Source organism: Saimiri boliviensis, chromosome 1 (genome assembly GCF_048565385.1).
Source record: "Saimiri boliviensis isolate mSaiBol1 chromosome 1, mSaiBol1.pri, whole genome shotgun sequence".
In the NCBI taxonomy this organism is placed as follows: domain Eukaryota; kingdom Metazoa; phylum Chordata; class Mammalia; order Primates; family Cebidae; genus Saimiri; species Saimiri boliviensis.
The window spans coordinates 21,255,979-21,400,157 of NC_133449.1; positions in this window are offsets into that span (position 1 = coordinate 21,255,979).

Sequence of the window (144,179 nt, forward strand, 5' to 3'; positions counted from 1 at the left end):
GGCTCCCTTCTTCATGCTACTACACCAAACCTGGACCATGGCAAAAGGGAATAGAGTGGGAGACAGACACCCACTGGGGATTTCCCAGCCAGCCTCCTATTGTTCCCAGTGCAGAATAGCTGTGCTCTTGGCCTCATTGCTTCCTGTCATGGCTCCTATGCCAGGCACAGATTCATGGTGTGACTCACTATGGATGCTACAGCAATTACTTTTTATACCACTAGTTGGGGAAAAAAAAATCCAAAATGCATCAAGGAATATTCTCCATAAAATAATAGCCCTTTAGAAGAACATGTAACGTGGGATCTAATGAATATTCCTACTAACAAGCCCATCCTATTTAGCTTAAATGTGGGCATTTTTAAGGTGTCTGGAAAAGTCACTCACACCTTGTGCATTGTGTTTGATACAGTTTGGAAGCACACCCCTGCAGTCACCTGTACGAGAACAGAACAAGCAAGTAAGTTGGCAGATAGAAAAGAAACAGGAACTCAGAGGTGAATTGGGTTGCTTGCTCAGGCCCAAGCAGTAGCAGTGGAATATTTATATTTTTGAAGTTAATTTTCTTAAAAAACGGCTTGTCTGCCCATTAATTTGTAGTTTCTGTCCTTTTCCTGCACCACATGCACCAGATTCGGTAATTAACTTTTTAAGCCGAGTTCAGCAATTTATTGGGCTTAGTTTGCAGTCCAGAAACTGATCACATACCTACCCTGACAAGACAGCCTTAATGAGTCTGAAACCAGGAGCTGAAGCTCTAGATGAGCTAATTCTGCAACCTGAGGCCCTGAGCCAGTTGCTGGAAATTATCCCAAATGGATTCTGAATCTTCCCACCTGCAGCACAATCTCCCCACGCATGCCCCTCCCAGAGCTGGATGGTGCGGCACCACTGAAATGTCTTTAGAAGACATTTTTTTTCCTGTATTTTAATTGCATGTTAGGATAAAATAACTTACGGGTCTGCAATATTTATTACTCTGTTCGAATGGAGAAAAGAACCCTACATAATATTGAAGAAATTACAGAGGTCAAAAGATTCTGTTTCCTCAGGCCATTTTATGGTACAGAGAAGCAGCACTTCTCAACACATAATGAACACCACAATCTCCGTTTGGATTGGGAAGAAATCTCCAACTCCCAGCAAAGGTGTTCTAATGAGATACTGTATTAGTATAATACTGCTTTCAAAGCAATCACCAGCATGCTGATTGTTCCCTGGGCAGGACTGATCCATGAGCCTTATTTGTAAGGAGATGAAGGCATATTTGACAGGAAAGATTGGTTTTCAGAAAGAAAGAAGTCACTGGGATGTGCACCGCTGAGCCCAAAGAACCACTGCCCCTGCCTGAGGCTTTTTAGCAGCTTTGTAATAGATAAAATAAAAAGTCAGAAATCAGAAAGATAAAGCAAGATACCTTGACATATTTCAGGATATGAGGACACAAAGATACCAGTTTTTCCTGTGACTCAAATCTTTATGAACAAAATCATCACAACTGGAACAGAGGCTGTAATGGATCCAGGACCACCTCTGGGGCCTGGGAACTTTAACCTGACGGCCTCACCAGGGTTGTACAGTGCCTGCTCACTCTACCCGCAAAGGGCTGGAAGTTCAGGTTGAAGAATTCTACTTTCATAGAAAGAGAAAACAAGAGACAAAAAAAAAAGGAACTTCTGTCAGCTCACATAGTTAGGGGCCTCGAATCTGTTCTTTATTAAAGAATAAGGGCTAATTGACTGTCTCCAAAGTATTTATTGCGCCTGTATGGGCTCAGCATGGTACAAAGCATGGTCAAAAACCAGAAAAAAGGGTGTTTTGCCCCCGTTGTAAAGGGAAAAAAATAGCAGCTCCGATGCATCAGTCATGATAGAAGCATTTGATGATGTTACAAATGACACAGGTGTGTTGGAAATAACTGCCCTTGGGGCCAGTTTAGAGAGACATAACCCTGTGGTTGGCAAGATGAGACTGCTGGATTTGCAACAAAGTCTTGAAGGGTAGGTAGAATTTAGGACCAGGAAAATCACAGTGAGGGTAACAGGAAGGAGACGTAGAAGTGCAATGAATGTGGCATATTTATAAGATGGCAAAGGCATTATCAAACTAATTTAGACAGCTGTTTTCTTTTGCTTTATTTTCCAAGCAAATATTCCAAATTTTGAACCATCCCAATTTCTTACCTGCTCCTCTCCCTATGAAGAAACATTGCAGTCTCTGCCCCTACGGTGATCCGTAGACTATTCCATTCTGAAACATAATATTAGACGTATTTATTTGTCTTTCTTCTCATGCAATCATAAGCTCTTCAGGGAGGAAACTGAGGCTCATTCATCTAGATTTTTATGCTGTAATATAATCGTAAGTAAAAAGTACTTAGTATGTGAAGGAATTTCTGATGAATGATTGCATTTCCTTCACCCATACTCATGGATGTCATTGGTCTCTAAAGATCTCCCTGCCTCCTTCCTTCTCTGCTCCAGGCTTCTTAACTGATCAACATTCTTGTAAAATTATGATATCCAAAGTCCAGAATTCCCAGTGCAGGGTTAGACTTGAAACTATGACTCAGTAAACCTATCTATAAATTCATGCAAATTCAGTGTTAGAATGAAATAGCTACATGAGATCACAGGCTCATAGTGAGCCTTTTTAATAAAACTTTCAAAAACCTATGTTCTCCTTTGTTCTTTACTGATGGAAATGAATTTTTGACCCTAAATATGGAACTTCATGCATTTACAACTGTCAGATTTCATCATCTTTGCATTACAAATGTTCACGATAATTTTGAACCTTGATGTTGGCATTTATGATACTTAGTGCTCCTTTCCAACTTTAGCAAGAGTTGCATTTGACAAATACATATTCTACTCTCTTTCTTGGTCAGTTAGTGGGCTAAAAATATTGACCTAAATAAAGCCAAGGGAGGAATCCAGTGTGGCATCCCTGGAAGTTTCGTCCAGGCTGACGAGAAGCCAGTAAATTGTCTCACTTTAGACATATTGTTCAAGTGGTTACATACACAGTTCACTAACATGGATGTGTTCTGACTAACATTCTTTCCATAGCATCAATGAAAATATAATGAAAAAATCATTTTAAAGGCTTTTCTAAAGCCAAGATAATCTTACTTCAATAGCCTCCACCTGGGTGGTAAGAAAACAAATTTAGTGTGATGTGATGTTTTGCCTCACATTATTCACCAATAGTGAGTGCCACCTTGCTCTTCATAATTTTGAAGCAATCAGCCAAAACTTGTCAGTCAGATACTTCCATGGTATATCTTCTACCTGCTTTTGAAAATCCAGGCAATATCTTTCTCATGTTCTCTCATGCATCTCCTATGCTACAGGGACTGTTGAAGATTTTTAAAATAATAAGTAAAGGATCATGATCTATCTAATTAATGACATAATCATGTTGAGCATCATAAAGATATTGAGACGATAAATGAATAACTGTTGTGCATCAAGAATTTCTGAAAGTTCCATCTCTTTTGGTGGCATTTGTCAAACCATCTACATTTCTTAAATCTTAGTTTCTTTTTCACAAAATGAAGTAACCTCTAAATGGGAGAGTTATAAAGTTCCATTTAGTCTTGAAATTTTATACTCTGCGTTTAGCAACTTTAGATAGCCAGGAAGTCCTTTATAACTTACTTGTTATCTATAGTGCAGAGATCTGCCACTGACATGGAACTGAATACACATTAAGATCTATTACCTTCAAGAGTTTCAGTTAGAGCTGCTGCCTCCTTTATATAGAGGGCAAAACGAGTATAAGAAGGAGGAAATGTTGCTTCTTAGCCTGGGCATACCTGCCAATCAGAAAGACCATTTGGGGATTTGATGCAAAGTTATTGCTGGTTGATGACTCCACATGCCAGAATTCTCACTGATATTTTTAAATCCCTGCAATAAAGTCTCAGTAGAAGAAATTGCAAGATGAATTACACAGGCTTATAGATCTGTCTCTGAAAAACTTCAAGGTTTTCATTCATTTTCATAATTTCAGCACTTGCTGTCCCAGTAAATCTTTGGGGAATAGAATTGAGAAGAAAAGCAATGATCTCACCCCACAAAATGGTAAAGACCAAGGGTTAAATATATATATTTTTCTAATTGAAGGCAATATAAAAGTTTCTAAATCCTCTGCAACAGTTATTTTCCTTTCAATTCCCTTAGGCTTCAGCTGATGAACTATTTTCTAAAGAATTTCCTTTGGAGATCCTTTTCATTTACTGAAAAGAACTAATTGTTTTCACAGTGATGTATAAAAATAGTGTGCTCAACTCACCATTCTGTATCAGGATTAGAAAAATATTGTTCTCAAGGCACTGTCTACTTTGAGGAAATTTGCTTTTATAATGTGCACTAACAGCAGAGCTGCCCTTCTTTAAGCAATCACTAAGAACCATTTGTATATGGTGGCAAACTCAGGTTGATTATTCACATCCTATAAATTATTGGAAGGAGCAAGTGAAAATTTACATTCCCATCTTTAACCCTGCCATGAGCAGTGTTTCATCCTGCTCTTGAGTCCTTTGACACTGAGGTCAGGTGCTGTGTGCTTATGACTCAGCCTTCATGTAAACTTTCCTGCCTGAGACCACTCTCATCTGGGGAAAACAATTGTGTAGCTGAAAGCAGCTTTCTTCTTCGCTTGACATTTTGCCCTCTCCAAGTGGGGTTGCTTATCTCAACGGTTCCCAACCTTTTTGGCACCAGGGACCAGTACAGAAGTCGGTGGGGAGGCAGGTATGGTTTCGGGGAGGACCTGTTCCACCTCAGATCATCAGGACATTAGATGCACAGTTCACAATAGGGTACATGCTCCTTATGCTGACTCTGATCTGACAGGAGGCAAAGCTCAGGCAGTAATGCTTGCTTACCTGCTGCTCACCTCCTGCTATGTGGCCCAGTTGTAAACAGGCCACACTAGCTGTTCTTGGCCTGGGGTTGGGGACTACTGGCTTATCTGATTGATTGTTCAGTTTCCAGGATTCTAGAAAAGCTGCCATTTACTAACAGGCAATATCAATGTGAATTGAAAGGATACATGTGCAGGTGTCTCGTCTTCTTTATACTGTTCAGCTCAAGGCTCAAGATTTGAATAAAGAACTCATTTGTTTTCTTTTATCCTTTGTTCATGACGTTTTGGAATTCTTGCTTCCCAGGAGATGGCCTGAGACGGTAAGGTAGGGGCCTTCAGATGAAGAATGGAGCCAAGCCTTGAGATCAAGCCAGTGCTCCAGACCTGTCTTAGGCAGTCTTCTGTTGCATAAGGTGCATGCTCCACTTCTAATAAAGGACCAAGTTGATTTCACACTGCCGTTGTCCCTTAGGCTTTTAACTTCTTTTGGAAACTAACAAAGAGAAAGGGTAAAAGGTCTTGCAATGGCAAAAACAACAATAAACAAGAAAAATGACCTGTCTGATGAAATTATTAATAAAATCCATAACAATGGGAAAATCTGCAGCAGCACTGTAAATTTGGAGGGGTCATCTCCTGGTAACTTAAAAAAGGTTCCACTGTGTATAGCACGCTTTGATCAGATTGAAAGAAGGAAAAAAGAGCTCTTTACAATTCTATGAAAAAGCAGCATTATCAGGCAGTCTCTCAGATGACTATGATTTTTAAGTCCTTTAGTGTTCATTATGTTGTAAATTTATATTTTGCTTTTTCTTGCCTTTCTTTAATATACTTGATATATTTGCATACATATTATTGATGTTTTATTTAAAAAGCTTTCAGATGCCTTTAAAACTTTCACTGTTTTCTAATTTAATATTTACTAATTTATTAGGTTTATTTTGATGGGAAGTTTCCAGCTTCTGGAGTTGAATATTTATTTCATTTATTTTAATTCTTTCTTATTTAATGAAAAATATAATTAAGCAAATGAACTTTGTTCTTTGTAAAGCTTCTACTACACTTGTAAGTGACTAAATAGCTACAATGAGATTACTATGATACATAGCAATCTTATTGTAGTTAATTTTAATAACTTGTAACAGGAGCTTTGAGTTATTTTCTGATCTAAAGATTATTTAGCAGAGGATTTTGTTTTTATTTCCAAGTGATTAGATTCATTTTCTTTATCATTTTGCTATAAATTTTTGCTTTTATTACATTGTGAATAGAGAATTTATGATTATGGCTATGATATTTTGTTTGCAAGTGTATTGAAACACTGTTAGGAAAGTTCTATATAAAAGACATATTTTATATCATCTAATTGATTTAATATGTTAATTGTGTTATTCTAATATTATATCATTTTGGCCTAAGTGAACTGTAAAAAAAAAAATGTAACAATATATATTAGTCTCCCCCTAAGACCATGCTTCTTTTTCATTTTAACTGACTGTATTTCTGTGTCATTTGTTATACACTTTGGAGTTAGTGAATTCAGAACCCAAATCTATCACAGATGTATCTTTATCGTAAGTTATCCCATTTAGTAAATAATTTCCTTTTTCAGAATTAATGTTTTCTGCATGATTTTACTTTTGTTTTTAAGATCATCATCTCTGCTCTATGATGTATGCATATGCATTTCTCATTATCTGTTTGTTTCTTTAGTATTATCCTTCTGTGTAATTTGTATTCTTTGCAAAGTTATAAATTTTTCTTTTTTTAGTCCCAGTGTTGCTCTCAATTAAGAGAATTCAACCTGTTTTCAGTTATTTTAATAATAGATGTGGTTGTTTTATTTGTTCAACCTTTTCTTAACTAATAGAAACAGAAAATTGTACAATCCTACCTACAAAACTCATGATATAGTGAATTATATGCATATAACTGTCACCTTGATCAAGATATATAGGCATATCCCAATCATTGCATCACCTGAATGTAGTCATTCAGACTACATTCATATCACCCTAGATTACTTTCCTTGGTTTTGAAGTTTATATAAAAGAAATCATACAGTGTATACTTGTGTCTGGCTTCTTTTATTCTTTTTGTGCAGTTCACCCGTGGTATTGTAAGAAGCAAGTTTGTAGTTTAATTGTTGGATAGTATTTGATTGTTTAAATGTCACAAAGCATTTTGATCTATTCTACTGATTGACATTTGAGGGTTTTTTTTTTTTTTTTTTTTTTTTCCAGTTTGGGGTTGTTATAAGTACCACTGATTGAAACACTAATGTACATATCTTTCCATGCACATTCCTTTGGGGAAGAGATAAAAGGAACAGGGGTAGATCATAGAACAGATAGATAAATAGAAACCTAGCAGGTTTGATAATTCTTTCTTGGAGTCTTGACACTGTTTATTTATCTAGAAAGACTTTTTCATCTTCTGCTCTAGGCATAGATGGAAACATATCACCTTACTCTCTTATTCGAACCAGACACTGATTGTGGATGGGTTGAAAGACTCAGTCTACCTTTGGTTCATACAGGCTCACACCGTACAGCTCTCTAGGGGCCCCACCTGAAAGACTGGGACTGTTTACCAGAACCTCTACTCTTGGAAGGCCCTGGACTCCAATTTTGCCTTCTCAGTATGATGATACCACCAAAAACTCAGCTGTAGATTTCAGTGACCATCTGACTGAAATTCAGCAAATGCCTGAGAACCACCAGTGTTCAGCTTGGGTCTCTGCACCTGTCTTTCCTCTGAAATCTTGGCTTTTTATATCCTGCCATACTTTGTTGCCCTTACCTCCATTCTGTCCTGTAAGATTGCTAAATATTAGTCATTTACTGTGGATTTCTGATTAGTTTGCTATCTTCTTCCCCTCTAAGGTTAGGAAAGACCATGAAGAGGAAATTAGCTTGCAGAATGTTGATTCATTCTCTCTAATTTTTCTCTTCTCTCGGATGTTCAAGTGCTGATAGTTCCATCAGCACACATGCCTTTATATAGATGATTTAGTCCCTATTTTACTCAGCTTTACTAATTGTTCCTAATAGAAACAAATAACTGGAATTGGAAGTCTGAGTCTAACCTGTGCTTTGCTTTTTGTTTCTCTACTATTATAGATGTTTCCTTTATCATTTTCTTTTGTTTAAACTTTGTTTCTCCTTATGTTCTTTCCCAGCTTTAAAATTATGTGTCATATTTTAGTTGTTGTGGTAGCTTCTTTCAGGTTTTAAGCACCCAGACTTAAGCTTATATTTCTCTATCTATCAGTGTCATGAAAAATATTATTTCTGGAGCTCTACCCTTCTTAATCCCTCAAAATCCCTTGGCATTCTGCCATTGCCTTTAAAACCATGTCTACCAATACATTTCTGTTTTTTCTTTTTCAGTTAAGATTTGTTTTCTCTGCCTGGATGCTTATTAAAATTTTATAAATTTTGCATAGGATCTGAGCCTTCTGTTGTTTGTCTTTTTGCCTCTTTTAGGTTTCCCTGCTTATTTGACTAAACTTATAGTGAGCAATATCTACATGTACCTGATTGTCAGTTAGAAACATTAAATCATCATAAGTGTTAGTGTCTTTATGTCAAAGTTGATTTTTTTTAAAAAAAGTTTCCATTCTGTTATCCAGACTGGAGTGTAGTGGCATGACCATAGCTCACTGCCACCTCGAGCTTCTGGGCTCAAGTGATCCTCCTGCATCAGACTCTTGAGTAGCTAGGACTGCCAATGTGAGCTACCATGCCTAGATTGAAAGTTTGTTTGTTTGTTTGTTTATTATAGAGATGATAGGGTCTTGCTATGTTGCCCAGGCTGGTCTTGAACTTTTGGTCTCAAAAGTGATCTTTCCCCCTTGAGCTCCCAAAGTGTTGGGATTATAGGCATGAGGCACTGAGCCTGACCTGATTCATTTTTAATTTAAATGAGTCATCTGGTATCACGGGACAATTCTCTCCCACTTATGGTCAGTAAAGGCAAATGAAGATACGAAAAAAAAAAAAATAAGTGAAAAGATAATGTGAAGGAAGTACGGAACTTAGTTTCTGCTTTCAAGGAGCCATAACTATTTAGGAAAATATAGCCAGAGTCATTAGTTGCCTTCCCAGGGTCCATTTACTCCTTTTAACTGACAGAAAGAACCCCAGCCTCCAGTGCCATAGGGGTGGCCACATGACACTGTTTCCATTGAATATAAGTGAAGTCTGCTGAATGTCCTGGGAAGATGTTGGCTTCTTAGAACCAATGTCAATAAATGCAATTGGCATCGTGGCATTGTTTTCCCACTTCTTAGCCCTTGCCCTGACATGAACATGAACTCTGAAGTTGTAGTAGCCATCCTGAAACCTTATTGTATCTGTAGTAAGATAAATGTTAACAGAATGATAGGAGAGAGGACCTGGATTTCTAGAAATGTGCTCCTAAACAAATGTCAGCGGCCCCTTGCTGAGATCTAAGAGAAACAAACCTCTGTTGTTGAAGCCATGGTTAATCAAGTCGCCAGTATATGTAGCTAACTGAAACATTAGAGAAAATCAATTTAAATAACTACACAGGTCACACTGTGGTGAAGAGCTGAATGGGTGGCGCGGATGAAAATGGTAGTGATTTTCCTCAGCTTCCTCACATGCAGGCTAGTCTTTACGCATATCCCTGGGAAAAGCCCTGTCTGCACTGGGTTTCTGCACAACTGCGTTTCCTACTGTATACAGTTACCCGAGCAGAAAAACTAGAATTAGGAGCTGGAAAGCATATTCTAGGGGTGATGAGAAAAATTGTTTCCCTTTGAATTATCGAAGAGAGTTCATGTGAGATTCTTCTTTTCCCTAATAAATTAACAGAGTGAAACTTAGATGGTCAGAACTGCTACAGAGTGTGTGTTCAGACACTTTTCTTTATAGAGCCCCCCAAAATCCTGACTAAACACTAACATGGAATAATGGAGAAATTAAATTCAGGAAAATAAGTGAATATAGAAGTTCAATAATCTCTGGAACTTCATTTTTCCCCCTAGCAATCTATAACCCTGAAATCTCAGAGCTGATAGCACTAGAGGAATTTCGTTTAAGTACTAATTATTTAATTAGATTAATTTTACCTTAATTAATTGTAATTATTGGCCCACAGTGATGTTAGACACTTTGCTGAGCATTTAAAGGAAAATAAATACATAAACAGGACACAGATATCTTGGTCTTTATGGTGCTGGAAAGTTCCATAATCACTTTGATGATAAGAAATGACAGGAAAATTGTTCTGTAAGGTCTGTTTGGGAACCACAATGATGCCTAATTCATGTGGAGACATTTTTAATAAAAAATGGAATTCATGGGGGAAAGTCAATCCTAATCCCCTTATACTTTCAACATGTGTATACTATGTTGTTCCTCATTTTTGAACCCCTCATTCATTCATTTATTGTTTTGAGCATATTATACACTGCTTTTACTAAATGAATTGCCTTCCCCCAGTTTACATTCCACAGGGAATACTCCAGTTTTCCATGTGATATATGCATTGATTGGCTCTCTTCAGATGTCAAGAGTGAGACATTCTAAGTTCATCAAGTTTACTCACACAGAGATTTATTGGCTCACGTCATATAAAAGAGTAAATGTTCATGGCTGAAATGAATAGGAGCTGGGGCTCAATACTCACCAGGAGTTATTCTCAAGGCCTGCCTTTGCACCCCTTACTTACCTAGGCTTCTCACAAAGTGTCATCATCTCATCTCCAGAATTCTCAGTGTGTGGTTCTGGGTTAGAAATAACTGCTAAAGAAATTTCTGCAGGCCATTTTTATAATCATAAGGTGGTGTAGGCTCAGATGCTGTTGAAGTTAACACCAGTAGACATAGGTCTGCTAGCTCACTGTCTTGGCCTTCCTGGGCATTAGCCAAGCCTGCAGCTTCTCCTCTGGTAACCACTGGATCTCCTTCATGAGCATCTCCAACTGTTGGGTTAGGTACATGTTTAGCTCCACGAAGAAGGGCACCAGCTTCTTCGGTAGAGTAACTGCATTATCAAAGTTGAAGGCTTAGAAGCAGCGAGAAATTAATAAGGGTACCTGTTTATTATGGGTTGTGGAATAGTCTATGATTGCTGTTTGTCCTTTCTCTACACAGCTTCAAATCCATCTTCCCAGACTCCCTGCCATGTGGACTTCAGGCCCCAGCACCACGTACAAAAGCAGCAGTCATACATAGACTGGTTAACCAGATTGCAATCTTTCATTCGGCTCCCTATAATCAACCGTTTAATCTGTATTACTCCAAGAGGTTCTGATACTCTCTTTGAACCCTGACTGATAAATTTACCATGTGAAATTACTTTTAAAAATTTACTTTCCATGTTTCTTGAACGGATAAATAAATGAATGTGATAAATGAAGTTATTCTTAATACACAAACTTCATTCACTCTCCCTTTTATTAATATAATATATCCTCCTTTCTATCTATCCATAAGACTAATTAAATGAGCTAAGACATGAAAAGTACTTAGAACAATGCCTGGCATGTAGTAAGTGTTAGGCAGGTCATTATTATAGCTGGTTTCACAGTATGATGTGGTTGCTAAAAAGGTAAAGCAATCGTTGGGTATAATGGTAGAAGTGAGGGGTCAGGATCAATGGAAACTCATGGCTCACTGTATTTTTCATTGCCAAGACTTTGTGTTCAATTCAGGGTGTCTCTAATTTTATTTTTATTTAATCAATGTATTTAAATATATTTTTTATTGTACTTTAGATTCTGGGGTACATGTGCAGATCATTCAGAATTGTTGCATAGGTACACACATGGCAATGTGGTTGACTGCCTCCATCCTCTTGTCACCTATATCTATAGTTTCTTAGTCCTGAGTTTTAATTTTATTGCAGTGTGTCTGAGAGACTGTTTGTTATAACTGTTCTTTTGCATTTGCTGAGGAGTGATTCACTTCCAATTGTGTGGTCAATTTTAGAGTAGGTGTGATATGGTGCTGAGAAGAATGTATATTCTGTGGATTTGGGGTGGAGAGTTCTGTAAATGTCTATTAGGTTTGCTTGGTTCAGATCTGAGTTCAAGTCCTGGATATCCTTGTTAATTTTCTGTCTCATTGATCTGTCAAATATTGACAGCAGAGTGTTAAAGTCTTCCACTATTATTGCGTGGGAGGCTAAGTCTTTTTGTAGGTCATTAAGAACTTGCTTTACGTATCCAGGTGCTCTTGTATATGGTCTGTATATGTTTAAGATCCTTAGCTCTTCTTGTTACATTGATCTGTTACCATTATGTAATGCCCTTCTTTGTCTCTTTTGATCTTTGTTGCTTTAAAGTCTATTTCATCGGAGACTAGGATTGCAACTCCTGCTTTTTTTTTTTCTCACCATTTTCTTGGTATACCTTCCTCTATCCCTTTATTTTGAGCCTATTTGTGTCCTTGCACATGAGATGGGTTTCCTGGATACAGCACACCAATGAGTTTTGACTTTTTACCCAATTTGCCAGTCTGTGTCTTTTGATTGGGGCACTTAGCCCATTTACATTTAAGGTTAATATTGTTATGTGTGAATTTGATCCTGCCATTTTGATGCTAGATGGTTGTTTTGCCTGTTAGTTGACACAGTTTCTTCATTGTATCAATGGTCGTTACTGTTTAGTACATTTTTGGAGTTTTGGGTACTGGTTGTTCCATCCTATGTTTAGTGCTTCTTTCAGTAGCTCTTGAAAGGGAAGCCTGGTCATGATGAAATCTCTCAGCAATTGCTTGTTTGTAAAGGATTTTATTTCTTCTTTGCTTATGAAGCTTAGTTTGGCTTGATATGAAATTCTAGGTTGAAAGTTCTTTTCGTTAAGGATGTTAAACATTTGCACCCACTTTCTTCTGGCTTATGGGGTTTCTGCCAAGAGATCTTCTGTGAGTCTGATGGGCTTCCCTTTGTGGGTAACTTGATCTTTCTCTCTGGCTGCCCTTAGCACTTTTTTCCTTCATTTCAACACTGGTGAATCTGATGATTATGTGCCTTTGGGTTGCTCTTCTTGAGGAATATCTTCGTGGGGTTCTCTGTATGTCCTGGACTTGAATGTTAGCCTGCCTTGCTAGGTTGGGGAAGTTCTCTTGGATAATATCCTGAAGAATGTTTTCCAGCTTGGTTTCATTCCCTTTGTCACATTCAGGTACACCTATCAAACATAGATTAGGTCTCTTCACATAATCACATATTTCTTGGAGGCTTTGTTCATTTCTTTTCACTTTTTTTTTCTTTAATCTTGCCTTCTCATTTTATTTCATTGAATTTATCTTCAATCTCTGATATCTTTTCTTCTGCTTGGTCAGTTTGGCTATTGAAACTCGTGTATGCTTCACAAAGTTCTCTTGTGTTTTTCAACTCCATCAGGTCATTTATATTTTTCTCTAAGCTGTTTATTCTTGTTAGCACTTCGTCTAACTTTTTTTTAAAGGTTGTTGATTTCTTTGCATTGAGTTAGAACATATTCTTTTTGCTCAGAGAAGTTTGTTATTACCCACCTTCTGAAGCCTGTTTCTGTCAATTCATCAGACTCAGCAGACTCATTCTCCATCTAGCTTTGTTCCCTTCCAGGTGTGGAGTTGTGATCCCTTGGAGGATGAGAGGCATTATGGTTTTTGGTGTTTTCATCCTTTTGCACTGGTTTCTTCCCATCTTTGTGGATTTATCTACCTGTGGTCTTTGTAGCTGGTGACTTTTGGATCAGGTCTGAGTGGACATCGTTTTTATTAATGTTGAAGTTATTTCTTTCTGTTATTTAGTTTTCCTTCTAAGAGTCAGGCCCCTCTGCTTTAGGACTGCTGGAGGTCCACTCCAGACTGTGCTTGCTTGGGGATCACCCACAGGGTCTGCAGAACAGTAAGGGTTGCTGCCACTTTCTTCTTCTGTTATCTTTGTATCAGAAGAGTATCCACCAGATGTCAAGCTGAGCTCTCCTTTACAAGGTGTCTCTATGGATGTATACAGAGATCAGGGAACTGCTTGAGGAGACAGTGTGCCCCTTGTAGGAACTCAAGTGCTGAGCTGGGAGCCCTATTGTTCCATTCAGAGCTTCTGGACATGTACATTTAAGTCTGCTGCAGTGGAAATCATAACCCCCTTTTCTTGCAGGTGCTCTGTCCTGGGAAGTTGGGGCTTTATTTATAAGTTCTGTAGGTGCTGCCGCTTTTTTTCAGAGATGACCCGCCCAGCAAGTTGGTAATCTAGCCACAGTCTGCCAGCAGAGGCATTAGTGAGCTGCTGTGGGCTCTGCCCAGCTGCTGTGTGAACTTCCTTTAGAGCTGCTTCAATAATGGTCTGCCTCAGTAATGGCGGACTGCCTCGGTAATGGTGGACTGCCTCAGTAATGGCAGATTGCCTTGGTAATGGTGGACTGCCTCAGTAGTGGTGAACTGCCTTGGTAATGGCTGATGCCCTTCCCCACACCGAGCTGGACTGTCCTGGGTCCAGCTGTGCTTGCTGCTAAACTCAATCCCAAGTGTTTCAGATTGCTGGTCTTTTGGGGGTGGGACCAGCTGAGCCAGATCACTTGGCTCCCTGCTTCAGCCCCCTTTTTTTCTGTTGAATGGGTTGCCCTGTATCCCAGGGCATTCCAGGTGCCTGTTGAAATGGCTGCCTGGATTTGTGCAAGTTTTCGTGTAGAGACCTGCAGTGCCAGCTGAAGCACTGGAAACTCGTGGTACTTTTAAGCCCAGGAATGTCCTGGTCTGTGGGCAGTAAAAACTCATTTGGAAATGTGGTGGTCACTCACCCTCTGCATTGTTCTCACTGGGAACTGTACTCCAGAGCTGTTCCTATTCAGCCATCTTGGCTCTCTTCCTAATTTTAAAAGTGTCTATACCTTGTGCAAGAGTGAGTACTGAAATTGGTAAAGGGTGTAGACTCATACCAAGTGAAGAAAATAGAAAGGACTGGGATGGAGAATATGACTTCTCTTGAAGACAGATTCAGAGCTGAAATAAAACTTTCTTGAAATTTTTGAAAGGCTGTCATGTGGAAGAGGAATTAGACAGAGTACCGTTTTAAAAGCATCCATGAAAGCAACTGTAAATAATGTACAGGACTCTCTTACACCTGCACTCAAGTGGAAGATGACAGCAGAACTGGGTCAATAACATTTTGCTACTGACTTCTAACATGGGGAAATAAAGACTAGTTTTTCCAGCTGAAAGTACTGGAGAATTTTAGGTTGATAAAAAGTAATTACCTGGGCAATGAAGCAGCATGAAGCACTATAAATGGCTGCATTAGAACACTGACTGGGAGTCAGCTAATTTCTCTGGTGAATTTTTCCATGAAATCTCAGCTGAAATATTACAAAATTTAGGGCAATTTTCTTCTTTTCCTCCAACCAATATCCTTTCTAGAACCCTTGTATTTATCCATTTTTCTCTATCTCTTGTCAAACTAGACATATGCCTGACCAGATTTATCCATCCGCATTCTGTTTAACTCCCTTTCTAAACCATCACTGCAAGTGTTTGCAATGAAGCCTGGGCCTTAGCTCCATTGACCAGTGGACTGTAACTCATGCAGAGCTTCTGTAAGGCTCAAGGTCACAGCTCATGAGAGGTGGGAGCCAGTTTGCTACAGTCTCTCTCCTGGCCTCACCTGCCAGGTCCCATTCACTCTTCTTTCAGTCTTTGTGTTGCTTTCTCTTGCCAAGCATGAGGAATAATGCTCCTACCCTATGAATATCTTTCGCCTACATCCTCTTCAGAGATTGCTCATATTTCCTATGGCTCGTGATATCTTTCTCTGACTTTCAGGCACATACCTTTGAGTAAAACTGCCAGAAGCAAATGTCATTCTTTTTCTTTTATCAATAGTCTTTCAGAGTTTGCACAAGTGACTTGCTTCTCAACTGCTACTGAGCAGTAGAGAGAGCACAGAAGGATTTTACATGGAAAGAGCATTTCAACTGCAGAAAGCCCCCACAACTCTCTGAAACACGATTCCCTGGGTGTGTAGCCTGGGAAGCTTGTGCTAAGCATGGAAATTAAGTTGTGGCAAGGTGAGTGGTTGCTCTATACTTTGAATAATAGTTAACAATTCTGGGTGATAGAAGAGGAAGGAGAAAGAATTACTTAATTATGCATTCATTAAATAAACATTGAATCTCTAACTATTTTGGGGATATATGAAAAAGGCTTGTTGCTTGACCTTATGATGCTTATAGTCTAGAAGCAAAGACAGTCATAAATCAACTAAAAATAATTAAACATTCTGTTGCAGTCTAAGTAGGTGTAGAGAGAATAACTTAGGAGGCGGCAGGAAGAGAAAAGTGGACCCTGCTTTAGTTAGAGTTGCCATGGCTAGCTTCTAGAAAAAGGTGAAATTTAGTTGAGATATGACAAATAACTAGTCCTAGAAGATCACTAGTATAAATGTTCCTCACTTTCCTTTTTCTGAGCCTGGGTAGGGGTCCATATAATATGGATTCCTCTAGGACTGGCTGTGCACTCTGTCTTCTGCCCTGTTGGCTAGGCCAGCAATTTGCAGCCACAAAGCTGTAACTAGATGTGAATTCTTTTTTTTCAAAGAGACAAAAATCTTCATTGTTAATGATGTACATGCTGCGGGCCTACTGTGTGCAAATCACTAAGCTAGCACATTGATAAATGTATGATGGGTATAAAATGCAGATCCTGAGCTCAAGACATGACCTTGATTATTCCATAGCGGGAGGAAAGGGAACCAGGATGTCTCTGAGAAGTAAGAATCAGTAATTTGTTATGGCTGATGAATAAAACGAAGTGCTTTCCTAAGAATACACCACTCACTTGGAAGTGTGAAAAAATATACAATATTGTCCTGAATGAAAGTGTAATGTGTATCGGCTGACTACTCTGCATCTATTATGATAGACACATGAAATAAGGGTGTATTTACAATGATGCTTCTATCTTTGAAAGACTTATAGATACACTTCGTTAGTGGGCATTGATTCAACAGAAGTGCCACATTACACATATTGTGGCTTCTCTTGGAAACTTACAGATTCACACGCATTCGTTTTCTATGATGTCTCTGTATAGCCTTCCCGTCTTTCTCATCCCCACTACTATTTTACTTCAAAGCAAATTTATTGTTCAAAGTCTATAGTGTTACAAAGCAGTGTGCATGCTGTGACATTGATCGCCTGAACACAATAGGTATCTTAGGCAGAAAATACTGAATAAATAGAAAGTCAGTGAGAAGGGAAATAAGGTGTTTATTAGACGCTGTTGAATGAGCAGGGAGAAAGAAGAAATATCAGTGAAAAGTGGCACTGTTTGAACTAAGTATCATAATAGTCCCACGTCTTAAACCCTTTCTGCCCACACTTACGCATCTGCACGTAAGCAGGCACCGACAAATCATATGCACGACACAGCTCTGCAGTCCTTTAGGGAGCTGGCCCTTTTCCATAGAGCTTATTGATGTTCGTGGAGATTGTTGTGCTACTTACTGTAAATGGGCTTTGGAGATGCGCAAACACTGGTTTTAAATCCTAGCTCTGTTGAGCTCTGTTAAATATTATTCAGAGAGTCATTTGTCTCCTCTGTGTCTCAGTTTTCTCATCTGGGAAATGTGGACAGTAATGCCTAATAAGTAGAAATAGTGTGAGGAAAAGCCCATGGCCCAGAGCTGGCATTCATATAACCAGTTCACTGTGAAATTCACCTCAAACAACCATTTACAAAGTCAGACACTATTGAACAAAAATGCTGGTAAACATTTTAAATATGTAGATGAATTCTTCAGATTTGGTAAAATCTGTTTGAGAATTTAGATGCCTTCTTTTACTCTATGACTTTAGGCCACTAAGCCATCCCCACCCCAGAAGAAGTCTGGAAGTTTTTTTCTCTAAGCATTGTGAAAGGAATCGTCCCTGAAATGGGAGAATCAAGGCACAGTCATGGGAAGAACGGGAAAATGTATGTAAAGAATGTTCCACCTAAGTCCCCTGCCCTCCTTTCCCAATCTGGCTTCTGGAACCTTGGAGTCTGTGTCCTCACCCAGGCAGAAGATTGGGAGGCTTTCTCCTATACCACAATACCCAAGAGGGAAGGGCTGAAGATAGTGTGTGGTGATGGCAGGACTGATTCCCAGTCACCCTCTGTGATGGTGGAGCCAACACCACGTGCTTGCCCATCAGTGATTCTCATCAGTTTTATAGTTCTCCCCCTTTATGTTCTCCAAAAGTTCTTCTTCAACTGTGAGAAGACAGTGAAGATTTACCAGACATTGAGAAGATTCTCCAACTGGAAACAAAGGTACTAAAGTAAAAAGAATCGGGTAACTTGGAGGAAACTGGGACTATATGGAAGGGAGAGGGGAACAAAAGGAAAAGAAACCATTATGAATGCTCTCAAAGAGATAAGAGAGGATATTGCAGCCTTGAAATCAGAATACAGTGCAAAAAAAAAAAGGAACATAGGATTAGAACAGAGTGAAATAAAATAAGACATATTTTCAGAAAAATAAAGTTAGAGAGACTTTACCATTCACAGACTCCTACAGAATGAATTACTAAACGAATGTACTTCATAAAGAATAGCTCTGAAAAAAAAAATCAGTGGATGAAGTAGAATGCAAAAAAATGATGATCAAGTAAATTAGTAAACAAATGGTTAATATATATATCAATTTTTATAAAAAGTAAAATTATAAAATAAAGTGAAATTACAGTACTAGAAATCATCCCAAGAAGCTGGAAGGGGGCTGATCAGTCTTGAAGCACCCAGGGGTATGCACTTCATTAAGGAAATGGGCAATTATGTGATCAGCTTTAGATTTTGGTAAGCATGCACACTACAAAACAGAAAAAGCAAATATACTTATGTGTGTGTGTATGTGTATGTCTGTATATATATATATATAATGTATATATATGTATATAGGTGATACAATGGAAAGAGGAAATTGAGGTAAAACTGAAGCAAAAAGAAATCGTAGTAAACGAGGAGCACAAAATAGGAGGAAATAGAGTCCAAACATACCCACATATGTACGTGTGCATGTAAATTAATTTATTCATGATACATATTGTGGATACGAATAAATATTCATAGATTTTATATGTTAAATCAACTATAACAAAGAAAGGATAATAAACTAGAATTTTGAATAAGAACAAAAAGTGTCAGTTAAAACCAATGTAAGATAATGTTTCATCCATTACATTTACCACAGTTACAATATGATAATAAATCTTGGAAAAATTACAGTATTGCTGAAAAAAATGTTGGTAAGAGTAAAACAAAGAAAGGAAACCATCTCACTGGTACACAGTAAAATTAATAAGCTATTAGTTTATATCTCGGAGTACTCTACTGCCATTAAAATGCATGACCTGTATCTTTATGAACCAATAGAAACGTGATTTGGAATTTGGTTATGCTGTGAATTTTGATAGTGTTTTGGAGTCTGGAACATGGAGTATATGTTCATAAACACATTATATTATCATGTATGTTATATATTCAATATTTATACATACATAAACTATAGTAAGCATATAAAGCAATGAATAATACCTATTTCACCTGTAGAAGACTAGTTATCTCCAGGGAGAGATGAAGGGAAGAGATCCAGAGGCAGGTATTCACTGAATCTGGAAAAATATCTTTCTTTTAAAACAAAAAGAAGACCTGAAGCCATTTGATAAAATATAAATATCTTTTTCATTTTGGTACTGAATGTACAAATGGCTATGATGTAATTTCCTGTGATTTTTTGTATCTTTGAAATAACTCATTTAAAATTTTAAAAAATATATAAGTGCATGAAAAGTAGGTCAATGGGTGGAAGTACCTCATTCAAATCATATAAATTTTATATTAAGCCTATTTATTACACTATTTCACAATAATGTAATTAAAATTAAAACTGTCTAATGATTCTTCCTTTGCCGTATTGCTTTACATCATAAGAAATGTCTCTATAAAAATAACAGTGTAGATGCTATCAGGAAAACAGCAAATTAATCCTGGAATTTAGAATTTGGAGACACACAGGATTTTCTGAGTGTGATCTGGATTCTTAAGTGCTATATTAAGAGAAACTTGAAGGTGAATCTCTGTTAATATCATTTATGCATTTGTTGGTGACTTTGATCCCAAATAATACATTTTAAAATATTTTGAATGAGAGTGCACTGTTGAATTAGCCAAACTCTTCCCAAAGTGATTTTTTGGAAGAGAGGAAGCCTCATAACCGTGACTCTTATATTTGTTAAGTATCCTAGTATCTCCTTGTCCTGAGTAGGATTCTTGATGTAAAAGTAGGAAACGTGCCTACTAGGAAATGGGCTGCGTATTAGGACAACAGTAATGCCTAGTAAAGTTTTGGTGTCCTTTCTTTGAGGTTCATAGACCCTTGAGAAAATCTCTATTATAGCACTGACCACAAATACTGTAAATGTGCTTCATTCATCTAAATATTCCATTGATTGTATAATTTATTTCTTTTTTAAGGTAAACTTTTAAATTTCAAACAGACATTTACCTAGAAGCCACGGTGTGTGGGCTGTGGATAAATAAGATGCAGTATTTACTGACTGACAATTTGCAGTTTAGAAAAATCATTCTGAATACTACCTGCAAACTGAAAATTGTGGAGGTACACACACACACACACACACACACACTCACACACACTCACATTTACACACAGGCAGACCTCAGAGTTATTGCAGATTTAGTTCCAGACTACTGTAATAAAGTATCCTAGTAAGATGAGTTACATGGATTTTTTTTTGTTTTTCCAGTGCATATTAAAGTTAGTTTAAACTATACTGTAGTTTATTAAGTGTACAGTAGCATCATATCTAAAAAATATGCATATATTAAGTAAAAATACATTATTGCTAAAAAATGCTGATCATCATCTAAGCCTTCACTGAGTCGTAATCTCTCTGCTGGTGGAGGGTCTTGCCTCAATGTTAATGGATGCTGACTGATCAGGGTGGTGGGTGCTGAAGGTTGGGATGGTTGTGGCAATTTCTTAAAATAAGACAACAGTGAAGCTTGCCACATCAGTTCATTCTTCCTTTTTCAAAAGATTTGTCTGTAGCTTGCAACAATGATATTTGATAGCATTTTACCCACAATAGAACTTTCTTCAAAACTGGAGTCTATCTTCTCAAATTCTGCTGTTTTGTTAACAAGTTCGCAAAATATCCTAAATACCTTGATGCCATTTCAACAATGTTCACAGCATCTTCACCAGCATAGTCTCAAGAAACCACTTTCTTTGCTCATCCATAAGAAGCAAATCATCATGCCTTGAAGTATTATCATGAGATTGAAGCAATTTAGTCACATCTTCAAGATCTACTTTTAATTTCAGTTCTCTTATTATTTTCCCCATATCTGTGGTTTCTTCCTGGAGTCTAGAACCCTCAAATTTATCCACGAGAGTTGGAATCAACGTCTAACCTCCTGTTAATTTTGATCTCTTGACTTCCTCCCATGAATTATGAATGTTCTTAATGGAATCTGAAAGCCTTTCCAGAAGATTTTCAGTTTGCTTTGCTCAGATCTATCAGAGAAATCTCTTATCAATGGCAGTTAAGCCTTATAAAGTGTGTTTTTTAAGTAATAAGACCTCAAATTCAAAATTACTTCTTGATCCATGGCTGCACAATCAACGTTGTGTTAGCAGGCATGAAAATATCATTAATCTCTTTGTTAATTTCCAACAGAGCTTTTGGTTTCCTAGGTCCATGGTCGATGAGAAGTCATATTGAATTGATTTTTTTTTTTTCTGAACAATATCTCTCCACATTGTGCTTAAAACAGTAATCAATACACCATGCTGTATACAGCTGTGCTGTCACCTATGCCTTGTTGCTTCATACATGGAGCACAGGCAGAGTAGGTTTACCATTATTTTTGAGGGCCCTAAAATGTTCAGAACGGTGAATGACCATTGGCTTCAACTTTAAGTCACTAGGTACATTAGTCCCTAGCGAGAGAATCAGCCTGACCTTTGAAGGGTTGAAGCCAAGCTTTGACTTTCCTCTCTAGCTATGAAAGAACTTCTTCTAATAGAAGGTTGTTTCATCTATTAAAAATTGGTGATTTAATGCAGCTAATTTCATAAATGATCTTAGGTAGATCCTCTGGATAACTTGTAGCTTCTCCATCAGTTCTTGCTGCTTCACCTTGCACTTCTTTGTTTTGGAGATGACTTCTTTCCTTAAACCTCATAAACCAACCTCTGCTGGCTTTGAACTTTTCTTCTACAGCTTCCTACCTCTCTCAGCCTTTTAGAATTAAAGAGAGTTAGGGCCTTTCTCTGAATTTGGTTTGGGCTTCTGGCTGGTTTGATTTACCCAGACCATTCAAACTTTCTCCACATCAGCAATAAGGCTATTTTGCTTTCTGATCATTTTTGTGTTCACTGGAGTAGTACTTTTAATTTCCTTTAAGAACTTTTCTGTTGCATTCATAATTTGGTTGTTTGATACAAGAGACCCAGCTTTTGTTTCCTTTCTCACTAAGCTTAATCATTTAGCTTTCAATTTAAAGTGAGAGATGGTGACTCTGTCTTTCACTTGAACACTTAGAGGTCATTGCAAGGTTATTAATTGGCCTAATTTCAATATTGTTGTGTCTTAAGGAATAGAAAGATCTGAAGAGGGGGAGAAAGACAAGACAATAGCTTGTGGGCAGATTAGTCAGAACACACTTATCAGTTATCAGTTAAGTTCCCTATCTCATATGGGAGTCATTTGTGGTACCCCAAAATGATTACAATAGTACCATCAAAGATCACTGATCATAAGTCACCATAACTGACATAATACTAATGAAGATTTTGAAATATTGCTAGACTTACCAAAATGTGACACAGATATGGGCTTGGAAAAATTGCACCAATAGGCTTGCTCTATGCAGGGTTGCCACAAATCTTCAATTTGCAAAAATGTGTAAGAAATGAAATAACTACAAAGTGGAATATAGCAAAATGTAATACAAGGGGTGTGTGTGTATATGGAGTCAGACACTATATATATGTATATGACTATACACACATATGTATATATACACATTGTGCAAATGTTTTACCTCAGAGTATTCTAAACAGCACCCAGGATCAAGAAAATGAATGAATTAAAATAGGAAATATGTAATAATTGGCAGGACTTGTTAATCTGCATTGAAGTGAATAGTGTCTGTTAAAGGATAATTTCAGTTATCGCCATATAATAACATTTACCCCCAAATATACCCATATTTGTGATTTTATCAAACTGATATATAGTATTTTACTCTATTCGGGGCAGTAGCTTCACAAAGACAGTGAATTATTCTGTAATTTCGCACAGGGCTCTCAGGAACATGAGAGCATCTATTCCGTATTTTCTCTTCTAAGTTTGACAATTTTTCAAACTCCCTAGGCCAGCCACTTTTCTATTTCAGGGTTTACAGTTCTATGATGATCTTCTCTCTCTTATGCAGCTGGGATTTATGGGAGAATAGCAATGATTTAAAAAATGAGCTAGTCGGATTAAGCCAGAATGACTGCATCTTCCCATACAACTGTGGATAACTATGATGCCCTCCCTTTTGTTCCCATCTTTTCTCCACCCCTCCTCATCATTTTCACTTTCCCCTATTGTCCTCCAGACCTATGCTTTTGAAATCCTTGTGTAGTCAGTCTGCCTCCTCTTAGTCTCATTCCTGTTTGCCAGCCATCAAAGGCCTGTGTGTTTGTAACAGGTGTATCCTGGAGTTTGGCTCCTTGCAGAAACTATTTAATGGCCTTGTTTGTTGACTTGCTGCTGGAGGCATAGCTGGCCCAAAGATTAACTGTGTTCAAATCTTTTCTACTTCCAATGCTCAGTCACAGAACAGTGCTCGCCTTCTCCCTCCCTCTCTCTCTCCCTCCCTCCCTCCCTCCCTCTTTTCCATCCTTCCTTCTTTCTTCCATCCTTCCTTACTCCTTTCCTGTCTCCTTCCGCCCCTCTGACTCTCTCTTTCTTTTTTTGCTTTCTTTATCTTTCTCTCTCTATCTCTCTCTCTCTTTTTTCCTACGTGCTTACTAATGGGTGGCATGAAGTGGAACAGTTAATCAATGCCCCTTCCCTATAGAGGTCCAGCATCTATGTCTGCACAGCAGTGCACTGCGCAGCACCAGAAGAGCAATTCACGTAGATCCTGATGTGAAGTGTCCCTAGAGTTGTGGGCTATGATACTCAGGTTTGGAGGCTGTTGGAAGGGCTTCTACTACCTTTTAATTATTTGAAAGCATGTCTAGAAAATTCAGACCCCTTACATTCTCACATTTTCAGAAGATGCAAAGGATCCAATGATAACCTGCCTTACTAGTATTTGTCTTCCCAAGGTGACATAACCTTATTCCACATTTAAATCCTGTAACAATAGAATGTAAGGACTATAAAAGTCTTGGAGATCCTCTGGTATATGCTCCTTATTTTATAAATAAAGGCATTTTATTTATTTATTTTATAAATAAAGGCATTGTTGTAAATTGTTGTAAATTGCAATAAATATTATTTTTTGAAGTTATAAAATCACAATGCCTAAGGCCAAAGTACTTATTTTTCAGTGGAGTGTTGTGTCACTACATACAATGTAGATTTCTGGACCATTTTGAAATCTTGAAATAAAAGCTATAAGGCATATATAAAATAAAACTGTTTCTCTTTAAAATAAGAAATAATGTAAATGTGATGGAGTCTCCATAATTATAGTGGCAGTTTAATATGAAAAATGTGTTCTTAAGTTATTTTACAATGGACTAACACTGAACCTAGATTCTCTACAATTTCTTTTTAAGTATTAAAAACTGACCCTAATTTTGACTAGATACTTCATTAATATTCATTTGTGTATAATTGCCTTAATTTCAGTGATAATGACTTCAGCTACCAACTGTTTGATTGATGGGTCTTGCATCTTCTCTGGGAAGAAGCTAAGATACAAAAATCACACCATTCATGCGTGTCTGGTATTTTTAGCTGCCTTTAATTACTAACCAGCTAAATAAGCATGCAAACCACGCTGTGATTGATAGGATCTCTTGGTTGAAGTGATTTTTTTTTCTCAGAATTTGGAAGACGCTTGAATCAATTGAGTACTAAAAATAACCACTGAAAACTGAATCTTCCAGAATCAGGATGCTCTTGAATAAAAGTATCTAACAAGAAGGAGGGATGAACCTGTACCCTTTAAGACATCCTGATTGGAGAAAGAAGCAGCAGAAAGTTCTCACAGAGTGCAGCAGTATTAAAAAAAACCTGTAATATACCAAACCTTTATTTACTGAAGACATGCTAAGTGGCAACATGCCAGGAACAAAAGGAGACATGAACTTCAAGTCGATGGGGGCAAGGAAAAGAACAAGACAGAGAACACAAAATGTGCAATTGAGCCTGAAGACCTAGGTCTGAGAAAAACGCATTTTAGCTCAGAGCTGTGTCTGCCTTGGGAGGGTGATAGCATTTCTTATATCATGTAATGCTGGTGAGTAAAATTTTGAGGGAGTTCAACAGAAAGATATTTGAAAATATTACCTACGTAAAAACAAGAATGCTTTCAAACCAAGCAGATTGTAGTAATAAAAGCAAAATGCAGCAACCACCAAAAAAAATGCACAATCTGGAAAAGCTGCTCTAGCCAAGAATCAACTTGACTAAGAAGTGTTTCTAGACACTTTCTTTGTTAATAATAAACAGTATTATCCTAATGAAACATGATAATTAGAATGCTGCCACTCTCTGAAAAGTGTTTGTATTGCGTTGGATGTCTTGCATTGGCTAGAAGTTGAATTTTGGCACCCACCCCCGTATTTCTTTATATTCTCTCTCTACTGTCTGACCCTTGTTTATCAAGGGGAGTGCACTCTCTCACTCCTTTTTCTTGGCTGAAGTCCTAGACTCTAGTGCATATCCAAGTCCAAAATCTCAGAATAACCCACAAACCATAATATTCTTTCCTCCAGCCATTCAAGACTCTGTCCACATGGTGCTTTTGAAAGAGGAGGAAAGCAAGCTGATAATTTAAATTCACACTCTGGCTTTTCTGTCTTCTTCAAAAATATCCAGACTTTTAAAGAAAATATTTTATAATATCTATGAATCTGCAATGGCTGAATTTAGGAGACATAAAAGGCCAGACAAAGAAAAACGTTTGGAATGATTGTTCTCTTAAATATATCACCCAAGTGTCTTAATCAGGTAACATAGGGAAGGAGAAACAACAGGGAGAAGATAGTCCTGCTCGATACATCAGTCTCCATTTTATATGTATCAGTTGTTTGTACAAGGATGTGGACATTTATCAGCTTCTGGGGACTTCTCTAAAGGCTGCAAGAAAAACACAAAGACTAGGTAGTAAAGGTGTCATTGGTCTTCCCAGTAAGTAGTTTCCAGCCCAAGAGCCAGTAATGACTGTCTTCTCATCCTTGATCCTGTAAATGTGGGGATACATGATTGTCTTTCTCCTGGCCTCAGAGAAACGATGAAATATAAGTATGTTTTTGTTTCTGCTTTTGGTAGAGAAGAAAGGGGATTTAAAAAAATATAAAAAAAAGCAAAACAGCAAAAATAAAACTGTATTTATGATGATCTGCAATGTATGGCTTTCAAGGCTTGGTTCCAAGGAAGTTGACCTAGTGAAATAGGCTCAGGCACTGCTCACTTTGCATGCAGGGTAACGCATTCTCCCAGAGAGCACTTGACAATGGCTTTATTTATCAGACACTTTTGCGGACTCCCTGCTCCTTCAACTGTGTGTCTTTCTTCTGTGTAGTAAAAATAACCCCACTTTCTTTCTTCTCTGTAACATATAGTAGAAAACAAAAACAAAAACAAATGAGAGATGTTGCATTTTAGAGAGTCTGAGGCCATGTGGAAAAGAAGGGAAGCTGCGATTATGTTAACATATGGAGGGAAGTGAGTTACTAATGCACTTGGTTTCTTTTATTTATGTTCTTTCTTCTGTTCCAAATAGTGTTACTGGGCTGTGAGCACCTGATGACACCCTCACACTGTGCCATGGTGTGATTTTCCTGGAATTGAAGCTGGATTATGCCAGTATTTTCAAGTTACAAATAAAAATGGGAAAGTAAATCCCACAGTCAAGGTCTGTTGTCTACATTAGCTCAGAGCTGGTTAAGTCAGGAATCTTCTAGCCTGGTAGTGCTAAAAGGGATAGAGGGTGGCCACTCATTTCAGGGTGTTCTTCCTTCCCCAATTCTTTGGCTTCTGCATGACCATCGCTAACATCTACCTCTTGGGTAGGTCATCAGTAAGCCCTAACCCATGACTATAGTGACTTTCAGAACTATGAAAGGCAGACAACACAACATACCTCTGTTCTTTAGGTAATGATTATGTTGAAAATAAGTGCAGTAGAGGTTAGGGAGCAGAAAGCAAATAATACAGAAATTACTCAACAAATATTTGTGGAATAAATGAATGAACAGATATGGGCTGAAAGTCTTATTAGAAGTGATAGAATGGGATTTGTTAAGCAGAGAAAAGTGAAAGGGACTACAGGAGAGGAAATAATAAAAACCACTTTCATTGGCCAGATTCTGTGATAAATACTTGCATACATCATTTCATTTAATCTTCAAAATATACCAATTAAGGTTAGTTTTATTATTCTCCTTTCACACGGGAAAATTAAGGCTTAATGAAGTCAACTTTGTTCCATTGCATCGTTAGACAGCAATAGAGCCAGGATATGAATGCATTTATGTCTGACAACAGCTTTTCCTCTTTTCACTTCTCTGTTGTCTCTATGAAGACTGACTGAGCACATTCACGGTGTTCCTTTTACACATTCTATATTCTTTCTCCCCATCTTTTTGTATTGAAGTTCTTTCTATCCATTTAGTCAGGTGCAGCAAAAGTATGAACTGTTTATGAAGCCTTTCCTGATTCTCTAAATAACACATGAACTCTTTTCTAAACACATAGCACTTGTGAGGTATACCTGTCACATAGGCACAGGCAACCTAAGCCTCTCATATGGCACTAACTGTATTTTGCCTTGCATCACCAGTTCAGCTATGTTCTTATATTCTACAGTAAACTGTAACTTCCCTGAGAAGCTGTATTTTATTCTTCACCTTTATTTCCCTAGAATGTCTATGACTAAGTTGAATCAATTAGATTTTTTTTAGTTGAATCAAGTAGAGAATCTTTAGCAATTTTCTTATTGCTTACATTATTTGCTTATTAGATTTCTGGATTTGAATATTTATAACCCATTTTTCTGCTTTAAGTATAGATTATAAAATTATCCCAATTGGTGTATGTCCATAAATTTATGACAGTCCTGAGAAAATATGGAAACTATCACTTTAGAGAAACTTTTTATTTGTAAAGCTCATGAATTACCTGTGTCTGTTGGTGCCATGTGACATGAAATAGGACAAGCAGCCTGAGGGTGTTTTTAAACACTGTTTTGAACGAACAAATAGTTGTTGTAAGAGCTTCAAGAAAGCACAGATGATATATAGCTATATTAACTATAATATCCCCTCCTATTTAAAATCTACTATACTTTTATTCATATAATAGTACTTAGTCACAGTTATCTGAGTAGAAGGAAGACAGATGAGGACTTACTTTTCAGGGGTAAGAGAAGGTCATCTTGATTGAAGTGTTTAAGTCTTTTTTTTTTTTTTTTTTTCATCTTCCAATCTCAGTTACGGAGCACAATAAATTGCCTTTCTGTCCCTTTAGAGAATTATACATACTATTAACCTTCTCTAGCTTCCTAATACACAAAAAGCTAAACAAGTGTTTCACTCTCTCGCATGCTATATTCCCAAGGGGGGAAATGTTCATGTGAAATATGTCCTGCTATAGGAATGGAGATAGAAGGAGACTTGGAAAACCATATTTATACTCCATGGCAGGCCATTGTCCACCTATAGCCTAGGGACCATGTGTGAAGGTTCAACTGAGGAACATGTGTCTCGGTGATTGAAGTTACACTCAGTGTAATGAAGAAAGTGGTGACTCCTCTAGTCAGTCAACTCAGGTGAATTCAGCCTGGCACATCCTGGGGCAATGAAGTTACATTTAGTACCCACTCATGAACACCAGGACAATAGACTATTTCCAGAACCTGAGATACATCCAGCTCCTTGGATTATCTTCCAAAGATGTTGTCATCTCTAAAAGTCTAAATCTATGCCCAGCCAATTGCAATATTCTTTTTTGATCTCTTCATAGAGAACCATTCAACTGTATTCCTGACCTACAACCTTTTTGCTATGAAATTAGTTGTTTCTAAACCTCCATCACCCTTATCTTTCCTAAAATGTTTATCACTTTCCACTTTCAGTTATAGTTATTTGTGTTCATGGCTTAGCTTCTTTTGTAGACAGCAATAATAGGGTATGTTCTGAGTCAGCTTTATGTCCTTCATAGTTCAAAATATGTTAAAAAAGAATGAAGAAAAATGAAAAAAGAAGGAAAAGGAAAGAAAAGATGGCCAAATGAAGTCTTTCCAGATATTCTTTTCACTGGGCTTATTTGTCCTAGAAACAAGATGGAGAAAAATATAGATGTTTTAAGTCAGGTATCCTGAATTCATATTCCAGTGGTGTTAATTATCAGCTGTGTGATCTTGGAAGATGTACTTTGTTGAAAAACAGATTTCTTCCTAGAAAAATGGGTTCAAGGAATACTAAGTTGTGGGATTATTTAAAGATTATAAGATTCTGGTGCCTTATGAAGCAGGCAGGACAGAGGTTTTCAGGCAACAATGGTAACTGTATTGCCTTAACCCTTTCTCAGTGGACCTGCTTCCTATCAAACCAACAAACTGATTGCATTTGTTCTTTCTCTAAAGCACACTTCTCTAGTGGAAAGACCTTTCCCAGCTCCCATTGCTAAGAAACAGAGATCAGACATATTTGTATTAGAATACATATGATAAATGAAGTAAGCTTCACAATAATACTGAAACCTGACTTTGCTTTGAATGTCACATTTTAGGACATGTGATCATCAGACTCTGATGTGGACTTTTTTCTGTGTAAAAGGAAGGAGGAATATGCCAGCTGGCTTATTGGGTTGTGCTAATTCTAAAGAATTATGGTGATCTTTTTGTAAGGATAGGCTCTTACCTCCTTCTTAAAAGCAAAGTGATTCACTTGTCTCTCTGCTCTTTTCTTGCTTTTACCATTAATATAAGCTGTGAATAGAGTGGCCTTTCAGTTTCTCCAACATATGTTTTTGTTCTCAGGTGGCTTTATCAGTATCCATTCATAGTAAATAATATAAAATCCCAGTGAAAATTGGTTTTCGTAACAGGGAAATCTGTGGCCTCAAATAACAAGAAATCCAGATGTAGTAGTTGACTCTGTACATGGCAGGTCATGGATTTGGCTCTGAATCTCTGTGTTACCTAATAATTTTCCCAGTTTTGGGTAGTATTGTGACTGCTGCAATTTCAAGCATCATATCTGGTTTTAATAACATTGGGGATGTAGGTCCAATCATGATAATATCATAATAATGGTCATAATATCCAGTGGGGAGGATGGAACTCTCTTTCTGTATCTTCCAGGAAGAGCTTTGGAGTCTTATCTTCAAATCTCATTGACCAGAGTCATGCTTTATGCCCACCCCAAGCACATCCCTGGTGAGGGGGGTGAGATGGCCATGATTAGTATAGACCAGTTAGGCCTGTGCACCTGAGGCACATGCCATGTGAAACACAGATAGATATCAGAAGCAAAAGTGTTTTCTGTTATAAAGGACAAAAGACATAGAAGAATATGGGGCAAGCAACTAACAGAATGGCTGTAGTGGATTTTTGAATACCGAAATGACTTTTTACAACTCTGAAATGAGAGTCATTATCTTTTGCTGATATAATGGGAAAATCAGTGGGGAATTACATGTTTTCACACATAAGCAAATCATGGGTTGGTTTAGTTCTCATTTTGTTTTTTAGGATAAGAGATATTTTGTTGCAAATATATATATATTTCCACTTTGTAAACAAATCTGGGGCGACTTTACCTGACCTAATAGATGTGGGTGAGTGGAAAAAAAATTATTGATAAAGTTAATTCAGTAGCATTTTGATGTTTAGCTATCTTTAAAATCTACCTCAATGGCAATTTTGAACTGTGGGTGATTTTCAAGGTTTCTTTTTACCTGGAAAGATAAATACACAGGCAGACAAGGAGTTGTCTTGCTTTGCTTCTCCCTATCTTCTTTCTTTATGCGTATATATTGTATTTCTCATTTTTGTTTTAGCTCCATAGGATTTGAACACCCTCCTTATTTGAAGTCATTCCCTATTATGGATTGAACATTTTCATTTTTCTACCTGACCTCCCATATGACTGATATTTGGAGACAGGGCTTCAAAGAAAGTAATCAAGGTTAAATAAAACCATAAGGGCAGAACCCCGATCTCATGAGATCAATGCCATTCTAAGAAGGGACCTCAGAGGGTTTACTCTCTATATCCTCCATGCATGAAGACCAAGGAAAGGTCCTGTACTGACATAGGGAGAAAGTGGTCATTTACAAGCTGGGAGGAGACCTTCACCAGAACCTGAATTCACTACCACCTTGATCATGAACTTTTAGCTTCCAAAACAGTGAGAAAATAAATTTTTGTTCTTCAAGCCACCCAGCGAATAATATTTTTTATGATAGCCCTAGCAGACTAATACTTTCCATAAAGTGGAATTCTTGTGGGAAGCAGTGACTATTTCTTATTACAGAAGGCTAAAAAGGCCCAACAGTCAGCCAACACAGGAAAATGTGTGGTCTGGTTTGGGATCAGCTAAGCTAATGCTCCAGCCCAGGACTGGAAGAAGCAATGGAAATATCTAAATGCAGTTAAGAAATTAGTCACAAGGCAGTAAGAGTGTTGAGATTCTAACAAATGAGTTGCCAGGAGCATGACCTAAGCTGTCCCCGGTCACCTTGTTTTGCTTGATTCCTACTTGTTTTCTGAGTCTGGTTCTCCAGACTTTGTTTGTGAGTTGTCTCATACCTTTTGCTACTTAAGTGAGCCAGATTTTGTTTGTGTGTTTGCATGCATGAATACCTTCTAATACGCTTCTGTTCATAAATAAGAGGTTGGCAGGTATTTAGAACCAAAAGTTAATGATCATGTGACTACTCCTTTCACTCTCTAAGGATCTCAAGAATTTCAACTATTTCTTAGCCCCCCAACCTCTGCCTCCCAGATTGGCTCCAAACCATTCCCTGACTCTGGAGATTTTTTCCATCAAAAAGCAGTTCATAGCCATGTGGCATGAGGGATAAGATGACGGTCCAAGAAAATAGTTATCTTAGATCAAAAATTTCTTTCAAGGCTATTCTCATTCTGGAAAACAAAGGAAAGATTAATAGCCCCAGATATTTTGTGACTTTAGCACTTGTGTTCAGAAGCCTGTTCTTGGCAGGAGAGACAAACCTATCTGCTGGAGGAAAACAGGAGGCCTGCTGGCTTTGCAGAGGCAATGGTGTTTTGGTTGCTATTGAAATTTTTGTGTTTTGTTTTTATACAAAGGAACATTCTTATAAATTATGCTCTTCATTATTACTTTTTTTTTCTGAAATGGAAATAACTGAACCTGGAACTGGGAAGAGTACAACCTCCAGCACATCACTAGAATTCCAATATAGAGAGTGAAAGAAATCATATTCAGCTGGTAGTAGCAATGAAGACTTCAAAAAAAAAAATAGTTGTTCTGGGAAGGCTAAGATTAGGTAAAGCATTACATATGAAAGGAGATAGAAGATGGTGGTGTGCATCAGGGAAAGACGGGAACTGCAGGTAGGTAGAAGGGAGCAGAGGGCTATAATGGAGGACATTTGAAAAGAGCGTATGTTGGAAGAATAAGGGTAATAAGGAAGGAAGGAAGCAGCAAACCATCAAGGAGAAAAATGCTGAGTTGGTGTTTGACATATAGATCTTATCTTGTATTAAGGCATGCGGGGTCATCATCACATAAAAACTAACAATCACACAGGTCACATTTCTTGGGAAGGACACTAAGTAAACCAGTGGCAAAGGCATTAAGCATTAAGCTTTCCAAAGATTATTCCATCAGCACCTGCCTATCAGTGCGTTTCATGTCTCTGGGCTTGGATTAATTTAAAGCTCTTTTGTGTCTGTGGAAGGTTCCAGGAGTTAGGTGCAGAAGCCACATCAGTATCCTTGAGCCTGCACTGACTCCAGGATGTGGATATCACCAGAGGGATTTTACAAGAGAAAAACAGCTTTCAATGATCTATATTTCTTAGCCATTTTGGGCCTAGCCAGGCAACAAGTCTTGCTGCAGTGCCGGGCCAATAATTGTGTGGGCTCAGAATCTCAAGAAAGCAGACATTTATCAACAAGGTGCATTTTGAGACACAGAACTCCCTGAGCAGGGGAGAGACTGTTCTTCCAGGCTCTTCTCTCCTTCTGTTTTGGAGATACATCTTTATCGAGGAAGAGCAGGATAGTGATGATGCTTTCATACTCTCTATGGAGCCCAGGGCCCATGAGGAGGTATTCAGTCTCTCCTTCATTTTTCCTGCCTGACTATGCCTGAAGATAAGAGAAGCTTCAGGATGCATGGCATGTTTGCTATTTCTTTTCTCTTCCCTCCCCGTCTCATGCTGCACTGATGATAGGCTGATTCCTTGTCATCATAAATTTAGATGCTGTCTTTGAATTAATGTTTCTTTACAGTTTTCCTGGAAAGGATCTTTCTCCATCTGCCCATGCTCTCAGGTGATCTCATAGGGAGGAACTAAGGCCCAAAGAAATTCATTTGCCCAGGTTCAAAAAGTAGAGTTAGGGTTTATTGATCATCTTTAAAAGCTCCACTCAAGGATCTTAAGTCATAATAACCCACCATACAGAGCACAGGCGATACCACCTGCAAGACATGGGGAGGAACTGGCCAAGAGAGGGCCCAGGTGAAAGCAGAGTAACATCTCATAATAAGCAAGTATGCATAAAACTTTGCTGTCTTCCTTTGCCGGCACCATGCCTATTTTTAAACATAGGCTAAAAACAAACAATGGCCGGGCGCGGTGGCTCAAACCTGTAATCCCAGCACTTTGGGAGGCTGAGGCAGGTGGATCACGAGGACAAGAGATCGAGACCATCCTGGGCAACATGGTGAAACCCCATCTCTACTAAAAAAAAAAAAAAAAAAAAAAAAAAAAATTAGCCGGGCATGGTAGCGCGTGCCTGTAATCCCAGCTACTCAGGAGGCTGAGGCAGGAGAATTGCCTGAACCCAGGAGGCGGAGGTTGCGGTGAGCCAAGATCATGCCATTGCACTCCAGCCTGGTTAATAAGAGAGAAACTCCGTCTCAAAACAAACAAACAAACAAACAAACAAACAAACAACCACAAACAATGAAGCAACTCTGTTTGAGATCCACTTATGACTGACAGATATACTGCTTCCAGCACACCAGGGTCCTGTCTTATTTTTGTTCCTCTGTGGATGAGAAGGACCTCAGCATTCTATGCTATGTCTCCTTAGCTTTTACAATAGCTGTTGATTTGTTTGGGTGACAGAACCCTGTTAGCCCCACAGCTGGTTTCTGGAGCATAAACCAAACTCAGGCTAGGAGATGACCAAGAACTCTCATTCTCCTGCTTGTGTCTATGAAGGAAAAACCACTTGACCTTCTGTAACAACAGCCCCATCTCTTCAGCTGTATTCACTCATTGCTGAACACAGGTTCATCCTACTCAAAGCTCTGGGATCACTCCATTCCCTTATCTGGGAGCTTTGGTTGCAGTCAGGAATGAGATATCTTATATTGGTCTCCCGTACTGAGTTCCTCTGAACTGATTCCCCAGGATGGCATGCAACTTCTATCATGGTACTACATTGCTCTGAAGTTTACTGCTTTCATGTCTGTCTTTTCTTGATAGGCAGAGATTGTGGTCCTTTCATTTACCTATACCTATCACCAAGCACAGGGCGTGGCAGACATTAGGGGATTTAATAAGTCATTAGATTCCATTGCTGTGAACTAGCAAGAGAAAAAGTATTAATACATATCAGGTTAAGGCTCTGCCTTGCAGCTGTCTCCTTGCTGGTCTTTCAGTTCCGGGAAGAAAAGGGCAATAATGAATTAAAAGCCCAACACTTCCTATCAAAGACCAGCTAACAGCAATCTCTACCCAGATCAATGAGTCTGTTCTCTGCCATTTGATCTCCCTGTTGGCTGGATAGCCTTCTTTGTTTACTGGGAGATTTTCTCTGTTCACCTGCCTCATATTCAGATCCACGGAAACTTTGGGTCCTGATGCCTATCAATGGCTAGCTGGTTCTGTCCCTAGCCTAACCCAATAATAAGCTTGGGAAAATCTGGACTTCCAGACTAAATACAGGAAGAAACATGTGGCGTTTGTCTGCTATTTGTCATTTTTGGTCCAGTCTAGCATCCTGTTCTCAAAAGGCTTTACAAAGCCCTACTCACCTTATCCATCTCCTGTGCAGTATAAACAGGGAATAGGCTTCAGAGCTTACCAAGTGCTGTGTTGTGTAGCAGAGGAATGAATACTTTGAACATGGAAGATCTAAAAACTTTTGAATATTAGCTTCATCTTTACCCCAATTAGCTGAGCAATTGAAGAGTCACTTAACTCTCTCAGCCTCAATTTCTTCATCTTTATATGCAAGTAGTTGCGTTAGATGATGTTTATGGTATTCTTTTGTTCTACATTTTATAAGCCTTAGATTTTAGCTCTTCTTCCATAATCAAAACAATTGGGTTATTTGGATTTAAATCAGCCCATCCTGACCTATCCTTGGACACATGTCTTAGTGCTGGTAACAGTTTTTTTTCAACATTATGAAACTAGTATCTTCTTTGAGCTAAGGATACTGGTATCTGAGGGCCATGAGTATAGATTTATTAGATGTTCCACCAAGATACACTATAGTATCCATGCCCCAAATTGGCCCTTATTATACCCTAACAGAGATAATTGAGCAGGGCATATTCGTGATGGCCAAGTAGAAGAGAAACCAGAACTTTTGTGCACCCTTTAGATAGTGCTTATTTATGCGCTGGTAACTAAAGTTGCTCTTTACACTGGGCTCCCAATCTCAAGCACTGTTTTTAATTCACAGAGTTAAATCCAGCTGAGTTTGAAATCTGTTGCAGCAAGTCACCAGAGGGACTATATATCTTTCCCTTTCAGAGAAGAAGCCAAGCACGGCAGTTCAATTAAACTAGCTCTAAGTTCTGCACTCCAAAGACCGAAGGGCCTGACGGAAAGGCATCAAGGGGAGAGTAATATGCTCCTATTCACCCCTCTTGGCTAAAAAAAGCATGATGTTTGTGACCAGAAAATTGAAACAGAATGAGATTCAAGATGGCAGCCACAACCTCCTTTTCTATTAACCTCCAGGCTGGACTGCTCTGTAGAAGGAAGGGTGACCAAGATAAATTACTTCTTGATTCTTACTGCATTGTTTCACTAACATAAGAAGGCTATCTGAGATGTATTCAGTTCCCACCAAAAAATGCCTATGATTGTAAAACTTATTAGGACAGAAGCTCTTGGACAAGCCAAGCAAACAAGTTATCTTTAAAAAAAAAAGCTAAACCACACTTACAGGATTTCAGAATAAATGAGATATGAAATGGTAGAACTGCTATGATAATTATTGGCTCTCGAATTAATGGTAATAATTACCTTAGCAAATTGCCTTGTAACTGTTCAGTGAACAAGTTCATAATCTAATCCTACATTGTTTTTTTAACCAGTTTCTCTCTACTTTTATGCTTTGAGGCTAAATCTTCTTGCTTTAGAATAATTCTTTCTTTAATCCCTGCTAACCTAAGCCCTTGCTATACATAATGAGAGTAAAATAGTTGAAGAAAATTATTTAATGAATTTCAGTCCCATGTCCTGCACAAAATGATCCTGGACATATCATGTGGACAGACCTATCCCCACACTATTATGGGGGCTCCTATTCTTTAAAGAATTAATTGTGATGTCTGGGCCCCATTCTGGACTTCCAGGGGCCCAGAGAAGGTGGCTGATATGAACCATAGCTGTTTCATTTCACTTCACTTCATGTAACAAGGACTAAATGGCTTTTCTTCTCAGCCCCAGCTGCAGCCTCCAGTTAGAGTTTTTTTCTAATATAAAAGTAGAATTACTGACTTTATTCTACCCTGAACCCTTTATGATTTCTTCTGATTTTATTGGAATTATTCCTTTGGCTTTGATATATGAGCTCAAAAAGTTTTCAAATATATTTTTTAAATGATTGCTATTTTTTATTTGCAGTTGTCATCATTGTGGTTTTAAGTCTAATCTTTAGGTTACTTATTTAATCATCGAATCTTTTAAGAGAAATTTGCCAAGCTTAAACTGAGTAGCCTGTTTTATATTCAAGGAGAATATTAAAATATATTCTGTACACTGATACAACTCAGCATGGGCAAAAAGACATATGGCTAAAATTGGTGATTGCTAATGTGGAAGAAATTTCTGTAGGTCTGGGTAGTAAGGTGAATCCCAGTGCTGCAGTGAGACTTGAGTTTCTCTCAGAATAATTTGTTATGGCGCAGTTGATGAATAAAGGGAAGAATGGACAAATACATGCTACCTTAAATTCTGAAAGATAAGAACCAAGAGCTAATTCTCAGAGGGAGTCTGCTCCAATGTTACTGATACCATACAGATGGAACTAAATTTCCTTTCACAAATATATATGGCTGTGTCCAAAGGGGCTTGAGGAATGTGTATATGATTATAACTACAGATAGTTGAGAAGTCAAATGGCATAGTTCTTGGTACACTGTTTTTTTTTTTTTTTTTTTTTTTTTTTTTTTTTTTTTTTTTGCTTCAGCTGTTGTTTATTGACATACAGGTAGGCTCTATAGCAACAGGCCTGGAGGTGCTGCGTCAGTGGGGGGAAATGGAAGGTGGAGTGTTTGCCGCAGGACAGCTGAGTGGAGGGTGGGGACAGGTGTGACCTGGGGAGGTCCACGGGTTGGGGAAGCAATAAGGGCCAGGGCCAGAGTTGGCTTAAATGGAACAACTGCTCTGTGCGCCAAGGCCCCTAACTCTCACTGGCTGTTTCCTGACCCCAGACCAGGGTTGGGAGTCCTCTGGGTATCCATTTTCTAAAGGAACTGAACAGAGTACACACAGGAAAGGAAGCTGTCACCCTCTTGCCATCTGGCTCCTGGGGCCTCCAGTCCGGCATTCCTCCTCCTTCCCTTGACTAGGTGGGGCCACATGATGGGCAGCCAGGCTCTGGGCTGTCCCACCAGAGCAGAAGGTCAACACAGCCACGTTTCAGCGAGGCGTTTAACTTCTTCTCTGGTGTCCCAGCCCATCAGTGCCACGTTACAGCCCAGAGTGAGCTCTACAAGCGTTGCTGGCCTAATGGATGGGTTGAGGGAAGCGGGTGGGACAGGGGCTGCAGGAGGGATTAGTTAATGTATCAAGTAATACTATGGAATGGTTAAATGCATAGACTTTGGGATCAGAAATATTATACTTTGGAGTCCTTGTGCTGCTATTGTTGGGAATTTGAGAGTTATCCAACCTGTCAAATTCAACTTTCTCATTGGTAGAATAGATGTAGTTATTGTAATTATACCTATTAAGTACTACTTTTGTGAGGTACAAGTGGGCTAACGTACATAAAATGTGGTAAGTTGCTTGGACATTGTAAGCACCCAACAAATACAAGTTATTACTGTTATGATACTTACTATTATTATTATACAGTTACAAGAGGGTTGTGATTGCATGTATATTGGTTAATGTATATACAGGGTTGTTAGAAAAGGTGTATAAACGGGATTGTGTGGCAGTGAGTACGCATGGATAGGGAAGCTTAGAGGTGAAGTAGGTGGTAGTATCAGTCAGTACAGGGGGCACAAGCTGGCACGTCTTCACATTGAAATACTCAGAAGCCCTCTACTTAGTAATACTGGTTTTGGGGAAGGGCTTCTTAATATTAAGCAACAATCATGGCCCTTAGTTTGGGCTTAGCAGTGCATCAATATCCTAACTACCTCTTTTCTCAACAATTAATACCTCACAGTTGCCCTCACTGAATTTACCCAGTTAATTGTTCACAGGATGGGATCATGAATCAAGGCATTATTTTCCTCAAAAGTCATTTCAGTTTCTCAAATGTGTTATAAAAAGGAACAGTTATTCTGACAAATGCCATTTTATCCACATTTGCTAGATAACCTTAGACTTGCAGGTCCTTTAGACAGCTGTAAACTTCTTGTACCATAATTCTAAACAAGTTTCTTATCTTTTTAACACAAGAGAACCCTCCACTGAAAATTAATTTAGAGAAATTGAAAGTCCTTTTTCTGTGTTCACCTGTTTGTAAATGATAAGGACCATAAACAACAGTTTTAATAATTCGGTCCTTTGCCCAGGAGCAGCAGTTTATGATCCCAGCCACCATCTCATACCCACATGAGCCGATCCTCCATTTCAAGCCAATACTCACTTTCTGTGATGAAATGCAAGGGCTCATCCCAATTTAATACATGGCTTCCTTCATATAGAACATGAGAAGCAGACTGTCTGCTAGAAACTGGGCTGGGAGTGTTTCTCTTGCCACCAGACTGCAAGGGAGAAAATTAAATGGGGAAAGAAGTTGACCTTATTTTTGTTTTCTAAAACAATTTTTTAAAACCTCATTTCATGGGGGAAGCTATGGCTATAGGAATGTGAGATGAAATGAACAGTAGCATAGCAAAGGAACCAAGATTAATAGCACTAGGAAGACATATTAACACTAAACACAAGTGAAACTTGAATGATGAAATAAATATATAACTTACATGTAGAAGTCACTTAGGCAGAAACAATTATAATTTTATGGAACAAAAAGTACATTTCTTTGTAAAAATGAAGATCCCCACATGAGTCAGTATTTTACTAACGCACATGTAGAAGCTCCTACATTACATTTTCACTGAAGGCTGTAAAGTTCTGATAGCAATACCTGGGTATGAACTCACTTTATCCATCATTTCTCCCCTCCACTTACTCTGTATTGGGATCTTTGAAGCAGACTATGTGATAATTGCTGTGCCTTGATCATGCTGGCCCCACTATCCCTGCAGTTTTCCCAGACACCATCTGTGATGGAACAGGCTGATCTCTGTAAGAATCTTCTCCCTACAGCTGATTAGAGCACTGTTACACCTTTGAGGGGGATTACATAGTGCTTGATTTCCAAATTAGAAAATAAAAATCACCTACACTGAAATGAGTTTATTTTAAAAAGTAATGGAATGGGGCAGTTCTCATGGAATACTCTATACAAATCTACAAGTTCTTTCTCAGCTCAGATACAAATATGGAACTACAGGAGATACCCATTGATTAAAATCACTATTGATGAAACAACCATTCCCTATTAGTACCATTCCCAACTTAGTTGAGAAAATGCAATTCTCCACTAAAGTTCTCTAAATCAGAATATCTATCCTTGGGAGAAAATCATCCCACCAAAATTATGGTGGGATGATTTTTATATAAAAATTATCTCATGAGAATCAATGTAATTTATATTAACAGAACAAAAAAGAAAAATCATATAATTATCTCAATAGATACAAAAATTTTTTAAAAAGTTAAACACTCATTCATGACAAAAATTAAGAATACTGTAAATAGAAGGGAAATTCTTTTGAGAACATACCCAGTAATGCAATATTTTCATGTAACAAATCTATATGTGTTCCCAACCATATCAACAATAAAAGTTGAAATTTTAAAAAAAGGAGAATTCTGCAAACTGATAAAAATGTACCCAAAATCCATAGCTAACATTGTGCATAATATGAAAGAATAAGTGCTTCACCCCGTAATGGGAGAATCAAAGAAAAAATTTTCTCTGTTAGTAATCCTATTCAACATTTTACTGGAAGACCCAGCCAGTGCAATCAAGAAAGAAAAATAAATAAAAGACATACAAATAATCACAGAAGACATAACTGCCTTCAGTTAAAAGTCCAAATAGTCCACAAAAGGATCTGCTAGAACTAATATATGAGTCTTGCAAGATTACAACATAACATAAAACAATCAATTTTATTTTTATATGTGAGCAATGAGAAAATGAAATTCATTTAAAACTACCACTTACAGTTGCACCAAAAAATACAGTAGGTATAAATCTAACAAAATATGTGAAGAATCTATATACTAAAAACTACAAAATAATGATGAAAGATGATCTTTAAAATTTTTTTTTATAAAAGCTTTAAAAACTTTGGCTATATTGTATTGAGTTATATGGTATTGAGTAAAGTTACTGACTTTTCCTTGAGCTTGAAAGCTAAGCTATTAAAGTTTCCTGCAATGCTATAGGTACACAATTGCTTCTGTGCAATGTCAGTAAAAGCTGATAATGGCACTCAGCATTTACTGGACAGTTACTATATGGCAGGCACTATACTAAGTTGTTAACATTCAATTTCAAATTTAATCATTGCAATGACTCTGGGAGGTTGATGCTGTTTGTATTCCCAAATTACAGATTAAAAAACTGAGTCTAAGTGAAGTTTCATAATTTTCCAAAATTACACAGTACGTATAAGAACTTGGAATTAAGTGCATATGTTTCTGGTCCTACATGCCAAGCTCTTACGGCACACCATTTGTGTGCTGAGGCAGCCTGGCAGGAGAAGGAATAGGGCCTTTTAAAGCACAGGCAGAAGGAAGTGCTCCTTCTGCCACTTTGGGAATCATTGGATTTAAAGTTAATTACCATTCTTCTTCCTCTAGGCACACTGGTTTGGAGCCATTATCAACTTCTATATTTCGTGTCTGGAGGAGATATTATGGTCTTCATGTATGCCTTCTTTGTATGGCCTTCATCCTCTTTTCACCATCAAGTGCCTTACTCACTGATTATTTTACATTCTTCCAAACTGCCTTCCTTTCAGAACTTAAGGGTTTAAAGGAGCTGGAGTCATCTCTTCTCTTAGCAACTGATTTTAAGTCTGGAATCTGGGGACTAAGCCTGCTGCTAAGATGGGAATATCTGGGTGGCCAGCCATCCTTCCTTCCTATCACCCACCCCAAAGCTGCACAAATCCCCTAGGGAGTAGCACAAGGCTGCTAAGCAGCACATGTATCTCCTGTGGATGCAGCTGATCCCCACATTTATTGTACCTTGGTTGGTGTTTGTAGCCTATTTTCCAGCCTTGAAAAGTGAAGTGCGTTGTATCTAGAAACTGACAAGTAAAGATTTTTATCCATTTACTGTGTCTGGTGTGATAGCACAAGCACTGTGTTTTATTCTTAAAACACAGTTTTAGATACAAATGCAAGCATGTGGTAAGTGTGGGCCTGGGGAAGCTAGTTGATGAATGTATTCTGCTAGGCAATCAAGAAAGGGACAACATAATGCAGGAAAATTATATTTCTCTCATTTTGCACAAGAATCAGTGCCTTTCCCTTCTAATATATCAGCTACTTCTATTCATGTGCCACATTGGAATTTTATTTTTGATATGTATGGATGCACATTGGCTATGTATCATTGCTCTTATTTAATTTCACGGCAAACACAAGTGCATCCACATTCCCCTCTAAGCTGTACCTTGCTGCAATCAACACATTGCAGAAACATATGCCTTCTCTTGGAGGATAAGACAGGAAATCAACATTGTTCCAAGGAGAGGCAGCCTTCTTCAGAACCCTCTCTCCAGAGCAGACAAATGGGACGTATAACCTACTGGGGCTTTAGAGCTTACACGGGGTCCACTGAAATTCTAGTGGTTCGAGGTTTACTCAAAAAATAGTTTCTCTAGATGTCCTAATACACGCCAAATTCCCAGGAGACTCGATATGTTCTGAAAATTCAGTTACCTTTCAACTTCAGCATATATTTGCCTCTTTACAAGTACCTTCCAAATCCTCTATCACGCAGCAATTTCAGGAGACTCAGGTTTTAGCTTTGGTTCTAATGCTTTTATAGTGTCTGTGGAAAGAGTCACTCTTCAGTAAGCAGAAGTGGCTGACTGTGGAGTAAGCATCTAATGTAGTTTGTATATTTGTCCCTTCCCACATCTTATGTTGAATTGTAGTCCCCAGTGCTGGAGGTAGAGCCTGATAGGAGGTGTTTGTGTCATGGGTGGATCCCTCATAACTTTGTTCTGTCTTTGTGAGAGTAACAACTGGTTACTTAAAAGTGTATGACACTCCCCCTTCTCCCCTGCCTTGCTCCTGCTTTCACCAGGTGATGTGCCTGCTTCTGCTTCCCCTTCTACTGTGAGCCAATTAAACCTATTTTCTTTATAAATTACCCAGCCTCAATTTTTTTTTTTGATACAGGGTTTGTCTCTGTCGCCTAGGCTGGAGTACAGTGGTACAATCTTGGATCACTGAAACCTCTGCCTCCCAGGCTTAAGTCATCCTCCCACCTTAGCCTCCTGAGTAGCTGGGACTACAGGAGCACACCACCATGACTGGATATTTTTTTTTATTATTTTTTGTAGAGATAGGGTCTCACTTTGTTGCCCAGACCGGCCTTGAACTCCTGAGCTCAAGTGATCCACCTGCCTCAGCCTCCCAAAGTGCTGGAATTACAACTGTGAGCTTCTGCCCTCAGCCAGGTATTTCTTTATAGCAATGCAAGAACAGCCTAACATAATTCTCCAGCTCAGGTATCTCTCACACTAACTTCACACTATTTCTGACATTCTCATGGAAAGTAATCTAAATTTTTATACACATCCCTTCTGAAAAATTGTATGTTTGAAACCTAAACCCTAAGATGATGACATTAGGAGGTGGGGCCTTTGTATGATTAAGTCATGAGAGCAGAGCCTTGATGAATAAGATTGCTGCTCTTATGAAAGAGCCTCCAAAGAGCTTCCTTGCCTTTTCTACCATGTGAGGACACACCGAAGATGCTGTCTATGTACCAGAAAAAGGGCCTTCCCTGGAAACAAACCCTGCTACTACCCTGATCTTGGAATTTCCAGACTCCAGAACTCTGAGAGATAATTTTTGTTTGTTTATAAGCTATCCAGGTTATTGCATTTTGTAGCAGCAGACCAAATGGACCAACACATCATGATATTCCACAGCTTTGTATCTGGATTTCAAAGATATACACTAGGACTTAGCACATTTGTAGTTGAGTACATTGTACTGCAAAGGCAATAATAATTAATGATGACAGTTAACATTTAATAAGCAATTATTTTAACCAAGGAATTCCTGAGCATTTAATGTACACAATCACATTTAACCCACATAGCAATCTTACGTGTTAGATGCTTATTATGTCCCATTATACAGTTGAGGAAACTGGGTCTTGAAGAGATAAAATTACTTACACAAGGTCATTAATTTATGAAGCAGCTGGGATGGAACTCAGTCCTGGGTCTTTCCGACAAACCCCTGTGTTTAGTCAAATGATTGCACTACCTTTCCAGAAACTATCCCTTCCATAGTACTAATGGTCTGTCCCAAATTAGACTTCTGACATCTGACAGGATCTGAAGAAATTATATAGCCAGTGGCAAGCTCTGATAGGTAAGGCTAAAAGAAATTGTTTACCTGAAAACTTTTTACCATAAATTTCTCATGTATCTCTCAACTAGAGAGTGACATATAGAGGATCTAATCAGGTAAGAGAGGGAGACCGTAGTGTGTGCTGGAAAAGGGCACAGCCTGTGTCTGCAAGGAGCTTAGTCTTGTCTTTTTCAGCTCTTCCCCATAAGTCATATCTGAAATGAGAGGAGATTATACATTTATATGAGCACCAAGTGGAACCTGGGCCAAGGGAAACTGTCCTGCTGGACATGGATGCTATGGATTGAATATTTGTACTCCTCCAAAATGCATGTTGAAGCTTAATTTCCAATGCAATGTTATTAAGAGGTGGGGCCTTTAATAGGTGATTAAATCAGGGAGGAGGAACGTTCATGAATGGAATTAGTGTCCTTGTGAAAGAGCTCCAGGGAGCTAGCTAGTCTCTATTTGCCCTTCCATTTATCCTCTGTTGGCACCTCGATCTTAAACTTCCTAGCCCCTAGAACTGTGAGAAAAATATTTCCATTATCCATAAATTATAGTAGCAGGAACAAACTAAGAAAATGGGAAATATCATTGTTCTAAGGGCTGATGTTTAATATATTACAGACGCTGTCCTTGGTGCTGAATAAGGGTCCTAAAGGTTCCCTGCATCATTCCCGATGAGGGAAGTCACAGTCAAAGCAGGCATAGAGACTTCAAAGGAGGGTATGAGATTATCCTTCAGGCTTCAGTCTGGGATCCAGGGGGCTCCTGACATGACCTTTCTCCACTCACTCCTGCAAATTGGCCTTGTCTCCATGAGTCCACTGCCTGTCGAGCGTTGGACTTCCCTTCGGGGTCTGTAATCTGTCTGCAATCCAGTCTATTGGGGTCCTGACCCTATGAGATGGCCCATTCTGGCCTAATCTCAGCAATCCCTGGATAACAAAAACAAAAATTATAAATAAATAAATAAAGTTGAGGTTGTACCTGTACCGATTAAGCTACATGGTTCAAGTCTTGGCTCTACCACTTTCTAGTTAGTTATCCTCAGGCAAGTTACTTTTTTTTTTCCTTATATGCCATACAACTCCACTTGCACAATGAGCTGTGGTTTGGGAAATAGTGTTTTGTTTTTATCATGTACCTGCGATAGTCACATATTAGTAACTGTTCCCTGGGAATCAACCATTCCAATCTAGTTGCAATAGAAAAAAAATGATTTATGAACTGCTATCTTTCTCCTTTGAAGGTTCATTCATCTGTTAAAAGATGCCTTCCCTCTGAGACTCTCACCCAACATCAGCTCCTTTGGGAAGTCTCCCTAACAACAACCTATACCCACAGCTCTGCCACATCAGACAGGCCCCCCATCACCCCAAAGCATAGCCCTGTCTCAGAACACTTCACAACTTCACAAGTTGTGAAGTCCTTTGAGACCAGTGACTGTACCTTTTCTTTTCTGATCTCTAATTCCCTAAGACTCCACATAAATGTTGGCACTCAATACATATTGGGAAATTAATGAATAAATGAAAACAAATTAACTACTTCAAAAAACTCCTATTTATTCTTCACATGAATCTTGTAATCAGAGCAAAAATTAGTTTCAGATCATGAAAGAACTATGGTCCAGTTATGTGAAATGATTTGCTTGCTAAGGTAAAACAGACAAATACCTGCAAGATTGTGGGTTAGATCTCAGGTCTTCTAAGAGTTAGGACTGTAACCTGGGTCCTATCTCCCACTTCTATACCCTTTCAATTGTGTTTTCTTACTAGGTAAGTGGCCTGAAATTTGTGGATTTTGCTGCAATAATACCTCAGTGATCTGCAATATTATCTTGAGCCAGATATAGGTCCTTGATGTCATGAAATGGTAATTATTGCAACATAGGAAAAAAATATTCACGGTGTTTTTGAAGGCTTGTTCCCTGTTATTAATTCAGGTGCTGAAGGTTGTGACACTTGTCATCTGAAAGATAATTTTCCTCAGATTTAATAATTGCAGTTAAGTCTCAGATTTGATTTTAATTTCAGACCTTGATGTCATGAAGTATTAATTATCTCCATTACCTACTGATAATATTCCTGCAAACATGCACATGTTTGATTGGCAGGAATTTTTATTAATTTACAAGGATGAACTCAATTAGAAAAGCTCATTTATCGGCACAATTCCACTTACGTACTTACAAGTTAGAATGGAGCAAAATCCTAGCCAACCTACAACTGCAAATATAGGGGGTCAAGTCATGTGAGTAAGGTAGCCACAGCTGGCTGACTGTAGCAGAGATTGATTGACATACATATCATTGTCTGATCTACCTGATTTTGCTTTAAAATGAGTGAGTAAAACCTTTGGGACTAATTAAGATTCTTAGAGTAAAGTAATGAGAGAGATTTTCCATGTCGACTTGACAATTTTCCCCCTCCATTTCCATGCCTAAGATTTTTCTTGGGGCTGGCATAGTCACACCTCATTTAAGTAACTACATTTGTTTCAATTGTGCTTTAATCATACACAGCAAAAAAAAAAAAAAAAAAAAAAAAAACTTGATGAATGCTAATATTTTATGTTAAATGAATTGATTTCTCCTAGCTACTCACTGTACATCCAAGATAGAAAAAAACTACATCAATGAAGTGTCACACTATCCCTGGATGGGGTAGGGCCCTTGGGATTTGAGGCAGTTAACCCTGCCCTGTCACTTACAGGAGTAACATAGTTTGACTTGGATAAATTCCTCCTGATGAAATTAATATTTATGAAATTAAAGGAGAGTGATTTATCCTGAGCTGGATTCTCCAACTCAAGAATATGGTAGGGGTTGTACCTTGACCCTCCTACTGAAGCATATCTTTGTTAAATGACTTTGTGAGAACAGTACATTCTGGTTCTGCATCAGCAGAGAAAACTCCATGCTTAGGCCTGTGGAATAACAATGCAGAATAATAAAACAAACAAAAAAATATACCAACAATTCCTTGTACTTACTGAGTTCCTCCCAAAGGAGTGCAGCTGCTTTGTATGCCTGCACATAGCCAAGCAATAAAACCCTGTAGAGTGCTCAAAACAAACAAACAAACAAACAAAATAACAATTCAGTCCTGCTCTATCTATGGGGCAAACGGGAGTTTGGGGGATAAAATCCAGGTAGAGTGAAACCCCTTTCATAGAGATTCCTAAATCAATTTAGAAGAGGGAACTATTGTTATTTATGATTTAGGACAACAGCAAACATATTTTTACTTTAAATATTTGCCTTCAGAATCACTTTAGACTGTGCTGTAATAAAAGGAGCTGAATTATTTTTGTACAAAGGTAACTGTATAGGGTTTACAAAACAAACAAAAACCATATTATTAGGATCATTTTCAAGCACCTTTAAGGACAGTTACAAGGCACTTGCTGGAAACGTGGTCCTTGAAGAGAACCTGCTCCCTTTCACTTCTCCTCCTGTCTGTCTGCTTGCTCTGCTGGCCAAAGTGCCTCTTGGGTCTGTCAGTTACTGGTTGCTGTGGTTTAAATGTTTGTGTCCCCTGCAAAATTCATATTGAAACTTAATCCCCAATGCAACAGTATGAAGAGGTGGGACCTTGAGTAGGTGATTAGTCAGGAGGGCTCTGCCTTCATGGATAGGATTAGCACCTTATAAAAGGGCTAGTGCCCTTCTACCTTCTGCCTGGTGAGAATATCTATTGGCAGAATTATAAGGAAAATTAGGCCTGTATTTATATAAAGTGTTCAATAAGACAAAGTTAAATGTTTCATAGATTTCTGTGTCTGCTTTTTTTTTTTTATTATTGTTTTTGTTTTTGTTGTTGAGATGGAGTCTCACTCTGTCACCCAGGCTGGAGTGCAGTGACACAATCATGACTCACTGCAGCCTTGACCTCCCTAGGCTCAGGTGATCTTCCCACCTCAGCCTCCACACCTGGCTAATTTTTATTTTACTTTTTATTTGTGTAGAGACAGGGTTTCACCATATTGCCCAGGTTGATCTTGAACTCCTGTGCTCAAGCAATCTGCCCACCTCCCAAAGTGCTGTGCTTCAAGCATGGGCCACCAAGCCCAGCCTCAGTGTCTGTACAGCATTATTTTTGTTGTGGTTGTGAATATCCAAGGATAGATTATATACACATCTTTATAAACTACTAGAGCTAAGTATTACTCATAACATTTGTTCAACAACACTTTAAAAAATGTTTCACTATTTATGATGTTATTCCAACAAAATCTAGGAATGATTTTGTCCTTGGTTTAAGGAAGTATAAAATATTTAAGATAAATTTGTTTATTCATTTATTACACTTATTCATGTAATATAGATTAATGCAATACTAGGTACCCCAAATCATGTAAAATATAGATTTAGTTCTTGCCCTTGCAAAGTTGGCAATCTCCCTGATGAAACAAATTGTATGTGCATAAAAGTAGAATTCAGTGTATAATTAGAGCTCTATTTCATATACTAGTAGCATCTGTAAGACTGGACAAACAGAAAACCGGGTTTTAACTCTCTAAAAGAGACTGAATTCTACCAAATGTTGTTGACCTGAATTAAATTTATCAAGTTTCTGACTCCTTGATTCTCATTTTTCTCTGAATTGTTTTATGTCAGCTACTTCCCAGATCTTACCCACTGCCATGATTCTGGTATATGTTTCCCTAGAATTTTGGAATAGTCAATAAATACTTAGGTAATCAGATTTAACTTTACACTTCGAATCTATTTCTGCTTCTCAACTATATATGGCTGATATTCCACCCTTAGCCTGTGTGTGGTCCTTTGTATCAGTGTTTGTGTGGTAGAAATATGAGCCATATATGTAATTCTAAACTTTCTAATAGTCATATTAAAAAGCAAAAAGAAACAGCTGAGATTAATGTTAACAATTTATTCTTAACTCAAAATATTAAAAATGTTATTTAAAAAAGCAACCATTTTAAAATTATTAAGATAGTATTTTGCCTTCTAGTTTTGTGTAAAGTCTTAGAAATCCAGTACACATTTGGCACTTATGACACATCTCAATTCAGACCAGCCACATTTCTCTAGCCACATATTCAAAGCATTAAGTGGCTAGTGGCTACCTTGTTGAACAGCATAACTTTAGAACAATAGTTTTCAAAGTTGATCCCTAGACTATTCAGAAATTTTTAGAAATACAGATTCTCCATCTCCATCTGAATAATTGATTGGAACCCAGCAATCCATGTTGTTCTTCTTTTATTTTTGTTTGTATTTTGAGACAAGGTCTTGCTCCGTTGCCAGGCTGGAGTGCAGTGGTGTGATCTCAGCACACAGCAATCTCCGCCTCCCTTTTTTAAGCAATTCCTCTGCCTCGGCCTCTCAAGTAGCTGGGACTACAGGCACGCACCACCATGCCAGCTAATTTGATTTTATTTTTACTATTTTAGTAGACACAGGGCTTCACTATGTTGGCCAGGATGGTCTCAATCTCTTGACCTCATGATCCACCCTCCTTGGCCTCCCAAAGTGCTGGGATTACAAGCGTGAGCCACCACATCCAGCCCATCATGTGCTTTTATAAGCCCTCCAGGAGATTTTGACCACTTTGAAAATTTGAAAACTACTGCTCTGGGAATTCAGGAAAACTCATTGTAAGTAGGGTACTTAGGGAAGGATGCAGAAGAGTCATTTCCATATTATAATGTCTTACGAAGATATTTCACCAAAACAACTGAATAACAGAGGTCTTTTATGATTTAAAAAAGATTGAATTAACAATAGGATTTTTAAAAAATTTAATGTTGTTTCACTCATACATTTTTAAATACTGATGCTTACAACATTGGTCTTTATTTTGAACAAGAAGTGAGTTTAGCTCAAGAGCAAGGAATGTATTGTGCATTTGTGAAAAGTGAACAAAACCAGGCTGGGAAGGACCACCATGCGACAGGCCGGGCATGCCAGGCTGAAGTGGATTTTGTCCTGCAGAGAGAAAATGATACTATTTCTGCTCCAGTCAGTGGTTGCTTGCTCTCTGCCTGACACCAACTCCCTCAGAGGGCAAATTCTCTCCTGGGAAATGCAAATAGCTTTGTTTTCTTTGAGATAATTGCTTATTTTGAATAATATATGCTGTACATAAGTAATGAGTGGAGAGACAGTGTGCAAACATGCCTTTGCTTTTCTCAATTGCCTCCTACTCGGGCACTAGAAGAGCGATGCCGGGGCGGACAAGCCCACCTCCCCAGCAGCAGTCCCCTTGTCTCTGCACTGACACATCAGCATTGCTGCCACACCGTCTCTCTGCTGGGCTGGGAACAGCCGGCTTCCACCTGCTGCCTTGTTTACTAAATGGAATCAGCAGATAATTTCACGGTGGTATAGACAGCATGAAAATCCCACTCAAGATTCATAAATCCTGCTTTAAATTCGGCCAGGTTGTTCACAAGCTGCCCTCTCAGCCCTTTCCAATTGGAAGCTGCAGAGTCACACCAAAAATGGAAGCTGGAGTTTGAAGAAGAGAAATACGTACCTAGTCTGCCTACCCAGTCCCAGGGAAGGATGTAGAGACCGAGGTGACTTGGGCCAGGTAAGTGGGGAGAGTGGCATTCATTGCAATACTCAGTCACCAAGTGGAGGGAATGCAAGTCACAGGGCAAACAGCTGTGGTCTGAGAATCAGGATCACTGAGATCTTACTGGATAACTCTGCTGATCAGGTGTCTCAGGCCAAGCGGAAGGTAGGCTTGTTCTTTCCTCCAATTTTTTTAACTCCTAGTAAAATGTGTTTGGTTTAGGAGATATCCCAGAGATTTAAAGTTCTGAACTTGAGAAGACAAAAGGTGAAGGTTAAGATGAGCCAATTGGAAAGAGTCATGTCATGAGAAAGAAGAAATCTAATGCCGACTGAACTCCTGAAGTGTGGGTGTCTTTTGGATCTTTGAATTTCCACGGTTTTCAGCTACAGGATGTTTCATGAGTGCTTAAAAGTCACAGTTTCAGATCGGGCACTGTTGCTCATGCCTGTAATCTCAGCACTTTGGGAGGCTGAGGTGGGTAGATCCCAAGGTCAGGAATTCGAGACCAGCCTGACACATGATGAAGCCCTGACTCTACTAAAAATATAAAAATTAGCCAGGCATGGTGGCATGTGCCTGTAATCCCAACTACTTGGGAGCCTGAGGCAGGAGAAAAACTTGAGCCCAGGAGGCAGAGGTTATAGTGAGCCATTATCACACCACTGCACTACAGCATGGGTGATACAGCAAGAGTCCATCTCAAAAAAAAAAAAAAAAATTCAATGAAAGTCTTCTAGTTCCATTGAAACACACACATACACACTCTCTTAATTAAAAAATACATGAACTATGTCTTGTGAATCATTATTAATATGTTAGGCAAAGTATTCTGTTACTTCCTTGGATTGAATGGAATTCTTTATTAAGCAACCATTGCAATTGGCATGGGCCAGTTTTGCTGGAGAATCTCTTGAGAAGCTGTGGGCATAGTGACCAAAGAAGGGCTGTCATCGTGTGGCAATGGTTGATGTCCTGCTCCATTTTGTGCTCTACTGTATGTGTTCACTCATCTTAGACAACCATAGCCACTAAATTTTGCAGTCTAATCAGCCTAAAAATTGAGCTCCATAAATTTGGAGAAAACTCCATGAATTTAGGAAAAAAACAATGAAGACTTTAAACCATGTTAAAAGTGAGTATTTAGAGACTCAAGGACAGGTGGGCTGGCATCTTATTCTTACCTTGGCAAAATCCCTGAGCTATATGATATTGCCACTGGACAAAGTAGACATAACACTGATTTGGGCAAGTTTCTTTTTATTTCCTTGTTGGCTCTTTTGTGTTTATTCAGGATAGTTCATAGAAACAAGCTTCAAATTTTAAAGTGAATATAACCGTGAACATTTCCCTGAAGTTAAATCCAAGACCACACATCTACATGTATTCATTTCTCAATTGCATAATTTTGAAGATGGTGTTTTCTCTGTGGAAAAGGAGTTCAGACTCATCTGGGACTTTTTAGGAAAAATTCCAAAAAGATTGAGATGGCTGGTAGAACATCTTATTCTTATTAGTCTGCATTAGCCTGCTTGGGCTACCATAGCAAAACACCACACACTAGACTCCTAAACAACAGATATTTATTTCCTCATAGTTTTGGGATCTGAACATCTAGTTGGTTTCTGGTGAGGACTCTCTTTCTGGCTTGCAGATGGCTGCCTTCTCACTATGTCCTCTCATGACCTTTTGTTGGTGCCTGCATACGGAGGTAGAAAGGCTGTGAGCTCTCTCATGTATATTCTTACAAGGAGATCAATTCTCTGCAATCAGGGCCCCATCCTTATGATCTCATTAAATCTTAATTAGTTCTTTTGAGTCCTCCAATCTCCAAATTTAGTCACATTTGGGATTAAGACTTCAACATAAAGATTTTGGGAAGAAACAAACATTTAGTCCTTAATGGAATATATTCATATGTCATGGAAGGAGTAAGAGCTTGTCCTAATACCATATACCACATACGGTGGGTAGATTTTAGGGTAGGGTTACTCCATGGAGTGAAGATCATAAACATTCATCTAGGGTCTTAGTTTCTCAAATGCAAGTAATAGAGTATAAGGACATGAGATCTGCTGACTATGGGAAGTGATTTCCAGTGAGAAATGGTTGCACCTGACCTCAGAGTGGAGGCTGAGCTAGACTGGATTTCAGAGTTTCTATCCACCCTGTCTTGGGATCATACTATTGATCAAATAAGCCTTGCTAGGAGAGGAAACACTAAGCCCTAGCAAGTCTCCTGAACTCTAATCATCAGGGAATGGATTAAAGCCAACAGATGAAGATTAAAAGACAGCATTATCATTCTTAGAGATTCTTGGATAAATTACAAAATTCAATTTAGAGGGACTCAAGGGCCCATTGTCATATACCTATTGGTTACTGAACACTTATTGTGGTAGAGAAGCCTTAACCTTGCCTCTAAGGGACAGGATGAATCATGCATGTTCAAATTGTGCTGCCTAGTTTACAGGCAAATGAATTTGTCTGCCAGCTGCCTGGACTAGAAAAAATGATGTTACTCATTTACATAGCAAAGGGAAACGGTGAAGGGTCTTGATAAAATATAGGTGTTATTGCCCAGGTCTGAGTGCCACAGACGTGGAAGAGATGTGGCTGGTGATAAGAAATGACAAATTCTAGGAGAAAAATGTTATCTATTTGGAAGATGCTCACTTTCTGCAAAAAGGTTACTTTAAACATCTGAGCTAATGTACTGTAAACTGTTAAACTGTTTCCTAAACAAAGGGAGTGCATAAACAGCACATTGATTGTTTTGGGTTGGTGCATTGTGTATTTTAGGTTACAGCTTGTTTGTAACTGAAAGTAAACTGTAGCAGTGTGATGGATTTGCCTATGTGTGAAATGGATCTTCAACAAGGGAATCACAAAACGTTTACATTTCCAGACATGAGCACTCCCAACACACCATAGTCTGCCTTTCCAATTTCATCCAACTGTGATGGAAGGAAGAAAAAATTCGGTAACATCAGTGTGCACTTAATTGTCAGAGGGAAATAAAATTACAAAGTTTAGTAATACCATAAAAATCTGTGCTGTTATGCAAGAATCTAAAATTACATGCTCTCTAAAGGAAAATCATTACACTATAGGGACTCACAAAAGCTTTCCAAACAGAGCTGCATAATCTCACAGTTAAGAGCAGTTCCTTCTGGTTGAAAGAGACTAAAAACAAAACAACAAAAAAAGCAATCATTGTCAGGTTGTAATGATGGAGCGATTCAAGGTGACCATGGGTCATTTTGCTGTTTTGAGCCTGTGGAGTTGGGAATGTAAGGGTGAAGATAATGTGTTTTATATGTATAAATTTAAACTGTGCTCTATTATTTGATTTGAACTCCAATTAGCACATTCTTTTACATTCTAATAGGTGGTTCAATCATCTGTTTTTTAAAAAAGCAATGGCATTCTCTTAAAGATGGCCATAATTTGGGGTGGCGGTGGGGGGTTGGGGGAAGAAACAACACAAACAATTAGCTCATATAATTAAGGTGATTTTCCTAAGGATAGAAGCCAGGTATCTTCTCATTAAAGGAGGATGGAGGGGGGAAAGGGCACTGGGTTTTGTTAACACATCTTCTGAAGTAGAATTTAAGGTTTGTTTGTTCTATACATGAAGATGTACAGTGATATATTCTAGGTCTCTGGGTGTAGGGAGAAGTTAATGGAGTTTCAAGCTAATGCTTTGGGTTTCTCTTTTCTCCTCTCTTCTCAATCTAAAGTGGCTATTTATTTTTGGATTCCCAAGAGATCACCTATCAGGAGCAGAAGAGTAAGCTCAGCTATGCAGCTTACAGAAGCACAGGCACCACCACTATCGAGATAATTATCTTAAGTTCTTTGAGAGCATGTCTTGCCTCCGTCAAGGCTCCTCCATCTGTGCAAAAATTTTGCCCTGCTCACCTATCCCAGTACGATTCAGTGGAGAGAAAATGGCTTTGGACTCAGACTACATTGGATTGTAGGATTGACTCCACTTGTTAGCTCTAGGATGTCAAATGTAGTTTTGAATTTATGCTATCTTTAGTTTTTTCCTCTGTAAATTGGAGAAAATATCTATTTTGTTAGAACCAAGGAAAAAAATGCACTGATGTTGATTTATTACACCCATTTACAAGGTGTATGTGGATTACCTTGAACCAACTGTTTGTAGCTTAGGAAAGGACAACCTACCACATGCAGGGTTTACTCTCCTCTTAGGAAATAAAACATGAAGGAAATAGCCACTTAATCACAGGCCATTACTAGGCAACATTAGGGCACGGGACTCTCAGGTGGACAAGGTCTGTGGTCCTCAAGATATTCTGGGCCTCTGAAGGTCTGCCCAGGCCTGGGCCTCTTGGATAGCCATTGGGGTACTAGATGGGGCCTGCCCTAACCCCTCTTCTTCAGGAAGTGGGACTAGTGTCCTCCCTCTCTCTCTCTGTTCCTGTCTATGTCTCTGTAAATTTAAGTTAAAGCACACACTGAATGCCAGCCCACACCATCCAGGACCACCTATTTTGAGAACTATGTACTTACTGTGTTTCTGCTGGTGGGTATGTGTCTTCCTTCTGGAATGTGCCCTCATTAGATACTGGTGCTACTGCTAAGAGACCTGAATGGCTTTTGGATATGGCATTCCCACCTGCGGTAAACAAGTGGATACATCTTTCCCTGTATGTGATATTGATTTTTTCTTTGCCTTTCTTACAGATAAAAATTGTATTTTATTATTTTCATGACCCTTTATTTGTATCCTAGTGAGTCTGACAGTTTCTTCTTAGTCATTTTGTCTTCTTCATCTATTACCTGTGAATATCTTTGCTTATATTTCTGTTGGGGCTTCTGAGCTTATATACTAGATATTGTCTTAAAGCTTTTGAACATGATACTTACCTCTGTCTTAATCGAGCAAACGATGTCTTTTTATTAACAGAAGTTCTTAATTTCTATGTAACCATATCTATTAATATCTCTATATTGCATATGCTTTTGGCATATTGTCAAATACGTCTCTCTCCACTCCTGGGTAGTACAATTATTTTTTACTTTTTTTCTATTGTATCTTAGATGTTTTTCCACCACATTATATATTTAATCTGGACCTCACCATTATATATGATATAATTTAGGGTAAGTGATTTTTCTCCTTATTGTAAGTTTGTTTCCATTATGCCATTCAAAACATTATTCTCCTTTCAGTGTCATTATTTATCAATTAAGCATGCTATTTCTGAGCTATTTTAATACATTGGTTTCTTTGTTGCTGTGCCAATATCAGTCTTTTAAATTACTATGGCCTTATAATAAGTCTTAATAACCAATGGAGTTAGCATTCTCTTTTTACTTTTATTTGATAAAATTTTAATAGCTGTTCATGGTCCTAAGTTCTGGCATAAACATTTTTAAAATGAGTTTGACAAGTTCATCTAAAATTTAACCCAGAAATTTTCATAGAAAGCATTTTTATTTGTAGCTTAACTTGGATACTATTTTTGCAACAATTTGTGTAAAACAGGAATTAACTCTTTCATAGACGTTCGGTGGAGTTTGCCTATAAAAGCAGTTTGACCTGCAGCTTTGAAGAGGATGGATTTTACCTACTATTTTGTATTTTTTAATGTCTATTATCAGTTGAATGTTTCTATTTTTCCTGATGTCATTTATTTTGGAAATGTATTTCATCTAGGTTTTTTTTTAAACTACTTTATGAATCTATTAAATCTATTTTAATCTATTTTTTAACAATTTTGTCTTTTTCAATATATATTTTTAAAATATGCATCTTCTCTTGAATTATATCAGAAGCATACGATATTAAAGTTTTCTGTTCAGTATTGGGTATTAACTTTATTTTTTTTAATGCACTGCTTCATTGAAATCTGCCCTTAGATTCCTTTTTTTTCTGATTTATTTGATTTTACTCTGTTGCTTGTTTTCTAACTACTGAAGTTTTCATCTTAGCTTATTTAAAACATGCCTTTACTGACAACTACATTTTAGTGAGTAAGTTAGGTCTTACAAATTTTCAAATTTATTTATTACTGTTCAGTTCTAGTTTTTCATGATATGCTTTGTGAACATACAGTTATTTACTAATTTGCCAGCATAATATTTTGTTTCCAGACACATGGAATTTTTAATGCTATCTTTTGTTATTAATTTCTATTTTTGAGGGGGGTCATAAAAATAGTGTTGCTTTTTTTAAAAAAAAATTTGCTTTATCTTTTTCTCAATTTCTCTCTTCCTTTCTACTTATTTATTTTAATAACTTTTGTGGTTTTCTTCATGTATTGCATAGTCAATTTTCTAAATGTTGTATGTGTACTCAAAAAGAATATGTATTTATTGAGTACAAAGCTCTAGACTTGTTTCATAGATTAATTTGATTTCTATATGATATTATCTATGTTTCTATATGATATCTATTAATTCACTATGCATTCTGGAAATGAGAATAGTATGACAAAATCTCCAGCAACAATTTACAGGGTCTTTCTTTCTTTCTTTGATTTGGCTTTATGTATTTTAAGACTGTATTATTATAGTCATAACTATTTATAATCATTTATTTTCTTGATCAATTGCACCTTTTACCATTAGATGAACCTCTTTTATATCCTGTAATTTTTTTGTCTCAAATTATATCTTGCTAGATATTAACAGTACTCCTTCGATATCTTTTGGTTATAGTCACATGACATGTTTTTTCCCACCTTTTACTTTCAGTTCTTATTTCCAAATCATTGCTGATAATATATTTTTGCATGTTTCTTTTTAATTTCAGTCTGAGTTATTGTCTTTTCATTTGTGAATTTAATTCAATTATAGTATAGATTAGTATTATATTAGAATTTGTTTGTTATTTTATTTTACATTTTTCATTTAATGTCTTTTGCTTTTTACATTTTTCTTTTTCCCTTTCTGCATTGATCATGATAGGTTTTCCTTCTGATGGTTTAAAAGTTTTATATTCTATTTTTGTTTTTCTATTAGTTATCTTCATGCAAAGAACACTCCTCATGTTTGTGTCTATGCTGATTTCTTAACTTTGTTATCTATATCTCTTCCCTGACCAGTCAGAAAAGGTATCATCAGACTCTCAAGTCTCTTTGGTCTTTTCACCCACTTCATCTCTACTGAATTTTAGCTCTGGGTTTATATCACAATATAAAGTACTATTCTTTTCTCATCCTAGTTTCAAGACACGACTATGAACTTTGCTAAAATACTAAATTATGCTTACTTCTCATACAGGTTGCCGTATCCAACTGGGTGTATTTTTCTTATTTGAATGCCTCTCCCTACAGTATTTTTTCAAGTGGATTTTTGTACAACTAATCTACTTAGGGTAACATGCTTGAGAATATTTTTTACTAACTTCCCTATTTAAATGGTAGTTTGGTTAAAGAAATAATAATTCTGAAATCTGAAGTTGATCTAATTCAGTATCGTTATAGACAACCAGAAATTTTTCTGGAGATGTCTCTGTGTTTGGTATTTCTAATGTGTTTAGGTGGGGATATTTCCTTACTCATTTTACTTAGAACTTTCTGGGCCCTTTCAGTCTGAAGTCTCACATCTTGTTTTAATTTTAGACATTTTATCCCCATTTATTTTTGCAAATATTTCCTTTCCTGTGTTTATTACTTTTTGTTCTTCAGAAACTCTTACAGAGGTTGGCACTTCTACATCTACTTTCTGTATGTATGGCTTAGTTTTCCTCTTGCATCTTTTTTTTTTTTTTTCCTCCTTAATCCTGTTTTGTATTTTGAGAGTTCCTCTATCTGGTCTTTGAGCTTGCTCATTCACTCATCAGTTATAATCATCCTATTTAGACAATTTAAAATATTTCAGCGACTCTATTCTGCATACTTAGTATTTCCAACTTTTTATGATTTATTGCTTTTGCTTGATATTATTAATACCCTCTCTTCTATCTTTGAGAATATTTATTGTGCTTATTTTATGTCCTCAAACCATCTGGGCCAATAAGTCTGTTTTATATACCATATGCTGTTTACTTTGTAGTATTTCATGTATAATAATAATGTTCTGCAGGTGTGTAAAAATTTGGCATGCTATTTCATATTTTCTTAACAGTTACCTTTTATGGCAATAGCCAGGCCCAAATTTGAGATCATGTTGGACATCTAAAGGGAGGCAATAAGCCTCAAATTGGAAAATCCTACTACCTGTGGTTGACATACCTTAGATGACCCCCAATAAGTCATGCCCTTATAAAATCTCCTCCCTTCCAGTGCAAGCAGAACCTACCATTTCTTTTAACCAATGGACCATAGAAAAAGTGATGGAATGATACCCTTCACCCCATGATTGCATTTTGTTATATATTACTCCATCTTAGTAGACAGGAGAGAGATTCTTCTGCTTGCCTTGAGGGAATAAGTAGTCATGTTGTGAATTGCCTATGGAGAAGGCCACATGATAGGAAACTGCCAGTGGCCTTCAGAAATAGAGATGAGCCCTTGATGAAAGCCAACAAGAAAATGAGGACCTCGCTCCTGTAGTTTCAAGATGACTTTTTCCAACAACCTGTTGGAGATTGGAAGTGTACCTTTCCCCAGTCAAACCTCTGATGAGACTGCGGGACCAGTCAACCCTGGATTGCTACCTGATGGAACTTTAAAGCAGCGGACCTATTTAAACCATGGCTGCACCTCATGACATGCAGAAACTGTGAAATAATGAATATGTGCTGTTTTGCACCCTAATTGGCAGCACTTGGTTATGCAGCAATAGAAAGCCAGTACAGTACCCACCCTCTGTTGAATACTCCTCTTGCCTCCCACACCACGTGTCAACTCTTCTAGATAGGTCGTGCCTTTAAATTATTAGAGGAAAGCTCCATTAGGAGAAGAAAGTTGTTTCAGACTGTAATCCACTGGCCATGAAGAGCTGAGAAAATGAGGTGATAGGGTAGATGTCCCCAGATGGTTAGCAGACTCCTGTCTGTTCTCATCATCACCACCACTCAGCTATAATAAATTCTCAAAGTTTTCATATGTTATCTATGTTGTAGACAACAATACACTTGACTGGGGTATTTCGTTACCCTTATTTTTTCAGATTCATGTAGCATCCTCTAGGATTCTTTTAAGGTTTTTAAAAAAGGATTTTGTTATTGATGGTGTCATCTGCCTGCTAAAATTAAAATAATGTTACTTGCTATATAGGATTGAAGTTATTTTCCTTCAACACTGAAAATGTTAATCTTCTGTCATCTTGTTTCTTGTGTTGACATTGAAAAGTTTTGTATCAATCTGAACAGTTTTCATTTAAAAGTAACTGCATTCTCTGAAAGCAGTTAGGATATTTTCTGAAATTTTCCTATAATACACATATGCGTGTATTTTTTATAAAGTTTTGTGCTTTTTAAAGTCGCTTCAACTTAAGCGTTCATATTTTAAATTCTGAGAACTTTCTTTTGATTCTAGTTTTATCTGTTTCTACTTCTTTATTTGTTTAACTTCTTTCTGATACTGTTATGATTGGTTGGTGACACTTGCATCTCTATCTTAAAAAACTTCTTTGTCATATTTGTCATTATGTCATACTTTTCTGATGACTTTAAAATAAGTTCTTGGATCTGACCTTACTATTCACTAATTTAATTTGTAACTTCATCAGTTCTGTTACTTATTCATCCTGTAATATATTTTGTATATTTATATTTTATATTCAGCAAAGCTATTTGTTTCTTTTGATTATTGCTTATTATTGATTAATGTCATCAGTATATCCTACATTATCTATTTTAAGATATTTATCACGTTTATTTTAAAATGGTAATCTCTGTATTTATTCAGAACCCTGAAGTATACATTGTTAGGTGTGTTACCATTCCATTGTCAAGACTGTGCTGAGATTATTTATTTTTCTCTTTAAGATTATTTACCTTAGCCATTCGTAGTTTCCACAGGATAAGGACCTCTGTTCTATTTTGCTGACTTCAGTGTTGTTGGATGGTACTGACGTATCCATTTACTATGTTCCCATAGGGCTTTCCTTCTTCTTAGGAAAACGCTGGTACTTCTCTAAGAATTTCTCTCTCTTAACTGTAACTACCTACCTTTGAGGTTTAGAAAAGATGATGGTTATGCTCAGCAGCTGCCATTTCTCAGAGCATTTTATCTGCTCTGAACTCAGCAGGGCTTCTGCACTGTCTTGTTTGCATCTTGTGAACAGAAAAATACTTAGCATAATTTGTTTTTTTATTGTTTCATTTTTCCATAAGTTACTGGGGTACAGGTGGTATTTGGCTACATGATTAAGTTCTTTAGCGGTGATTTGTGAGATTTTGGTGCGCCCATCACCTGAGCAGGATTTGCTGTGCTCTATCTGTAGTCTTTAATCTCTCACTGCCTTCTCTCTCTTCCCTCCAAGTCCCCAAAATCCATTATATCATTCTTCTACCTTTGCATCCTCATAGCTTAGCTCGCACAAATCAGTAAGAACATGATGTTTTGTTTTCTGTTCCTCAGTTACTTTACTTAGAATAATAGTCTCCAATCTCATTCAGGTCACTGCAAATGCTATTAATTTATTCCTTTTTATGGCTGAGTAGTATTCATCATATATATATATATATATATATATATACACACACACACACATATACACACACTATACACACACATATATGTATGATGAATATATATATTTGTTATATATGTGTGTATATATATACATATATACGTATATATACACATATATACACATATGTGTGTATGGTGTGTGTCTATGGTGTGTGTGTGTATATGTATATGATATGTGTCTATATATGGCATGTGTATATATGTGTATGTATATATGATATATATATATGGTATATGGTATATATATCATATATATATATACCATATACCATATATATATATACACACATACATATATATGTATGTATATATGATATATGGTATATGGTATATATATATATATATATATGATATATATCGTGTCTATATATGGTGTGTATATATGTGTGTGTGTATATATATATATCATAAATACACCATATATAGACACCATATGGTGTCTATATATGGTGTATATATATGTGTATATATGATATATATGGTATATATATATGATATATATGGTATATGGTGTATATATATGATATATATGGTGTCTATATATGGTGTGTATATATGTGTGTGTGTATATATATATACCATATATATCATATATACACATATATATACACACCATATATAGACACCATATGTATCATATATATGATACACACACACACACACACACACACCCCCCACAATTTCTTTAATCCACTTGTTGATTGTTGGGCATTTGGGTTGATTCCATGATATTGCAATTGTTAGTTTTGTTGCTATAATGTGTGTTCAAGTACTTTTTTTTTTTTTGTATAATGACTTCTTTTCCTCTGGTTAGATACCCAGTAGTGGGATTGCTAGATCAAATGGTAATTCTACTTTTAGTTACTCAAGGAATGTTCACACTGTTTTTCATAGCAGCTATACTAGTTTACATTCCCACCAGCAGTGTAGAAGTGTTCTCTAATCACTGCATCCAGGTCAACATCTACTGTTTTTTGACATTTTTTTTATTATGACCATTCTTGCAAGAGTAAGGTGATATTGCATTGTGGTTTTAATTTGCATTTCCCTAATCATTAGTGATATTGAGCATTTTTTCCATATGTTTGTTGGCCATTTGCATATCTTCTTTTGAGAATTGTCTATTCATCTTCTTATCCCACCTTTTGATGGGATCGTTTGTTCTTTTCTTACTGATTTGTTTGAGTTCATTGTAGATTCTGGATATTAGTCCTTTGTCAGAGGTATGGATTGTGAAGATTTTTTCCCAGTCTGTGGGTTGTCTGTTTACTCTTCTGACTGTCCCTTTTGCTGTGCAAAAGCTCTTTAGTTTTATTAGGTCTCAACTATTTATCTTTGGTTTTTACTGCATTTACTTTTGGTTTCTTGGTCATGAAATTCTTGTAAAAGCCAATATCTAGATGAGTTTTTCCAATATTATCTTCTAAAATGTTTATAGTTACATTTAGGTCTTTAATCTATCCTAACTTGATTTTTGTAAAAGGTGAGAGACGAGGATCCAGTTTTATTCTCTTACAGGTGGCTAGCCAATTATCCCAGCACTGTTTGTGAAAAGGGTGTTCTTTTCTCACTTTATGTTTTTGCTGACATTGTTGAATATTAGTTGGCTGTAAGTATCTGAGTTAATTTTGGGGTTCTTTATTCTGTTCCTTTAGTCTGTGTGCCTATTTTTATACCAATATCACACTGTTTTAGAATCTATGGCCTCATAGTATAGTTGGAAATCAGGTAGTGTGATGCCTCCAGATTTGTTGTTTTTGCTTAGTCTTGCTTTGGCTATGCAGGCTCTTTTTTGGTTCCACATCAGTTATATAATTATTTTTTTCTAATTCTGTGAAGAATGATTGTGGTATTTGGGTGGGAATTGCATTGAATGTATAGATTGCTTTTGGCAGTATGGTCATTTTCACAATATTGATTCTACCCATCCATGAGCATGGATGTGTTTCCATTTGTGTCTCTATGATTTCTTTCAGCAGTGTTTTTTTTTTACTAGTTTTCCTTGTAGAGGTCTTTTGACTCCTTGGTTAGGTGTATTCCTAAGTATTTTATTTTTTTGTAGCTGTTGTAAAAGAGATTGATTTGATTCTCTGCTTGGTTGCTGTTGATGTATAGAAGAGCTGTTGATTTGTGTACTTTAATCTTGTATCCAGAAACTTTGCTGAATTCTTTTCTAGGAGCTTTTTCCAGAAGCTTTGCTAAATTCAGTTCTAGGAACTTGCCGGAGGATTCTTTTGGGTTTTAGAGGTAAACAATCATATCATCAGTAAACAGTGACAGTTTGACGTCCTCTTTCGTGGTTTGGATGCCCTTTATTTCTTTCTCTTGTCTGATTGCTCTGGCTAGGACGTCCAGTGCTTTGTTGAAGAAAAGTGGTGAGAGTGGGCATCCTTGTCTTCTTCTGGTTATCAGAGGGAATGCTTTCCACTTTTCCCCATTTAGTATTATGTTGGCAGTGGGTTTGTCATAGATGTCCTTGGTAGGACAATTTTGCTGAGAGTTTTAATGGATTTTGTTGTATAGTTTTTTCTACATCTACTGAGATGATCATGTGACTTTTGTTTTTATTTCTGTTTAGGTGGTGTATCACATTTATTGACTTGCATATGTTAAACCATCCCTGCATTCCTGGTATGAAACCCACCTGATCATGGTGGATTTCATGATAACATGATAAACTGTTCGATTTGGTTAGCTAGTATTTTGGAACCAGCTTTTCCTTTCATTTATCTTTTGTATTTTTTTCTTTGTTTCAATTTCATTTAGCTATTTTCTGATCTTGGTTATTTCTCTTCTTTTGCTGGGTCAGGGTTCAGTTTGTTCTTGTTTTTCTAGTTCCTTGAGGTGTAATCTTAAAATGTCAGTTTGTGCTCTTTCAGTCTCTTGATGTAGGTGTTTAGGGCTATGAACTTTCCTCTTAGCACTGCCTTTGCTGTATCCCAGAGGTTTTGATAGATTGTATCATTATTGTCATTCAGTTTGAAGAATTATTAAATTTCCATCTTGATTTCATTTTTGACCCAATGCTCATTAAGGAGCAGGTTATTTCATTTCCATATATTTGTGGTTTTGAAGGTTACTTTTGTAGTTGATTTCCAGTTTTATTCTACTGTATCCTAAGAGAGTGTTTGATATAATTTCAAATTTGTTAAATTTATTGAGGCTCATTTCATGGCCTATCATGTGGGCTGTCTTCCAGAAAGTTCCATATGTTGTTGAAATAAAATGTATATTCTGTGGTTGCTGGATAAATTGTTTTGTATATATCTGTTAGGATCATTTGTTCCAAGGTATAGTTTAAATCTATTGTTTCTTTGTTGACTTTCTGTCTTGATGGCCTGTCTAATGCTGTCAGCAGAGTATTGAAGTCTCCCACTATTATTGTTTTGCTGGCCATCTCATTTCTTAGATCTATTAGTAATTGTTTTATAAATTTGGGACCTCCAGTGATAGGTGTATATATGTTTAGGATTGTGATATTTTCCTGTTGGACAAGGCCTTTTACCATTATATAATGTCCCTCTTTGTCTCTGTTAAATGCTATTGCTTTAAAGTTTGTTTTGTCTGATGTAAGAGTAGCTACCCTTGCTCACCTTTGGTGTTCCTTTGCGTGAAATGCCTTTTTTCATCTTTTTACTTTATTTGCATTTTTGTGTGTTAGGTGAGTCTCCTGAAGGCAGCAGATGGTTGGTGTGTTCTTATCCATTCTGTGGTTCTGTATCTTTTAGCCAGACCATTTAGACCACTTACATTCCATTTTGGTATTGAGATGTGAGGTATTGTTGCATTCATCATGATATTTTTTGCCTGCGTATTTTGTTTTTGTTTTGCTTTTTAACTTGTATTTTTGTTTTATAGGTCCTGTGTGATTTATGCTTTAAAAAAGTTCTGTTTTGATGTGTTTCCAGGATTTGTTTCAAGATTTAGAATTCCTTTTAGCAGTTCTTGTAGTGGTGGCTTGATAGTGACGAATTCTCTCAGCATTTGTTTGCCTGAAAAAGACTGTATTTTTCCTTCGTATATGATGCCTAGTTTCACTGGATACAAAATTCTTGGCTGATAATTGTTCCATTCAAGGAGACTGAAGATAGGGTCCCGATCCCTTCTAGCCTATAGCATTTCTGCTGAGAAATCTGTTGTTAATTTGATAGGTTTTCCTTTGTAGGTTATCTGGTGTTTGTTTCTCACAGTTCTTAAGATTCTTTCCTTTGTCTTCACTGTGGATAACCTGATGAAAATGTGCCAAGCTGAAGATCTTTTTGTGATGAATTTCCCAGGTGTTCTTTGTGCTTCTTGTATTTGGATGTCTAGGTCTCTAGCAAGGCTAGGGAAGTATCCTTTGATTATGCTGCCAAATATGTTTTCCAAGATTTTAGAATTCTCTTCTCCTCAGGAATACTGTTTATTTTCAGGTTTGGTCTTTTAATTTAATCCCAGACTTCTTGGAGGCTTTGCTCATATTTTCTTATTCTTTTTTGTCTTTGTTGGATTGGGTTAATTTGAGGATTTTGTTTTCAGGCTCTGAATTTCTTTCTTCTACTTGTTCCATTCTATTGATGAGACTTCCTAGAGTGTTTTGCATTTCTATAAGTGCGTCCAGTGTTTCCTGAATTTTTGATTGTTTTTTCTTTATTCTGTCTATTTCCTTGAATATTTCTCCCTTCACCTCTTGCATTGTTCTTTTGATTTCCTTGCATTGGGCTTCATCTTTCTCTGGTGCCTCCCTGACTAGTTTAATGACTAGCCTCCTGAATTCTTTTTCAGGTAAATCAGGGATTTCTTCTTGGTTTGGATCCATTACCGGTGAACTAGTGTGATTTTGGGGGATGAGGGTGTTAAAGAACCTTGTTTTGTTATATTACCTGAGTTGGTTTTCTGGCTCCTTCTCATTTGGGTAGGCTTTGTCAGAGGAAGGTCTTGGGCTACAGGGTATTGTTCAGATTCTTTTGTCCCACAGGGTGTTCCCTTGATATAGTATTCTCCCTTTTTTCCTGTGAATGTGGCTTTCTGTTAGTCAAACTGCAGTGATTGTTGTCTGTCTTCTGGGTCTGGCCACCCAGCAAGTCTACCCAGCTCTGGGCTGGTACTGGGGGTTGTCTGCACAGAATTCTGTGATGTGAACCATTTATGGGTCTCTCAGCCATGGATACTAGTGCCCATTCCAGGGGAGGTGGTGGTGGGGATAGTAGGGTGCAGTGGACTCCATGAGAGTTCTTAGCTTTGGTAGTTTAATGCTCTATTTTTGTGATGGTTGGCCTCCTGCCAGGAGGTGGACTTTCCAGAGAACATCAGCTGTGGTAGTATAAAGTGGAACCAGCAGTGGGTGGGGCCCTAGAACTCCCAAGATTATATGCCCTTTGTGTTCAGCTACCAGAGTGTGTAGGGAAGGACTGTCAGGTGGGGGCAGGGTTAGGCATGTATGAGTTTAGGCTTTCCTTGAGTGGGTCTTGCTGCAGCTGAGTATTTGGGGTGTCTCCTGGGTCCTGCAGTAGCCGTCTGCTTTCTTCAAAGGATCTCTACTTTAGCATAATTTTGAAATACAAGTGCCTAGCTTGTAATTCAGGCTCTGAAACATACTAGCTAAGGACCTTAGGTAATTTTCTCAACTTCTCCATGACTCTATATTCTTGTATATTAAACGGATAGTTATAGTTGCTAATTGTTAGGATTACTGTGATATTTAAAAGAGGTAATGTATATAAAGCAATTAAAACAGTACCTGACACAAATTAGGGCCTAATAAACATTAGCTGTAAGTGTGTTTACAGTGCCCAGCATTTGTACATTTTAAGTAAATGTCATTTACTTTGCATACAGTTTACACCTATCTACAGAGCCTTAACTGAATCTGTGTACCCATTACTGTACAGATACACCAACATTTCCTTCTTTCTTTCTTTTTTTGAGACAAAGTCTCGCTCTGTCACCCAGGCTGGCGTGCAGTGGCACCATCTCAGCTCACTGCTACCTCTGCCCCCCAGGTTCAAGCGACTCTCCTGCCTCAAGCTCCCAAGTAGCTCAGGTGCATGCCACCACACCATGCTAGTTATTCATATATATATATATATTTTTTTTAGTAGAGACAGGGTTTCACCATGTTAGCCAAGATGGTCTCTATCTCCTGACCTTGTGATCCCTCCACCTTGGCCTCCCAAAGGGCTGGGATTATAGGTGTGAGCCACTATGCCCGGCGATAAACCAACATTTCAAATCTCCAGAAGTCCCATGTGCTTCCTATCAAGCTCTATGATTCTATCCATCTTGGAAATATGGAATTTTTGGAAGAGACTGTTAAAGCAAGAATATGAGATTAGATCTTGGTGTAATGAAAAATATATATATTTCGAATCTATAGTATCTTATACCCACTAATTCCTGGCTTTAAGTCTTTGCCTCATAAGGCAACATGTGAACCCAAATTCTGCTGTGTATATATAGTCCTTTATTGGTTATAGAGAAGCTTTACATCCATTTTCACATTTGATCTCATACAAATTTTTACAAAAGGTGAGAAAAACTTTATCCAAACTACTTTTAAGGAGAAAGAAATTCTCAGTCTAGAGGACAAAATAAAATAAATTCAGGCAGCTTGAGTGTGGCACACATGCAAAGTCAACCAGGATGTTTAAATTTCTAGTGTAGTCCACATATCTCCTGCTCTACTCTCTTCAGAGAAACCAGGGAGAAACAGGAACCTGGCTGGGCCTTCTCTAGAAACTTTACATGTGGATAAATGTAAATGGAATTTTGGATATTCATCATTTTATCCCATTCCATCACAGCTGAAGCTTAGGTTCATGCTGTTCCCTACCTTTTCTGCAAAGAAGAGTGTTAGTGCTAACTTATTTACCTTGAACCAGGTATGCTTGGTGCTGGGCAGTAACTATGGAAGCAGCCATCACAAGGGTATCAGCATTGAGTGTCATTTCCTAAAGTTCAAGCTCCAATCAAAGCATCTACGTATGTACATCCTGCTGTCAGTCATTCATAATTCAAAATATATTTTCAAATATTTTCTAGTTGCTTATTGGTATTGATGCCTAAGTTTGTGCTACGTTAGGTAATAAATATGGTTCCTCAGAGTTAAACAATTTTATTACCATTACATAAGTTAATCCACTAGCCTTTATGTACACCATTGTCATTAGGGTGTAATGTCTGTTTACTGGAGAGGTACGATGTGTGTGTATGTATGCTGAGAAAATATACCATTAAGCATCAGTAAGAATGTATTGAGCTCTAACTCTGCTCAGTCCTGTGCAAGGCATTGTAGGGGAAAACTGAAAGACGAAGGCACATGAGACCATTAGCAACTATGTATGCATTAAATGTGTTTCTCAATGTGTGCATGCATCCAAAAGGAAGTTGAAGTCATAGATTTCATTCCCTCATTACCTAGACAATAACTTGTCACATGCAGTCATCAATGAATGCTTGCAAAGTAAGGCAAGATCACTCTGAGCAGATAACTATAGCTGGGTCAGGTTTTTTGGAAGAAATAGGACTTGAGATATTTGAATAATGTATGGGGGTGAGGGCAGGCATCCTAAGTGAGGTGCAGAAATAAAAACAAGAAGAGAGTTTAGAAGGAAGGTGAATAATGTGGGCAGAATATCATCCATTATCACATTATAGACATTGTATAAAGCTCCATTACATTTACAATAGTCACATAATAACTTCATAGAATCTGTAAGCCACATCTATTCCACTTTGATATTTGAATGAATGCCAAAGCCCTTTTGTGCTGACAAAATACGGTCATTTCTTTTTTACCTTTGAAAACTCAACCTAATTCTTTTTATACCAAAGTATATATACTTATTGGGAAAATATTTACTTTATTTTTGCCCCCTGCATATTCTAGTACATAAGGCGAATGGGTTATTTTGGAAAACACTGTCACGAAGTGACATATAGCAACCAGCATTTCTTGAGTTTACCCACCCAGGGCCATTCTAAATTTGGCATTATAAAAGAGGTTGCTACTTGTCTCAGAGGATGGTGTCATTGGCACCCTGTGGAGGGATAGAAAGTAGAAAACAGGATAAAGCTTTCTGCTGTAAAGAAACCTAATGATTCATGGAGGGGTATCAGGTGGGATGAGTAGCTAAACAATGCAGATGACAGGTGTTTCAGCTAAAGAAATTTGAGTTTTGTAATCCTTAAGAACAAATTAGAATGTGTACATGACACATAGCAAACAAGGATGTTCAGAGAGAGAGTAGAAGAATGGTTACCAGAGGTTGGGAAGCGTAGTTGTGGGGGCGGGGTGGAAGGGAGGTAAGTAAGGATGGTTAATGGGTACAAAAAACAGAATGAATAAGACCTATTTGATAGCACAACAGAGTCACTATAGTGAATAATACTGTAATTGTACATTTAAAAATAAGAGACTAAGAGTATAATTTGACTTTTGTAACACTGACTATAAGTGCTTGAGGGAATGGATACTCCCTTTACCCTGCGGTGATTATTATGCACTACATGCCTCTATCAAAACATCTCATGTATCCCATAAATGTATATATCTACTATGTATCTCCAAAAAACTAAAAATTTAAAAAAAAAAGATGGCTATGCTTCAATTTTAGCAGGGACATCTTTGATTGTAACATGCATCTGGGATAGCAGATTGTTAGGAGGTTGTTAGGGAGTGATTACACTAAGTCTAAAGGCCTCATTGCATCATCCAAGGTTCAAGCACAGGGCAGATAATGTAAGTCTGAGAAGAAACAATGGTCTTTTGAGTTGGCAATCTCTGGGATTGCCAACATTTACAGGAGGAAGCTCAGGAGGAGAGCCATGTACAGGTACTTTGAAAACTGATTATAAATTGCACCATCATGAATATAAGTGAGGTGTATTGTTTATTTTAGTCGTTGTTACACAAAAGCTGAGAAAAATCAGAGTTTTTATTAGGCTTCTTTTAGACTCTAATGCTTATTCCCAAGATCCACTATCATTTTCTGTAACTTCGCACTTTGAAGGATGCCTTATCTTAGTGATGAATACTGAGCATGTGTGGCCTGTGCCTGAATTAGGTGATCTTATCCTTGGGGTTTATACACAAAGCTTGGTAAGCTATAGAGACACTAAGCAATATTAGGAATTGTCCTTGGTAGGGCAAGGGTGGCAGACAGTGGGAAAGGTGGCACTGGCTCTGAGATTCCCATTGGCATTTCATCCAGAACCCTTTCCCTTTTGGTTTATTCGGTTTAATATATTGGCTTTGGGGTATTATTTTAATGGAAGAAATGTATCTGAGACAAGATAATGATAAAAACCCAGTGCTGTTGTGGAAATATCTTTTGATTTCAGACCTTGTCAGTTCAATCATACAGTGGATCTGATATTTAATATTTTCTTTCAATTGCTAAAACTGATCCGTTGACTTGCAATATTTAGGAAATATATAGACAGTGTGGACTCAATCTGCAAATATTCTGTGAGTGACCGAGTAAATGTAACAGAGGTAGCATTTTGCCAAGGATGGAAGAGTAGTAAATGGAAGTCAGGGTGAACACACAGCTTCTCCTTAGGCTTACATGGCAACATCATCCCATAGCAGTTTACCCTGAGAATTTACCCAGACTGTTTTTCTTTTTATCCCTTCTTAAGTCCAGAATAAGGTTGGATCATGGCCTGGAAGCTATGCAGGTTTTTCTTGTTCTGGCAACCTAGGAAGAGAAGGAATTTTGCAGCTTAGCTGAGTTGTTTCTTAATGTTTGGAGAGGAATCCGTCTTCTTGTAGATTTTTTAAAGTTGAACAGAAGCATGTTTTTTCAATGTGTAGAAGTGTCTGTTTCATATCTATACTAGATTTGTATTTGAGTTTAAAAGTAATACAATGATTTTGTTCCCTGATAATTCAAGAGTTCAAAAATTGCTGTGAGCCGTACTCCATATGGGATTCCAACGAAAAACTGGATTTGCAATAACTAGGAGGGGGAATACAATAAAACCTTCAGTGTAGAAAGAAAAGAGTTATCCTCCCTATTTACCTTTATTGTATGTTCTGGGGAATAATCATCTTTGAAGTACCTTTCGTGCAACAGTCCTGCGGGTCTTCCTCATTCAAGAGCTGCTTTCTGAATGCCACTTCTCTACTCAGTGACTCATTATGATGCCATGGTGGGAGACCAAGGCCTTTAAAATGGAGAGTATAGTATTATATGCTTAGAGCAAAATCTAAAAAACATTCCTTGTGGGGGGAAAACTTTGGTACTGGGATTTCTTGTGCATATAAACTATATTGCTAGCCTGCATAGCTGGTTAGGAGAATGTGCCTTGCCGTGTAACTCCACACCAGGGAAATGATTAAGTATACCTGTGGGTAATTTCAAGCTATTGGGAACAATTACTCAAAATCCTGGTTAACTTCAAACTTCACTGGTAAAAGACCAACAGATTGACCAGGCACAGTGGCTCACACCTGTAATCCCAGCACTTTGGGAGGCTGAGGCAGGAGTATCACCTGAGGTCAGGAGTTCAAGACCAGCCTGGGCAATATGGTGAAACCAACTCTCTACTAAAAATATAAAAATTAGCTGAGGTTGGTGGCACATGTCTGTAATACCAGCTACTTGAGAGTCTGAGGCAGGAGAATCACTTGAACCCAGGAGGCGGAGATTGCAGTGAGCCAAGATTATGCCACTGCACTCCAACCTGGGCAACAGAGCAAGACTCTGTCTCAAAAAGACCAACAGATTGTGGTTTATCATAGAGCGAGAGTTTCTTAAAATAATACCCTCTTCTTGAATAGGAGTCTCACAAGGTAAGTGTTATCAGCAGTTCTATTTTTGGAGCTGCTTCCAAAATGATGAATACAAATGACAACAACTATTATCCTAGCTTATTTGTGGTATCATATGGTCCTGAGAAACTAAAGTTATGTAAATCAAGGGAATATTAGTTAACATTACTATTAATAAATTACATGCTAGAGCAGCAGTGGCAGTAGCTCACCAAGTTGATGTAACAGAATATATAAACATGCAGATGATTCATATTCTACAGAATGCACACTTTCTTTAAAGTCATTTTCAATAAAAGATGTCCAATTTTAATTTTCCCATTTATATACTTTCAATTATGCCAACTTAACTATATATTTGTCAATTGAAAAAAAACTTCATATATGTGTGGGTGTATACATATATAATCACTTTCACCCCCGCTTAAGTTGCTTTAACTAAAAAAATAGAATTGTCTACTTCCAGGTTCACATTTTTCATTCTACAGCTCCTAAAATGGCAAAACTATTCTGCATTGCCTGTGGTTCAGTGTATGAAGAAAGAATGGTTTTTCATCTTTCACTCAAATTATCAAACTTTTTTAAGGGAAGAAACTCACTTTTTTTTTTTTTTTCATTTGGAAACAGCATTCTTTAAAGATACCTTTTGTGTAACTTCTTCAAAATGTGAAATGTGCCTATGTTTTTCCTCACCTTAAAATTTTCAGTTAGAACCAGTCCAAACCTACAGACTTGACAATAAATAAAGTCAAACATTTATACTTTTGTTATAGGACAATGAGCACCCACAAAAAATGTGAATTTTAAAATAGCATGTTTTCAAAGATAAAATTGAGCCAGGACAATTTAATGCACAAATTTATAAAGCTACACTATTTTTTAATTTGAACCAATGGCTTTTCAGTTGTTTGAAGGTGATTTCAAAATTAGTGTTACTATATTAAAACCTCGACTAAATTGAGACAGATCGAGTAACTCTTCTGATTTTAAACTTTTCCACATTTGGGATTTGGAAAAGACTAAGCTCAATATGTTTGAATCCAATGCAGTAACTATCTGGTCAGATGCTCCTCTTTGTCTGTCTCCAGTATTTAATCAATAGTATTTATGTAGCTTTAAGTAAACATCTTATTCTATAAGGGAAGGAGAAGTAATCAGGCAAGTAATTGATACTTATTTTATCTTTTACATCCTATTGAAACATACCCAAATCACTAAAACTCTCATTGGAATACTTACAGTAGATTAGATAGAATATCTGTTCCAATACAACATTGAATCAATTTCAAGGTTTTCCCCATGTTTTAAAGTTAAAATTAGAGTCTGAGACCATAGAAAGGAAGTACAATTTCAAACCCCCATGATGCTTGTAATTTTGAAGTGAGAAGCTAAGTTTGGGGTAAAGTACTGATTTGTAACTGATACTCCTTGGTGTAAAATGAACCTCTTAATATATTCACTGTATTATTTGCTGCAAAAATAGAGTCAGCCACTTTAGATTCTAGTTGTGAGGTCCTGGTAATAGCAAAAATGTAAGAAAGGAATAAGAGGGTTTCTGTTCTTAATGCATTAATGACCTAGAGTACAAGATAGAAGTATAAATGTGTTTAAAATTCAATATAATACTTCTACATCTTGTCAGGCTAGAGTAACAGTAACTAGTTGTACTCATTAGACATTCAGAAGAAAATAAACTATATGAAACAATTTGATTCAAGGCACTGGGCATCAGCTAATAAAGCACATTGATACTCGAGATATAAAAATACCACAAATCAAAATTCTAGAGATGAATATTATAATGTCTGAGATGAAAATAACCTGAATAGGGTAAAGGCAGGTTAGACATGAAGAATATTAGGTTAGTGAAGTTGAAATTATAGCAGTAGGAGCTATCCAAAATAAAACAGAAAAACAAGTAAAAATAAGAATTGGTAATCTTTGTTACAATTTCAAGTGGCCTAATATATATGCAATTGGAGTCAATAAAGAAGGAGGGGGACAGAACAAAAATATTTGAAGAAATAATAGAAAAAAATTCAAATTAATTAAAATTATAAACCAAGAGTTCCAAGAAGTACAGAAGAACCAAAGTAAAACAACATAAAGAAAATCACATCAGAATGTATCATAATCAAATTTCTCAGAACCAATGAAAAATACAAAATGCCAAAAGCACAAAGATGGAAAGACACTTTAGAGAAAGAAGAATAAATGTAAGAAAGACAGCAGATTTATGGTCAGAAGTAATTTAAGGAAGATGATGGTGGTGCACCACTGTTTATAAAAATTTACATTAATAGTTTTATTTTAAACTGAAAATATCTTTCAAAAGCCTAGGAGAAAAGTACATTTTAAGACACACAACAGCTGAAATAAACCACCATCAGCAGGCCCATTTTACAAATATGGGAAAGGATGTCTTTCAAGCAGAAGAAGAAATGGCATCAGAGTAATAAAGAACATGAAATATAGAAAATACATAGGTCAACATATAAATTTTTCTTATTACTTAAATCTCCTTAAAAGATAACTTAAAAACTTCAAATTAGTGTGGCAGTTATAGCATGTTTGAAAGTATAACAACAGAATGAAGATTAGGAAAAGCAAACTAAATGTAGCATTATAAGTTTCTTATACTTTACATGAAGTAGCATATTTCTTGATCAAGAAATATGATAGGTTTAAGGTATTCACTTTAAATTCTAAAGCAACCACTATACCACACCAATAAAACAATATGTAGACTTAATAAACCAAAAAATAAGATAAAATATCATTTTAAATGTTATTCATCTAACCAAAATGAAGGTAGAAAAGAGAAACTATTACAGATAAGACAAATATAAGTCAAATAGCAAGAAGAGAAACGTAAACAGGTAAGACAAATAAAAATTAAATGGCAAGAAGATAAACCTAAACAAATAAAAATGACATTAAATATAAGTTGTCTAAAAATTTCCATTAGAAGTCAGAGATTATCAGTTTGAACAAAAACATCAAGACCCAACTAAATACTGCTTATAATAGGTTTACATTTAAATATAATGACATAAGTCAATAGAAAACACAAAAGAGAAAAATTTTATGATACCAAAATTAATCAAAATAAAGCTGTAATGACAATATCACATGAAGTAGATAATAGAGCAAAAAGTATATAATTAGGGGAAAAGGAGGTAACTGTGCAATTCCAAGAATTTATGCTCCAAATTATAGAGCTTTATGTATTTTGAAATGCATAACACAAATTTGCTAGAACTTGAAGAAAAAAACAGGAAAGCCAAACATAAAAAACTTAACACAGTGAACCTAACTGGACTTATTGACATTTATAGACCATTGTACCCTACAAAAGCAGAATGTACATTATATTCAAATTTATATGAAACATTTACCAGAAAACAATGTATTCTGGCCTTAAAACATATTTTGATAAATTATAATAACATTTCAAGTCAAATAAAGTGTGATCTCTGACCACAAGGGAATTAAATTAGAAATAAGTAATAGAAAGATTGCAAGAAAATTCCCAAAGATTTGCAGAGTGAATACCATGCTTCAAGATAATCCATGTCAAAAAAAGAAACAAAAGAGGAGTTAGAAAACATTTCGATCTGAATGAAACTGAAAACACAAAATATCAGAATTTATAGGATGAAATAAGTAGTTATAAGAACATGTATAGCATTAATGTCCATTGGAAAACAATAAATGTTTCTAGTTAATGACTTCAGTTTTAACCTTAAGAAACTAGAAAATGAAAAAATTAAACACAGAATATGTAAAACAAATAGAGAGTAAGTATATAGAACAGATATTGATACACCAGAAAACAGACAACCATAGAGAGAGGCATTACAACCAAAAGTTGGCTTTTTGAGATAATCAATACATTTGATATAGCTTTAATCAGACTAATAAGAGAAAAAGAAGTCAAAATTGTCAATATCAGAATTGAGAGTTCATATTGGTACAGATTTTACAGATATCTTCTTGTACATTTCATTGGTACAAATTTGTAAAATGGATTTGTAAAATATATACCAATGAAATGTACAGAAGATATGAAATGTACAGAAGATAGTATCATGGACAACTTTATGCTAATGATTGTACAATTCAGAAAAAGATGGACAAATTCCTTGACTGACTCAAACTGATAAACCTAACTCAGAAATGAAATATTCCTATATTAAATTAATATAATTTCCAGTAAACAAATCTTTCCACACAGAAAATTCTGTGTCCAGAAGGCTACTTTACTGAATTATACTGAACAGTTAAGAGGCAATTCAACAAAACTCTTCCAAAAAATAGAAGAGAAGGAAACTCTTCTTAACTCATGTTTTGAGGCCAGCACTATCCAGATACAAAAACCAAATAAAGATACTATTTAAAAAGAGCACTACAGACTACAGGCCAATATTTTTCATAAGATGTAAAAATTCTAAAAAATTAACATAAAAATTAGCAATATATAAAATGGACAATACATCATGTCCAAGTAGTACTTACCCCAGTAATGCAGGGATAATATTATATTTTAAAAAGTCAGAGCATACAGAGATTTTTTTCCTAAAAAATGAAATGAATACACTCTGCATCACACTAAAATGGTAAATATATTTCATTATATGTTAGTTAAAACCTATTGGATATACACATCAAAACTGAACCCTAGAGTAAACTATATTCTTCGGGTGATTATGATGTGTCAGTGTAGTTCATCAGTTGATATAAATGTAGCCGTATAATGGACGGTGTTAATAATGGAGCAGGGTATGCATTAGGTGGGGTAGAGGATATAAGATAAATCCCTTGTACTTTCCCCTCAATTTCACTGTGATTTTCAAACTTATCTCTAAAATAGTAAATTAATGTATTTTACACGTATATCTATTTTGGCTTGGACATCAGAGTGAAAATGAACATTCATTGCTATGGTTTTAAGTAATTTAAAAACAACTATATATGTTTTTGTAAAATTAACAATGTTTAAAAACTGAGTGATATCCAGGGTAATGTAAAAAAAATGTCACTCACCATATTAACAAAAAAATTGCATAAATCATATATCATCTTGTGTTTGAATAGATACAGCAAAAGCAATACACAAAATTCAATATTCATTCTTGACAAGTCTCAGAAAACTATATATGTAAACTCCCTAAAAGACAAAAAAAAAAATTAAGATTCATGAAAACCTACAACTAACATAATACTTAGTAGTGAAAGATCATACTCCTAACATTAGGAATTTATAGATTCTAGCCAGTGAAATCAAGGAAGAAAATAACTAAAAGTCAGGAAAGGGAGAGATAATGTTGTCTTTATGTGTAGGCATCATACTGATCTTTCTATAAAATCTAATATTCTCAAAAATAATTTACTAAAACTCATAGGTTGCAGAACAGGCTGAATATACAAAATCAATTGTATTCTACATACTAGCAACAATCAGAAACTGAAATTAAAAATACAGTTGATACTAAACATAAAAAAATATACAGTGCTTAGTTATAGATCTAACTAAATATATGGAGGTCCTTGGCACTGTAAACTACAGAATATTGGTGAAAAATCAAATATCTAACTGAATTTATATATATATATATATATATATATATATATATATATATATTGTTTATGAGTGAGAAGCATAAAAATTGTTAACATGGCAATTCTCCCAAGATTCACCTAAATATTCAACACAGTCCTCGTTAAGAGTCCAATCAGGTGTTTTTGTGTATATTAAAAAGCTGATTGTAAACTTTATATGGAAATGTATAGAATCTAGAATGGCCAAAGCAACTTAGAGAAAGAAAAATATTGGAAGGCTAACACTACTTGACTTCACATATTATTGTAATACTACAACAATTAAAATAGTGTAGTATTGGCGTAAAGATTATCAGGTAGATCAATGGGTCAGAACAGAGAGTCCAGAAAAAAACCTGCTCATATAGAGAAGGATTTTTGACAAGGTGCAAAGACAATGCAATTAAAAAAGAGTAGTCTTTGAAACAAATGGTACTGATCAATTGCCTGTGAACATGCAGAAAAGCAACTTTAATCAAGAGATCACATTATATACAATAATTATTCTAAACCGGGTTATTGACCTAAACTTAAAACCTAATACTCTAAAACTTCTAGGAAAAAAAGGATAAAATATTTGTGACATTGTGTTAAGCAAAATTTTCTTAGATATGACCCTAAAAATATAATCTAGAAATGTTGTTAATAAATTGAATTCATTCAAAAATTAATATTGCTAATCTTCATAAGACATGTTAAGAGAATGAATAGACAAGTCACAGACTGGGAGAAAATATTTCAAAGCATGTGTATGATAATGACCTCGAATCCAGAATATGTAAAACATCTCTCAAAACTCAATGAGTCAACCAAAGTTTTTAAATGGGCAAAATATTTCAACAAACACTTCATTAACTGATATGTAAATGAGAAAAATTAGTATATTAGAAGATTCTAAGTACTATTCTTCATTAGGTAAATGCAAATTAAAACCACAGTGAGATAGCACTACAAACCTGTTAGAATGGCTAAAATTGAAAGTGACCAAAGAACAAATATTGGAACTAAGTGGAAAATATAGAACTCTTGTATACTGCTGGTAAGAATGCTACAAAAACTCTGGCAAACAATTTGGCAGTTTCTTAAATTATAAACATACATTTAGCCATTCTACTCCTAAGTATTATTTTTATGTGTCCAAGAGGAAATACACAAAGACAAAATCATTTTGCTGAATTAAAAGAAAAAGAAAGAAAAAGATAAAAATAGTTTATATATTATATGGTTCTATTTATATAAAATGTTATATTAATACAAAGTATTATGCAGATACATAAATCATTCTAGTGGTTATCTGGGGATGGGAAGATGTGAAGAAGAGCAGAAGGTACAGGTTATCAAGGGGCACTTTTGGGGGTGAAGGATATATTTAATAAATTGGTTAATGTGTTTTAACAGGTGTACACATATGCCAGGAGTTATCAAGTTGGTACAGATTAAATACCTACAGTTCATTTATACAGCATGTTAGATATATACATATATTTACCTTTTCCAGTGCTCTTTATTTCAGGTGGATTTGAGTTACTGTCTAGTTTTATTTTCTCTGTTTTTAGCATTTATTTTAGGTTCGGGGGTACATGTGAAAGTTTGTCACATAAGTAAACTGTGTCACTTATGTTGGTTATATAGATTATCTCATCACCCAGGCATTAAGTCCAGTACCTAATAATTATCTTTTCTGTTCCTCTTCCACTTCCCAGCCTCCACCCTCAAGTAGACCCCAGTGTGTGTTGTTTCCTTCTTTGTGTTCATAGTTCTTGTCATTTATTTCCCGCTTATAAGTGAGAACATGTGACATTTGTTTTCTGTTCCTGCCTTATTTCTTGTCAGCTTTTCTTAAAGATGGGTTTTTTTCTAGCAATAAATTCTCTAGTTTTTTCTTATCTTCTGATATTTTTATTTAACGATATCTTGTGATGACATCAGTATTTATGAAGAATTAGGGGTGCTTGGTATAGAGTGCTTGGTTGTTTATTTTATTTCTCAACACTTTGAATATCCTATCCTGATGCCAGAAGACTTCCACTGTTTTTAAATAGAATTTAGCAAGTATCCACATTGTTCTTTTCTCATATATGAGGAATTGTTTATTTTTGTCTTTCCATAGTTTAATATAATTCCCTAGGAGTGAATTTAGTTGTTTTTGTTGTTGTTTGTTTGTTTGTTTGTTTTAACTTGGGGTTTGCTGAGATTCTTGAATATTGAGATTAGTTTTTCATCAAGTTTGTAAAAGTTTTGTCATCATTCTTTAAAAATGATATTTCGGTTTCTTTCCTCCTCTAGAAATCACATTATGTATATATTAGTAAGTTTGATGTTGTCTTATAAGTTTTTGTGGCCTTGCTCACTTTTTTTTCTTTTTTTCTGTTCTTCAGTTTGGGTAAATCCTATTGATTTATTAACTTATTTTCAAGTCCGCTGATACTCTTTACTACCATCTCAAATCTGCCAGTGAGTATTTGAGTATTTTCTTACAAATTGTTAAATATGTCATTGAGTATTTGAGTATTTTCTTACAAATTGTTAAATACGTCATTGAACTTTCCATCTTTTGATTTTACATTTGATTCTCTTTTAGAATTTATACATCTTTATTGAAATTCTCTATTTATTGAGTCATTGTTACCTTATTTCCCTTAGTTATTTAAACATTGTTTCATTTATTTCTGTGAATATGTTTATAATTGCTGCCTCAAAGTCTATGTCACCTAAGTTTTACACCAGGGCCTAATAAGACAAAATTTCTATTCATTACTTTTCTTCTCCTTGATTGGTGAACATGCTTTCCTTTTTCTTGCATGCCGTGTGATTTCTTCATTGAAAACTGGAGAGGCTGAACATGGTGGCTCATGCCTGTAATCCCAGCATTTTGGGAAGCTGAGGCAGCTGGATCACCTGAGGTCAGGAGTTCAAGATGAACATGGCCAGCATGGTGAGACACCTGCTTCCCCTGCCCCCACCCCCATTTCTACTAAAAATATAAAAATTTGTGGCTCAAGCCTGTAATCCCAGCACTTTGGGAGGCCGAGGCGGGTGGATCACGAGGTCGAGAGATCGAGACCATCCTGGTCATCATGGTGAAACCCCGTCTCTACTAAAAATACAAAACATTAGCTGGGCATGGTGGCGCGTGCCTGTAATCCCAGCTACTCAGGAGGCTGAGGCAGGAGAATTGCCTGAGCCCAGGAGGCGGAGGTTGCGGTGAGCCGAGATCGCGCCATTGCACTCCAGCCTGGGTAACAAGGGCGAAACTCCGTCTCAAAAAAAAAAAAAAAAAAAAATATATATATATATATATAAATTTGAGGTGTGGGGTGGCAGTTGCCTGTAATCCCAGCTACTCAGAAGGCTGAGGCAGGAGAATGGCTTGAACCCCGAAGGCAGAGGTTGCAGTGAGCTGAGATCGCACCACTGTGCTCACTGTAGCCTGGGCAACAGAGTGAGACTTTCTCTCAAAAAAAAAAAAAAAAAAAAAGAAAGAAAAGAAAACTAAAGAAAACTGGAGAGATATTGTAGCAACTCTGGATTCTAATTTTCTCCCCTGACATTTGTTGTTACTGCTTTTTTTGTTAGCTTATTAATATAATTGACTGAATATTTGAACATCTGATTTTCTTACTAATGTGTCTGCTCAGTTTTATTAATTTTTAGTATAGTTTTTATTTTTATGTCTGGTTAGTAGTCATCTATATGTTTGTATAACTTAGTGGTAATCCAATAATTGGTCAGATGTGGGCAATGACTGATCAGCTCATAAGTTTTCCATACTCTGCTAATGGAATCTATACATGTATCTATACATGTGATAAGGAGTACATTCAATGATCAGGTAGTTTTCAAGACTTTTCTTATTTTTCTGACCACTAGGCACTTTCATATCTCCTCTGTATGCAATTTTAGTCTCACAATTAAGCAGGGATTTGAGCTTAACTTGGGTATTTCTTTTCTTTTCTCTTATGCACATGTGTGGAACCTCATCAAGGAATTTAATGCAGTCTTATTTCTTGGATTTTCTTTTTTTTAAGCTTTATTTGTAATTGACAAATAACTGTATATATTTAAGGAGTATAATGTGATGTTACATTATGTGTAAATATTGTGGAATAATCAAATCAGGCTAATTAGCTTATCATCTAAAATATTTATATCATTCTTTAAAAAAGAGAATCCTTGGTTAATTTTTAAAAAAGAGTTTGATAACTTTGCAATTAAAACATTTTAATGCTCCAGAGATTCCATTACCACGAAGGCCTTCAAAAGTATACTCCAAATCTGCTTCTATCTTCTTTGCAGTTATTGGGCCTCATTTACTGTGCCTGGTTTCTATAACTGCTTAGAAATTATTTTTCTTTTCTGAGTCATCAATCACCTTCTAATTATCACATCAATCTCCTCCTCTCAGCCTTCATTCCAACCTGTTTCACCTGATGGTCACCTCTTTTTTTTTTCTTTTTTTTTTTTTTTTTTGTTTCACTTAATTTTTTAGAGTCATTTTATGTTTATGACAAGATTAAGAGGGTGGCACAGACATTTTCCATATACTCCCTATCAACAGTAATGTATATCCCCCCCCCATTATTAACAACCTCCACCAAAATGGCACATTCTTATCAGTTGACAGACTGACACTGACACATCATAACCACCCTAAGTCCAAAGTTCACATTAGGATTTACTCTTGGTGCTGTATATGTTATGAGTTGGATAAATGTGTAATAAGACGTAACCACCATTATAGTATACAGAGTAATTTCACTGACTTAAACATCCTCTATGCTCTACCTATTGAACCATTTCCTGACCAACCCTTCACAACCACGGATCATTTTACTCTCTATATAGTTTTGTCTTTTTCAGAATATCATAAATTCAAATTGTGTAGTATGTAGAAATAAAACAAATTAAATCCAGAAGAAAATAAATAGTAAGAATTAGAGCAGAAATAAATGAAATTGTAAACAAATTGATAGTGCAAAGTCAACAAAACCAAGTTATTTTTTAAGCATTAATAAAATTAATAAGCTTCTAGCCATCATAAATTAGGAAAAAATAAGACACAAATTAGTAATATCAGAAATGAAAAAGGACAGCACTAGAGATTCTATGGATGTTAAAAGGTTATTTTTTAAAAAATTAAATGAACAACTAGATGCTCACACATTTGATAACCTGGATGAAACATACCATTCCTTTAAAAATAAAATGTACCGACTCACACAAGAGGAAATAGACAATCTGAAAAGGCCTAAGTCTGTTAAGGAATTTGAATCAATAATTAGTAGCCTTTCAAAACAGGAATCGCTGTTCCCAGAAGGGTTTTCTGGTAAATTATACCCAACATTTAAAGAAAAAAGTACCAATTATCTGCAATATTTTTCAGTGTACAGAAGCAGAGTAAATACTTCTTAATTCATTCTGTGAGTCCAGTATTACATCAGTACCATAACAAAACACAGATATTATAGGGAAAAAAAAACTTACTAAATATCAATACCTCTTATGACTGTAGATAAAAAAATTCAGTAAAATATTAGCAAATTGAATTTAACAATATATAAGAATTGTCAATTACAATCAAGTGGGATTTATTTTACATATGCAATGCTGGTCCAGAATTGAAAGATTTATTTATGTAATCCATCACATCAACAGGCTAAAAAAGAAAAATTATATGATATCAATAGGTAGAGGCAGAGAAAAAATTTGACCAAATCCAATAAAATACAAAAAATTACATAAAAAATTTAGTAAAGTACAAATAGAAGGAAAATTCCTCAACTTGAAAAAGCATATCTCCAATAAAACCCCAGCTAATATCATACCTAAAAGTGAGAAACCTAAACTTTGCTTAATACAATTGGGAAGACGGTAAGGATGTCAGTGTTTATCACTGTATTTCATATTGTATTAGAGAATCTAGTGAATGCAATAAGACAAGAAAAGAAAGTCAATGGAATACAGATTGAGAAAAAAATACAATTGTCCTTATTCACAGATTCCATAATCATCTATATAGAAAATAAGAAAGAATAAATAAAAATACTTAGGTAACTTATAGGCAATTATAATTAGCTCTCAGGATATACCTTTACTACTATAGACAAAAGTCTATCAATTTTCAGTATACCATCAATAAACAAGTGGAATTTGAATTAAAGAAACACTACTATTTATATTAGCATCCCCAAAAGTGAAATAATTGGGCATAAATTTAATAAAATATTTATAAGATCTGTATCAGGAAATCTATAAAACTCTGATGGATAAATGAACTGAATAAATATTCATGAACATGGAGAAATAGTCCATGTCCATGAATAGAAATATTTTATATTCTTAAGATATCAGTTCTTCCCAACTTAATTTATAGATTTAATGCAATCTCAAGTATAAGTTCAGCCAATTATTTTGTGAATATTGAAAAACTGATTGCAATATTTATATGAAACAGCAAGAGGCCCAGAATACCCAACACAATATTGTGGTAGAACAAAATTGGAAGACTGATATTATCTGACTTCAAAACTTACTAGAGAGCTGCAATAGGACAGGTGGTGGCTCATACCTGTAATTCCAGTAGTTTGGGTGGCTGAGGTGAGAGGATCACTTGTGGCCAGGGGTTTAAGACCAGTCAAGATGGAATAGTGAGAGCTAATCTCTACAAAAATTTAAATACTAGCTAGGCATGTGGGAACACACCTGTAGTCCTGGCTACTTGAGAAATTAGAGCAAGAGAATTGTTTCAGCCCAGGAGTACAAGCATGCAGTGAGCTATGATCGTTCCTTTGCACTCCAGACTTCCAGTAAAACAGAACCCTGTCTCAAAAAGACCCTGTCTCTTAAAAACTAAACAAAACAAAACAACAAAAAACAATCAGCTACAATAACCAAGACAGTGTAGTGTTGGGGAAAGAATAGGCAAAACTATCAATTAAGTTCAGAAATAGATTGCATAAATATGCCGAACTGATCTTTGATAAAGATGCAAAGGCAAAACAATGTGGCAAAAATAATCTCTATAACAATTGTGCTGAAAAAACTGGCTATTCACATAAGAAAATCAAGAGACTGACTATACCTTTCACAAAAATGGATTATTATTCATATGTAAAATGGAAAACAATAACACTCCTAGGAGATAACGTAAGAGTAGATCTAGATGACCTGTGTATGACAATGAGTTTTAGATATAATACTGAAAGTACTATCAGTGAAAGAAAGAGTACGTGGGACTTCATTAACAGTAAAACCTTCTGTGAAAGACAATGTCAAGAAAAGTAAAAGAAAAATCAAAGACTTTGAGAAAATATTTGCAAAATACACATCTGATAAAAGACTGTTATGCAAAACATAAAAAGAACTGTTAGAAATCAATAATAAAAAAAGTCTTATTAACAAATAGCCCAAAGACCTTAACAGACACCTCATCAAAGACAATACACAGATGGCAAATAAGTGTATGAAAAGATGCTCCACAGCCTATCACAGAATTGCAAATTAAAGCAATGAGGTACACTGCACACCTCTTAGAATGGCCAAAATCTGGATCACTGGCAACACCAAATGCTCCTGACCATATGGTATAACAGGAAATACTAGTCATCACTTGTGCAATAAAAAATGACACAGTGAACTTAGAAGACTGGAGGTATTTTTACAAAATGAAACATATTCTTACTATATGATTCAAAAATTATGCTGCTTATATATGCAAATTGAGTTTGTATGTAGAGCATCAGAAATGAGAATTTTTGTTTTAAAGGGAAGCATAGCATAAAAGTTTGTAAAATTTGCAGCCTTACCATGTGGCAGTAAAGAAAAACTAATTTCTTGGGGGAAATTCAAGCTGGCTGCAGAAATTTGCATAGGTAACAAGGAGCCAAATGCTAATACCCATAACAATGAGGAAAATATCTCCAGGGCATTTCAGGGATCTTTAAGGCAGCCCATCCCATCACATGCCCAGAGGCCTAGGAAGGAAAAATGGTTTCATGGGCTGGTCACAAGACCCCACTGCTTGGTACAGACTTTGGATTTGATGCCCTGTGTCCTAGCCACTCCAGCTCCAGCCATGACTAAAAGGGGCCAATGTACAGCTCACCTTATTGCTTCTGAGCATGCAAGCCCCAAGAATCAGTGGCTTTCACATGGTGTTGGGCTTGCAGGTGTGCAGAAAACAAGAGTTCAGCTTTAGGAGCCTTAACCTGGATTTTGGAAGATGTATGGAAGTTCCTGGATATCCAGGCAGGAGTTTGCTGCAGGGATGAATCTGTGATGGAGAACCTCTACTAGGGCAATGCAAAGTGGAAAGGTGGAGTTGGAGCCCCCATACGGAATCCCATCTGGGGCACTGCCTAGTGGACTCTGAGGGCCACTATCCTCCAGACTCCAGAATCCAGAACTTGGAATAGTAGAACCACTGACAGCTTGTATCCTGCACCTGGAAAGGCTGCAGGCCCTCAAACCAGCCTGTGAAAGCAGTTTCAGGGGCTGTACCCTGCAGAGCCACAGAAGCAGAGCTGCTTAAGGCCTTGGGAACCCACCTCTTGCATCAGCATGCCCTGGATGTGAGATATGGAGTCAACAGAGATTATTTTGGAACTTTAAGATTTAATGACTGCTTTGTTGGATTTTGGACTTGCATGGGGCCTGCGTCCCCTTTGTTTTGGCCAATTTCTCCCATTTGGAATTGGAACATTTACCCAATGCTTCCACCCCCATTGTGTGTTGGAAGTAATTAACTTGTTTTTGATCTTATGGGCTCATAGGTCAAAGGGTCTTGCCTTATCTCAGATGAGACTTTGGACTTGGACTTTTGAGTTAATGAAAGAATGAGTTAAGACTTCAGGAAACTGTTGGGAAGGCATGATTGGCTTTTACATGTAAAAAGGACATGAGATTTGGGGGTGCATGAGGTGAAATGATATGGTTTGGCTCTGTTTTCCCACCCAAATCTCATCTTGAATTGTAACCCTCACGTATTGAGGGAGGGACCTGGTGAAAGGTGATTGCATTATGGAGGTGTTTTTCCCCATGCTATTCTCATGATAGTGAGTTAGCATGAGATCAGGTGGTTTTAAAGTGGCCCTTTTCCCTGTACTGTCTCTCTCTCCTGCCACCATGAGAAGATGTACCTTGTTTTCCCTTTGCCTTCTGTCACGATTGTAAGATTCCTGAAGCCTTCCAGCCATGCAGAACTGTAAGTCAATCAAACATCTTTCCTTTGTAAATTACCCACTCTCAGGTATTCTTTATAGCAGTATGAAAACAGACTGATACACTGATGCTTTGAATGATATACTCTCTTTTTAATTGGTGGCAATTTTTTAGTCTCCAGTTTGTCTCAAGACTTCACTGGGATCTTTTCCTGGGAAATCCTTATTTCTAACCCATCATCTTGACTTGCTATTATCTTACCCTAAAATTTGGTTTGTGGCTCTTGTTTTATCTTTTATTTCTTTTTCTCTGGCCCATCACCTGCAATGGCATTATTACAACCAACATTCAAGAACCCATGGATTGCAGGCACATAGAAAGGTCCCAGTCCTTATTTTGCTTTCATTTGAGACTATTATTCAGAGAGTCAATTACAGCGGGGGGTGGGGTGGGGGGAACAGGGTATGAGGTTAAGATGTCTGTATTTAATCTAATTTCTTGTACTCCATAAGCAATATTTTTACTACATCCATCATATTCCACAAAAGTTAATAGATAGAGTTATCAAACACACACACATTAATCACACATATAATGCATTGAACATACAAGCATGTAAAGAGAAAAGTTACAATATCTCATTCAATTCCTATAGTAACTACCAAACCTGATTTGTAGATACCCTGTTGTATCTGAACCCATCCAAATCAGACCATTTTGGAATCACACCTCATAGAATATCCCTACTGTGATCTCAAAAGAGGCAACATCTTCATCTACTTTTTGTAACTTTGTATCTTGAAAGTTTTCTTTAGCTAAGAAAGTTGTTGTAAGGAAAAGTGGAAAGTTTTAACTCCACTGCTAAATAACTAGATGGATATTGACAGGGTGACTCAGCTGAATACACTAATTTCAGCTGCATGGAAAGATCCAGATGGAATTGTGAAGAAAAGGTTCATTTATTTCCCAGAGTTAGCATAACACTGATCAGCTCAGGGTGGCAGATTTTATATTTCGTTGTGACTAAGAAAATATTGGTTACATTTTGTGTTTTATTTGAAGAATTGCTAAAGAAATGAACACTGTGGAGACTACCCTCTTTTTCTTAATTCCTAAAATATAAAAACATTAACAAATCTTGAAATCTGTAAAAAAAAAAATACAAATATACTTCAATTCTTCATACTAAAAGTGGTCATAACTTATAGTGAACTCGGATTTAGTGGACACATATACTTATACCAAAGCTTTTACTCCTATGAAAGGCTTATTGAGTCCCTAGTGAAGCTCTTAATAATCAAATCCAACAAGCTGTCTTTAAGAGAGTTAAAAAATCTACCTTTTCTGAGCCTCTCACTGTTTCTTCTTTCAGTAAGGAACAAGGAGTTCTGGTAAGTTAGTGTAATCACCATGAGCGGTTTTGTTTGTTTGTTTGTTTACAATTTGGTTAAAGGTTTTAATGGTTTTTTAATATAGAATTGCTTGCGCAATTCACTTGGATCTCTTGGCAACTCAGATTTCTTATCTGCAAAGGGAGAATCATAACTGATTCAATGTTGTGAGGATTATATTAGATAATGTCTATAAGCTGCTAACCCTTGCCTGGCCCTTATGATAGATGCCCAAATATGCCTGACCCTTTGTTTTCTTTTTCATCTCTTATGAAAAAGAGTGTGAAGCTGAAACACCAAGGCTTAAAATGAAGAATAGTCCATCTCTGGAAAGCAAAAGTTTTAAAGATGTAATAAACCTGCTTTTATCCCTTGGGAGTCTAGAATTCATTGAAGGGTAAAGAAAGTTATTATGAAAAAGCAATGACCATGGCACTGGGAAACTTAAATAGCTAATAGCAAAAGGATGCATAAGCCACTCAAGACCCCAGGAAAGGAAGGAAATGGGGACCTGGATTCCCTGTAGTAAAGATGACAGGAAGTTCGAGGGTGTCACTGTGATTGTCCTTTAAGTCTTAGGCATTCTGAGGAAGCCAGGAGAAAGCAGTTCTATTTTCTTCCCTTCTATTTTTCCTTGCTTGGTTTCCCTAGCTTTGAGGCAATTCTTTAGATAGTTGATTCAGACAAGATTAAGGATGAGCAGTGAATGGATGCTCATAGGGCAATCTGACTGATAGCCTACTTTATGCTACAACAGCATGTCAAACAACATTTGAGTTCAGGATGATGGAAGAGGTCTAGATTCAGGAAGTAGTAGATAGTAATATCATGGAGGCACTAGTCATAATTTGCTTAAAATAAATAACTTACAATATACATAAAATATGCTTTGCCCTATGCAATTCCAAAACCATCGAAGTGTTTATATATCGGAAACTGTTTACCAGCGTCTCTTATTTATACCCAACTGCCATTATCTTCTGAAATACACCTCAATTGAGTACTGAATAGGCCAAAGCACCATTCTAGGTTCTAAGAGAGACAGTGAACATAGGCAAATCTTGACAGCTATTCAAAATATCTGTAACGGTAGGTTATACTATAACATTTATTCTTAGTGCTTAGTAGACGTTTTATACATCATACTCAGTAATATTTGCAGCTGAATGGAATAACCTCTTATTTACTGTCATAATAGATGCAGTATTTTCTTCCCCAATAATTATTACGTCATAGAAGGCAAAGAAAAATCATAATGTTCATTCTATATTCCTAATTCCTTAGAGTTGATTGCCTATTAGATGCTCAATAAAAACTTATTGTTTGGCTCTGAGGGAATATATCTCCTGAAGAGCAGAGCTATGGAAATGGCTATTGCTGCTTCTGACTGTTATACAGGTAAAAAGTAGGGTGTTATCTTAGTTTACATGAGAACTAGGTCCTAGGAGTCTTGGACATTTGTTTAACACTAATTCACAGCCAAAGTTATTCTTGATGTTTTTTGTTCTATATTGTTTAACAGAGTTTGTCCTTTGAAAACAAAAGAAATTTTTACCACAGCCACGCCCTAAATGACTTACCCATTTCAGAGGGCTATTTATCTTTCAGAGGGCAATGAAAGTCATGGAAATGTATAGTGACTAGCTACTTGCCAGCTCAATTAATGATTGATTAGTTTAATTGAAAGATCCTTAAGCACCGAAGGTGAGTGAATCAAGTTCTTGCTGCCATTAAGCTGTGCTTTAAGACATGCATTGGGAGTAAATGGGAGAGGTGCAAATAGAGGGCACTCCACATACCAGGAAAAAGGACTGAAGCAAAGACTTGGAAGTAGAGGTGCACATGCATATGAATAGGGCAATATCAACTTCTAGTCATGTTTCAGGCATTTGCTGTAGAGTCAAACACCTGAATCATACTGTAGTGGTTTCCTGGTTTGTTTGTTTTTCAGGTGGAGTCTTGTTCTGTTGCTCAGGCTAAAGTGCAGTGGCGCAATCTCGGCTCACTGCAACCTCTGCCTCCCAGGTTCAAGTGAGTCTCCTGCCTCAGCCCCCTAGTAGCTAGGCTTACAGGCACCTACCATCACACTCAGCTAATTTTCGTATTTTTAGTAGAGTCAGGGTTTTGCCTTGTTGGTCTGGCTGGTCTTGAACTCCCGACCTCATGTGATCTTCCTGCCTTGGCCTCCCCAAGTGCTGGGATCAAAGGCATGAGCCATCGATGCCCAGCCTTCGACGTGGTTTTTAATCTTAATAAAACTTATAATCACTTAGCTTTTAAATTCCTCTTCTGTCAGACCTTACTCAGTTTCCAACCCCTCCTGAGAGATTGCAATGGACTCAGAGATACATCTCTATTTTCAGGTGATAGTCACTTTAATTTTCATAGAACATCTACTGTGAATCAGGCATTGCACACAAAATAGAAGAGAAAATGGTCACGTTATGAAGTTCAGAGTCTATTGGGAGCAATGTAAACAAGATGTCTTTGGCATATTATCTAAAACATGGTAAAGGCAGTTGTATACTGAAAGAAAGTGAAAAAAGATGTGTATATCTGTGTTTGCGGAGGGGTTAAAGAGGGACAGTTTTTCTTAGATCCCTCATGAGTTTGATGAAAAACTTCAGGAGAAAAGGTTACCACAGATGTTAACTAGGCAAAAATAGGAGAGAACAGTATTCTAGGCAAGAGAAGCTTATAGACATTCAATTAGAAAGAAACTGAGAGTGAGGAGTGGACCTTCCTCTTTCTCTTTAACTTTTTATATTACATATTGGTTAGATGTCCATAAATATTTACAAAAATATGGAAAAGATATAAAGGTCAACAATACAATGAGGACTCTGTATCCTTTGCACATTTAAAAAGTGACCATTACTTTTGAACCCCATGTCATCTTTCTCCTTTTTCCATCTCCTTCTCACTCCATTCAGGGAATGCTGTTCTAATCTTTGCATTTATTATTGTCTTGATTTTCTTTATCCTTTGATGAGGGCACCAAAAGCAATTGCAACAAAGGCAAAAATTGAAAGTGGGGCTTAATTAAGAGCTTCTGCACAGAAAAAGGATCTACCAACAGAGTAAATAGACATCCTACAGAATAGGAGAAAATGTTTTCAAACTATGCTTCTGACAAAGGTCCAATATTCAGCATCTCTGAGAAACTTAAACAAATTTAAAAGAGAAAAACCAAACAACTCTATTAACAAGTGGACAGAGGACATGAATAGACGTTTTTCAAAAGAAGACATAAATGCAGCCAACAAGCATATGAAAAAAAATGCTCAATATCACTGATCACTAGAGAAATCCAAATAAAAACCACAATGAGATACCATCTCAAACAAGTTAGAATGATTATTATTAATAGGTCAAAATTAATAGATGCTGGTGAGGTTGTTGAGAAAAAGAAACACTTATAAACTGTTGGTAGGAGTGTAAGTTAGTTCAATCATTGTGGAAAGCAGTATGATGATTCCTCAAAGACCTAAAAGCAGAACTACCATTTGACAAAGCAATACCGTTTGTATACCCAGAGGAATATAATTAATTATACCATAAAGACACATGCATATGAATGTTCATTGCAGCACTGTTTATGACAGCAAAGATAAGGAATTGACCTAAATACCTATCAATGACAGATTTGTTAAAGAAAATTTGGTACATATAGACCATGTAATACTATGTAGCCATAATAAAGAATAAGAATGTGTCTGTTGCAGGAACACAAATGGGGCTGGAGGTTGTTATCCTTAGCAAACGAACTCAGGAACAGAAAACCAAATACTAAATATTCTCTATTATAAGCAGAAGCTAAATGATGAGAACTTACCAACATACGGGGGGAACAACAGACCCTGGGACCTACTTCAATGTGGAGGGTAGGGGGAGGAACAGGAGCAGAAAAATTAATCACTGGGTACTAGGCCTAGTACTTGCATGACAAAATAATCTGTACAACAAACCCTTGTAACATGAATTTACCTATATAATGAACCTTCACATGTACCCCTAAAACCTAAAATAAAAGTTAAAACCAACTACCACACATGTTCCTGTCTTTTAAAGATATATTGTTCAATTTTCCATTCAGTTGGAAATTTATATAAGTGGAATCATACTATGTTTTTTGTTTCAGTTTGTGACTTCCCCATATTTTTGCATTCCATTAATATATTACAATATATTCATTTTAATAGGATGCCTATTTACATTATTTCTACCATGGGACTATCACTTGTAGTGCTGCTATGAATATTCTAGGACGTGTTTCTTCATGCACATATATAAGAGTTTCTCCTAAGGAACATGTGCATGAGTAGAATTTGAGCGCAAGTTTGTGTGTATGTCCAACTGTACTGATCAGGGTAATGGCAAAGTATTTTCTAAACTAGTCATATCAGTTTACAACGCCATCATTAGTATAGAGAGGGCTTATTGGTAGCAAATATACACTTTTTGTTTGTTGTATCTCATTACTGGAAGATATACACACTTGGTGTGCAATTCCACATTGATAGTTACTGTCCATTAGATACTGAATATTTTGTTATATTGTACCCGGTTTTTATTCTTGCAGTTGAGAAATCAGCTATTATTTCAATAATTTGTTCCTCTGTAAGTAATCTGCCCTTTGACTATGGCTATTTCTAGAGTTATCTCCTTGTCTTTGGTTTTTAGCACTTCACTGTAGTATAAAATACGTATGTGATTTTTCTAAAATTATTGACTTTTACCTGTTAACATTTATAGAGAAGTCTCAGCCACTATGCCTTAAAATATAGTTCCTTTAGATTCCTTAGCCATTCTCAAATATGCCTGGCATTTTATGTTTTCTTATACTTAAAATTTAACTTTTGAATATATTAAACATAATTATTTTGTTCAGTATCTCATAAATCCTAAAGTTAATGTATTTGTACATCTGATTCTATGATCTGTTGTTTCTGCCTGTTCTCATTCTGATGCCTTGTTTTCTTCGGTGTGTTTTGTGACTTTTGATTATGATGTTATAACCTAAAAACTATTTGTTAATATTTTTTGAGGCCATAATTGAATGAAATTTCTGAGTTTGGATGGTTTGTGTTTGCTTCTGAGTGCCTAGGATATTATCCCAGATTGGTACCTTTTATTATGTATTATGTTGTACTACAAAAATAAAATCCTTGTAAATGATACAGCCAAGAGTGGCATAAAGGGTCATGGCATGCTGAAAATATGACATATTACCCTGTAAGTAATTAACAGCCTTTTAAGAGTTTTAAAGAGAGGAAATAAATGGCAAGGTCATTATTTATGTTTTAGGTAAATTTTCTGGGATAGACAATAGACAGTAGATTTAAGATAGGCAGATAGATAATATTAGTTAGATGGCTATTTACTGTGCTATGTTAGGCAAGAAGTGATGAAGCCTAAACTAGGCCAGTAGTGGTAAAATAGTAATCGGCGGAAGGGGAATTAATTTGGGAAATACCAAGAGGTAAAATACGCAATATTTGCTGATGCCCTGGAAAAGACAGGTGCATCAGAAAAAAGACAGGTGGAGTCTCAATAACTCTCAAATTCCTGGTTTGGGTAAATGGCTGTATAGATGGCCATTCACAGAGTGAGAGTAGGAATATAGAGGTTTCTGCCCCTCATCTGAGACTTCTCCTTAGATTAGTTTAAACCTTTGAGGCAGATCTGGGGTGTTGAAATGCTGTAACCAGCAGGCCTTGCTTATTTATTTTTCTACAAATATTTATGTCTGTGTGTGCTAGCCTCTGTGCTTTTATTCTGATGCTTAGGAGATTGATCAGGTATATACATATAAATTTGGAAGTTATCATTAGATACATTGTAGGTAAAACAAGAGTATTATGAGGTTGACTAATGAGCATTTCTTCCTTTTTAAATTTTACTTTAAATTCTGGGACACATGTGCAGGATGTGCAGGTTTGTTAGATAGGTATACATATGCCATGGTGGTTTGCTGCACCTATCAACCTGTCGTCTGGGTTTTAAGCCTCACATACATTAGGTATTTGTCCTAATGCTCTCCCTCTCCTTGTCCTCCAGCCCCTGACAGGCCCCAGCATGTGATGTTCACCTCCCTGTGATCATGTGTTTTCATTGTTCAGCTCCCATGTATGAATGAGAACACATGGTATTTGGTTTTCTGTTTTGTGTTAGTTTGCTGACATGGTTTCCAGCTTCATTCATGTCCCTGCAGAGGACATGAACTCTAATGAGCATTTCTTGAGAGAGAGAAGAGCAGCACTTAAGTGATAGAATCATGGGACTGCTGAAGTGTTAACCGTTTTATGGGGCAAGAATCAGAAGGAAAGGCTACTAGGGTAGAAAGTACAGATAGACAGATGAGAGTAGAAATATGGTAATAGAAGCCTAGGAAGTATAGAATTTACAAATGAAAAATGAAGAAAATACAGACAATGTAAAATAAGTCATTATAATGTATAAAATTGAGCAGAGAAGCCCAAAAATATGTTATGAAAAATATTTTGTCAATATGAAGCTCATGGATAATTTTAGTTAAAGAGTCAATGGAATGGTGTAGTCAGAAACTATTTGGTTATATTGAGAACTGAGGATACAACAGAACAGATGGATACAACAACTAGAAATATATTAGAAAATGGAAGGAGAAAGCTAGAAGCTTCAGATTTTAAAATGATCTGGAGGAGATTTTCTTTTTCAGAAAATATTAGAAATTTGGATATATTTACAACCTCTGCTGGAAAGATAATAAAACTGGGCTGGTGGTAAAGAAAGGAGAAGGGAAAATATAAAATATTATTCAAGATGAGAATAGATGGGGACAAGAATGTAGGTGGAGTAAGTAGGATGCCCTATCATCTGAAATGGAGCTAGCATTTGTAGAAAAGAGAGTAGAAAGTTGAGGAAGTTTACACTTGACCAGCACCAGATGCTTCAGCTATATTTAACTGATGTCATAAACTGTTCAATATCATAATCGTTATTGAGAAAATAGCTAACCCATTTAAGTAGATTCAATATGGCAAGTAATGCTGTATGAAAGTGCATGCATTATCCCATTTAATCCTTACATCAATGTTAAGAGGCAGCAGATTCTTCTTTTCTTTCTCTTTTACCTAATGAAGTCAATGAGGCACAGAAATTTTAAATAAATTACCCAATGCCACAATTAGTAAGGGGAAGGGTCAGAATTTGACCTCAAGCAATGTACTACAGAAATGGGGCTCCTAAAGCTTTCCATACATCATCTCATTAAATTCTCAGATCAACTCTGGAAGATACTTATTGTTGTTTCCCCAAACTCTTCTTTACTTCCTGCCTCAAGTATGAGTCAGCAGGAAACAGTTTCTGGTGACTCAGAGGTTATGGATCTTCTGGATTTTAAGGAAGAGGTAGTGAATGATGACTGCTAGAAGTGAACACCAGCCCATCATAGCTTTGGGGATTTTCCACTGCCCAGCTCTTTGAGAGTCAAAAGGAACCTGAACATTCCAGATGGATGGAAGGTACTGGAAGGAAGCAAGTAGGAGATAGACTTTGAGAAGGATCCTGTTAAAAGGAAAGCAATACAGTGGGAGGGAGCAACATGTAACTGAAATAGAAAATTCTAGATAATAAATACTAGTGGATTTGCACAATGACATAATTTTCAGAATGAATAATAAATTATATGTTTTGCCTCCCACATACAGATGGTATAAATGAGAAGTTGATGTAGTAATTTAAAAAAATGTTTAAATCAAGAAATTATCTGTCATTTTACAATCTCAATAAAGTAATTGGTTTTATTTTTGTATATTATATATGTATAGTTAACATAAAAGAAATATTTCATTGTCTACTTGCATTAAAATATTAACATAAACATTCTCATGTAGCATGTTAGTATATTTATAATGACTTTGTTATACCCCAGGTAAATATGTTTATTCGGCATTTTGCTATTTTCTTTTTTACTATTATAGCTAATGCTGTGATGAACACGCTGATTTATATAACCTCCTGCCTCTGTTGAATGAATCTTTAAAGATAGATACTCATGGAAAAGACATATCTTACTCCTTTTTTGGATGCCAGGAGTTGAGAGTTCAAGGGCCAACATGTTATGATAAAGAATTTCTGAGGCTAAAGCAGAATCAAAGAAGAAATCAAGAGGCAGAAACTTTGTAATTCATCTATGTTGGCGTTCCTCCCATATCATATTTTTCTCTTTATGTTCTCCCTTCCCACACAGAAACCCTTCCAGTACTCTAGGTGAAGATGGGATTGCAGAAGCTGATATGCAGCTCCCAGGCATGATAAAGATCAGGCACTTAATTTAAAAGTAAGTGAATAACTGGGGAAATTTATAGATGGGGAACATTTTTCTTTAGAAGTTTCCTTGTTGAAACAATGTAATTTCCTTTGGAGGTCTTGTCATATTCTATCATTACATTGATGTTCTCCTAGGAAATCCCACCCTTTTAAAGTTAAACACAAATCAGTCACTTTATGTAGCAGAGACAGGCTCATCAATTCTATTTTCTCTTATTCCATAATATTGGAATTTCTTCCCTTTCTTAGTTGACTGAGTGAATGTAAACAATTTAGTGAAGCCCCAAAGGAAGGCCCTTAAAAGTGGTGGCTACACAGGTGGGAAGATCAGGACTCGACTTGATGAAAAGCCACTGGACTGTAACTAGAGTGGGACTGTGCCTCTAACGTGTTAAGCCATGGAGATTAGAGTGGCAGTTTCAGACCTGTTGTTCACTATTCTGACTGATACACTTCATACACTGATGAGAATAAATCTGCAGGAATTTGCTGAACACCTCAAGATAATCATCCCCAAGGTGGAAGGTTGAAGCAAATCTTTAATAAACTCAGAATCTGGGCCCAAGTCTCTGGCATTTTTGCTCAGTGCTAAGGGTACAGAGCTATAAAGCCTCATGAGGTATTCGTTTATTTCCAGGTCAAAGTACCTTAAAGATCTGGGGTGTAGTATTCTGAATACATGCATTGATAATTCTGCTTAGGTAAAAGTGCATGACAGCTTTGCCTTCGGAAATAAATCCCTATTCTAGAAGATTTTAGTTTGTTTTTTAATATCAACACTCTTTGGCACAGCTACACGGCCAAAGTGATTAGGTGCTAAGAGTGTGGACAAGGTCTCTAGATTATTAAACCACTACATTCATGCAAAATGAATAATTGGAATTCAATATCTGTAATGCCATGAGAGAGAAATGACTGTGAGATCTCCCGTGTATGGTTATTCAGATGCAACTCTGGGGGAAATCCACCTCACATGGAGAGATATCTGCCTGAGGTGATTAGGCTGGAATTTAATTTTATTTAAATGTGTGAACACTTTTAATAAGGCTCTGAAGGTATTACAAAGTTTGCAGAATCCTTATATTTGAAAAATGTTTTATTTTGCTTGATAACACGTAGAAAAGCCCTTATTGTGATTAGCATTTGAATAGCAGGATCATCTTAATACTCTTGTTATTAATATGACAGATTTGATTTTCTCAAAGGTGACAATTGAACCCAATTCTCAGATCAGTTAATCCATGTATTTATGTAAATTGAACTTTTCTACCTTGTAATTTGGTTCTGGAGTACATTGGATTTCCTTCTGCCCTGTGGGGCTCATACATCAATTTAAATCCCTAAGTTACTGGCCTAATTTCTACTGGATATGAAGATTTAGGTTTCCTCCCTGGATTTTGATGATTGTCCACGTGTTTTATGCTGGTAACGAACAGCCTAACATCATTTGTGGGCTTGTGAATCTGCCTCTGTTTCTAAACCACATGCTTCAGTTGGTTCCACATCTGCTTGTACCTGTACACTCACTGGTGCCTTTATACAAAAGTGGGAAGTCAAAGCAGGGAGAGAAGAAAGATGAGATTAGCATGTATTTTTACCTCTCATTGTACTTCCTATTTGGTATTAGGATCCTCAAGTTCTCTCTGTCTGAACATATCACTGTTTCTTTTCCTCCCTGAGAGTTGTCCCTGCTCATTTACATGGCTGTCAACTTCCTTCTTGCACTGGTCCATGTTATAGTACTTCTGTCTTTACTTGGGACCATATTTTAGAACCTCCCTGGAATTCACACCTATGGTTCCTGGGTCTGCACCATGTGTTACTGCTCAATCAGAGCATCTTGCGTCTCAGAAAAACCACCTTCCCACGTGTAACTACCAGCTTCATTTTGAATACACAGGGAATGTTCTTCCACCCCTGAATATAGATCAAGGGTGCAAAAATCCTGATTGGTATTACATGTCAGTTATAAATCTGGCCTGAAATTCAGATTCTTAAAAAAACATCAGTGTCTCTCATCACTGATGGTCTCTGTGGCTTGACCATTCATCCAGGCCTGCTCTCACTAGAGTCCATTACATTTAATCAGCGTCTTCTCTCCAGGAAACTTCCAAGAGCCCCCCACATTTGGTCCTTCTGATTTCTCCAGCCTCTGTTGCCAACCTCTCTTCTGTATATAGTGGTATGCTTACTACCCCTCAAAGGTGCCCATTTCTTTCTCCTCTGGGAACATTATTTGACATGCTTTTCTTTTCTTAGTTTGCCTAAATCTTATTCATTCTTCAAAGCTTAATTCAAGTTCTACCTCCTTCAAACCAAGGTAAAAATCTCCCTAAACTTCTTGATAGGTAGTGTCGACTACTGTTTGGACATCTCCATAAAGATAAAAACAAAGCCCTTCCAAGGTATAGCCAGCTTCCCATGATATTTGGGATATGAACTGTGTTGTTAAGAACCAATTAAACTGTGTCATTGCGGTCAGATATTTGTAAGATGAGAACACAGCAAGAAATGAAGTACCAATAAATCTGGATTCTAATCCCCTCTCAGTCACTAACCTGATGTATGACCTTGGGAATTTAGTTTTCTCCTTTTGTGTTTCAATTTTATTTTTCTGCAAAAGGGAAAGCTACATGAATCAACTCTCAAATATAGCTGCCATCAGAAAATTGAATTTATTACAATTTCAGATAAATTATTTGTTACATTTTTATTTTAAATAAAATTAAAAAAATTTTTTTTGCCAGGTCTTGTATAAAAATGCAATAAAAAAAATTACAGTGTTTTCCCCAAACTTAGTAAATGTAATAAAGTTATTAGGTGATGCATATTTTTTAAAAAGAATTCTACCATGTATTTGTATAGTTCAAAATCAGTATCATATTTTAAATACCATGTATTCATCTTATCAATATTTTGAATACCGTGTATTCATCCTTTAAATATATGGCATTTTTCCTATTATTTTGGCAGCAAGCATCTTTTATTCTTTCATTTTTTTCAACAAATAGTTTGCTGCTATGACTATACACTGAATATCAAATAAAAATACACCTAAAGATAAAACATATGAGAAAACTAGTATAGGTGAAAATGGTGTAAATTTTGTATGGGTGTTACTTTGGTAGATCCAGGTTTTTCCAAAGGAAATCCAAAGGCTTGCCCATCCAGTACTCATAGAAATGAATTTGTTCACACTGCAGGTACTACTGAGAACTTTGTAAGTTTGAATATTTCAGGGTCTGAGAGGTGGTGACTGCACTCTCCAGTCCCTTTAGGGTTTGTTAAGTCTCCTTGAGAACTGGAAAGCAGTAGTGTTCGCACACAAATAATAGCGGAGTGAAGAGGTAGAAAGTCTTTGCAGTGAAGTTTTGAGAAAATGATCCTTACAAACAGCCAGCAGCTGTTCTGCTCGGCATTTGGAGAAGCAGGTGGATTCATCTTTGAAACATTAAAGAAAGAGAAATTCTTTCTTCTAGGCTGGTCTGAAATGAGAGTGAAATGGCCCTGCCAAGGCTGGAGAGGTGGGGTCACAGCCTCATTGCTGACAGTGACTGCTAACAGGGTGCAGCTTTTGTCACATCGCACTGCTAGCATGCACCGTTATTGCTGACAAAGACATTGACCTTTAATGAATCAAGGGATTCACTAAAATGAGACACCAGAAGGAAATGCATTGTATAAAAGAGTGTATGTGTTACTGTTGGAGATGAATGCCATTTATAATAAAAATGCTAAGCAGTCTGTCTTTCCTAACTAAATGCATAACCCCAGGGTCAGTCATAACCAAAGCACACAACCTCAGAGCATAAACTGGATGTAGACCTGGTAGAGTTTTCAGTCTTCTTAGGCATCTCTGCATCCCTCCTTAGTATAGAAGAAGGAAGATGATAAATATGATGGAGGAGTTTGGAGTTAAAAGTTAGATTCTGCTTTCGAATTTGTTTATTGTAATCCTTAACATAAGTCATTTATTCTTTTTGAGCCTCAGCTCTGAACACATAAAATGGGAATAAAGTTGTTGTTACAGGGGCTGAATGATGCAACAGTATAAACATCTTTTAAAATTATGTTAGGTCCTGTATTTTACTTTAGGAACCTCCATATTGTTTTCTGTAATGATTGTACTAATTTATATGCCCACCAGCAGTTTTTCAAGGTCCTCTTCTCTCTATATCCTTGCCAACACTTGGTATTTTTTTATTTTTTGATTGTGGCCATTCTGATTGGGGTGAGATGTTACCTTATTACAGTCTCGATTTGCATTTCCCTGATAATTGGTGATATTGAACATTTTTTCATGTATCTGTTGGCCATTTGTACGTCGTCTTTTGAGAAATAACTATTCAGATCTTTTGCTCATTTTAATATTAATTTTATTTTTTGTTAATTCATCATATACACATTTTGGGGGCACATGTTATAATTTAATACATTCATATAATTTATAAGGATCAAATTAGTGCAATTGGAATATCCATCATCTTAAATGGTTTTCTATTCTTTATTCTAGAAACATTTGAAATAGCTCTTCTAGCTATTTTGAAATACATAGTAGAATATTGTAATTTTGTCCGTTTTAAGATCAGGTATTTTTTTGTTGTTGTTGAGTTGTAGGAGTTCCTTGTGTAGTTTGAATATTAATCCTTTATTAGATGTGCAGTTTAAAAATATATTTTCACAATCTGTAGGTTATTTCTTTGCTTTGTTGGTTTTTGTGTTTTACTGCTTTGTTGTTGTGAATAAGCTTTTTAAATCTGAGTTAATCTCATTTACCTGTATTTGCTTTTGTTACCTGTGTTTTTGAGTTTTTTATTAAGAATATTATTGGTTAGACTAATGTCATGGAACTTTTTCCCTGTGTTTTCTTCTAGTACTTTGATAGATTTAGGTCTTGCATTCAAGTTGTTACTCCATTTTGAGTTAATTTTTTTATACGGTGAGAGATAAGGTCTAGTTTCATTCTCCTGTATGTTGAAATCCAGTTTTCCCATGACCATTTTTTGGAGAGGCTGTCTTTTCCCCATTTTGTATACTTGACAACTTTGTTGAAAAAAAGTTGATTGTAGATGCTTGGGTTTCTTTCTGGGTTTGTATTCTTGTCCACTAATCTATGTGTCTGCTTTAATTTCACTACCATGCTGTTTTGTTTACTACAGCTTCATAGTATGCTTATAGCATTTAATAAGTCAGGTAGTGTGATGTTACCAGCTTTGTTCTTTTTGCACAAAATTGCTTTGACTAGTCAGGGTCATTTGTAGGTCCATATAGATTTTAGAATTTTTTCTATTTTTTAAGATAATGCCATTGGTATTTTGATAAGGATTGCATAAAACTAACATATCCAGAAATCTCACAACTAGGTATTTATACAAAGAAAATGAAATTAGTATGTTGAAGAACCACCTGTACTGCAACATTGATTGCAGCATTATTCATAGTAGCCAAGATATAGAATCAACTTAACTGTTCATCAATAAACAAGTGTATAAAGAAAACGTGATATGAATATAGACAATGAAATAGTATTAATCCATAAATAAAATTTTGTGATTTGTGGCAATACAGATGAACCTGGAAGACATGTTATGTAAAATAAGCCAGGCACAGAAACACAAATACTACATGTTCTTACTCACAAGTGGAATCTTAAAAACTGTTCTCACACAAAGTAGAGAATGAAATAGTAGTTACTAGAGGGTGAAGAGGGGAGGAGGCAGAGGGAATGATGAGAGATTGGTTAGTGGCTTCTGGTATTTGATTGCATAGAAAGATGACTAGAATTAATAATATGCAAATATATTGCATTTTGCATATTTCATAAAGTTAATGAATTTTTAAAATTTATCATCACAAAGAGTTGATGAATTTCTAAAATTTATCAATTTAAATATGGTAATTATACTTATTTGATTATTATGCAATGTATGTGTGTATCAAAACATTACGTTGTACCCCATAATATATATAATTATTGCATATCATTCTTAAATTTAAAAGTTATGATCAGCTTACACAGTTTTGAAAATTATTAATGTCACAGAATCTCTATCCTATTTAGTCTGGGTCCTCCAAGAAGTGAAAAGGAAGAAGGTTTTAAAAGTATAAAGGTTTTACTGTGGAAAATTGATGTGTAGGAGAAAATAAGGAGGATCTGGAAGATGCTGGAGGAGCTGACAGACCTTGATGTAAGCGGGACCCTGAGTGAAGGAGAGAAGGAGGAAGGTTGAGTAAATCCATCACAGACTGCTGTGCAGTCTAAGATTTGGCAGAGTCATCCAGGAGTCTTCAAACCAAAGATGGCTCTCAGGAAGTCTTGTGTCTTTCAAAAAGGAGTTCTACCTTAGTATCTCTGCCAAATTTAGGCATCAGCTGAGATCAGCATGGCTTTGGTGCAAACACAACAATAGATAGCAAAGTGCAGCAGCAGCATCATTTCTGCTCCTTATTGTTGGTAGTCTGAAAACAGCATTCTCACAGCTGCCATATACATTTTATACTCACAGAAGGTTTCTCAAAAGAATGAATGTAGATGATAAGAAACCTGCCATAAAGAGATGAAGGGTACAGTGGCAGGCAGAGAAAATCACTACTATAAAAGTTCCAAGGCCGAATGAGCCATGTTCAAGGAGGTCAGTGTGGCTGGAACACAACAAGTGAGGGGAAAACTGCAGGACATGATGTCAGGAAGGTAGCCAGAGACCATATGATGTAGGCCCTTAAAAAAGGTCCTAAGAACTATTTGCTTTGGGTTTTTTTCTTTAGCATAAAATATAAACTAGAATGGTTTTTTGTTTGCTTTTTGTTTTCTTAGGAGAGTACCCTGATCCTAATTAAATTTTTTAAAAGATTAGTTGTCTGAAGTTTTAGAAAGGGGTTGTCTGGAACAAGAGCAGAAGAAAGGAGACTGTATAGAAGATCAAGTCCAGGTATAAGGAGATAAATCAGTATTTGGACTGGGAGGTAATGGTGGGGGTGGGAGGGAGATAACTGATGTGGCATATGTTTTAGAGTAAAGGATTATGCCTATGACTTTGGCTTTAGAAATCCTGTGGAGACCAATGTATTTTCTTAAAGTGAGAGAGTCAGGAGAAAACTGATTTTACAGAGGGAAAATAATTTTTTCAGAGTGGGACACATTTAGTTTGAGATGCTTATTAGACATTCAAGTAAAATATGTAAAAAAGGAAATTAAGGGGTTTGGAACATGGGGAAGAGATCGGATCTGGAGATACAATTTTGGGAGTTATAGACAATATTTAAATCTTTGGTACCAGATAAGATTACGTACAGAAGAAATGTAACTAGAGAAGGGACGATGTCCTAGCACCAAGTCCAACTTTGAGAAATCTGGAATATATGGAAAAGCAGCAAAATATACTGTGAGGGGGCAGCCAGTAGACTAGAAGAACCAGAAAAGTATGGTGTGGAAACCTAGGGGAAAAATCCTGTTTCAAAAAGCAGGAAGAAATCAATGATATTCCATGATACATTAAAGTAAAAAGATCAAAGAAGTGGCCATTTAATACCGCAATACAGAACTCACTATTGTTCCCCTGCTATAGTATAATAGATGTTTAGTGATTGGCCAAGAACCATGGTACCAACATACAGTAAATCCAGTACTCACATGAAGCTCTATTGTTAAATATTTATATTAATTGATTGTTCCTTCCTCATGCATTTTATGATCTATCTGCCTACTAATGCTGAAGTGTTAGTCTCATGTCAATTATGTTGGAAACTCTTTAAAGAAGAGACAATGGGCTATATTCCTGCTGAATCTACCTTAGCATTTAACATAGCACTCTACTCAGAGAAGGTACTTGGAGATAGCTAGTTGGTTGGACAAGAGTTGCATGACATGGTGATAAACAATGCAAGCCAGAGGAGCAGCAACCAGTTAGTGCCACATTGTTTAACTCATGTGGATGCTATTGAGAAGAAATGTTTCCCTTGACTGCTTCAAGTAAGTCCAGAGGCCACTTCTGCAACAAACAGAATTTCATTGGAGAAATTTGGTACTGTGTGGGTCTTTTAAAGCAATTCTTTAGTCCCAAGTTTTCCAATACAGAATTTAGGAGTACAAAAGTAACTTAATTTTGTGACAGAATAATCTTTAGACACATTTGCTATTTCTCAGTTCACTTCATTTGGTCTACAATGCTTATAAAATCAGTTTTATAAATGGCAGTCACCAATTATAAAACTGCAATTATAATTATTTAAAACTAGAGACAAGTTCAGTAGCTTACATCTGTAATCCCAGTACTTTGGGAGGTAGAAGTGGGAGGATTGCTTGAGCTCAGGAGTTTGAAACCAATCTGGGCAACATAGTAAAACCTCATCTCTAAAAATAAAAAATAAAAAATAACCAAACAAACATACATACAGACAAAACCATTATCTACATGGAGTATAAAGTATATTTGCTGTTTTAACAGCAGAAGTGGAGTATGAGTCTATCAGTACAATGGTAACAGTTTAAAGATAAATCATTTGCTTCTCCATATGCATACCTGTCTTATTACATGCCAGGAAACCCCAGGAGTAAATTCTGACCAGGATTTTATGTATTTTACTAACATTGAGCACGTGGAACAGGTGTTAGTGACTTTGTAAATGAAGGATACATCATCCGTGTTACCATACTCCATCGATTTTGAGACGGTGGGGACCTAAGGGAGTTTGGTTTGAAGAAAACACAGATGACATGTGAACTGTCAATAAATATTTGATGTGCTGTCATGTGGAACAGGAAGCAGGCTTGTTCTGTTTGGCTTCAGCAGGCAGAACCGGGACTAATATATGAGAATTATATAGAGGCAGATGTGGACTAAAGATTAGAAAAAACTTTCTAACAGTTAGAATTGTTTGAAATTGAAGAGGGTAATTGCACAAAATAGTCAGTCTCCAGTGCTTGGGGCATTAAAAAAGAGACTTAAAAGATTTTTTTTCCAAGGATGTTTTAGAAGCATTCTTACATCCTGTAGGTGCTCGGAGTAGGTGATCTCCAATGCATCTTCCAGATCAAAGTAACTGAGGTATTTGAAGGTTTATGTAAGATTGGAGTTATATTATGAAAGGATGGCAACAGTTCTCTGTATTTCTCTCTCATTTTACATGTATACCATTATCAGTATGTGCCACTATTTTCAGGTACAGTGAAAAATATGGCCCCAAAGATAATAATCATGATACACTCACATGAACTGAGATAGCCTCAGCAGCTCAGTTATCCTTTGTTATATGGGGTTTAGTATCCCTTATCAGAAATGCTTTGTACTAGAAATGTTTTGGATTTTATGTGTTTTTTGATTTTGGAATATTTGCATATACATATACATAATGAGTTATCTTAGGTATAGGATCTAAGTCTAAACATAAAACATTTATATTTCACATACACTTTATACATGTAGCCTGTAGGTATTTTTTTTATACTTTAAGTTCTGGGGTACATGTGCAGGTCATGAAGAATTGTTACATAGGTAATTGTTACATGCTGTGGTGGTTTGCTGCATCCATCCCCCCATCACGTACATTAGGTATTTCTCCTAATGTTATCCCTCTCCAATCACCCCAACCCCTGCTATCCTTCCCCTAGTCCCCCACCCCAAAACAGGCCCCTATGTGTGATGTTTCCTCCCTGTGTTCATGTGTTCTCAATGTTCAATACCCAATTATGAGTGAGAACATGTGGTGTTTGGTTTTCTGTTCTTGTGTCAGTTTGCTGAGAATGATGGTTTCCAGATTCATCCATGTTCCTGCAAAGAACATGAATCCATCCTTTTTTATTGCTGCATAGTATTCCATGGTGTATATGTGCCAAATTGTCTTTATGCAGTCTAACATTGATGGGCATTTGGGTTGATTCCAAATCTTTGCTATTGTAAACAGTGCTGCAATGAACATATGTATACATGTATCTTTATAATAGAATGATTTATAATCCTTTGAGTATATACCTTTGGGATTGCTGGGTCAGTTTGGGTATATAATCCTTTGAGATTCCTGGGTCAAATGGTATGTCTATTTCTAGATCCTTGAGGAATTGCTACACTGTCTTCCACAATGGCTGAACAAATTTACACTCCGACCAACAGTGTAAAAGCATTCCTATTTTTCTATATCTTCTCCAGTATCTGTAGTCTCCAGAGTTTTTAATCATCGCCATTGTAACTGATGTGAGATAATATCTCAATGTGGTTTTCATTTGTATTTCTCTAATGACTAGAGATGATGAGCATTTTTTCATATGTTTGTTGGCTGCATAAATATCTTCTTTTGAAAAGTGCCTGTTCATATCCTAAGCCCACTTTTTGATGGGGCTGTTTTTTTTTTTTCTTGTTAATTTGTTTAAGTTCTTTGTAGATTCTGGATATTAGCCCTTTGTCAGATGGGTAGATTACAAAAAATTTTTCCCACTCCGTTGGTTACTAGTTCACTCTAATGATTGTTTCTTTTGCCGTGCAGAAGCTCTGGAGTTTAATTTGATCCCATTTATCTATTTTGGCTTTTGTTGCCGTTGCTTTGGTATTTTAGTCATGAAGTCTTTGCCTGTGCCTATGTCCTGAATGATATTGCCTAGGTTTTCTTCTAGGATTTTTATGGTGTTAGGTCTTATGTTTAAATCTTTAATCCATCTGAAGTTAATTTTTGTATAAGGTATAAGGGAGAGATCCAGTTTCTGCTTTCTGCACATGGCTAGCCAGTTTTCCCAACACCATTTATTAAACAGGGAATCCTTTCCCCGTTGCTTATTTTTGTCAGTTTTGTCAAAGATCAGATTGTTGTAGATGTGTGATGTTATTTTCGAGGCCTCTGTTGTGTTCCATTGATCTATATCTCTGTTTTGGTACCAGTACAATGCTGTTTTGAGTACTCTAGCCTTGCAGTATAGTTTAAAGTCAGGTATCGTGATGCCTCGAGCTTTTTTTTTTTTTTTTTTTTTTTTTTTTTTTTTCTTTTTTTTCGCTTAGGATTGACTTGGCTATGGGAGCTCTCTTTTGGTTCAATATGAAGTTTAAGGTGGTTTTTTTTTCAGTTCTGTGAGGAACATCAATTGTAGCTTGATGGGAATAGCATTGAATCTATAAATTACTTTTGGCAGTATGGCCATTTTCATGATATTGATTCTTCCTAACCCATTTTTAATACTTTTGTACATGAAACAAATTTGGTGTATATTAAACCACTAGAAAGCAAAGTTGTCACTTTCTTAGCCACCCATACGGACAATCTGTGTTTGGCACTGCCATCATACCTGACTCTGAATTTATGCTACTGATGAACAATCGTATTCTTATAGTTATTTGTGGGTAAGTGAAAAAATAATGTGTTCAAGGTAACTTGTGGCATCAAATCAGCACTCAAAAAGTTTCAAATTTTTGAGGATTTTAGATTTTGGACTTTTGGATCAGGGATGTTCAATCTGTATCTGAGGTTTTATTCCCTCTGTCTGCTCACTCTTCCTATGTTCTGAGCTCTTCTTCTGGAATGCTACTTCCTTTTACTCTTCCCCTTATAAAATCTTTCAGATATAGCATGCTCTCAGGCATTCATTTTTTAAGGTAAAAGACATTTTCTATGTTCATTCTTAAATGTATTACTAAATCTCTTTTCTACCTCCTACTCTAACAAAAATATAACTATGTCCTGCATCTTCTGTTTGTCTTGCATTTTTTCAAAGTGAGGAATCCTTATTGCTTACAATGCATTTGGCATATTTTGGGAGATGAAACCTTTTTCTGTTTGTTTTTACAATTTTAATTCTGAATTATTGTTTTTGTCCCTCTTTTCTTAAATGCTTACACCATGCCTCATGCTACCCTATGAACTTTCTCAGCATTGTTATCTAGCAACTCTTCCATTCCACTCCCCTGTTCACTGTAGCTCAATTTTTTTTATAAAGTTCTGCTCTTATGTGGAGGGCATCAGTATCCATTTAAAAATAATTTTATACTTTTGAACATATGCCCAGGAGTGGAACTACTGAATCATATGATCATTCTATTTTCAGTATTTTTGAGGAACCCCCATGCTGTTTTCCATAGTGGCTATACTAATTTGCATTACCACCAGCAATGTACAAGGGTTCCCTTTCCTCCACATCCTCTCCAACACTAATCTTTGTCTTTTAGATTCTATCACATATAAGGTGATATCTCATTATGGTTTGCATTTACATGATGATTAGTATTGTTAAACATATTTTTTCATATACCTGTTGGCTATTTGTATGTATTATTCTGAGAAATGTTTACACAGATACTTTGCTTATTTGTAAATTAAATTATTTGCTTGGTTTTGCTATTGAGTTTTTGAGTTATTATATGTATTGAAAATTAAATCCTTTCAGATATATACTTTGCAACTATTTCTTGCATTCCACAGGTTGTCTCTTCACTATATGGACTGCTTCCATGGCTGTGCAGAAGCTTTTTAGTTTGATGTAATCCTGTCTACTAACTTTGTGTTTGTTACTTGTGCTTTTGAAGGCCTATTTTTTAAAAAGTCCTGCCAAGAACAATATCAACAAACTTTTTTTTTTCCTTTTTTTCTCTAGTTTTACAGTTTCAAATGTAATGTTTAAGTTTTTAATTCACTTTGAGTTCATTTATGTATACAGTGTGAGAAGGTCTAAGCATTCTTCTGCCTGTGGATATCCAGATTTCCCAATGCCATTTATTAAGAAGATTGCCCTTTCCCTGTTAAGTGATCTTGACAGTTTTGTCAAGAACAAATATGGCCATAAATGTGTAATTTTATTTCTGGGCTCTTTATTATTTTCCTTGGTCAATATGGGTGTTCTTATTCCAGTAACATACTAATTTGATTATTATTGTTTTATGGTATATTTGAAATCAAGTAGTATCATGCTTCCAGCTTTGTTCATTTTGCTTGTGATTGCTATTACTACTCAGGGTCTATTGTCATTCAAAATAAATTTTAGGATATTTTTCTATTTCTGTATAAAAAGTCATTGAAATTTTAGTCATGAAGTCTTTACCTATGTCTATGTCCTGAATGATATTGCCTAGGTTTTCTTCAAAGGTGTTTATCATTTAGGACTTCATGATCAAAACACCAAAATCAATGGCACAAAAGCCAAAATTGAAAAATGGGATCTAATTAAACTAAAGATCTTCTGCACAGCAAAAGAAATTATTATCAGAGTGAACAGTCAACCTATAGAATGGGAGAAAGTTTTTGCAATCTATCCATCTGACAAAGGGCTAATATCCAGAATCTATAAGGAACTTAAACAAATATGCAAGGAAAAAAAAACCCCATCAAAATGTAGGTGAAGGATATGAGCAGACACTTCTTAAAAGAAGACATTTACAGCCAACAAACACATAAAAAAAAAAAAGCTCATCATCACTGGTCATTAGATAAATTCAAATGAAAACCACAGTGAAATACCATCTCACACCACTTAGAGTGGTGATCATTAAAAAGTCAGAAAATGAAAGACGCTGGAAAGGATTTGGAAAAATAGGAACACTTTTACACTGTTGGTGGGAGTGTAAATTAGTTCAACCATTGTGGAAGACAGTGTAGCAATTTCTCAAGGATCTACAACCAGAAATTTGACCCAATAATTCCATTACTGGGTATATACCCAAAGGATTATAAATCATTCTACTATAAAGATACATGCCTATGCATTTTTATTGCAGCACTGTTCACAATAGCAAAGACTTAGAACCAACCCAAATGCCCATCAATGATAGATTAGATAAAGAAAATGTGACACATATACACCATGGAATACTATGCAGCCATAAAAAAGGATGAGTTCATGTCCTTTGCAGGGACATGGGTGAAACGAAACCATCATTCTCAGCAAACTAACACAAGAACAGAAAATCACACATGGCATGTTCTCATAAGTGAGTGTTGAACAATGAAAACACATGAACACAGGGAGGGGAACATCCAACACTGAGGCCTGTCAGGGGCTGGGGGTTGGGGAAGGGATAGCATTAGGAGAAATACTTAATGTAGATAATGGGTTGATGGGTACAGCAGACCACCATGGCACATGCATATCTAGGCAACAAACCTGCATGTTCTGCACATTTCCCATAACTTAAAGTATAATAATAATTTTAAAAAATCATTGGAATTTTGGCAGAGATTGCATTCAATCTGTAGATCACTTGGGATAGTAGGGATTTTATAACATTATTAATTCTTCTAATCCATGAACACAGGGCATCATTCCATTTATTTGTTTCTTTTTCACTTGCTTTCATCAGTGTTTTATAGTGTTAAGCATATAGCTTCTTTACCTCCTTCATTAAATGCATTGCTAAGTTTTTTAATCATTTAATGGTTTATTCATTTATTTTAGAGATTGGAGTCTTGCTCTGTCATTCGGGCTGCATTTCAGTGGTGCAATCACAGCTCACTGCAGCTTCAACCTCTTGGGCTCAAGTGATCCTCCCATCTTGCATTCCTGAGTCACTGGAACTATATAGATTTGAGCCACCACCACATCCAGTGATTTATATGTATATATTTTTTGAGATGAGGTCTTGCTACATTGCCCTGGTTGGTCTCAAACTCCTGACCTCAAGTGATCCTTCCACCTCAGCTCATGTGTATGTGGAATTACAGGTGTAAACCACTGTGCCTGGCCATAAATACTTTTTGTAGCTGTCGTAGAGGTTTTAATGATGTTTCTTGGCATCCTTCATTGCTAGTGTATAGGAACATTGTTAACTTTTGTATCCTGTGAATTTAGTAAATTCATTTATTAGTTATATATTTTTCTCTGGTAGAGTTTAGGATTTTCTATATATTAGATGTCATCTGCAAATGAAAATAATTTAACGTCTCCCTTTCCAATTTGGATGCTTCTTATTTCCTTTTCTTGTCTAATTGCTCTGCCTAGAAATATTAGTACTATATTAAATAGAAATGCTAATGGTAGTTATTCTTGTCTTATTTCTGATCTTAGAGAAAAAGCTTTCACATTTTCATCATCAAATAGAATGTTCACTGAGAGCTTGCCATATGTGGTCTTTATTGCATTGAGGTACATTCTTTTTAAACTGCATATTTGAGTTTTTATTGTGAAGCAATATTTGTTAAATGTTTTTCATACATTTATTGAAACAATTATATTGTTTGTTTTTGTCTTTCATTATGTTAATGTAGTATATCACATTTATTAATGTGTATATGTTAAATTGTCCTTGCAATTCTATGAACACTTAATCATGGTGAATAATACATTTTTTCTGATGTGTTGTTGAGTTTCGTTTTCTAATATCTTGTTGGGGATTTTTGCATCTATGTTTATTAGGCATTTTGGTCAATATTGGTTTTTCACTTATAGTTTCTGTGTTTGGCTTTGGTATGAGATTAATGCTGCCTTCATTAAATGAGTTTGAAATTGTTCCTTTAGAAAATGTGTAAGAATTTGAGAGGAATTGGCATTAATTCTTTACATATTTGGTAGAATTTACCAGTAAAGCAATCAGGTCCTGGAAATTTCTTTGTTGTGAGGTTTTTGAAACTGATTCAATATCTTTAATTTTGATTATTCTGTTCAAATTTTCTCTATCTTCATAGTGCAAACTTGGTGGGTTGTATGATTTTAGGAATTTATCCATTACTTCTAGGTTATACAGTTTGTTGGTATATACTTTTTTTTTTTTATAGTAGTCACTAATGATCTTTTTTATTTCTGTGGGCACCAGACCCACACACCCACTGACTCAGGCACTGATGCTGCCCACTCAAGGACTCACATAGCATGATGCCTTCAGATCTTGCCAAATGACTTGCTGGGAAGCTCTGGGTAGACTGACTGGTATAGGGCTTTTCCTGCTATCACCAGACTATACAGGTTGAAAGAGGTGCATCCTTCTTTAAATATGCCAATCCCAACACAAAGCCACAAGGAATGTGAATAATTAGGGAAAACAACACCACCAAAAGAACAAAATAAAGCATCAGTAACTGATCTTAAAGAAATGGAGGTCTACAAATTGCCTGAGAAGTAATTCAAAATAATGTTCAGAAAGCTCAATGAACTACAAGAGAACAAAAATAGGCAACCAAGTAAAGTTACTTTTTTAAAATGACTGAAAATCTGGAGGGGGCATTAAGATGTCTGACTAGAAACATGTGTTACTTGCCTCCTCCAGAAAGACAGACCAAAATAGCAAGTAGATAATTATACTTCAAATAGACCATGTAAAAGAGAACACTGGAATTCAACAGAGAAGAGACAGGAAACACCTTAAGTAAAAAAGAAGAGAGATGTTAGGCAGCCTGCTTAGTTGAGATCAGGTGGGAGCCTGGACAAGCTTTCCCATGCAGGTAAAGGGTAAGTGAGAGACTTCTGGTGATCTACGTTCCCATAGCAGCCTCCATCAATCCTAGCCATGGGAGGGCCCATAGACCTTCATAGACTCTGAGACTAACATAGGTAGCTGTCCAGAGACCACACAAAGACATTGCTACAGAGAGGGAAGCTCACACTGGGTCACACATAGCCTCTCAGTCTTTTTTTTTTTTTTTTTTTTAGTATGTATTCATATTTGTTTATTTTCACATAAAGAGGTTACCCCAATCTGGTGGGGAGCAGCGATAGAGAACTCAGTGGAAACTGGCCATACTGAAGAACAGATGGGACAAGACTTCTCAATACATTTTTGAAAAACGTTTTGGAGACATGTGAATCTATTACCTGTTTTAAACATTCGTAATATTAAGTAGACCATTTACAATCAGTATGAGACAAAGACATAAAACTATAAATTCATAATAGAATAACTGGATTGAAATTGCTCATGATTTTATTATGTGCCTTATAAATTTAGAGTTAGAATCTGAGAATGGAGAGTCTTAAATTCTAATGAATAGATGCACATAAACTGACACAAATTCATACTTGATTTTACATTTATTTTGTAACTCTCAGGTTTCAAAAATTATGCATGTTTATTGCGAAAAAATTGGAATGTGCCCAAAAGTACAAGGAAAATAATAATCTGTAATTACAACACCAAGAGATTTTTTAAAAAAAAATTAGTGTGCATACTTCTGGTCTTTTCTAAGTAATATATTACACATTATGTGTGATTTAAAGTCAACAATGACTATAAATTTCCAAACCCAGTTTCTCTTACTGAAACATTTGATCTCCATACTGTGAGCATGAGCCTAGCTAGACATTTCACAGGCATTTTCCCTTCATCTTCACTTCAACCCTATGGATTAAACAGACATTTGTCCCACTTTATAGAAGTAAAGTAAAAGGAAACTGAAGATCTAAGAACTTAAATAACATTAAAGTGCCCAAAGGTTCACATCTAGTAAGTGGCAAACCAAGTTCAAAACCATATCCATCTATTGTAAAAACCGTTGATTTTTTGCTGTACCATGATGCTGCTCCCATGAGTTTAAAAAAAAATATGACACCCAAAACCCTCCTAGATTATCTTATTACATGTATTCCATCAAATGACAGAAATGGGAAAATCATAGACAACTTGCCCTCAGCCAAAAAAGCTATTTGACTTTTCAGTGGTTGAAAAGTATCATAGTATTACTCTTCTTTCATCTGTTAGAGTATCCTATCACTACCATCATCAGAGTTGAAAATCAGTGCTACTCCCTATTGCTGGAAGAAATTTATGGCATTAAAAGAACTGAATGCCAAATGGAAAATCATGTAAATACAATTTCTTTAGGCATTTATGAAACTACACATTTCTTGGAGTTTGAGTCAGTTTTGCTTTTGAAATGACGAGTCTTTTCAGCTAGTTTGGGGAAACCTGCACGTACCAGCTCTTTATACAGGTGCTTGGCTGGATCAGCCTGAGTCATGAGGGTCCTGTGTAGCCAGATAAGTAGAGCCCTGTGGCCATGTTCACAGAAGCTTTCATTTCCCTACCACTGCTCCTCTATGGCTCTAATCTGGTCATCTGTAAAGTTCTACGAACGGGCCAGCCTCTGCCACTCATTGGCCTTCAGCTGATGATAAGCCAGGTACCAAATGAGTGTGGGAATATGTCTGGTCTCCAGACTGTGATCTTGCTTGAATGTCAGAGTAAAGCCTGCTGATGGATTCCTCATACTCTCATGATGATCCTGTGAGAACATGTGGTGTTTGGCTTTCTGTTCTTGTGTTAGTTTGCTGAGAATGATGGTTTCCAGATTTATCTAAGTCTCTGCAAAGGACACGAACTCATCGTTTTTTATGGCTGCCTAGTATTCCATGGTGTATATGTACCATATTTTCTTCATCCAGTCTATCATTGATGGGCATTTGGGTTGGTTCCAGGTCTTTGCTATTGTACACTGGGCTGCAATGAACATGTGTGCATGTGTCTTTATAGTAGAACAATTTATAGTTCTTTGGGTATATACCCAGTAATGGGATTGCTGGGTCAAATGGAGTTTCTGTTTCTAGATCCTTGAGAAATTGCCACACTGTCTTCCACAATAGTTGAACTAATTTATACTTCCACTAACTGTGTAAGAGTGTTCCTATTTCTCCACATCCTCTCCAGCATCTGTTGTCTCTAGATTTTTTAATTGCCATTCTAACTAGTGCGAGATGGTATCTCGATGTAGTTTTGATTTGCATTTCTCTAATGACCAGTGATGATGAGCATTCTTTCATATGTTTGTTGGCCTCATGTATGTCTTCTTTTGAAAAGTGTCTGTTCATATCCTTCACCCACTTTTGAATGGGGTTGTTTGTTTTTTTCTTGTATATCTGTTTTAGTTCTTGGTAGATTCTGGATATTAGCTGCTTGTCAGATGGGTAGATTGCTAAAATTTTTTCCCATTCCGTTGGTTGTTGGCTCACTCTAATGATGGTTTCTTTTGCTGTACAGAAGCTCTGAATTTTAATTAGATCCCATTTGTCTATCTTGGCTTTTATTGCCATTGCTTTTGGTGTTTTAGTCATGAAGTCCTTGCCTATGCCTATGTCCTGGATGATTTTGCCTATGTTTTCTTCTAGTGATTTTATGGTGTTGGTTTTATGTTTAAATCTTTAATCCATCTGGAGTTAATTTTAGTGTAAGGTGACAGGTAGGGTTCCAGTTTCTGCTTTCTGCACCTTGCTAGCCAGTTTTCCCAACATCATATATTAAACAGGGAATCCTTTCCTCATTGGTTGTTTTTGTCAGGTTTGTCAAAGATCAGATGGTTGTTGATGTGTGGTGTTGCTTCTGAGGCCTCTGTTCTGTTCTATTGGTCTATGTCTCTGTTTTGGTACCAGTACCATGCTGTTTTTATTACTGTAGCCTTGTAGTATAGTTTGAAGTCTGGCAGTTTGAAGACTCCAGCTTTGTTCTTTTTGTTTAGGATTGTCTTGGCTATGCAGACTCTCTTGTGGTTCCCTATGAAGTTTAAAGTGTTTTTTCCAGTTATATGAAGAAGGTCATTGGTAGCTTGATGGGGATAGCATTGAATCTATAGATTATTTGGAGCAGTATGGCCATTTTCACAATATTGATTCTTCCTAACCATGAGCATGGAATGTTTTTCTATATGTTTGTGTCCTTGCTTATTTCATTGAGCTGTGGTTTGTATTTCTCCTTGAAGAGGTCCTTTGCATCCTTTGTTGTATTCCTAGGTATTTTATTCTCTTTGTAGCAATTGTGAATGGGAGTTCGCTCCTGATTTGGCTCTCTGTTTGTGTGTTATTGATATTTAGGAATGCTTGTGATTTCTGCTCATTGATTTTGTATCCTGAGACTTTGCTGAAGTTGTGTATCAGTTTCAGGAGATTTTAAGCAGCTAGAGCAAGGCATAATATTAAAAGCCCAGTCCCCACCAGACTAAATCCTGCTTGAGTGCCCAATGGCTCCATATCTCCATATTTCTGGAGCCCCATTGACATTCCCTGCCCTCAGCCACTGACACAGTTGACTGCTGCTGCCAAGGCTGAATTACCAATCCTGCTACCCCCAGCAGCAAAGCTGCCATGCGTTTTTATGTGCACTGAGAACAAAACCTTCTCCCTACAGCAACAGTTGCTACAGGCTGCCACTGCTGGAGCCAAAGCACAAATGAAATACGTGCTCCCCAGACATCTGCATATGCCTAAGGCCACTGAAAACAATTTCCACCCTATGCTGCCCCAACCCTAGCATTCTACCAAGGGCTTAAGTATTACCCCATTCTGCTTACAACAGCTAGCTCTTGCATGCAACACTTTGGAGGGTACAGGGTAGGGAGCTAAGGACAGGTTTGCCCAGTCCTGTTATCTGGAGGCATGGGGACAACCCAGTTTAGTCAACCACCATTGGCATTTGAGTACTTCTCCCAGGGGCCTGAGGAAGAACCCACCTGTCCTGACACTACCAACTCAGGTGGCATCAAACTGCAAGTGCCACCTGTGGGACTGGGGACTAACCCACCCAGCCCATTACAACCACCAACAACAGTGTAGATCAGTTGGGAGTCATAGAGTTTTCCTGCCACTGTTACTGCCATTATGCATGTCTGTTGCCCAGGGGCCTGAGATCCTGCCCACTCTTCTGACCCACAGCTGCCACTACTGGAACCTGAGCAAGCTGCTTGAAAGCCCCAAAATTTCTCCACCTGGACCCACTGACACTAGTGTCTGTCTGTGCCACCCTGGGGCTCAAGAACAGGTATTCTCAGCATACTTCTGCCACCACTGCAGCCCACAAACAGGCTCACCTAGCATCCTCATTTCCAAAAAAATTGTAACAAGTCTCCACTGACAACTTCACCCTAAGTTACTGAGGAAATTACAGATACTACTGATACCATTTATAGCTGAAAAAAAATAATAAAGTCTACACTACTTTATGATGCATCCAGAATCAAAGCCAAAGTACCTTATTCAAAAAACTTCATAGATACATCTTCAGAAAGAAGTTTTATTTCACAGAAGCAGATTCAAAAAATTGAATAAGTGCCTGTTACACCAGATGCACAGATATCAATGTACAGACACAAGAAAGATGAAAATGCAGGGATACAACACCCTCTAAAAGAACAAAATACTTCTCCAGCAATAGATCACAATGAAAAAGAAATGTATAAAATCCTGGAAAATAATTCAAATGATTATTCTAAAGAAGGTCAGTGAGATGCAAAAGAATGTAGAAAAAATATTTGCCACTGTGAACAGTGCTGCAATAAACATGTGTGCATGTGTCTTTATAATAAAACGATTTATAATCCTTTGGGTATATACCCAGTAATGGCATTGTTGGATCAAATGGTATTTCTATTTCTAGATCCTTGAGGAATCGCCACACTGTCTTCCACAATGGTTGCACTAATTTGCACTCCCACCAACAGTATAAAAGTGTTTCTTTTTCTCCACATCCTCTCCAGCATCTGTTGTCTCCTGTTTTATTAATGATTACTGTTCTAACTGGTGTGAGATGGTATCTCAATGTGGTTTTGATTTGCATTTCTCTAATGACCAGTGAAGATGAGCTTTTTTTCACGTTTATTGGCTGCATAAATGTCTTATTTTCAGAAGTATCTGTTCATATTCTCCGCCCACTTCCTGATGGCATTGTTTGATTTTTTTCTTGTAAATTTGTTTTAAGTGCTTTGTAGATTCTGGATATTAGCCCTTTGTCAGATGGGTAGGTTGCAAAAATTTTTTCCCATTCTGTTGGTTGCTGGTCACTCTAATGATAGTTTCTTTTGCTCTGTAGAAGTTCTTTGGTTTAATTAGATCCCATTTGTCTATTTTGGCTTTTGTTGCCATTTCTTTTGATGTTTTAGCCAGGAAGTTCTTGCCCATGCCTATGTCCTGAATGGTATTGCCTAGGTTTTCTTCTAGGGTTTTTATAGTGTTAGGTCTTACGTTTAAATCTTTAGTCTATCTTGAGTTAACTTTTGTATAAGGTGTAAGAAAGAGATCCAGTTTCAGCTTTCTGCCTATGGCTAGCCAGTTTTCCCAACACCATTTATTAAATAGGTAATCATTTCCCCATTGCTTGTTTTTGTCAGGTTTGTCAAAGATCAGATTGTTGTAGATGTGTGGCATTACTTCTGAGGCCTCTATTCTGTTTCTTTGGTCTATGTCTATGTCACAGTACCAGTACCGTGCTGTTTTCATTTCTGTAGCCTTGTAGCATAAAGTCAGGTAGCATGAGGCCTCCAGCTTTGTTTTCTTTTGCTTAGGATCGTCTTGGCTTTGTGGCCTCATTTTTGGTTCTGTTTGAAATTTAAGGTGGTTTTCCAATTCTGTGAAGAAAGTCAATGGTAGCTTGATGGGGATAGCACTGAATCTATAAACTACTTTTGGCAATATGGCCATTTTCATGATATTGATTCTTCCTAACCATGTGCATGGAATGTTTTCCCACCTGTTTGTGTCCTTTCTTATTTCCTTGAGCAGTGGTTTGTAATTTTACTTGAAGAGGCCCTTAATCATCAGCTGGAACTCATTATTCTTATCACACTGACACCAAAAAACAGAAAACCAAACACCGTATGTCTTACTCATAAGTGAGTGTTGAACAATGAGAACATATGGACACAGGGAGGGGAACATCATACACTGGGGCCTGTCAGGGGATGGGGGCTAGGGGAAGGCTAGCATTAGGAGAAATACTTAATGTAGATGATGGAGTGATGGATGCAGCAAACTATCATGGCACTTGTATACCTATGCAACAAACCTGCGTGTTCTGCACATGTATCCCAGAACTTAAAGTATAAAAAAAAGAATATAGAAGAAATAAGAGAATACAGAGAAGTAACAAAGAAATCAGGGTAAAAAACAAAAACAAAAACAAAAAAACAGTTCCATATATAAATGAGAAATTCACCAAAAAAAAGAACCTGAATAGCCATACCATCCTGATAAAAAAGAACTAATCTGGAGCCATCACACTACCTGGCTTCAAAACATATTAATATACTATAGTAACCAAAACAGCATAATATTGTTATAAAAACAGGCACATAGACCAATGGAGAAAAGACAAAACCTAGAATGAATCTGCATATTTACAGACAACTAATTTTTGATGAAGGCACCAAGATTGTGCACTGGGGAAAGGACACGCTCCCTAGTAGTTGATGCTGGAAAAATTAGATATTCATGTGCAGTAGAATAAAAGTGGGCTATTATCTCTTACATGTACAAATATTAATTCAAGATGGAGTAAAGGCTTAAGCATTAGACTCAAGACTCTAAAAATACTAGAAGAAAAATGAGAGAAATCTTAGGACATCAGTCTAGGTAAAGATTTTATGGCTAAGACCTCAAAAGCACAGGCAAAAAAAAAAAAAAAAGAAAACAGACAGATGGGACTATATTATACTAAAATGCTTCTGTAGAGCAAATGAAACAATTCACAGAGTGAGAATACAATGTGTTGGATTGGAGAAAATTTTAGCAAAGTATTCAACAAGAGGCTAGTATTCAGAATATACAATAAACTCAACTGGAAGAAAATTACATTTAAAGGTGAACAAAGGACCTGAATAGACATTTCTCAAAAGAAGACATATAATTGGCCAACAGGTATATGAAAGTAGTTTCAGTATCAGTAATCATCAGCAAAATGTGGATTGAAATCACAGCGAGATAACATCTCACCTGAGTTAGAATAGCTATGACTAAAAATACAAAAGGTAATAGACAGTGGTAAGTATACAGAGAAAAGGGAGCTATTATACACTATGGTGGTATTTTGAATTAGTGCAGCCACTGTGGAAAACAGTATGAATATTTCTCAAATAACTAAAAATAGAACTACCATATGATTCAGCAATTCCCACTACTGGTTATTTGTCCAATGAAAAAAAGATCAGTAAATCAATACCTATAATATACACAAAAATATACATGCAATATAATACTAAGTAGCCACAAAAAATAATAAAATCATGTAATTTGCAGCAACACGGATATAACTGGAAGGCATTATGTTAAGTGAAATAATTCAGTCACAGAAAGACAAATATAGCCCATTCTCACTTATAAATGGGAGCTAAAAATGTTGCTCTAATGGAGGTAGGAAGTTAATAAATGGATACCAGAGACTGGAAAGGGTATCTGGGTGAGAAGAAAAAGATTGGTTAAGTAATACAAACACACAGTTAGAAGAAATCAGTTATAACATTCAGTGGCAAAGTAGGGTGACCATAGTTAACAATGTAATATATATTTCAATATAGGTAGAGAAGAGGACTTGGAATGTTCTCAACACATAAAAATTATAAATATTTGAAGTGACAGACACCCAAAATACTCTAACTTGAATATTACAGTCTATGTAACAAAGTACCACATGTACCTCATAAAGATGTACAAATCTTATATATCAATGTAAATAAATACATTAAATAAATTTAAAAGTACATTAACAGAATTATAAGTTCAGTAAAAAGATAAAACCTGTAAAAAATGGAAAATTCCTAGACAAATAACAATATGAAGTGAGCAATTCAACAGAGAGTTGCAATAGCAGAATTAAGCAAAAGAGTCAGCTCAGAGCAAGTTATTTGAAATTACCTTTTCAAGAAAAGAAAAACTTTAAAAACAAACAAAAAATAAAAAATAGAAAAGAAAGATTATAGGACCTATGAGACACCGTCAAACCTACCAACATATGTATTATGGAAGAATCAGAAAGAGTGGAGAAAGAGAAAGGGAAGACAGCTTATTTTAAAATGTAATACAAGAAACCATGCACCCCCCACCCCCCACCAAATTTGTAAAGCAAAATGACTATACAGATTCATAAAGGCTGAAGAATCCTGTGATGATTAAATATAAAGAGATTTTCATTGAGAAACATTATAAACAAAATTACAGAATTTCAAATGTAAAAAGAGAATTTTGAAACCCTTAAGAGAAAAGCAACTTGTCATGAAACCCCCCTCCCTTCTTAACACTATCAGCAGAATTCTCAGAAGAAACCTTGCATGACAAGACAGTGGGAAGATATTCAAACTGCCAAAACAAAGTCCTCAAAAAAACTTGTCAACCAATAATACTATTCCTAGCAAGTCTGTCCCTTCATATGTCTAGTAATTTAGTAATTTATATAATACGCCACACAGTATATGTGAAATAACTGTAGAAGCTCTTCATGATGAGTGCTCAGTTCAGCCAAGGTTTGTGCTGTATTAATTTGATTTTAGTTTAAAAAACTCAGAATATTTCTGGTTTATTTTTGTTTCTGTGACATTATTCTGAACATATTATTTATTGAAAGTCGTGTGAGTGTTTATGTCTTTGGCCATGAAAACTGAAGAGATTCATTCCTCATATTCAGGGGTTTACAACCCATATCTTTGGCCTCCCACCGCAAAATGGCTTCAAATTTTGGAAAATATCTTGAGTAGAATAGCAGCATTTCTGGGGTAGTTTGCTTCTTTTGGAAGATTTTTTTTTTGAATAATAGGATGTGGATACTTTTATTCTTTTTTAAAAAAATCTATCAGTCTTCTTTTTTCAGGCTTGATGTAGCCCTGGCATTCAGCAAATATTTTGTGGGGAAAACAAGCCATGCATTTAAACCCTCTGGGGTTTCCAACATGGTTTTCTATCCCTGTTATCTACTAAAAACTTTTCTACTTACTCTTTTTCATAGTAGACTCTCTCTCTTTGTCTCAATACTTAGCAGATGCTCCAAACTCTCAAATGTTCCCAAGGAAAAAAAAATTCCCATTCTGGATTTTTAGTTCATTTAGTTGTTGTGATTCATGATGCATGTGAGCTCTTTATGAATTATTATTTCTCCACTTTATTTGGGATTGTGCTTAGAAAATTCTTCTCTTTAAATCTCAAAGATTTAATAAGTAAAGCACCTATATTTACTCCTGGCACTTTTACGTTTAAATCTCATATTTAAATACTTACAAAAAATTGTGATATTAATCCAGATTTCTCTCCTCACTCTAATGGCTAATTATCCCAATATAATATCTTAAGCATATTTTTACTCACTGCTTTAAAATACCTTTATTATTACCATGTATTAAATTCAGATGTATATTCACATGTTATTAAGGACCCTATTGTTTTTATTTCTCTCTCTTTTTTTCAGGATCTTAAAATCCATATTTTAATTTGTGATATATTTTAGTATCCAGTATTTAGTATTCAAAACCATTAATTTTCTCTTTTTGGCCAAGTTATTAAAATAAATTAGGACTTTGGATGGTATTTGATATGGTTTGCCTCTGTGTTCTCAAACAATCTCATTTCAAATTGTAATTGCCAAACCTGGTGAGAGGTGATTGGATCATGGGAGTGTTTTCCTCCACCTTGATCTTCCCCTCACCCATAGTCTCACTTATCTTATAATAGTAAGGGAGTTCTCAAGAGATCTGATGGCTTAAAAGTGTCAGTTTCCCCTGTAACTCTCTCTTCCTCTCTCCTGCCACCTTGTGAATAAAGTGCCTGCTTTCCTTCACCTTCTGCCATGATTGTAAGTTTCCTGAGGCCTTCCCAGACATGAGGAACTGTAAGTCAATTAAACCCCTTTCCTTCATAAATTACCCAGTCTCACACAGTTCTTTATGGCAGTGTGAAAGCATAATGTGGTGTTACATTTAGATTCAGAATGATATATTCAGAAAAAGATAAGAAGGAGAATGAAGAGGTAGACCATTCCAAGTGTATTTGGCTAATTATTTTTTTAGGTGTTGATTAAGGAAACATTAGTAAAGCGATACAGGTGTAAAAATGTATAGACTTTATTACCAGAGATAAGATCAAAAAGGTATGTTAAGATTAGGAGTGAATAACCTTTTTGGCCATCTGTCAGTAAACTCAGTGTTGGTTACACTGGCAAATTACCCTAATCTGTAGTATCTTAATACAGTAAAAGTTGAATCCTAATTGAGGAAAAAAAGTTCACTGTGGTTCCTATGGCCTTTCCTGAGGGGTCTCCTTTAATTGGTGAACTTGACAATCCAGATTTTTTCCATTTTCTGATTTCACTCTGTTAGCATCCTTCAGCCACTCAGACATGGTGAAGGAACAAAAACTTGGGGGAATTTGTGAGATATTTTAGAAGCAAGTATTTAAAAGGCATGAACTGCTAATTCTTAATGATTTACTAAAAATAATAGAAGGAAATTAAAGATACACACAATATAAGTCTACTTTTATATTTTTTATATTTTATATTTAATAGACATAAAATTACTTTATTAAATTTTGATTAAAAATAACACCAACATTTTCATATAAAGAAAAGACCACTCTCAATTTTAACTTCTTCCTTTTTGGGGGGGTTGTGGGAGCTGCTCCACAGAAACAGCAGGATTATCCCATAGGCAGAGTGTCCCAGAGTAACCTAAATTTTAACTTTTTACTAAGCCAAATAAAATAGACTTCTCATTGAAAACTATTTTAAGCAGACACTATTTTCCTTTTTTAAAAATATGATTTGGTTAGTAATTTGCATTTATTGTTTTATTTAGAAAGAGGTCATCAATTTTTATAAGAAAAATGAGTCACAATTCTTTGTAATATGTAAAATAACTCAATGTCAAATGCAAAAATAAAAATAAATGGCATGAACATTTACAAAAAAAAAAGTTTTAAAATTCCTACTCTCATTTTTTTTAATGTTTAGTTTCAGGGGTACTTGTGCAGGTTGATTCTATAGATACATTGCAACATATGGGGGTTTAGTGTATGTATTATTTCATCACCCACTTAATAGGCATGATTCCCAATAAATAGCTTTTCAGTCCTCACCCTTCACCAACCCTCCACCCTGAAATAGGCCCTGGTGTCTATTAATTTCTTTTTTGCATCTGTGTGTACTCAGTGTTTTGCTCCAACTTATAAGTAAGAACATGTGGGGTTTGGTTTTCGGTTTCTGCATTAGTTTGATTAGGTTGATGGCCTCCCCCTCCTTCCATGTGGCTGCAAAGGACATGATTTTCTTCTTTATTATTACTGCATAGTATTCCATGGTGTATATTTAAACATTTTTCTTTACCTAGTCCACCACTGATGAACATTTGGGTTTATTCCATGTCTTTGCTATTGTGAATAGTGCTGCCATGAACATATGTGTGCATCTGACTTTACAGTAGAACAATTTATAATCCTTTGGTACATACTTAATAATGGGAATGCTGGGTCAAATAGTAGTTTTGTTTTATGTTTTTTGAGAAATTGCTAAATGCCTTTCCAAAGTGGCTGAATTAATTTACATTCCTATCAGCAGTGTGTAAGTGTTCTCTTTTATCTGCAGCTTTGAAAGTATTTGTTATTTATTGACATTTTAGTAATAGCCATTCTGACTTTTGTTAAATGTTGTCACCTTGTGGTTTTGAGTTGCATTTCTGTAATGATTAATGATGTTGAACATTTTTTCATATGCTTGCTGGCCACATATGTTTTCTTTTGAAAAGTGCCTGTTCATGTCCTTTGCTCACTTTTTAATGGGCTTGTTTGTTTTTTGGTTGTTAATTCATTTAAATTTCTTACAGATTCGGAGTAGTTGACCTTTATTAAATTCATAGTTTGCAAAATTTTTTCCCATTTTATGAGTTGTCTGTTTATAATGTTGATAGTTTTTGTTTGTTATTGTTTTTGGTGTGGGGAAGTGCCTTCGTTTAATTTAGTTTCATTTGTCTATTTTTGTTTTTATTTTAATTGCTTTTGGCATCTTCATTATAAAATCTTTGTCAGCGCCTATGTCTAGAATGATATTTCCTAGGTTTCCTTGAAGTGTTTTTATAATTTTAGATTTTATATTTAAATCTTTAATCTATCTTGACTTGAGTTTTGTATATATTAGAAGAAGGAGCGTCCAGCTTCAGTCTTCTGCACATGGCAATCCAGTTATCCCTGTGCAATTTACTGAATATGAAGTTCTTTCCCTTTTGCTTGTTTTGGTCAGCTTTGTCAAAGATCAGATAGCTACAGGTGTACAGCTTTATTTCTGTGTTCTCTATTCTGTTCCATTAGTCTCAGTGTCTATTTCTGTACTAGTACCATGCTGTTTTGGCTTTGGTAGACTTGTAGTATAGTTTGAAATTGAATAATGTGATGCCTCCAGCTTTGTTATTTTGTTTAGAATTGCTTTGACTATTCAGGCTCTTTTTTGGTTCCATATAGTTTTCAAAATAGTTTTTCTAATTATGTGAAGAATGTCATTGGTAGTTTGATTGGAATAGCATTGAATCTGTAAATTGCTTTGGGCAATATGGCCTTTTAAACAATATTGATTCTTCCTATGCGTGCACATGGAATGTTTTTCCATTTGTTTGTGTCATCTCTGATTTCTTTCAGCAGTGTTTTATAATTTTCATTATAGAGATCTTTTTATTCCCCAGTTAGCTGTATTTATAGATATTTTATTTTTTGTGGCTGTTTTCAACAGGATTGCATTCTTAATTTGTCAGTCAGTTTGAGTGTTGTGCATATAAATGTTATTAATTTTTATACATTGACTTTGTATCCAGAAACTTTCCTGAAGTTTCCTACAAAAAAAGATAGTTTGACTTTCCTTCTTTCTATTTGGATGTCTTTTATTTCTTTCTCTTGTCTGATGGCTCTGGCTAAGACTTTCAACACCACATTACATAGGAGTGGTGAGAGTAGACATGGTTGTCTTATTTCAGTTCCTGAAGGGGAATGCTTCCAGCTTTTGCCCATGTGGTATGATGTTGGTTGTGGGTTTATCATAAATGGCTCTTATTATTTTGATGTATATTCCTTCAATACCTGTTTTTTTGAGGCTTTTAACACAAAGGACTGTTAAATTTTATTGAAAGACTTTTCTGTGTCAATTGAGATGATCATGTGGTTTTTTATTTTAGTTGTTTATGTGATGAATCACATTTTAAAATTTACATATGTTGAACCAATTGTATGGTTTTGAACAATCTTCTTACTATTTCTATTTTGATTGTGCTGTGGTCTGAGGGTGGAGTTTTTGTGATTTCATTTCTTTTTTTTTTTAATATACTAAGAATTGTTTTATGGCTATGTGGTCCATTTTAAAGTATATGCCATGGGAAGATGAAGGGTTTTGGTATTGAAGTTTGGGCTTAGGTATAAAGTTAGCACTTAGATATAATGGTGAGTATAACGGCTGAGCTTTGCTCCTGCTCAGTCATGTGGCTTCTCTGCATTTTCTCATGTTTGCAGCCATGCTCTCTGTCAGTCCTCTGAGGATGTGGTCTCCCCCTCCACAGGCTCCAGATCTTGGCTTGACATTCCTGGCCTGCACTCTGCAGTTGTGAAGTGACCTCAGGCTCTATCTTTCCTCCTTAGCTTCAAGGCAGCAGGGGCAGGGACCTTGGCAGTGGCAATAGCAGAGGACCTTTCATGTGTCTTCTGTGGCTCCTCCCTAGAGTAAAGCATAGCTGATACCAGTTGGAGCAGTCAACCCAGGGTAGGGTCACCACATTGTGGGTCCAAGCTGGAGGGTCCTGCCTATTGACACCTACTCTCAATTTCCACACTTACATCATTGTGAACCAGCAAGAAAGATGGACAGACAGTATTTCACAGACCACACTTTGAGTAGTACTGGCATACAGTTATTTGGCATATTTTCTATTGTCCAAGACACAGTAACGTTATCTTAAACTAACTGCAAGAGAAGCTTGTTGTCTGAGTTGATTTGTGTTGTTTTAAAGAAATATCTCAGACTAAGTAATTTATAAAGAAATGAGGTTTATTTGGCTTAAGGTTCTACGGGCTGTACAAGCATGGTTCCATCATCTTCTTCTGGTGAGGGCTTCAAGCTATTTGTACTCATGATGGTAGGCAAAGAGGAGCCAGCATGTTCATAGATTACATGAAAAGAGAGACAAAAAGAGTTGAGGGGGCAGGTCCTAGATTCTTTGAAACAACCTGCTCTCATGGGAACTAATAAAGGGATAACTCATTCATTATAACAAGAAAACCGCCAAGCCATTCATGATGGATCAGCCCCCATGAACCAAACAGCCCTCACTAGGCCCCACTTCCAAAATTGGGGATCAAATTTCAGTGTGAAATTTGAAGGGGTGAAATATCCAAACCATAAACTGGGAAATGCTTATTCTTGTGCCCATGAAAAAGGAATAGATTGATGCATGTAGTCCATCTCTACTATATATCTGCAATAAACTTAAATTTATTACACATACTGTCTTTTTTGACAAACTGTTACCTAAATAATACAATCTAAATATCTTTGCATGAGCAATTTAGACATGATTTAATATGTTTCTGTAACTCTTTTTAATTTTTCTAAGCATTTAATATCCTTTACTACAAATACTTTTTATATATTTCATTTTTCCACTAAATTACCAACAGCCAGGACCCCTCCAACTAATAGTCCAGTGTTGTTTGGCATATAGAAAACTTTCAATAGATGTGTATAAGCTGAATTATTTATCACTGAGCATGATATTATTGACAATTAGTGTGATATTATTTGATATTTTAGACAGTTCCTTCTACCATCAGATTGAAGGAGAAATTGACAAGAAAGCTAACAACACTAAATGTAAGAATGTCACTTGGGAAATAAATTTCAGTAATACTAATTCAATATATAAGAATCTTAATTAAAAGAGTGTGGGGATGAAAGTGTGGAGTTGGATTTAACAAAGTTTCCAGAGTTTCATTAACTCAGGAAATAAAGGACTCTTTCAGTGATTGTTAGTGTAGAATGAAGAATGGATCTCGGATTTCTAGTTTTTTAGGACTGATTGCATTTGATCATATTGACATGAGTGGGTTAGAGTGGAAAAGTAGAAATATGTTCTCAGTTTGTGACATGCTGAGCTTGAGGCACCTCCAGAATAATGTACTGTAGTTTTTGTGATCTTCACATTGTGAAGCCTTTGTGGTCCTTTGTAAACAAAAGAGGACGATTATAATCATGAGTTATAATACCTTTCCTCCACTTCTGTTTGAAATGCCTTCTCAATTTTTAAAATACATAGTTATAAAAGAGAAATTCTGAACTCTATAGTTGAGCTGTAGACCACTGTCCCTTTGAAGGGTAGAGATAAGCAGAGCAGGGTTAAGAACAAGCATGATGTGGAAGATATGGGGACTCTGGCTGCCTTTCCACCCCAACCGCCAGTCATCTAAGACCAGATGAGGGACCTTAGCTTCCCAGTCCCTTTGTTCTATTTTCTCATGACTCTCATGCCCACTTCTGACTAAGTCCACTTCCCATATTTCCAACATCCCCACCCATTCCTCTCCTGAATTGAACATTTCTACTCTCCTCTCAGTTCTGAAAGCTCTGTGTTAACGCCTTCATCATTGCATGCACATCATTTTTCTTGTTATTTATTTATGCTTATCAATCCCACCGGTAGGTTGCCAAGGTTTTTTTTTTGTTTATTTATTGTCTTACTAAAAGACAAAACCACTGTTTTATTTAACTGTGTATGCCCAGAAATAGCCATAAGAATGTGTAAGAAACATTGCACATCAGTGATTGTATTCTGAATTCACCTAAATTATCCAGAAATTTATTATGTTGATGCCCAAAGGAGAGGAGTTGAGGTGAGAATACAGAGTGCCAATCAGAAAAAAAAAAAATGATAGGCTTTGGAAGAAAGGTAGGGAATTGCATTTTCTTACTATTGTATTTTCACTGGAGGGCACTTGTCATGGATTAAACAATCTCTCTTTGCCTCTTATACATTTCTTCTAGTGGCAGGAGAAGTGTGTTATTTGGCTGATAAGCTTTGATAAGTTTTGGAAAAAAAAAAGACATGAGTCTGAGTGGTTCTGTCTCAACTACCATTTTGTTTTGCTTTGCTTTGTTTCTGGTCTCTTGCTTTCAGATCTGTTGGAGAAAAAGTGAATTCTGGTTTACTCTTCTTCTGTGAGGTAGTTTATCAAGTAAGGTTCTTCCTTTACCAGGGATGTCTGACATACATTATGTTAAGCCTGGGCAAAGTAAAGTGGTCTGATTCAGTGAGAGATGATACGTGAGCTCATTTAGCCACTGGACAAAGACTACATTCTCTAATCAGTTTCATCAGAAATGGAGTTGGTATTTTAATAGTCATCTGCTGTGTTTTACTTTTCATTGATTCCCAATTGAGAAGTGCAAGGTTTATAGGAAGGGCTTTATCATGATCTCCAAGAATTCCTATTCAGTCCTGGGTATTCATGCCTAGGACTTTGAATATGATGAGCTTTACTTCCATGATTAGTTTATGTTATAATATTCAGTTTACCTTAAATAGGAAGATTATCCATGTGGGCATTATTTAATTACACGAAGAATTTGAAAGCATAAAGTATTTTTTTCTAACTGGTAGCAGAAAGGTAATCAGAGATTCAAAGCAGAAAGATTAAATGTTCCCTCACTGGCTTAAAGATGAAGGCCATGATTTGTCAAACAATATAGATGGCATCTTGGAATTTTCAGCAGCCCTCAGTGAATAACCAACAAGAAAACTGGGACCTCAGTCCCACAACACAAGAAGCTGATTTAGGCCAAATGAATATTGGGCTCGGAAGATGATTTTCCCCAAAATATTCCATTTAAGAGCTCAGGCAATCTCATACCTTTATTTCAGTTTTGTGGTGCTTTAAGCAGAGAACTCAGTCATTCCATGCTAGGCCTCTGATTTACAGAACTGAGAGCTAATAAATGAGTGTTATACATGTATAGTTTTTAAGCACTTAAACAGTTTACAAAAATAAGATTCTGGAACAATAGAGTCCATAACATAATTTTTGAATCTCTTTAAATTCCCCCATAAAGATAAAGAAGTAGGATAGTAAAACCAAAAACTCATTAACACAATTTACAGCTAACTAGGTAACAAGATAACTCCTTGTGAATCAGAAATAAATGTTTTTTTTTGCAAGAACAAAATTATAGCTTTCAGCATCTGTGAACAAGGAAAAAGAAAGCTGGCCACTGGGCTTGTGATGGCTCTCTTCAACAGCTATATGTTGGATAGTGTGGCAGGTTCATCTGAAAACAGAAGCCAAAATAAGCAGGGGATTCCGCAGGATTCAGGATCCAGTTGTGTAGCAGTGATGTGCATATGCTTGCCAGTGCTGGAGCACACTAGAGTGCTTTTACCCTTTTATTTTTTTCTTTTTTAATCCACTGCAATACACACCGAAAAGTACTTTTGATCTAGAACTTAGTGTTTCTTAGATCTGATAATTTTTCTTGATTTATTTCCTTAATAATTTCCCCTCTATTTTTTTTTCTGTCTGTTCTTTCTCTGCCAACCCTGTACTTTTTGTCTAGTTTCTTGATTATTTGATGCTTTATTTTTTTGTTATATATTTTTAGCATCCTTTAAAATTACTGTTGTTTAAATTTGTTTGTATATTTTTGATTTCCAACAGTATTTAATTTTTCGTGAATGCTAAACCTCCTTATGTGCGTGCCATCTTTTCCTCTTATGCCATCAGATTATTATAAATAGTTGTTTGGTGATTGTTGTCATCATTTTATATCATATTTTTTGTTCTCTGAATATTTTAAGTTTCCTCTGAGTTCCTTTTTTTTTGTCTTTCACTTTAGAAATTTTGGGGATTTAGACAATATAGATTTTTTTTTCCTTTTCTAGAAATTTAGAACTAATTGAGAAATAAGATACATGAGGCAGATAAATGGAGATCAAAGTGATAGTTAAAATGCTGATAAAACAAGCCAGAAAAGTCATTTTGTCTCCAGCCAAGAAGATTAATTAATATTGTCTGCTCCCTCTACAGCCCATACTTTTGGGCCTACAAGTGGCTGTGCTTCCCTAGGATTGCCGTTTTGTCCAGGTACAGACTGATGGTGGAAAAGAGGACTTTATTAGTAACTGATGAGTACTGATAGATTACATACTCTCAAACTATAAATGAGGATCAGTGGATATTAGTCTATAATTACTCTGATTGTCATGAAGTGTTACAAAAATATGTATGAGGAGCCATGTGTCTTGCTTTTTGGATACCTTTCTACAGGAAAAAAATTAAGCCAGATGATTCAAAGTCCCTAGCTAATTCCTTCTGAAATAATTTTTATTTTAATTGTTTTTTTGAGACAGAGTCTCACTCTGTTGCCCAGGCTGGAGTGCAGTGGCATGATCTCAGCTCACTGCAACCTCCACCTCTGGGTTCAAGCAATTCTCCTGCCTCAGCCTACTGAGTAGCTGGAATTACAGGCATGCGCCACCACACTGGCTAATTTTTGTATTTTAGTAGAGATAGGGTTTTGCCGTCTTGGCCAGTCTAGTCTTGAACTTCTGACCTCAGGTGATCCACTGGCTTCGACCTCCCAAAGTGCTGATATTACAGTCTTGAGCTACTGTAACCAGGCAAAAGTGTTTTCAAATACTTCATGATCTTTGCTTTTCATTCTTGTTTATGTGTAAAGCACTAAGATGTTGATTGAACCTCACAGTATAAGGGTGACGTTTGGTTACTGTGAACTTCACACCAGAGTGATATAGCAGGTAAAATTTGGGGGAAATTCTAATTGTTGTATTACTATTTTAGCTCAGCCTGCTACCATAACAATAAAGCCTTCACCACTTTCAAATTGTTTGGCTACTTAATGTCACAAATGCATCCTGACTTTTATAATTATTTGGCACCTTAACTATTAGTTTTTCTAGGTTTCTTCTGTATAAATCAGCCTGTCTCTGGTTCAGATTTGAGGTTACGTTGCTGTTTTTTTTTTTTTTTTTTGTCACTATCTTTGTGGGTTGTTGAAAATCCATTTACTGTCACTGTATTGGCATTTTGGGACAGAGGTACAGTAAATGCATTTGTTCGACCTATCATCTTTAACCACAAGTTTGACCTCAAACTTTAGGGTGCAGAGACATTCAAGGTATTTGTCCCCAAGCACAGAGAGATGGCAACCCTCTCTCAGAGGTCATTCCTGCACAGAATACTCTTATGTGAAGCATACTTGTTGTATATGTCCATTGTTTGCTGCTTACCAAAATGATTGCCCCTCTAGAAGTAGCCTAAAAGAGTTCAGAAAATACTTCCTTGAAGGAAAAAGTTTGGAACAGCACAATGTGATTATCTTTAAGAAGTGTAATTGGTGGAAGGATATTAGTGGTGACAGGAAATTTTTGCTCTTTCTTGTATATGTGTTCATTGCCTATCTTTATGATTAAAACTGGATATATATGGTTAAAATAATCAAAAAGAGAAATTTAACATTATAATGTTTTCCCATTAAAAAGTAGGAAGAAATTAAAGTAGAAAGGAGAGAAAGAAACGAGAACTTACTGTTAATACAGAGCTACACTCAAGTAACTGAACAGCCATTGCATCTGTAGTGATGATGATGATGGCAGTGGTGACAGCAACAGTGAAGACCACTATTGCCTTCAGTTTTACTTTGGATTTGAATAGCATTTGGGTTTTGCTGCTTACTGCCCAAAAATCCCACCTTTTCTCTGAGTTCTAACTAAGCTTTGCTCATGTTTCTTTGCTAAATACCAATGAAATTCAAAGATCTTTGCAACTTTAAGATGTAACAAAATTCAGTGCAAAGCCTGGCTTATGTAACTTTGAATTCAGACCTTGACAACCAGACAGGATTTATCTCATGCATATGTATTAATTTTAAGTGCTTTTCTGTAACAGTCATTTGACATTTAATATACCATAATTGTATTATTAAATTTAAATGCATATTTGCAATTCTAAAAGCACTACTGAACTTTATGGGTGAAAAATACCTCCTCCTTCACCTTGGTCCCTTACCAACTGCCAGTTCTTCTCTAGGCGTCATTCTGTCTTCTGTCCTTACCCCAATGGCATTCCCTCTTCTTTCCTCAACCACAAATTCTCAACTTAGCTTCTCTTTCAATTTTTTTAATGTGTTCTCCTTTCCTCTCTCTTTGATTCATGGTCATTCACTCTCAACTGCATCCTCCTCCTTCTGGCATGGAAATGTCCTTTGCTTCTGTTTTCCGCAAGAGTCTCTCATGCAGTCAAATCCCTCACTCCCCTGTGGAGCAGTTTCAGGATGCGAAGTGACTTTCACTGACCATCCCTGAGCTTTAAGCATAGTCCAGGGGAGCATTTTCCAAACATTAAAATGACCTGTCATTGAAAACGGCTTTCTTAAGAGATAATGAGCTCCCAATCACAGTCCCTTCAGGAAGGGACTAGAAGGGATGCTGAGTCTGGGAAGTTGGTAAAACATGTCCTGAGATACCTTTGAACATCTTTCTTCTTCAGGACATAGCATCTCTCTTCTTAATCACTTTGCTGTAACAGCTAATGTTAAAAGTGCTACCAGAGATCTAGCTCTTCACTAGTAACTCTTTATCTATAGCACTTCTAAATTCCAGTGTGAAATAAGTCTTAGACATTATTAATTCAACACCAGCATTTTTAACAGAAAAAAAAGAGGCCCAGAGAAGTGAAGTTTTGGCTCAATATCTAGTGGAGCACGGGTGGAGTTGATTCCAGGAGTCTGGTCAGTGATTCACACTGGAATTCTTTGCTGTCACTGCCTCCCTTGTCCCCATTTTCATCATCTTCAGCCACACAAGTCTGGGGTGAGTACCCTAATTATGACCTATTTTGTGGCTCTGTTGTCTGTATGCACTACCATCTGCTCTTGGCCCTGTCAGGTGCAATGTTCCCAACTTTCCCTTAGATACTTAAGTCTCAGTTATCCTTTAATATGAAACTCATGAATTACCATTTCAGAAAATCTTTCTTGATCTTCCTCCAGGACGTCTCTTCCTCTGTTTGTCTTAGGTGCCATGCTCCTGCTTTCTATTAGCATGCTGAATTAAGTTCTCTTTGAGCTTAATCCCATATTTACTGAATGTCCTGTATATTAACTATCACTCCCACTGGAATACAAGCTGCTGGAGATCAAGGCCTGTGTATTATTCAACTTCCACAGCCTGGCACGGTGCCTGCCCTAGACACATTTGAAAATGTTTGTTGAATTGTTAAATTAATGTTGGTAATCTCACCACTTCTCATAAGCCCCCTTTTACACTGCTAAGCTTTATTACTAAATACATTTTCTCCATCTAGGTCCCTTACCATCTGCTAGTTCTCTGGGCTTTGGTCTGCCTGCTTCTCTTACCCTGATTGGAATCCCATTTTCTTTCCTCACCTTCAGCTCTTCAGCTTTCTTCATTTTCCCATTTTCTAGTGTTCTCTGTTCTTCTCCTTCTGTAATTTATGTTCACCTATTCTTAGTTGCTGCTTTCTTTTTTGGGAAAAAAAAGAAAATTTCCATTCTATGTAGAGATGTCCAGTGCTTCTGATGACTGTAGTACATACTGTCCTGTTAATCCCCCACAGACATATCTTTCACTCACCAGGTAGGACAGTTTCCTTCTCAAGGGGGACATTGTCCTCTTCGCTTCTGATTTTCAGGATGAGAAAGAGTTGATTTCAACTGGATCCCAATTTCTCTGATTTTACCGGTGTCTGTCACCTTTACAAAAGGATTCTGGGAAGATTCTTGGAGGATCTACAGATTAGACCTTGTTCTCCTCTCTCTCATGTTCTGTCAAAATTCTTGACCTGGAGACCTACTGAAGATGTGGCATAGAGATGCTACTGCTTTTTTACTTCTTTCTAGAAATTTCCAATGTTTCTATTCATTGCAAAATAGTTTTTCCTAATAAACCCCTCACACAGGCACATCTTACTTTGGGGGCCAGTTTAATGTCATTATAGTGACTGCCTTCTGCTTCTTTGAGTTTTCAATATAGTATTCAGGATCATTTTTCAAAAGTCCTCTGTCATAGAAAACATTTTATTTTTCATCCCACTAGTGCCCCTACTTAGAGGAAAATTATGTTTTCCATGTGCCTTGCTTTGGCTAAAATTATGTGAGAAGAGTGTTGTGTGTCTCTTCTGAGTAGATATTTTCCTAGTTTACCATGATTGCTTTTTCTTCTGACACAAGACTAGCAAGAATTCAGACAGAGATTGGTCCATTAACATGGTCCTAGAAGTGAAGATGACACAGAAGAGAACCCCAACTAACCCATTACAAACATGCAGCATGAGCAGAAAATAACCTGTTAATGGAAGCCACCAGTATTGTGGCTGTCACCAAGCCTATCCTGACAAATACAGGTGGGAAGAATGCAAGAATGCACTTTTAGCTAATGTGACAAATGGAAACAGTTGTGCAGTGCATTTCCATTCAATGTGTAGTCAGAGAAAGGCCATGATAATTCACTACAGACAGCGTTTGATCAATTTTCTGCTGTAGTCATCCTGTCTGATGGTTCAAGCATTATCAGGGGAGGGTTTAGAGACCTAGATGGACCCTTGTATGTGGTGGGTTACACTAAATCTCAAGGAAGGAGGACTACTGTCGGGTGGTAGCTGAATTGAGGGAAGAAATAAAGAGTTTCAATATCAAAACAAACCAATAATGATTGAGGCTAAGGGACTAGATGATAGTCTTAAAAAATCTAATAAGCATAGTTTAATTTCTCCAGTTTCGTTTTCATATAACGCACATTCAAATGTCAAATACACTCTGCTAGGACAAATAAAGGAAGCTTGATATCTTATGTCATTTTTTCCCAGCAGGTTATCTGGATGGAAAAGAATGTACAAAATAGATAGAGCCTTAATGAAGCTTAGAAAAGTTTATGGATGACAGACCCATAAACAGGGATTAGAAAAAGACAGACCAACTTAACCTGGCACTGAGCTTCAGAGGTCAAGAACAGGACAGACAAGCTCAGCTTGTGCACCCCTTCTAAGATGGCCCACCCTCCACTAGGTGGACACTAAAGGGAAGTTAGGGTGGCATTTGTGGTTTTCTTAAAATAGCAGGGGAGTTTGTCATTCAACGGGTAGCAGATTTGCTTTTTGCCTTTACACTTGCTGCATGAAAGCTGCCTTTATATGAGTGTCACCAGCTTGTCATTTTATAAATCACTGCTGCCTTGCCAAATAGATATGTGCATCGGTAAGATTGTCCTTTTTTTGCATAAGTCTCATAAATCAACATCAGTGAACAATTCTCGGCATAGGTAGTCTTTTAAATTTAAAATTGGGATACATAAAAAAGAAGACTGTGATGTGGAAAAAGAATCTCTTAAGAAATGATGTGTGTTTGTTTGAGAGAGTGAAAGAAAAAGGGAGACTGAGCCAGAGAGAAAGTTTCCCTTATTCACATGCTCTGAGTTATGAGTTAGAAGACACAGCAGTGCTTGAAGAAGAGCAAAAGTGAAGTTTTACTTCATAGGGAGTTAAAACTTTGTGTTTTAGGACCCTTGGAAGGGGTTATCTTTGAAGTCACCTCAAGTATCCCTGGACTCACTAGTCTTCCCTAAAAATACATTATTTATAAGAAAAAGAACATGATGAATGTGATGTCCAAAGAAGGTGACAAATGGATGAATTTTAACTAAAAACAGTGAGAACATTAGCTTATTAAGTGCTCACTCTGGGTTGCATACTTCCTAAACACCTTTCTGTAAGAGCACATTCAATCCTCATGAGAAATATCTAAGATGGGCACTATTGTCATTGTCTTTTTATAGAAAAGGCAACTCAGGCATGGAGCTATTATTAAGTAACTTGGATAGGATCACACAGCTGATAAGGGGCAGGGCAGTGTTTGGACACCAACATTATGACTCCAGGGTTCATGCTTCTCCAGAAGAAAACTACAATCCACTTATAGATAGGCTCAAGTTGACAAATGAACTTTGTGAGTAGGGCCCTGTTTTCCTTGATGACCAATGTAGACATTCTTAGATTATGGTATCCAATTTGACAATGCCCTTAACCTTGCTTTAAAGTTCTTTCCAAAATAGGTTCTATCTTGTGTGACATCCTGAAGGGGATAGAATGGACCATGACTGTAAATAGTGATTCACAGGGCAACCCATGTTTAGTATAATAACTGCTGGACAGATCTATGGGTAACTCAGGAATATCTCTGAAAGCCTGAAATCTGGGTAGTGCAAGGCTCTTAGAACAGATTTTGTGATGAGCCTGTCACTGAAGTGTACTGTCAACCAATTAGTGCATGCACGATACATGATAAAATTTCTTCTCCTCTCCTTAACACAGCTACTCATGTAAAAGATAAGTAAAATGATACTGGTCTCATAGAGATTGTTGGTAAGATTACATATTCTTGGCCCTTAGTAAATATCAACAAATGATAGTCATTTTTAAATTTGACTTGAATGACTGTTGCTGCATCTTTGCTCAGGGGTTCCACATTCCAGAATTAAGTTTTCAGAGCTTTGCTAAAAGCCTGGTAGTGATGATCACCCAATCCTACACTTCAATCATGAGAAGGAAGAGGACTTACCTTGAAGAAGCACTTTGAGAAAAAAGAAACACTCTGATTCTTTAGAACGTAACAATTTGAATCAAACTAGAGATGTACATTTCAGAGAAAAAATTATTGAGGTCAGGGCAATGATGTCCATACTAGAATATTGAACACTTTAGTGAGGCAGAATGACACAGGATATGGGTTATAATTGAAAGAACTTTGAGAAAGCCAAAATCAGATCTTTTCTGCAGATCCTCCCTGCCTAGGTTAAGAAAGAGCAAAGCAGTCTCCAGAGGCTGTCTCTCTGGACTTCTACCTGTTGCTGGAGCAGATATTATCTGACAAGAACAGAAGGGACATAGAAGAAGTTTTCTTTTAACTCTATTTCTGAGAATGATCCCTTATAATTTTTCAAACAGAACTTTTCTGGGAGATGAGAGGTGCAGCCATGTTTTTAAAATTCCTCATGCTAGTTCTGAGGTATAATTACCTCTAGCTGGACCCCATTGTACTTCCAGAGCGTTCACATGCATGCACAAACATGGGAAGCACATATTTAAAGAGATAGGGTTGTTCTCTGAGCCACCCATGCAAATAATTCTCAGGACTTTGTCCACTGCTCATGCTTTATCTCTAAATAAAGGTATGTAGATACACTGAAGTATATTTTACAACTCACTTCCAGAAAAGTGTCCCACTCAAATAACCATTATGCTTCTTCTCAGCCATTAGTAATTAAACATTCTGTAATATTTTTGCTGCAGCTACCAGGAAGTGACATGCAATGCTTTGTTCCTATCTTAGTTAAGGTTTAGTTGGGGTGAGGGGGTGCACACTGCCCCCACCCCCTTTCTCTTTATATATCTATATCTATATGTCTATATCTATATCTCTATATATCTCATATTCCACCACTGTTAGTCTAATTACCTGTGACTATTACTGAACCAGGTCTTTTTTTTTAAGATACTTCAAATTATTATCAAAACTATTAAGATTATATATAAATAATTAACTAAATAGAAACATAGATTTTTTACTCTCTAAAAATGCATAAACCAGAGTATATGGTAATTTCACATTCACTGATCCCATTTTCCCCATCCTCTTTTCTCTGGGGCCTCACAGGTTAGTGCCCCTAGAGATGCATCTCTAGTCCTCTTGTGATAATAATATACAACAAAGATTAATTAGGAAGTGCCCATTCTAGTATTAAAATGAATTCTTCCAGGAGGTCCATTTGAAAGGGCTCAGACGTTATGTGCCATGTCATAGCTCTTCACTTAACAGGTCCGAAGGTAATCATTTCTAAGAAAAGATGAGAAGAACTCAACATGTGGGGACTGAAAAATAATGACAGGTCTAGAGAACAGGCCAGATAAAAGGAGGGTAAAGGGCATTGTGAGCGTGCCACACGGAGGCTTTGGTTCAATCGGCACACACGAGAAGAAATGATGAAAAAGCACACAAAGAGCACACTGTGCCTTCAGTCCCCATGTGCCTTGATAAACAGTGGGCAGGGAGATGAAGGCCCCTGTTCCCTGGATAACTTGCTGTGCGGGAGGAGCACCTCTCCCTCCCTCCCTGACTCACTTTCCTTTCTCTCTCCTCAGCTCTCTTCATTTGTTTTTCACATTCTCCAAAGTATTATCACAATTTCTTCCTTTTTCATACACCTTTAATATTACTGTTTCATCTCAGACCTGATACATCCAGGTTTTTAGCTAAATGCTGTGTGTGTGTGTGTGTGTGTGTGTGTGTGTGTGTGTGTGTGTGTGTGTTTATTTCATTAAGCAGAATTTAGTCTGTGGACTGTATATTTCAGAGGCAGCTCAGCTCTGTGTGTTTCAGCTTCTCTTCCCCTGGTACATTGAGCTCTGGCCCCAGGCTCAGGCTGCCTGTGCATGACAGGTATAAGGCCAGCATTCTGTGATTCACCTGGAATACACAAGTCCCCACTTCTTCCTCATTTCTGTGCCTCTCTGGAGGGAACCCTGGCAGCCCTTGCCTCAGTTTCTGGGGCAAACCAGGCAGCTCTCCATCACTGGAGAACACCAGATGGAATGGATGGAGGCAATTTTGCAGAAAGTGCTTTAAGAGCAGCTTCCTCAGTGGTCTTTCCAGCTGGAAGCAGAGCGTCCAGAAAGCACCACATTCTCAGCCCTGTTTCATCGCCTCAAGAGCTACAGATGGCTTCCCCAAGCACCTGAAGTCAGTGCTGCTTGCCTGGATTGGATAAGCTGCAAGCTGCAGAAACTCTTTTGTCTTTTCACAGTGCAACTCAGACTCCAGTTTCTTTCTGCCTTGAGAATGAAAGAAAGGAGAGGATACAAAGTAGGAAAGAGCCAGAAGGTGGAGAAATTAATGTTTAATGCTTGATACTCCCTGGGCCTGGCCAGCTGCTCAAAAAAGGTACATAAGGGGATATTTATAATGTTGCTTCCTGTGGCCACACATAAGCAAGACTTTGAAAGTGGCCCAAGTCTCTTTCTCCGGAAAGATGTGGGTTTACTAGTTGAGTTTGAATTGATTGCATGGTTCTTGCATGTTACTAAGTATAGCAGTTTTTTTACTCTTTCCTTCCTTCCTTTCTTTCTTTCTTTCTTTCTTTCTTTCTTTCTTTCTTTCTTTCTTTCTTTCTTTCTTTCTTTCTTTCTTACTTTTTGACTTGACAAACAGTGGGCCGGGAGACAAGGCCCTGTTCTCCCTGGTAACTCGCTATGCGGGAAGAGCCCCTCTCATTCCCTCCCCGGCTCTCTTTTATTTCCCTCTCCTCAGCTCCTGACCATTTGTTTCTCACATTCCATTGTTTAGTTCTGTTAATATCAGCCAGTGGTCAACTTGGCTGAGATTAAGGTATTGTCGTAAGAAGGCACTGGCATTAGATAATTTCTGCTATGTTAATGATTCTTCCATTTGCTTTCTATTTTTGCTGAGTGTCTGGGGCTTTGACTCTGGGTAACTGGCTGATCTAACATGGAAAAGGTTTTACAAGAATGTGTAATCTCATGACAGATGTCCGAAAGGCAGACAGAAGTGATCTTTGGTTTTACCAAGCTACCTTTAAGAGGCCACCAGTGGTTACTATGTGTTGGGTCCAGGACTGTTCCACTGTCAGTTGAGACCTCGTAGTTGCTGCCTGTTATCATGACGGTTATTTAGAGAAACTAAATGTTTTTCTGATTGATACATGATTCATATATTTTTCTCACTCCATCCAAAACCAAGTTTCAAGTGTCGTGATCTTTCTTTCCACATTCTGCCCTGCTTCCTAAGCCTGCTCAAAGCAGACAGGCACCAGGACAGAATCTATCTTGCCAGATAGAAACCATTTCAGGCAAGGTTTACCTCCATCCTCCTCACTTCTCCACTGTTGGGGCTGAAGTGCAAAAGCAAAGAGTAGTATTGATCATCATAAGCTCCCAACTCCCTAAAAGCTGGTGGGCTAGTGGTTACACTGGAGCAAGCTAGCTGGGACACATATGCCCTTCTTTCTTCAAGATGGGGTACCGTCAGAGGAGGCTGACTGCTGGTTCCTACCATAACCCACACGGTGCCAGGAAATTCTGTTTATGATGCCACGTGTAACTCCAGCTGGTGCCCAGTCTAGAGAAAAGTGCAGGGCAAGCCTGATAACAGGCGGAGGGCTCTCTGCCCTGACATAGCGACAGCCATTGTGCAATCACATATCTCTATATTAAAGGGCTCAGAAATTGTCAGAGTATTTTGTATTTGGCAATTCATTTCAGTCTTGTATTAAACCTGAGATGTGACCAAAGAAACCTATCCCAGAACCTACTGGGTTTCTGTCCAAAGCCTGGAAGGTGAGCTGCAGCCACCGAACTTACTTAGCAACTCACAACTGGGGCTGAAGTCTTTCTATATTGTGTGAATTCATTCCTGGGGGTTTGGAATGTGCAAAGCGCTGCACTGTCTACTTTTGACTCCAGGAAATCAGTGACAGACATATGACATAAATAAAAAAATAAACTGTGATAAGGAGTGAAATTATATGATTTGATTTCTGCTGTGTCCTATTTTTTGCTAAACATTTAACCTTTTATTTTTTTCTTTTGATTTCAACTTTTAAGTTCAGGGGTACATGTGCAGGTTTGTTACACAGGCGAACTCCTATCACAGGGCTTTGTTATACAGATTATTTTGTGACCTAGGTGCTAAGCCTAGTACTCATGAATTATTTTTCCTGATCTTCTGCCTCCTCTCACTTTCTACCCTTAGTTAGGCCCTTCTGTCTGTTGTTCCCTTCTACGTGATCATGTGTTCTCACCATTTAGCTCCCACTTATAGGTGAGAACATGCGGTATTTGATTTTCTGTTCCTATATTAGTTTGCTAAGGATAATGGCCTCCAGCTCCATGCATGTTCCTGAAAAGGATATGATCTCAGTTTTTTTTTTATTGCTGCATAGTATTCCATGGTATATATGTAGGTTTTCTTTATCCAGTCTACCATTGATGGGTGTTTGGGTTGATTTCATGTCTTTTCTCTTGTAAATAGTACTGCAATGAACATTCATGTATCTTTATGATAGAATGATTTACATTGCTTTGGGCATATACCCAGAAATGGGACTGCTGGGTTGAATCCCATATTGTGGACTACCACACTGTTCTCTACCATAGTTGAACGAATTTATACTACCTCCAACAGTGTCTAAGCATTCCTTGTTCTCATCATCTGTTACTTTTAGACATATTAATAATAGCTATTCTGACTGGTGTGAGATGGTATCTCATTGTGATTTTGATTTGCATCCCTCTAGTGAACAGTGATGTTAAGCTTTCTTTCATATGCTTGCTTGCTGCATGTATGTCTTCTTTGAAAAGTATCTGTTCCTGTCTCTTGTACACTTTTTAATGTTTTATTATTGTAAATTTGTTTAAGTTCTTTATAGGTGCTAATGATTAGATGCAGAGTTTGCAAAAGTCTCCCATTCTGTGGGTTGTCAGTTTACTCCGTTCATAGTTTCTTTTGCTATGCTGAAGCTCTTTAGTTTAATTACATCCCATTTGTCAAATTTCTGTTGTGATTGCTTTTGGCGTTTTCACTGTGAAATCTTTGCTTGTTCCTGCATCAAGAATGGTATTGCTCCAGTTGCCCCAGTACTTTGGGATGCTGAGGTCAGCAAATCGCTTGAGCCCAGCAGTTTGAGGCCTGCTGTGTATTTGACTGTGAATGCTGTACTTAAATATTGTTTTAGTTTAGGGTTACAATAGCAATTTTATCGTTTCATTAATGTGGTGAAATTGACACACAGAGACAAGTAATTTACTAAGGCCACAAAGTTAGCAAATGAATGATAATTCCAGAACTTAAACACGGTTCTAATGGGCTACAAATTATATATTTTTCTTATATACTCAGTCTCCTCCAAATAATATCTAAGACTTAAACTTATGTGTTCATACCCTCAATTGCATTTGGCTCTTAGCACCTCTATTTGGCCTAGTTAACATGTATGAAGGACTTAATGGTCAAATCGTTAATGGATTTTCCCAGATCACAGGACTAGCAACTTATAGAATTAGAACTCAACCCAGTTTTTGTTTTTCAAATTTCTTTTACTATGTTGCCCTGCCTTCCTGGTAAATAATAGCAGCAGCCATCCTTTCTGGAGCATTTCATCTGTCCCAGTCAGAATTTGAAGTGTTTTACTTGGCTTCTTCCACTTAACCTTCATAAGAAAACCAAGCGAGGCAAACACCATTATTATTCTAATTTTGTAGACAAGAAATTTAGAGCTTTTTCCAAGGTTGTACAGCTAGTAAGTGCTAAGACTGGGATTTCATCCCAGATACTCTCTGACTTCAGGATCTAAATCTTCACCATAATACTATACTGTCTCTCAGCTTGCCAACCACTGCATACCTCCTCCAATGTACTCAAAATGTACTAGGGGTGCACAGTTTTATAGGAGGATAGAAGAAGGACATACTGATTCCAGCTAAAGAGATCTCTGGGAGCTTTGTGAAAGAAGTGACATTTGAGCTAGGCCTTAAGAGATTAAGTATCTGAGAAACGGATAGGCTTAGTGGCTTGTTTAAAATTTCATAAGTTCTTCAAATACAGGTTTTCTTATGCTCAGATTCAGACTCTTTTTAAGAATGTGTAACACAGACCCATCTAAGTTCCTTTTCCTTTCCGTGCACTTTATTTCCCTTTCCTTG